At 42.1% G+C, this 144,179-nt stretch overlaps 1 protein-coding gene and 1 long non-coding RNA gene across 6 annotated transcripts; one reads left to right on the forward strand and one right to left on the reverse strand.

The window, feature by feature from the left end:
- Window positions 1-17,432: 17,432 nt before the first annotated feature.
- HECTD2 (HECT domain E3 ubiquitin protein ligase 2) lies at window positions 17,433-99,788 on the forward strand. Of its 5 annotated transcripts, none has more exons than XM_045024184.1 (22): window positions 17,577-17,667; window positions 29,850-29,907; window positions 30,239-30,368; window positions 48,366-48,504; window positions 51,730-51,832; window positions 52,991-53,080; window positions 57,629-57,693; window positions 63,657-63,702; window positions 64,823-64,932; window positions 66,001-66,149; window positions 68,804-68,927; window positions 73,997-74,093; window positions 74,645-74,752; window positions 76,134-76,266; window positions 77,242-77,330; window positions 78,791-78,949; window positions 81,150-81,224; window positions 82,112-82,199; window positions 82,465-82,571; window positions 89,726-89,841; window positions 90,953-91,096; window positions 97,168-99,788. In XM_045024184.1, the coding sequence occupies exons 2-22, from the start codon at window positions 29,887-29,889 to the stop codon at window positions 97,286-97,288; spliced, it is 2,214 nt and encodes a 737-aa protein (XP_044880119.1). In that variant the 5' UTR covers window positions 17,577-17,667; window positions 29,850-29,886; the 3' UTR covers window positions 97,289-99,788. The 5 variants fall into 5 exon arrangements, with proteins under 5 accessions (XP_044880116.1, XP_044880119.1, XP_044880117.1 ...); XM_045024182.1 differs by lacking the exons at window positions 17,577-17,667; window positions 29,850-29,907 and adding exons at window positions 19,147-19,190; window positions 26,531-26,640; XM_045024183.1 differs by lacking the exon at window positions 17,577-17,667 and adding an exon at window positions 26,560-26,640.
- On the reverse strand, window positions 24,429-44,602 carry LOC123374337. Its single transcript, XR_006581072.1, has 3 exons — window positions 44,554-44,602; window positions 42,900-43,022; window positions 24,429-25,090 (listed from the first exon to the last, which is right to left on the reverse strand). It is a non-coding gene; the product is annotated as an uncharacterized LOC123374337 (long non-coding RNA).
- Window positions 99,789-144,179: the final 44,391 nt, after the last annotated feature.

The following is a 144,179-nucleotide window of genomic DNA, read 5'->3' on the forward strand; positions in this document are numbered from 1 at the left end:
GAGAAATGGCAGAAAATGTAATGAAGAACTGTGGGTTAACAATTCCTCGGGAGAAGATAGACGTGGAAATGCACATACAGGGTATTAAATATAGTCTGGCTAATAATGAACAAAGGTATTTGACAATATATGAATTTTTTTCACAAATATTTGGGTGACTAATTTATATAAATGTTTGGAGAAGAGGTTTTATTAGCATGAATATTGGTATTTGTGTATGAATGAGCATGATCATGTGTATTGATGGGTGTTTCTGTCAAAAGTACTAGCATGTTACTCACCTTGGCTGGGCTGTCTCTACACTAGGCTTCTTTTCTGAGTATTCTCTGTTGCTACCACTGGTACAGCCTGAGCCAGTGCTAGGCATAAGCAGACTAAGCAATTGCTTAAGGCCCCGAGTAGCTCAAGGGGGCCCCCTATTAATTATTAGTATGTGTCATGCAAGGGGGGGGGAGAATATTCCTGCCTAGGGCCCCCAGTGGGCTGGTGCCAGCACTGGTACAGCTCTGTCAGTGAGAGCAGGAATTAGACTACACAGTGTTGATTCTTCACTGTGTAGTCTAATGGTGCTCAGAGCACTTCTAAGCAATTTGTTTTAAACATGGCCAGCTGGTTTACAGTAATACTCCCAGTAGAGCTCCACTTCTGACACCAAAGGTGGGAAACCTTAAGGAAGTCTACTGAAAACAGATCCTGGGTGTTGGGTGTTAGGAGGCAGTGAGAGATACAGAACAGATTTTAAAATCATTGACTTTTTCAAACAAACAAAATAAATACATTATCATGAGCTTCAGTCAGGAGGAGAGGGCAAGACAGGCATAACAAGTGATGGTTAAGCATCAGAAAAGTCTGTTATCTTCTAGAGGCACTTTGCATGTAGTCTAGACCCAGTGCAGGATGCAAGATATCTGCAGCCTATGCAGAAGCAGGGGTGGGAGATAGATCAGGACCTGGGACCAAAATGCCATATATTCTATATATATAAGGACCTGTGGCCACCATTGCAACATAACAGGTGTCACCATTGCAACATAACAGGTGCCACCAGATTCCTTGTTGTTTTTGTGGATACAGACTAACACGGCTACCCCGATACATAACAGGTGTACTAACTGGGGTGAGAGTAATCAGATCCATGTTGCCATTGTTGGAGAGAAATGTCAGGCCAGCAAGCAGCAGCAGCCAGAGAGAGTCACAGATAAAGTGTGCACTCCGCTTATCTACCCTGAGGTATTCAAAACCCCTATGATTTGTTCAGGCATCCCTCCTGTTTATAAAGGTTAGAAGGCCACCTGGTCAGGAAGCAGAATCCATACCACATACCCTACGTGACCAATCAGACTCACAAAATACCAAAGTCTGAACACCAAAAGGAAAACTTTACCCCAGGGTTGGCAAATCCCCATGTAGATATATATATATATATGTTCCTTTTTTTAAGTTTGTTGAACAATTACAAAACAAGGATCAAATTTGAGAAAATCCTCCTCATTTTGAAGATAATTATTTAGCCCTGCTCTCAAATTATCTAAACAATTTAGAGCAATTTGGTTTTAACAAATAATTCAATCAGCTTTAGTAATAAACCCTCCCTCCAAAATGTGAAGGATTTGATGAAACGTGAACTGAATCCAAAGTAGTATGCCTGAAGGTTGCCAGTTGCAGCTGCACAGGAGTGGCACAAAAAGCCTATAAAATAAACCTGTAAGGCTCACAGAGCTCATTGAAGTCAATGGAAAGGCTCCCATCTAAGTCTTTCTATAGGCCTCAATAGGTGTTAGATCAGATCCATATTACCATATACTGTATGCTGTTCCAGCTTAAATGCTTCAGGCAGCCGACATTCATCCCAGTCAATAACCAAGGATAAAATAGCTGAAAGTCCTGACTTGGGTGGGTGAGTATCACTTTGTGATAAGCTAGTTCAGCATCTCAATGTTTTTATGGGTCACTAAAATGTGTCTTTCTGCTGCCAAGGTGTCTGGCCCACTTCAGATAAGGCTGAAAACTGCTTTTGCTTCCCTCATATGGTCTCTACATTTATCTAAAAGAAAATATTCTTTTCAGAACTTTGTTAGCAACACAATACATTATATCCATTGATAATATGGATTTTCCTTCTACAATATTAATGACTGGCTATATTCAAATTAATAATCAGTAATATGATTCATTGTTTATTTGCTTTTGAAATTGCCAACATTTTCAAATGTGTCATTCCACATGCATATTATGAAAAAGGATTCACTGTGCCAAAATTATTTCCCCATATGTAAAATCAGGATAATATTTATCCACTTTTGTAAATTACTTTAAGATCTATGGCTGAAAAGTGCTATATAGAAGCTAAGTATCATCATTTACTGGAATGTTTCATTAAATGGGAACCAAGATACATGGAAGGGTGAGATATTGTACCTTTAATGTTTAGACATCAGGTAGCATGTAAATGCTATGAAATTCTCAGTACTTTAGCAGTGTGAAGGCCCCAGTGCTGCAAATATTTACATATGTGTTTAAATTATTCATGTGAGTACTCTCATTTATTTCAAAGATATTATTCATACAAATAAAAACAAGCACATACATTATCTGGCCCTAAATAAATAATTATTAAAAAGGGGCCCAACATTTGGCAACTCCTATATTTGTCATCGTGCCTATGAAGTAAGGAAGAATTAAAAAAATAGTCAGGAAATAAGACTACAGCAGTTTGTAATGCTACTTCTATGAAAGATGCTATACTATAATGTGGACATTGTTACTACTAGCATATACTGCTGGACAGCCACAAGAGGGAGCCATAGCCACAGTTACGTTATACGAACACCTGTAATACAAATAGTGTTTCACTGACACCATGACTAGCGCATTTTGTTTGTAATTCCGTAGACTGTGCTAATATTTCAGTTTAGGACTCCTTTAAAGTAATAGAGAGAGCTTATTAATATGACTTTCTCTTTTTCTCATTTTACTATGTAGTAACATCAGTTCAAACATTTTTGCTTCCTAAAACAAAAATCGGGCAATTTTACTAATCTGTAAATAAGTGAAGATTAGGCAGTACTCCATATCCTAATAAGCCATTATCCACCTTCATAACTCTTTGTAGGGAGAAATTAGGAAACCGAAGCAAACTCCTTAATACAAAACAATTAAGTGACTTGATTTCCTGCCTCAGACTATTATAGACCAGCACTCTCTGGTATCTTCCTCATCATCGTAAACTTGCTTTTTACTCGCTTCTCAGGTAGGAATTGGCCTGACAGAACATGCATAAAATCTGGAAGTATCTTTTACAAAGAAATAAAAATAGATGCAGGGTCAGATTCACCAAAGCTGGCACTATCTTTCCTCCTGCATTTTATTGAGGGATTTACCCTGGGGACAAGTAGGCTGTGATACAGCTGTCACTCTCCCTGAGACTTTTTATTGCTGAAGGCCGATGGAGAATTTACAGAGTGAGCACATAGCCAAGCCGTGTCCCATCCTGAGACAGTATCAGCTTTCTGGGAACAGTTGGCCTTTTGTGGGCCCTCTATTGGGGGAAAGACTGACCACTTTCTACCACCTCACTGTCTCTTTTTGATGGATTTTATCTTGTCATGGGTCTTCTTCAGGGTTTACATCAACAGAAGCAAGCACAGTCCTGGGATTAATATGATCCATTATTTATTAATAGCCTCTATCCCTTTAATTTTTTTTACTAGCAGACTGGGGAAAGCCTCCAGCTGGCCCATGCCTGCTTACATCATCTACTTGTTAAATTTTCAGACAAGGACCTTTGTGCTTTCTCCCATCGTGCCTCACACGCTTGGGAGAAGCTCCCTGTAAACATCAACAAAGCTACCTCGTTGTCCACCTTCAAATCCTTCCTCAAAATTCTCCTTTACCATGACACCTACAAAAAAACTTGACTAGGACAAGTCTGGTGGTGTGCTGTGACCACGGCCTATGATGTTGACCAGTATTGTGTCATTGTTTCCTTGTACTCTCCCATCAGTCTCTCTGTATCCATCTGTTGTCTTTTATCTTATAATGTAAATTGAGAAAGCTCCACAATGCATCAGTGCCATCTTACTCCAGCTGAGGCCCTGCCCATAGGAGCATAAACTCCAGTACTGAAGTTGTAATTAGGGTTGTCAGCCCTTCAAGATTGGCCTGGAATCTTCCAGAATGAGCATCAATCTCCCAGTGACTATTGAAAGCAATCAGGAAGATTTAATAGGATATTTTAAGAAAATGACATTACGTCATGTTGAGGGGAAAAAAATCTCCTAGAATAGCTTCAGTCAGAGTTGGCAAAAGATAATCACGTGAATGCTTGGTGTTTGTACAGCTATGCTTGATTATTTATATTTGTACAAACTACTGGAAGCATTTGCGAACCAAACATGGTGAGAAATCGAACCTGAAAGTTAAACAAGTTATCTTTTAGTAAAGCCAGCTCTTAAATTAAATTTAAATTTAACTTAGTAAGAAAGAGCAGGGAAAAGCACATTCTTAATTAAATCTAATAAATTGCTAACAATTAAATCTAATAAATTGCTAACAAATAGCTAAGTTAACTGCTTGTTAACTCAAAAAAGGAAATAAAAAACTTAATTAAATGTTGTTCTACCACAGGGGTCAGCAACCTATGGCACGCGTGCCAAACGTGGCATGCGAGCCAATTTTTAATGGCACGCGGAGCGGGCTGAGCGGCTCAGCCCGTCGCCGCTCAGGCGCTTTCTGCCACCGGCTCCTGCCAGCCGGGGACCCTCTGCCAGTCTCACTCAGCACCCACTGCCGGCCTGGGGGAAGGAACCCCAGGCTGGCAGGGGGCTGAGACCCCAGCTGGCAGGAGCCCACGGCTGAAACCCCAGAGCGGCGGCGGGCTGAGCCGCTCAGCCTGCAGCCGCTCTGGGATTCCCGCTGCTGGCCCCTTGCCAGCCAGGGTCCCCCCTGCGGCAGCCCCACTCAGCCCCCACTGCCAGCCTGGGGGCATAGGTGGCAGGTTTGTATAATTTTTGGTGGGGCCCAAAATGGTGGTGCCCCCCCGCTCCCGCCCTGTAAGCCGATATAAAATGAAGCTACAACGCGTCAGCGCCACAAGATTACAAGGGTCAATTAAAAGTGGAAAGTCAGAAGCAGCACTTGCCTACTTCAATATACAGTATTATATTTTGTTGTACCTGTTGTGATGAAGTGGGAATGTTCTTAATATTTTCTCTGAATACTGTGTGGGTGCCTCAGTTTCCCCTGCAAGATGCCAACTGAAGGTGTTGGGGACAAAGAGATCAGGTGGCCTCCTTGTCCGGAAGAGACACAGAGGCCAGAGGAGGGAGTGTCAGTTTGGAGCTGGCTGGGGAAATGGGGAGAGACTCAGAACTTGGTTCTGGGCTCCCCACCCCGCAAGATGGACCTGACCGAGGGGTTCTGTTTTCTGTACCAACAAGCTCTGTTTAAACTGTGTTCCCATCATCTAATAAACCTTCTGTTTTACAGTCTGGCTGAGAGTCACATCTGACTGCCGAGTTGGGGTGCAGGGACCTCTGGCTGCCCCAGGACCCCGCCTTGGCGGACTCACTGCGGAAAGTGCATGGTGTGGAAGGGCATGCTGAATGCTCTGAGGTCAGACCCAGGAAGGTGTAAGCTTCTTGCCCTGGAGACAGTCTGCTCAGAGAGGAGGCTCCCCCAGAGTCCTGACTGGCTTTGAAGGAGTGGTTCCAGAGCATCCCAGCATCTCCTTCCACCCCATGCACTTCTCAGAAGTCCACACAGGCACTAACACTCCCTCCTCTGGCCTTTGTCAAGAAGGCTAACATCATTTTGGGCTGTATAAGTAGGGGCATTGCCAGCAGATCGAGGGACATGATCATTCTCCTCTATTCAACATTGGTGAGGCCTCATCTAGAGTACTACGTGCAGTTTTGGGCCCCACATTGCAAGAAGGATGTGGAAAAATTGGAAAATCCAGTGGAGGGCAACAAAAATGATTAGGGGGCTGGAGCACATGACTTCTGAGGAGAGGCTGAGGGAACTGGGATGGTTTAGTCTGCAGAAGAGAAGAATAAGGGAGGATTTGATAGCTGCTTTCAACTACCTGATAGGGGGTTACAAAGAGGATGGATCTAGACTGTTCTCAGTGGTAGCAGAGGACAGAACAAGGAGTAATGATCTCAAGTTGCAGTGGGGGAGGTTTAGGTTGGATATTAAGAGAAACTTTTTCACTAGGAGGGTGGTGAAACACTGGAATGGGTTACCTAGGGAGGTGGTGGAATCTCCTTCCTTAGAGGTTTTTAAGGCCCGGCTTGACAAAGCCCTGGCTGGGATGATTTAATTGGGAATTGGTCCTGCTTTGAGCATGAGGTTGGACCTTATGACCTCCTGAGCCCCTTCCAACCCTGATATTCTATGATACTCTAAACTGACCACCAAATTTAAGTTGCGTGTTTTTCCGGTCAGGTGAGGACTCTGGGGCAGGGCTGGGGATAGGGAACTTGGGGTGCAGACAGGCTGCCCCAGGGCTAGGGCCAAAGAGGACTTCCCTCCACCCTCCCTGGCAGCAGCAAGCTCCAGGGGAGGGACCCCTCCTCTCCCCCGCAGTTCACTGCACATGCTCCTAGGGTCCCTCTCAGGTCCAGAAAGCCCACTCGGCTCCCCTATGGTGGGTACCGAGGGGGGAGGTTGCCATCACGTATGGCCTCCCCTGCTGCCACCCCTCACCATAGCCTCACTGGGGATGGGGCTGCCACTTGCCCAGCATGGTGCAGGAGTGGGGACTGCAGGGTGGTAGCTGGGAAGGGGCACAGTATCACAAAATTCACCTAAGCCCCAGCTGCACAGGTCTAGGAAGCTCCCCTCCCCAGTGGTGTAGCCAGGTTCTAACATCAGGGGGAGCAAACATATCCAATTACTAAAAAAGATGCCAGCCAACATATCCAATTACTAATCAGGTAGTTCTATAACAGGCTGCCCTGACCCCATCACCCCCTGAAGCACAAGGTAGGCACCACCATGTTGTGCAACAAACACTTGACAAAATTACTGGACTTAGTGACGGACAATGCAGGCAGGTGGGTATTATGTCATTCAATCATTCAACCCATAAAATTGCACACATTTTGCCTCAGTGAAATTAAATATCCAGAGAATTACTGGGCCTGTGATGATGATGATGACCAGGGCTTGCTCACCTGTGGCTCCCCCTCCCTGTGCTGTGGAGGCACAGCCAGGCAGGTCTGCATCTGCAGGCAGGCACCCTGCCTCAGGTGCAGCTCCCATGGGCCCTGCTAGCTACTAGACTGGGAGCCTCCCGGCCAATGGAATGGGCTGGGCTGGGGGGCGGAAGGCAAAGGGGGAGATTGTAGGGAGCTTTGGAGGAGGGGAGGGGAGTGGGCTGGCACAAAGGGGAGGGCTCTTTGGAGAGGAGTGACAGGGGCACAGGGGTCATTGGGAGTCTCTCGAGGGGGCAGAGGGTTGTGTGGGTCTCTGTGGGGCAGGGGGCTGTGATGGGCGGAGCCAGCTGCAACCTGGGTCTGCTCTGCGGGGGGTGTTGCTATAGTCCCCTCAGGAAGCCCCCCCCATCCTGTGTATTTTATACCAGCCCCGGGGTGCCCATTGCTGCTCCTTTCCCCACCCACGACTCCATCTGTCTGTCCCCACATCTCCCCCGGCTGTGTCCGTCTGTCTGTCCCACAACCCCCTGGCTGTGTCCTTGTGTCGGTCTGTCCCACAACCCCCAGCTGTGTGTGTCTGGCTGCCCCCACCACCCCCGGCTGTGTGTGTCTGTCCCCCTTCCTCCCCCCGCTGTGTGTGTCTGTCCCACAACCCCCTGGCTGTGTCCTTGTGTCTGTCTGTCCCACAACCCCCGGCTGTGTCTGTCTGTCTGTCTGCCCCCCGCTGTGTGTGTCTGTCCCACAACCCCCAAGCTGTGTGTGTTTGTCCCCACCAACCCCCCCCTCCCCGGCTGTGTGTGTGTGTCTGGCTGCCCCCACAGCTCACAGGCTGTGTCTGTCTGTCCATCCCCCCCCCGTGTGTGTCTGTCCCACAACCCCCAAGCTGTGTGTGTTTGTCCCCACCAACCCCCCCCCTCCCCGTCTGTGTGTGTGTGTCTGGCTGCCTCCACAGCTCACAGGCTGTGTCTGTCTGTCCGTCCCCCCTCGTGTGTGTCTGTCCCACAACCCCCTGGCTGTGTGTGTTTGTCCCCACCAACCCCCCCTCCCCGGCTGTTTGTGTGTGTCTGTCTGCTGCTCACAATGGCTGCCCAGGGCTCAGCCGCTGCCTGTGGCTCGCTCCCCCTCCCTGCTGTGGAGGCGCAGCCAGGCAGCTCCGGCACCGCCCCCGGCAGCTCCCATTGGCTGGGGTTCCCAGCCAATGGGCTGGGAGTCCAGTCGCTCCTGAGGCCCCTCCCGGGAGCTGCCGCTGCGGTGAGTGAGAGCGCCGGGTGTTGCAACGGGGGGACCCCCAGCACAGGGCCTGGGGCCCAAACATTGGTGGGGCTGAGCCCAGCTCCTGGATTATTGGTGGGGCCTGGGCCCCACGGGCCCATATAACTCGCCGCCCCTGCCTGGGGGAAGGAACCCCAGGCTGGCAGGAGCCCAAGACCCCAGCTGGCAGGAGCCCGCGGCTGAAACCCCAGAGCAGCGTCAGGCTGAGCTGCTCAGCCTGCAGCGCTCTGGGATTCCCGCTGCTGGCCCTTTGCCAGCTGGGGTCCCCCCTGCGGCAGCCCCACTTACCTTGCGCAGGCGCCCTTCCAGACAGGGTCCAGGCCTGCGGCCCTGCTCAGCCCTACCGGGGCCAGCTCACTCACCTCAGCTGCCAATCTGGGGTTCCAGTTGCTGACTTCCTGCCAGCCCGGTCTAGATCTCCAGCCCTGCTCAGCCTGCTTTCTGGCCTGGAGTCCCTGCAGGCCACCCTGGGCTCTTCTCCTGACCTTGGATCACTGCTCTGCAGCCTCACTGCTGTGGCCCACTGTTCCCAGCCTGGGACAGTGAGGGTTGCACACAAGGGAAGAGGGGGTGCAGCTCACCACCCCCATCTTAAAATTGCTTATCTCAGCCCACACTGTGTTTGACCTTGTGCCTGCCTTCTATCGCCATTTTTTTCCCCACTGAGAGTTGAAGGGAACATTTGACAAAATGGCAGCTCCTAAGAAAGTGAAGCTAGATGTCCGATCATTTCAGCCTGCTTGGACAGACACATTTGGGTTTATTGAAAAGAAGGACCGTGCTATTTGTGCTTTCTGTTATGAAAGTGTTGTTTGTCGCACGTCAAGTGTTCGACGACATTTTGAAACGAAGCACGAGAAAACTTTTCTTGACGAAGCAGACAAGACTGAATCAATCAAAAAGGCAGTAGCAGCCTATGAGAAGCAAAGTAGTGTTTTTAAAAGCTTAAGTGTAATAAAAATCAAGCTACAGAAGGAAGTTACAAGATTGCACAGTGCATTGCAAAAAACGGAAAGCCGTTTACAGATGGGGAATATATAAAAAGTTTTTCTCAGCAGTTCGGAGATTTTGTTCAATGATTTGCCAACTAAAGATACAATCATATCTAGAATAAAAGAACTGCCCATCTCTGCCAGAACAGTTGAGAGACGCATAAGTGAAATGGCAGAAAACATTAAGGAAAAGCAGATGACTGCATTGAAAGACACAGCAGTGTTTAGTGTTGCAGTTGATGAGAGTGTGGATATAAACGACGTTCCACGTTTGGCAGTTGTTGCAAGATACTGTGCTTCCGATGAAATCCAAGAGGAACTTTGTTGCTTAAAACCCCTGCATGGCACAACAAAGGGGGAAGATATACTGGAAAGTTTTGTAAACCATTTTGAAGAACGAGGAGTTGATATCAGAAAAATATTTTGTGTGACAACAGATGGTGCTCCTGCCATGGTCGGAAAACAGAAGGGATTTGTAAAGTTGCTTGAAGATCAAATTGGCCATCCGACAGTCAAATTTCACTATATCATCCATCAAGAAAACCTGTGTGCTAAAATTTCTAATTCAGAACTTAATAATGTGATGAATACAGTGGTGCGAATTGTGAATTTCCTTGTTGCTCAATCTGCTTTGACTCACAGACAATTTCAAGCACTGCTAGAAGAGATGGACAATGCTTATAACAACATTCCACTTCACAGCAACATTCGGTGGCTAAGTCGTGGCAAGATTTTGGTGCGCATTGTTTTGATGCAATCAAGGCCTTTTTGTCGGAAAAAGAACAAAACTACCCCGAACTGGATGATGACAAATGGCTGTGTAAGCTCATGTTTCTGACTGATATCACCACTCACCTAAACGAACTCAACCTCTGTCTCCAGGGTGCAGGGCAAACAGGTCTGGATCTTTATGAAGCCTGGAAAGCATTTGTTGTGAAACTAGCAGTTTTTTCCAGGGATATTCAAACTTCTACTTTCCGCTATTTCCAACTCATAAAAGAGCTATCGACACGTTGCACTGTCAATGTCGATGAGATTGGAAAGTACATGCAAGAACTAGAATCAGAATTTTCTGACAGATTTCAAGATTTCCAGCAATTTGGCCCAATGCTTTCTTTTCTAATTAAACCTGAAAAGTTCAACGAAAGCGACTTGGATTTGTCTGTATTTCAGTGGATGAGTGTTGAAGATTTCGAAATGCAACTCATTCAGTTAAAAAGCTCAGAATTGTGGACATCAAAGTTTGTGGATCACTCAGAAGCCTGTGTGCAGCTTAAAGTATCCAAATACGTTCCAGACATTGGAAAACTCAGCAAGGAAAAGCAAAAGCAAGGATCACACTAAACTGATAAGATCTGCATTTTAATTTAATTTTAAATAAAGCTTCTGAAACATTTTGAAAACCTTGTTTACTTTACATATAACAGTAGTTTGGTTATATATTATAGACTTATAGAGAGACCTTCTAAAAAACGTTAAAATGTATTACCAGCATGCGAAGCCTTAAATTAGAGTATATAAATGAAGACTCGGCACACCACTGCTGAAAGGTTGCCAACCCCTGTTCTACCACCTCGGTATCTATTGCAAATTTAATTCAGTCTCTGCTCACTGAATCCTTACATGGGGCCTATATAACTCTTTACATCCACCATCCATCCCATCCCACTCACCATGGGTAATTTGAGTATTGACAGTGTTAAGAAAAAGTATATGCTCTGTTTTCATCTGAAAAGTCACACATTGAAAAGATTTCAAAAAAGTGACACATAGCTCATCTTTGCATTCCCCTGATATGGCTGCTATGTCGGGCCATTCTCCAGGCATAAACTAGAGTAGCCTGAGGGCAATTCTAATTTAGACTGGCTGCTAATAGTTCAAAGAGCCAAAATCAATCTGTGCAGCTGAATGACATGGCAGCCATAGTTCCCTTCTGACTCTGAAGGAGTCCCACTCCCTTGTGCTCTCACCACCTTTACAGGCAGAATCTGCCAGCACTATAGTGAAAAGCGGCTGCATTTCATCAGAGGATCTAGCCCAATCAATGTGTCCTGTGTCATGAAGATGAATTCTCATAGTGCAGCATTGCCAGCAACTGTGCAAAGGCTGTGGAATAGTTACTAACATACTTCTAGTTCAGGGGTCCCCAGCGCGGTGCCCACGTCTAAGTGCACCCGTGTACTGGCCGGCGGACGAGCATCCACCGAAATGCCACCAACAAGCTGCATCATCCAGAGGCGTTGCCGCCGAAATGCCGCTGATTTTCGGCGGAATTTTGGTGGCGATGCCTCTGGATGACGCTACTTGTCAGTGGCATTTCGGCAGCGACGCCTATTTTCGTTGCCACTTGTTGGCAGAATCTCGGTGGATGCTCATCCGCCGCCATGGTCCTCCGTGGCTCGTCGTCTGGCGCCTGCCAGACAAAAAAGGTTGGGGACCACTGTTCTAGTTTGTCTAAATGGACTGAAGATGAGAAATTGCCTGTCAATGGGCAATATTATGTTCTCATTTGGCAATTAAACATTATATGTATAATTGGGGTTATGTTTTCCAATATGCGTTACTTTGCATTTATCTACATTGAATTTCATCTGCCATTTTGTTGCCGAGTCACCCAGTTTTGTGAGATCTCTCTGTGACTCTTAGTTCTGTCCAAAACTGACTGCAATCTTGAGTAATTTTGTTTCATTTGAAAACTTTCCCCCTCATTGTTTACCCCTTTTTTCTAAATCATTTATGAATATGTTGAACAATATTGGTCCCAGTACAGACCCCTGAGAGACACCACTATTTACCTCTCTCCACTGAAAACTGATAATTTATTCCTATCCATTGCTTCCTATCTTTTAACCAGTTACTAATCCATGACAGTACCCAGGGGCGGCTCTAGGAATTTGGCCGCCCCAAGCAGGGCAGCACGCCACAGGGGGCGCGCTGCCGGTCGCCGGTCCCGCGGCTCCGGGGGACCTCTTGCAGACGTGCCTGCAGAGGGCGCGCTGGTCCCGCGGCTCCGGTGGAGCATCCGCAGGCATGCCTGCGGAAGGTCCGCCAGAGCCGCGGGACGAGCTCACCCTCCGCAGTCATGCCTGCGGGAGGTCCGCTGGTCCTGCGGCTCCGGTGGAGCATCCGCAGGCATGACTGCGGAAGGTCCGCCAGAGCCGCCTGCCGCCCTGCCGGCAAAATGCCGCCCCAAGCGCGCGCTTGGCGCGCTGGGGTCTGGAGCCGGCCCTGACAGTACCTTCCCTCTTATCGAATGACTCCTTACTTTGCTTAAGAGCCTTTGGTGATGGACCTTGTCAAGGCTTTCTGAAAGTCCAAGTATACTATATCCACTGAATCACCCTTGTCCACAAGTTTGTTGACACCCTCAAAGAATTCTTATAGATTGGTGAGGCATGATTTCCCATTACGAAAGCCATGTTGACTCTTATCCAACATATTATGTCATCTGTGCATCTGACAATTCTGTTCTTTACTATAGTTTCAACAAGTTTGCCTGATACTGAATTTAGGCTTACTGGCTTGTAATTTCCAGGCTTACCTCTGAACTCTTTTTTTTTTAAAATCGGCATTACATTGGCTATCCTTCAGTCATCTTCTACAGAAGCTGATATAATTGATAGATTTTACATGCCAATTAGTAGTTATGCAATTTCATATTTGAATTCCTTCTGAATTCTTGGGTGAATACCATCTGGTCCTGATGACTTATTACTGTTTAATTTATTAATTTGTTCTATAACCTCCTCTATTGATACCTCAATCTTGAACAATTCCTCAGATGTGTCACTTAAAAAGAATGGTTCATGTGTGGGAATCTCCCTCACATCCTCTGCAGTGAACACTGAGGCAAAGAATTCATTTAGTTTCTCCAAAACAGCCTTGTCTTCCTTGATTGCTCCTTTAGCACTTCAGTTGTCCAGTGGCCCCACTGATTGTTTGGCAGGCTTTCTGCTTTTGATGTACTTAAACTTTTCTTTTTTTGCTGTTAGTTTTCGTGTCCTTTGCTAGTTGTTCTTCAAATTCTTTTTTGGCCTGTCTAATTATACTTTACACTTTACTTGCCAGAATTTATGTTCCTTTCTATTTTTCTCTGTAGGATTTGACTTCTAATTCTTAAAAGATGTCTTTCAGTCTCTAACCTCCTCTTTTACTCTGTTCAGCCATGGTGACCTTTTTTTGGTCCTCTTACTGTTTTGTTTTTATTCAGGGTATGCAGGTAGTTTGAGACTCTATTATGGAGTTTTAAAATAGTTTCCATGCAGCTTGCAGGCATTTCACTCTTCTGACTGTTAATTTCTATTTAACTATCCACCTCATTTTTGTGTAGTTCCCTTTTTTTGAAGTTAAATGTTACTGTGGTAGGTTTCTATAGTAGTTTCACCCCCTACACGGATGTTAAATTGAATTACATTATGGTTGCTATTACCAAGTGGTTCAGTTATATTGATCTCTTGGACCAGATCCTGTGTGCCACATAGGACTAAATAAAGAATTGCATCTCGTTGGGTTTCCAGAAGTAGCTGCTCCAAAAATCAGTCATTAATGGTGTCTAGAAATGTTCTCTCTCCATCCCAACCTGAGGTGACATGTTACCTAATCAATATAGGGATAGCTGAAATCCCCCCATCATCAACTGATTTTCTGTTTTTGTAGACTCTCTAATGTCCCCAAGCATTTAATAGTCACCATCCTGGTCAGGTTGGCGGCAGTATATTACTACTGCTATAATCTTATTATTCAACCATGGAAATTCACTTGAGATTTTACTCTATTTGATTCTATGCTGTATTTCACATATAGTGCCACTCCCCCACCAGCACGACCAACTCTGTCATTCCTATATATTTTATACTCTGATAGTACCATGTCCCATTGGTTATCATCATTTCACCAAGTTTCTGTGATGCCTATTATATCTATATCTTCATTTAATACCAGGTACTCAAGTTCACCCATCTTAGTATTTAGACTTCTTGCATTTGTAAACAAGCACTTTCAAAATTTGTCAATATTTTGTTGTCTGGCTTCATGTGATGTAAATCAATCAGACTGTCTTTCATTTGACTGTTTCTCTTCAGTTCCTGTACTTTATAACTTCTATCCTCTCCTCTTTATTAGGATATAGAGTATCCCCTTTAATAAATCCTCACCTAATGATGAATGTGTCGTCAGAACCATGTGCTCCACACATATCGGCTTTCCCCCTTCCCTTACTTTAAAAACTCCTCTACAACTTTTTTAATTTTACCTGCCAGGAATCTGGTTCCATTTTGGTTTAGGTGGTGCCTATCCTTCCTCCTTTCCCAAAAGGTTCCCCAGTTCCTAATAAATCTAAATCCCTCCTCCAAACACCATTGTCTCATCCACACAGAGACTCTGCAGTTCTGCCTGTCTAACTGGCCCTGTGCTTGGAGTTAGTAGCATTTCAGAGAATGCTACCATGGATGTCCTGGACTTTACTCTCTTACTTAGCAACCTAAATTTGGCCTCCAGAATCTCTCTCCTACCTTTTCCTTTGTCATTGGTTCCTACATCTACCATGACCACCATCTCTTCCCTAACAATGCATATAAGCTTTGGTAGACGTCTCAAGAGGTCTGCAACCTTTGCACCCTTCAGGCAATTCACCATGCAGGTCTCCTGGTCATCACAAACGCAACTATCTATATTTCTAATGAATGAAACCCCTTTTACTATTACCATCTCTTACTAATAGTAGTGGTCCCCTCCCTTGGAGAGATGTCCTTAGTGTGAGAGGTTACCCGGACATCATCTAGAAGGAGGCTCCCAACTATGGGATCATTTCCCTCACTCCAAGTTCTCCTTTCCCAAGACTTTCACACTCCTCAACAGCACACAGGCTCTCAGATGGGACTGTGATGTGTCCTGAAAAGTGTTATCTATGTACTTCTCTGTCTCCCTTAGCTTCTCCAATTCAGCCACTCTGGTCTCAAGAGCCCAAACTCTCATCTCAGAGGGCCATGAGCTCCTTGGCTGAAAAGGGACCCTGGCAGCTCCAGTCTGCACTGCTGACCGAGCCGTTAAAAGTCCAATTGGCAGCGCAGGCAGGCTCCCTACCCGGCTCCGCGTGATTCCCGGGAAGCTGCTACATCTCCTTCTGGCTCCTAGGCGGAGGGACGGCTATGGGGGGCTTTGTGTGTTGCCCCCCCCCCAGCCTGCCAGTGCCAGCTCAGCAGCTCCCATTGGCCAGGAACTGCGGCTGAGGGGAGGGTGTCTGCAAGCGTGGGCAGCATGCAGAGCCATGTGGTGGCGCCTCCACCTAGGAGGCGGAGGGCGATGTTGCTGCTTCCCAGGAGCCACCTGAGGTAAGCATCGCCCTGAGCCCACACCCCAACCCTGAGCCCCGACCTGCAACCCAAACCCTAGTGCCACCACAGAGCCCTCACCCCCCCACACACACACCCCCTAGCCCCCCTGCCCTAGCCTGGAGCCCTCTCCTGCACCCCAAACTCATCTCTTGCTGGCCTCACCCTGGCATCTGCACCCCCATCCCTCACACCCTCCTGCACCCCATGCCCCTCAGCACCAGCCCTGCCCCAGAGCCCACAGCTGGGGCCTTCACCCCCTTTCACACCCCTGCCCCAGCCTGGTGACAGTGAGTGAGGGTGTGGTTGAGTGAGCCACGGAGGGAGTGGGGATGTGGCTTTGGAGAAGGGTGTTGGGTTTTCTGCAAATAGAAAGTTGGCCACCCTATGGTCATTGGTGAGGGCTCTGGCTTCCCCTGTCTTCTGGGGACGTTTGTTGCCTAGTGCCATGCGGTTGATGGGGAACGCTTTGTCCCCAGACCCCATGCGCTTCTGCGTGGGCTTTGTGAGCTGCACAGCCCTGAAGGGCAGCTATCGCGGTGGTTCATAGCTGGAAATTGACTGGGGTTTGATCCCCGAATTGCTTTGAAATGCTGCGGGGGGGGGGGGCGAGATAGGGAGACTCCCTCGATGACAGGAGAATTATCCTCCATCTGGGCAAACGGGGGTGCGACAGAGGAAGGGCTGGTTTGATTGCGGGGGAGGAGGAGAAATCCCCTCTCCGGGGAGGGCGAGGGATTCCGCTGTCCTGTGAGGAGGAGGAAAGGGAGGGATTCTCTGTGTGCGGGCGGGGAGGCTCCGCTCACGGGGTGCTGCTGAGGGAACGCCCCATGGGGGGGGGCTGGGAGATACCCCTTCGCCGGCCCCCCCGGCGAGCCCTGTGAGCCCCCGGGCGGCGGAGGGTGTTGCAGAGTCCCTAGGCGGGCTGTACGCCCATGACGTAAAGGGTTGGTTCCCCTATGTCCGCCCTCCCGGAGCGCTCGAGCCTGCGGCTGCGCAGAGCGAGCGGGCAGTCCCTGCTACGTGACCGGGGCACCGCGGCATTTCTTACGCTGCGGAGTGTCCGTAGCCGTGTCCCCCCGCTGCCTCCACGCCTTGCTCGTGTGTCGCCAAGCGCGTTTCTATGAGCAGCCCGTAAACAACATGGCGGCTGTGCCGGCTCCTTGTCCAACTCTGGGGCTGTAGGCGGCTGTGAGGGACGCGGGCAGCTGCGGCCGCCTGGAGCGCTGAGGGCAGCGGGCAGGGTTCCGAGAGCGGGGAGCGCGACAGGTCTGGCCGCTGGGCCCAGTGAGGGCGGCAGGGCTGCGCTCCCCCCACCGAGCCGTGCGGGGGTGTGTGTGAGCCCGCGAGTAGCGCCCGCTGCGGCACCGCGGCTTGTGCCCGCAGTGCGCTGGGCGGTCTGGGCAGGGGGCGTTAGGGGAGCTGGTTGGGGGGGCCTCGAGGGGCTGCGGAGGTGACTGGTTCTCTTCCCTGGGGTGGCCTTAGTGGTTTTGGGGAGGCGGTGGGTGTTTGGGGGCGACCTGGTTGGAGGCGGTGACCGAGAGGCTGGTGCCTTGGGGGAGGCTGTGGGCGCGCGGGGGGAGGCCGTGGGTTGTTGGGGTGATGAGTTTGAGGGGGTGATTGGGGTGTAGGGGCTACTCGGGGGTGTTTGTGGGTTTGGTGGGGGCGGGGAGGTGTCGTAGACCCAGTGCGTGTTGGCTGGGCGAAGTAGCGATGTCACTGCAGACCCCGCAGGCTGCCACAGCCGGCTCAGCTCTCCCCACTGTGACCGAGAAAGGGTCCTTGCTGGGTTACAAAATGGGCGAGGACAGTTTTGTTCCCCCGTCAGTGGAGGAGGAAGAAGAAGACGGGGAGGAAGAAAAGGAGAAAGAGAAATTGCCTCCTATTCTGACTGCATCTAATACTGCTGGTGGGGTATGTGGAGAGCAAGTGCCTTTTCCCTGATGCCATAAGGCTCTTGACACAGATGCTTTGTGAATCATTATGAAGGGGATTGTGTGACCTGTCACTTTTCGTTAAAGAGCATAACTCAGATTTAATCCAGTTTTTTTTAAGGGCTTGAAAACCAGGACGCAAGATGATTAATTTTTTAAAGTTTTTTTAAATTTTACTTTATTTTATTCTTAGTAGATAGACATTTTTTCTTTTTTATGTTACTTGCTTTGAGGTGTTAAGTTTTTGTTTTTTAGAAAGTGTACCAATAATCAGTGACATAGCTGTGAATTTTAAATTTGCATGTGGTTGTTTGTTTTATAGTGACGCTTCCGTTTTTTGCTGGGCATGAGTGAGGTCTACAATATTGCAGATTGATTTAAAAACACTTTTTCAGATTGTAATATACTTATGGTAAATTTACCATCTTGAAAGTAATGTAAATGCTAATTATTTTCAACCCATTGCATTGTCTGCAGTATTTAAAGAATTTATTTAGAAGATTCTTTTATGTTTTTCAGTCTGCTTAAACAAAGATGACGAAATATTTTTGGTGATAGAATTACTGCTGTATGGGTTAATGCAGACCGCTTTAAACTTACAAATGTGTGAAACAAAAATGGCCATATTGGATGAGAACAGCAGTATCCTGTCATCTGACAGTGACTGGTGCCAGATACTTCAGAACAGGGCAGTTTATCAATTGATCCTTCCTTTGTCATCCAGTCTCAGGTTTAGGGATACCCAGAGCATGAGGTTGTGTCCTTGACCATCTTGGCTAATAGCCATTGATGGACCTATACTCCATGAAGTTATCTAATAAAATTGAAGATAAAGAAAGCTAGATACGCTGGAAAAAATCCATTTAATAAACCTTATTATTTTAGTGAAATCTCCGTACTTGTTGTAATTTTAAAGTTTATTTCTGATGAATATATAACATTTCCCACAATTTAACCTTGATTTCCTTGCTATAATTTGCCATTTTTTAACTAGCTCAAGTAACTGGGACTATTTTCCTAGAATAAAGGAGCAAACAATAGTTTCACTAATCCTCTAGTGTCAGAATTCTGAGGTTGAGTAGATTTAAATGATGCCTGAATTATTAGAACTTATCATTTTACACAATTTAATTTTTAAACTGAGTGACTGCAGTGCTTATGACACTGACAGCATTAAAGACCAGCTAGTGAAGGCAGACTATGTAAACTTCTCTGCACAATTCCACCAGTGCACCTTGGTCTTTGTGTACAATCAAATTCAAGGCCTCTGGTTCATTAAAAAGATTGTCAATTTTGCAAATCACTAATCTGCACAAATATGGACTTGGATAAGATCCCTAGATTTATTTGCACCTGTGAACTCAAGTCAGAATTAGTAGGAGATAATCAGAAGCACAAATGGCAGTTCTAACTCCTGTTGAAAGTCAGTTGGAGTCAGGCACCCAACTGCCACTTGGCCTGGACACATGAAAAGAAAGACAGAGAGCAAGGAATATGGCTTAGGTAAGGCCACAGCTTTATTATTTAACTCATCTGGGAACAAATTGTTACAGTGCAAGTCATGATTCCTTAAGTTACTGTTGGAGGGCTGCCATCAGCTCCCCACCCCTCCACAGCTAATTGCTAGGACCCCCACCACCTTCCCTTCATATGAAGGTTATGGGGCTGAGGAAAGGGAGTTGTCTCTTTGCTCTACCGGATGTTACTTGCCCCAGCTCAGTTATCCAGTTTCTTTACATCCAATGACTACATGTACTGGACACTAGCCTTAAGGAGACATCAGCAATTAGCTTGGCTGACTGCCCACACACCCCAAGCTGGGTTCCCAAATAGCTAACAGTTCTTTCCCTAGTGGCCAAGTAGGTGTACCCCATTACCTGAATAATTCAGGTACCAAATATATTTTGGGTGGATAATTACCGATCCTCCCAGATCCTATTCCAGATGCTTCATATGACTACTGGCTTTGTCAAGCTGCACAGGCCAGGTGGCTCGCCGCCATACCTATTGAAGCTTTTCAGACAAGTTTACAGTCATGCCCCAGGCAAATGTTGTGAATCTGCCCTATATCTCCTTGGGCTCCAATTAGGAAGTCAATCCACTAATGGAATCCCAAATTGTTTTCACCCAAGTGTACTAGAATCATTTTAGGTGTCTGCTTCCTCACTGCCAAGAGTATGAGAGAGTTATAAATTGGTTTTAGAGCATGTCCCTCTTGCCATGCCAATTAGGATTCGCCTCTCCACCAAGACCCACCTGTAAACCTCCAGGGGAACTCTACTTGTACAGGTCCAGACAGACTCTCATGACCCATTTCCCAGCTGCCTGTAGAGCACTCCTGCATTCATGCTAACTCAACTGCCTCATCACTTATGCCCAGCAGTATATTCCTGATGCCCAGCAGTATATTCCTGGAGGAACCGGCCATCTGCCTGTGTGCCACACGCACAATCTTATCTCTGAACATCTAGTCACCAACTCCTGTGACCCAGTCACGTGATCCTGAAGGTTTAGTGCACAAACCACTGAATTATCCTCCCAATAGGAACCTCCATACTTTTATATGCATTTGGATGTCACCAAGTGTAGGCATAATCTCTTAGGTTCCTATTCCAGGATGTGCTGTGGATTAGCGCTTGGCAAAGAGTTTATTTTTCATTTTTTCCAGCAAACCAAAAAATAAACTGAACTATTGATTTGGTTCTGAAAATGTTCAGAATTTGTCAGCAAATCAGAAAAGTCTATTTTATGTCGGTCACCTTCAGAAAAGCATGTGTCCATCCATTCCTCTTATAACCTTTAGCTTAGTGCTTAGGGCTCTTATGTGGAGGGTGGGAGACCTAGGTTTGAATCCCCACTCTGGAGCAGGGACTTGAATTCTGATCTCCCATGTGAATACCCTAACCCAGGGATGGGCAAACTACAGCCCGGGGGCCGCATCCGGCCCCTCAGAAGTTTTAATCTGGCCCTCGAGCTCCTGCTGGGGAGCGGGGTAGGGGGCTTGCTCCATGCAGCTCCTGGAAGCAGTGGCATGTCCCTGTTCGAGCCCCTACACATAGGGGCAGCCAGGGGGATCTGCACGCTGTCCCTGCCCCAAGCACCACCCCGCAGCTCCCATTGGCCACCCTGAACTCATTTCTGGCCCCACTCCAGAGCCTGTACCCCCAGCTGGAGCCCTCACCCCCTCCCACACCCCAACCCCCAATTTCATGAGCATTCATGGCTCACCATACAATTTCCATACGCAGATGTAGCCATTGGGCCAAAAAGTTTGCCCACTCCTGCCCTAACCCCTATGCTATAGGCCAGTGATATTCAGACCTCACTGGTTCAGGAGCCAAATTAGCAATCAGCATTACCCAAAAGAGGCACAGTACTGTGAATTCATTGTTTCATTTAATATAGTACTATATATTCATATTAAAACAGTATGATGGGGCAGTATTTGATATTTTATATATATAAAATTAATTCACAGCAAAATGGCTGACCAAGTAATATTCTTTTATCAACTACAGTTGGTTAATGACCTAGTAAAAACATCCTGATTGGTTAATAATTAAATCACACTGTTTTAATATTGTGTGCTGCAAAAAGCCACAGGAGGCATTAAAGAGTCACTTGTGGCTCGGGAGCCTCAGTTTGAGTATGATTGCTATAGGCTTTTGTGCTCTTAATCTATCCTGTTAAAAGCTGTTTCACTTTATATAAACACATAACTATTCATTGGACCAGAAAGAGAATCAGAACAACTTTATAGCTTATTGATTAAAGTGCTCACCTGGGAGATGATACTCGGGAGATGTGGATTGATCCAAAACTGCATTTACAAAGATTAAACAATTCTTCCATAAAAATTTGCCCAGCTCTGCTTTTGTGTAACCAATCCAGTCCTGGCAGAATGAGATCCCACTTTTATCAGGGGAACCTCAACAACATGCGCTTTGACATTGCCATAAATTGAAAATCCTTTCCCAAGATAACTCCTCTGTGAAGAAAAAGTGGCACCTTCATTAGTGCTTTGATTGGGCTAATCTCAGCTTCCCCACACTCTCTTGAAATATTATGCTTCACCTTGCCATCCTTTAATTGATTTTTGACATGCTGAAATTCATTGTGTGAGATCCATCATTTTGCTTCCCTCCTCATTCCCTTTGCAGTTCTCTAAATTCTGAAGACCTATCTAGATCCTTCCTTGCTGAACTCCTTAATAGCCCTGATGGAGAAAGAAGTAAATTTCTCCACATCTTCAATGTGCACCTAAATATAGAAGCTTTAAGTTGCACTAAGACAAAATGGTCAATCAAATACTAAGCAGCCAGAGGTCTAGCTGCACCAGAATGGCTTCCTCACTGGCTGCCAGCACCAACTCTCAAATTCCACCTCCCTCATACTCTGAGCAACTCGAATGGCTAGTTACTAATGTGGACTTCTGCCTGAATCGCCTCTCTAGTCCCTGACTTCATTCTTGCAAGTAATTTCCGCCACTGGAAGGAGAAAGAGCTCTGTATGTTATGCTCTCATCCTCCCCCAGATCCAACGAGCACTGCTTGCTGTGGTGAAAACCCCAGAACAGATATCCCCAAGTATATTCTAATCAACTTTTCAGGTCCAACTGTCATCCATCCTCCCTTCATGGAAATCCTATTGCACTGACTAGGGGATTTTCCAACACTCAAAACCTCCATCTCTTTCTTTTCCCTAAATAAATAGGTTCTGGACATAACTGAGGAAATAGCCAGCTACTAAGTGCAAAATATCCATCCCAAGGGCACCACCTAAGGTGTGAAATTGAAGATGGCCAGGCTTGTAGTTCATGCAAACTAATCTTGGACATCCCAGTCCTCCACAGCCAACTCCTACAATCCTGCAGTTTATTAACAGCAAGCAGAGATATCTTCCTGTCTCTGATGCAGACTCCAGACAAGCCAGCCAGAGGCTCACTGTGATTTCTTTGCTGGTATTATTCAGTGGGCTTGTATCCTCTCTTGAATTCACCCTTGCTGCAAATAAGAGTATCCAGGTGACCACCACTTGCAAAGTTGGTCTTAACCCAACTGTAACATCTGTGCTTCAATTACCCAGTGTCAGGTGGGGAAAGGTTTCCTGTTGCCACTCCTACCCCCAAGTTATGGCATGCTCTCTCTTGTGTGTCTGTCCCTATCCCTGGGCTGTGTATGTGTAAATGAGTAAACCCTCTCTGGTCTAATCTTATACTCCTTTCCCAGGGACAGCTTCCTCTCTCTGCCCCGCCTCCATGTGGGCTGCAAGTCAGGGTCCCTTGACTGAAGTGTCCCTCAATAGCCATAGTCGCCCTCTGTAAAAGGTCTTCTATTATAAGCATAGCTACTGCATATATACTTTTCCCACCCTCTGGTAGGTATCCCATATTGTGCAGTACTCCTTAAGAGCCTCAGTTTCCACTTTCAGCTGAGATTTTAGTCACAGCAACACTGAGCTGTGCCTCAATTTCCCAGTTTAGGCTCCCAGTTTCAGCTGGGATCTTTCTTGGCCATAGCAACACTCAGCTGTGCCCCAGTTTCCCCCTTCCAGCTAAAGTTCTAGCCACAGTAGCACTCAGCTGTGCCTCGATTTTGGCTGGGATTGTAGCCGCAGCAACATTCAGCTGTGTCTGTTTCATTGTTTTGGCTACCTCACCACTGTGCATACTCTCACGCTGCAATGTGGGAGAGCCCAGCCAGCCCTTCTACCCTCTAGGAGCCATATGCTCAGGAGAAGCAGTTGCTGCGCAGAATTGCACCCCCACCACACACGTGCTCTTGCCCTACTGAGGGGGAGGGCCAGAGGCGAGCCAGCTTCCCTTTCCCCCAATGGGCTACCCACTCATTCTGTGGTGTGGGGAGCCCAGCCAGCCTGCCCCTGCTGAGAATCACTCGCCCTTCCTCTTCTGGCTCCAGCAGCTGCTATTGCAGGCTGCCTCTGTGTTGCCCCTTCATCCTATCCCTTCTTCCCATATGCATGTGCTCTCCTGGCTGGCAGCTGCACCACACATGCTTTTGCTCTGGGCAGAATGAGGGAAGGAAAAGGCACAGCCAGGTAATCAAGGGGGCTCACTCAACCTCCTCTGGCCCAGGGAAAACTGGTGAAAAGCTAGTACACTGAGCCATCTATAGTTAAAAATCAAAATCATGTTATATCAGGTCTCATGTGTATTATGCTGAGGTTAATTGATATTGTCAGAGTGCAGATACTATAACTTGAATCTAGATCTGAATTACTGGAGGTTTTTAAGAACAGGTTAGACGAACACCTGTCAGGGATGATCTAGATAATACACCTCTACCCCGATATAACGCTGTCCTCGGGAGCCAAAAAATCTTATTGCGTTATAGGTGAAACCACGTTATATCAAACTTGCTTTGATCCGTCGGAGTGCGCAGCCCCCCCCCCCTCCCACCGGAGCACTACTTTACCGTGTTATATCCGAATTTGTGTTATATCAGGTCGTGTTATATCGATGTAGAGATGTACTTAGTTCTGCCTCAGTGTAGGGTACTGGACTAGATGACCTATCGAGGTTTCTTCAGGTCCTACATTTCTATGATTCTATTATTCTAATGTAGTTAATTCAAGGAAGATGTCGGGTCAATATACTGCAGAAGTTTTTTTAAAAGTGAATAATTGTTTGTCCTGTTAAAACAGAATAAAACATTACAGTGAGATAGTGTAAATTTGTCTGCGACTTTAATACTTCATTCAGTTTTGATCACCTTGTTTTTAAAATGGTATAAAAGAGATTTAAATAGATTGATCTACAGCAATAAACCCACTTTAGAAGATGCATGAAGGACTTTTATAAGTAATACATTTACTTAGCACTTTTTATCTTCAGTTACTTAAAACAATCTTTACATTAGTCTTGAGTTAGGTATTTACTCATTTTACATATGGGGAAACTGAGGCAGAACACTTAGATTGTTGTCATGCAGTGGGAGTTGGTTTCACACCTAGGATCATTACTCAGGAGTTCCTGACTCCTAATATTATGCTTTCATCCACTTCATGCCCTTCTTACATGAAGAATGAATCAGAAGACTTGAGTTCTTCATACTAATAAGAGTAGGTGTAATAAAAGCACGTTAAAATAATTAACAGTATAAAGAAAGCAGGCCATCGAATCCACAACTTTACTCCTGTTTTCCTAAGGATTGTAGGGGCGGAGAGCAGGTGAAGCTATGAAGTCATGAGGAACTTTACCTCTGTGTACGGTCAAGAGAACAATATTGGGGATCTCACCACTGAATATGACTTTAAGCAGCAGCTCAGAGGTCGATGCAGAGTGAGCATCTGTAGTCCAAACATTCCTGCAGAAAGCTCTGTTGAGGATTAGAGCTCTGGGCCTGCAGCCGTCTCTTGTCAGTCATGTGTGGGATTTTCAAACCCTGGAGATACATGAAGTTTTTAATTATAGAAAGAGAGTTGGTGGGACTTTAAAGTTTGCAAAAGGAGTCATGGTACAAGGCCTGATGTTCTCCATGACCCTGGATTTCTCTTTATGTAAGCATGGAGAGAAATTTTCAAGCTGAATAGACAAAATTGGTAAGGCTGCTAAGGTCACTGGTTATGGAGCAAGCTGCTTTGATGAAGCTGATGAACCTTGGAAAATTGCTTTGCTGTACCCTTGTGCTCACTAAACCCAGATATCTGGTTCCAGGAGCTTGTATAGTGTGCCACCAGATCCAGTGCACCTTACAAGTTCTTTAAAACCAAATTTCTTGTTGGTGCATCAAGATCAGTGTTACAAAATGCAGATCAGGTCTTATAAAACACTTGTAAAAGAAAAAGAAAATTCTCAGACCCAATCTTATTAAGTTACAATGAAGGTTGCAAGTTTGTATAACAGCTTAAGAAAAAAATCCTTATTAGAACTTGTAATTTTACTTTAAAAAACCCACCACTGACCTTAACATGCAAGGAATTTTTAAGCTGAAGTCTCCTTGCTTTAAAACAAAAAAACACCCCAAACACTGTACATGTGAAAATGCAGTTAACTAACTCTAAAAAGCATTAACTTTGCTGCTGTATCCCTGTATATATGATCTGTCCAAATTTATGTGACAATCTTGCACTATCACATCTGACATCTTGTGAAATGAGCATCATACTCCTTCTGCAATACTCCACTAGATTTTCCTGTACTTGATATATTATGGCAATGTGCTAGACAACAACTGTATATTTGCACAACTGACCTCTCTAGACTGTCTTGTAATTATTCCTTGATGAACCAAACAACTCCTTGGATGTACATCAACCAATTACGTTACTAGTTATGAAAGTGCAGCAGATCCAGCTTCCTGGCTGATGAGAAAAAGTATGCCTTGCTGTCTGCTACTTTACCGTTTTTCTCATGAAACCTTGGTGATGGAGGTGTCAGGGCTCAAGGAAAGGCTGTCAGCACATAGGTAGTATATCACAGAATCCTGAGCTGTGGCACTTAGAATCATTTGTATGAAAGGCTGTAGCCCTTTGCATTGTGACCCTTCATGGCCATAGGTGAAGTGGAACTACAGAAGGAGGATTCCATCATGACCTATCCTCTTCCCTAAGAAAAATGTTGGGCACTTAAGAAACTTGTACATGAGTGCATTGGTCTGACCATGCAGTCAGTTCAGACCTTTGCTGTGCATCAGGGCTTCTCCCTTAGGATATCAATAGTTCTGTTTGGCTGTAGGTATCCAGATTCCAGCAAGAGAAAGTTTAAGAACTTGCCTTTCACTAAAGAGAATTTGTTTGAGGAGCAGGTGGTGCCCTCTGCCAAGGAAACAAAGGCCACTCTGCATTTTCTGGGGCCTCTTTCACCTTCATGTTCTTTTTTCAAGGGAGGAAAAGGAAGGGCTCTGCTTCATAAACAGGTATTACATTGATGGCATGCTTCAAGGGAGCTGAGTGCCTTACCTCTTGCAGGGAGTTCAGCCTTTATACCAGAAATGTAAGTGTCCTAAGCCCTCTTTCAGCAAATGTTGTTGTTATTTCTATTACCATAGTTCCAAAAAAAAAACATTGACAGAGATTCAAGAGTGTTGAGTCCACCTGCCTTTACCAATAGTCTGCCAGGACCTCCCGACTGGAGGAGGATAGGGAGCATTTTATCTTCAGTGGCCCCTGTTCACCTCAGATATGTGAGTCGTGAGCATTGTTTGGATCTGCAGAAATCAGGTTTTCAGAAAGTTCTTAAAATCTGCCTCTCCTTCCCTGTGGTGCAGTTAAGTTAGATTCAAAAGGATGCCTTTATTTGCTGCTCACAAGCGCTGGGTTGTCTTCTTCACTTATCTTAAGTCTAATTTATACGCACTTATACGCACATTGGTAACTGCTTCGGTCTGTCATGAATTCCTTGAAGGTAGGCTGATGTCTGTCTAGCCTCTTGTCAGATTCATGCAGGATTTAACTCAGGAATTCTCAGTTGGGACCCCTCAGAGGGTCACAAGGCCATTACGGGGTGGCGGGGGGAGGTTACGAGCTCTCAGCCTCCACCCCGAGCCCTGCTTTGCCTCCAGCATTTATAATGGTGTTAAATATATAAAAACGTGTTTTTAATTTATAAGGGGGGTCACACTCAGAGGCTTGCTATGTGAAAGGGGTCACCAGTAAAAAAGTTGAGAACCACAAGTTTAACTTTTTTGAAACTCTTCATTAATAAATAGTATAGTGGGTTAAATGTGATCCTAACAAAGATGATGATAACCTTTTTGAATCACTTAGTTCCAGTGAGCTTAAATTTTGTACATGGAAGTTCATTTTTCTGATGGCAGTAAGTGCGCTTTGGCCCCTCGTGACTGGCTGACCACCTTGCAAGTTTTTATAAGAATGAGATTTAGACGTATCCAAGATACTCTCCAAGGAAGTGTCAGTTCCTCATTAGCAAGTCCATAGCCCCTTTTCCATATGTTTGATGTTGAAAAGTCCTTTACACTCTGCTTGGAGCAGACTAATGCCATTAGACTGTTAACTTTTTGTTTCATTTGATACTAGCATTCTGGGCAATGCTGTTTTCCAGAGGACAGTTTCTTGTGGTTCAAAGGGATGTTTCTTGTGGTTCACATTGCTGTGCCCTGGCTAGCTTGAAATTGAGAAGGCCCTGAAAAGGGTTGTATAGTCAGAGATAAGGCTGCTACCACATCCTGCTTCAGAGATGTTTCCATTGCATTTATCTACAAAGCAGATTCATGGTTCTCTGTTCTTCATAATTGAACTCAAGTTCCAGGAGGTTGTCTGGCTTTGTATTCTGCATGCTACAGAACTTGATTGCAAGGTGGCCACCCCAAAAGAGTTTTTCATTTCAAAGTGTTCCTTATTTTCAGCTGACTAGTTCTTGCATGTTTTTTTCCTCAGGTTGTGGATTTATTCTACAATCTTGTATGTTACACATGATAAGTTTTGAGAGGTATCCTAGTTTTTCATTTTTAACCTTTAAGATAGAATAATAGTTTGAGTGGTAGCCTAGCACATTGCATGTCAACTTTTCTGTGACCTATTTTTAGCACCTCTGGCATGTCAGGGGTTTACAGTAGGAAATTGAAATTCGTCAGTCTAGAGGTCCTAAAGATGTCTTGTGCTATTCTAAATTTGTTCAAATTTGGCTGAGCCAGGGAAAATGGCCACTTGTGTAAGTGCAGTAGAAATTTCAAAACTGTTTAAAATTTCTGGCAATGTTCCAACTCCTGCCATGCTTCAATGTGCAATTTTCTGGGCCCTTCTGAGCCTACTGTAGTATTTCAGAATGACTGTGTGGATGTATAGCTTTTCTCAGAACTCTACCTATATGATTTTTTTACAGATGTGTTTTTTTTTAAAAGGAATGAGAGAACTTGGGTTTTAAAAAATGGGTGGAATAATGTATTTCTAAAAATAATATTGAAATTACAGTTTGAGTTCTGAAGATTTATATAAAAAGTTATAATTTAATGTAGAAACACAAAACAACTCCATATTTGTAGTGATCAGAGCATTGGCAAGGTTTGTGGGCCAAATTTGTCATTGGATTAGTGTGAGGACCAAATTTGTCACTGGCAAAAGAGTGAAATTAAAGAAGAGTAAATTCTTGAAGTGAGAAGACCTTGAATCTGCCTATGCCAAATGTGAATTGAACCTTGAGAGTTCTAATAATGTCCACTCTGCTGCTGACTTCCTGTGTGATCTTGTGCACGTCACTTAGCTTCTCTGAGACTCACTTTGTTTGTTTGTAAAATAGGAATAATATCACCTTTGTAAAATTCTATAGAAGTGCAAAGTGTTGTTTCTTAAGGGAAAAAAAATAATAATCTCCCCCTTAAAATAAATTGACATAATCATTTGCATGTTCCATCATACTGGTTCACGTAGGCTCGATGCTGATTTTTAAAGTTTATTTGCATACAACATTGATGGCAATGGTTTATGCAGGTTCCTCACTGGCATCAGATGTTCAAGCAGCTTCTCTTGTTGTCTCAGAGAATGCTCAGTAGTTAACCTTTTATTTGTAAGCTAAGTGGCAGCCAACACTGAAAGCTCAAGTTATTGGCCTTCTGATTGGCCTGTAGATTAACATTACCAGCAGTCAGCCCACAGTTCATGGCCACATGCCTAAGTTCAGGCGCTCAGGGAACCGGCCCATAGACCTGCTGGAGTAGGTGCGCCCCTCCGTTGGCCCGAACCCAGCCATGGCCTGGACCTGCCAGGGGAAGGGCACCTGTCCTGTGGTCCCATGGAGCTGCCATGGTGGGGAAAGGCAACTCTCCCCCCAAGCCCAGGTGCTGCTGCAGGGAAAGAGAGCTGGGGGGAGTCCTCTCTTCACTCCGTAGCCCCGGAGCACCCTCCTGCATCCCAAGCCCCTAATCCTTGACCCCAAACGAGAGCCCACACCTCCAGCCAGAGCCCTCACACCCCTGCATCTCAACCCTCCGCCCCAGCCCTGAGCCCCCTCCCACACTCCGAACCCCTCGGCCCTACTCCCTCAACATTACTTTTGTTATGTGCACCAATATAAAGGTGATGTGTCACACACCACCTCCATATTGGTGGGCACATAACAAAATTCATTCTGCACATGGGTGGTTAAAATTAGACTGAACACTGAAATTAGGGACATTTTTAAATATCAGATTTTTTTAGATTTCTGCTCTAAAAACAGTTGTAATACATAAAAGTATTTTGATGTAGGAATGTGAGACGTGCCGTTGGATACGAACTCAGTTGCATGCAAAAAAGAAATACAAAGGTAATTATTAATTAGGATACAGGGAGTTAGAATAATATATTGAAATCATTTTAGTCATATCTGCTACTCCCAATTTATCTACCGAACTCTTAAGTACTGTAAACTACCTTATGCGTTTTAAAACATGAGGAAAATGGGAAGGAATCTTAGTGGCTTTTATTATTCAATTTGAAACAAATTTGTTCAAAAATATTTAAGTATTACTCATGGATCTGTTCCTCATTGAAGAGGCATGTTGTTTAAGTGTTCCATAGAATGATTTATGAGTAAAATTACTTTTGCAGTAATAGATATTAGTGCTTTATTATTATTACTGCCTTCCTAATTACAGGGATTGGAGAGAGGAACCAAAAGCCAATTTTCTACTTTTAGCAGTTTTATTTCCACTATCAACCAAAAGAAAGAAGCAGCCGGAAGCAGCAGCTCACCTACACAACTTGTTATACCCAACATCAAAAATGGTAAGAGAATAAAATGCCTTATTTAGTTAAGTTATTAAATTATTCTGGGAAATGTTCAATATGCTGAAATAATTATCTATATTACCATAGTGCCTTCAAACCTTGACTATGTTGAGTCTCCATTGTGGTAGGCACTGTACGAGCATATATTTAACAGTCCCATGCTCTGAAGAGCTTACATTCTAAAAGACAAGACCTAACAGGTGGGTGAGACAAACAAGTGGGTCAGTGGATGGAGAATGGAGAACAGAGTAACATAAGTTTTAGTGTAGACTCTATATGCACAAATTGCAGAGCCAGTCAGTAGCAGTAATCACAGCTTTCCTATGCATCATTAGATGGCAGATTTTGTAGACATCATGACAAAGATGGGTTTTAAAGAGGTACTTGAAGAATAATGTAGATATTCTGCAGGAGAAAGTGGACTATACCTTGCAGGATTGGGCCCTATATTACTTAATGATGACGATATCTGTATCCACGCTGGCTATAGTGTGACTACTGTGCTAGGTGTATTAAAATAAATGTAACATTAAATTTCATAGCTGTTCTTGAGTAGACAAGTACTTCAAATCAGAGATAACTGAACTGCAAAAGGCAAGGCAATTACAAATCTATAAATCATGTAGTTCATCTTAAATTAGATATTTTGGGGAGGATTCTCCAGTTTGCTCAGGTTATTTTGCACAATACATATAGTGCAAAGTAGCCTGAAAGTAGTCAGAAAAGGCTAGTGGAGGTTTATCCTAGTGTAGAGTTGGGAGTGGGTGTGTCAGGGACAGCATGTGGGTAAAACGAAGAGGGGAGGTGTTTTATGAATCAGGTCAGAGCTGTGCCCTCTGCTCCACTGGCATAGGTCAATTCAGGACTTCCTCTCTGCAGCCCTAGCTTAAACCAGGGCCAGGGGTCCTGAAACAAGAAGCTGCAACCAGCTCCCTATGGCCCTCCCTCTCACTCTTATAAATATCAGAGGGGTAGCCGTGTTAGTCTGGTTCTGTAGAAGCAGCAAAGAATCCTGTGGCACCTTATAGACTAACAGACGTTTTGCAGCATGAGCTTTCGTGGGTGAATACCCACTTCTTCGCATCCGAAGAAGTGGGTATTCACCCACGAAAGCTCATGCTGCAAAACGTCTGTTAGTCTATAAGGTGCCACAGGATTCTTTGCTACTCTTATAAATGTAAATAAAACCTTTCAAATGTAAACAGTATAAATTGAGGCAGTCCGTTAAATCTGAAAAGAGCTCTGAAAAATATAAAATTATCCATTCAAATCAGTGCACTGTTACCTCTGGAAGCTAAAGATGACAATTTGTCAATATTAAATTCACCGGTAATCCATTTTTGACAGAAATGTATAGTTAATGTGCTTATTCCACAATCCCAAACTATTTCCTTTGTCTTGCTGATGCCACAAACCCCAGTTGTTTCCTTTTCAGCTATAAAACTCCAGCATCGTGGAAAAATTGTACAATGCAATCTTGTGTTGTCAATACCAAAATCTGCAGCACATTGAAAGTTGGAATAGTAAAATAAATTTAATATTGAAATAAGTAACACAATGGATATAGTACCTTTTCTAGAATTCATGTCCATATTTAAATTTTAAAAACTCAAATTTTCAATTTGTCTGTAGTTGCCAGAGAATATCTTGTCCTTCACTTAAGTGCCAGAAGAATTTAGGTCCAGCTTTTTGAATGGAACAAAGACGCCTGGTTATTATTACCCCAGCAATAGTGATTTTGTATGTATGTATGTATTCATTCAGAAACACTTATTTTGGTTATGACTAGATTTTCTCCTTATTATACAGTCAATCCTGCAAACACTTTAGTAGTCTCACAGAATTTGCTAGTACTCACATATTTGCAGTATCAGGACCTAATTTCACCATAATCTGTTATGATGAGGGGTAGAAAATTTTTCAAAACTTGTTTGATTGTGTCTTTCATAGATTGTACCAGATACTGATACATAACTTTACGCTTTGTGAAATTGCTCGTTGAAATAAACCCAAAATTGTAAAAGCTTTTCCTTTTGTGTCCCTTTATTTTAATGAGAATTATGGCATTTGTTTAGGAAAAAATACAAGTGAATGAATACATTAAAACCTTGATAAATTAAAGTTAGTGGAATTCATATACCATGAAAAAGATAAGCTAAGGCAAGTACTGTTGATAACATCAAATTATGTTTAAGTACAATTGGTATAATAGCAGCTACAAAGATTGAATTGGTATTACAATACAATGGCATAAATATCTATAATGAAAAGTCTTTTTAATCAGGTTGGTTTTTCTAGTTTTACTGTATAGTTAAAATATGGATAGGGTTTTTTTTTCACTTTGACTGATTGGAAAGGCTGATTGCTCAATGGTTGTCAAGTCATTTCAGAAATGCCACTGTTCTAGACCCATTCATTTTTAATGTCTTTGTAATAATCACTCCCCCCGCCCATACCAGTATGGTTTTGTGCATCAGAGTTTTCACATTGCTTGTTACATATTGGTTAAGGTTTTACCTAATGTAACTAAGCAACCAGCTAAAAATGGTAACACAATAGTATAAGAAAAGAAAACATTATTGCTGCTTATCAATTCAGCACATAAAGTTCCAAGTATTAGCTGAATGGAACTCAAGTACCAGGTTTTTAATTATGAATATTTTTGTACCTTTACAGAGCATTATGATGTGGTGTACAGTGGAGAAACTGTGCATTTGTTATGCATGGTGGAAGTGTTTAGAACATCAGTTTGAGATTAATTTAATATCTCACTCTCCTCTTTGTTGCTGATTACTACTTTTGCCTTTAGATTGTTTAAAAGTCCAGCTGTGAGAACAGGCAAAAAACACTCTCAAATCAATGCTACTGATATTCAGGGGTCTGAGGACAGGTCTCATCTATTGTCATCTCATGAGTGAAATCTGAATAAGTCACATCAGTAGTTTGACTCTGTCATTAATGTGCGTGAAAAGAACTGGCATTCATTCTTCAGCTGCAGCCTCCTTCTGGGATTAGTGGAATTGGCAGCAGACTAGCAATAATACTTTGGTGTTAGTTAACATTTTTTCTAATTAACCACTCAAACAAGTTTTAGTGAAAATGGATACCTGTTGGGTTGCAGATAAAAGTTTTAGATGAACTTAGGTTTAATATGCATTTATTGTATGTGACATCTTTTTGTATAGCATCTTTCATCCAAACAATACCTCAATTATTGTACATAATTTAATAATAAACAAGAGGAAAAAAATTAGTAGTATAAATAAGGGAAAACCAAGATATTTGAAAAGTGAGAGAGGGTCAATGAAATGTGTTTTAAGTATGATGTGTTATAGTTTGTTTGATCTGACTAATCTTAGCAAAGGTAGGGGAGATTGGAAAATCAAGATAAAATATGGAGTTAGATGAAAAGACCTCAATGGAACCCTTTTTCTTCTATATGGAGAAGATGTTCTAATGTCATAGTGACAAAAAGTTGGAAGGTAGAGTAGGCACAGTAAAAATTATCTGCAAAGAAGTTAGAGTTGAATTTGTAGACTTTGCAGACCTCTGCCTCCTATTTAATTCAGTAGCGGGATTCTTAAAGAAGGATGACCTCCCTTTGTCCTGTGCTTCTATTGTAGGCTAATGGAACCTTGGTGCTGTAGTGCTGATGATTCAATAGGTGACATTCTTCTCTCCAAGTCAATGATAAAACCAGTGATTGAGTGCCACGTCACTGAGCTACTAAGATGCCATCTTTTTAGAAAGAACAAAAATTAAAGTTTTGATTACACATGGTCATTCTAAAATTCTTCTTTGAGTAGTGTCCCTGTGGGTGCTCTGCTTCAGGTGCACATGTGCCTCTTGAGCCATTGATTAGAGATTTTCCGTTAGTAGCGTCTATTCAGCCTGCTCATGTGCTCTGTACAACCTTGTGTCGCGCTCTCAGGGTATATAGGGCTGCATGGGCGAACCACCCTCAGTTCCTTCTCTACTACCTTGGACTAAGACAGAGCTCTAGCATGTGTACCTCAGTGTGTTTACAGTTGTTATTTAGTTTGTTAGTTATTAGTATTATTTAGTATTGCTTATTAGGAATAGTTAGATAGCTTTGAGAGATGTCAGTTTGTCCTCTCCCCCTTTTTTTTCTGGGGAATTGATCTGGACTGGCTTGCCATGCCTGGCTCACCAGGTTTCAAATGCTGCCTGTCTAGTTAGGAGGCTGTTCCGATCAGTGATGGCCACTCCAAGTGCATGCATTGTTTGGGATGTAATTTTTGCCTGGCTCTCAAATCTAGAACATGGGAGAATCAGGAGATCAATTTGAAGCTGCTATTGATTGCCTCCAAGTCAGGTCAGGTCAGACCACCCTCAAACACGTGTCTCTGGGCAGATCCAGTGATCCTTCATCTTCAGCTAAGGTATCTCCTATGAAGGGAAAGAACTCAGGGAAGACTCCAAAAAAGAGGAGCTCTGTCTTTCATCACAGGGAGTCAGCTCCCAAGAAGCCCTGATCTCTCACTAGGTCTATGGTGTTGGAAACCTTGACCTTTCAACGTGGTACCATGGTGGCAAACTCTTCCTCCAGTGCCAGTGAACTAGGGAGAACCTAGAGCACTTCAGAGAAACAAGGCTCCAGCAGGGCCCCGGTACTGTCCATGAAGGACAGGGAGGTACAAGACATACATTCCTCCAGAATGTCACTGTCTACCTCGGCCTTACCAACAGTACCTTCACACTCAACTCCATCATTGTCAACAAAATTGAAGCCTTTGGCATCAGTGCCTACAAGCTCCAAATCAGCAGTTTTATCGGCTGTGTCAGTACTGATCCACTTGGTACCTCAGAAATTCTGCTACAGCAGGGACTTGTCAGTGTTAGACGAGCAGGAGTCCCCACTGCTTATGGGGACTGAACAGCTCTTGGTGCTGAGACCCGTCTGCAGATTACCATCACTTCCCAATACTGCAGAATTCTCTGCCCTTTTCTGATGGGGCCCTCCCATTGGATAACAATGAGGAGGCTAAAGGAAACATTCAATCAGACTCCTCCTTTTCAGTGCAGAATTCACCTCCACATCGTTCCAAGAACCTATATTTTGACAAGGATCCTCATCCGTGTCAGGAATGGTGGAATCAGCCCTGAGTAATATCCCCTCTCCTGCATGGGCTTCCTCAGTGGCTATACAGGGATCCTTGGGTGATGTATCGGCAGAAATTTGCCAGACCTCCATCTCCATTCCACAGGGAGATTAGGGCCACACAGTCCCCTATACCAAACCACCCCCATGAAGAGACCTTAAAGGAATAGGAGGCTAGGGTGGACAAGGAGGCTACCCCTCAAGGCCCTATTTCAGGGGTCTCAAACTCAAATGACCCCGAGGGCCGCATGAGGACTAGTGCATTGGCCCGAGGGCCGCATCACTGACACGCCCCCTTGCTGCCCCTGGCCCCACCCCCAATCCACCCCTTTCATGAGGCCCCGCCCCTGCCCTGTCTCTTCTCCACCTCCTCCCCTAAGCGCGCGGCTCCCCGCTCCTCCCCCCTCCCTCCTGGAAAGTGCTAAGCGCCACCAACAGCTGTTTGGTGGCTTGGCGGCGGGGCACTTAGGCGGCGGGTCCTGGAACAGAAGGGGCCCCCCACCGCCGAAGACCGGGCTGCGCTTCGGCGGCGGCGGGTCCCTCTTTTCCCCACCCCGGCCGGTCCCGCTTCCCACCCCGGCCCCGGCCGGTCCCGCTTCCCTCCCCCACCCCCCGGCCGGGCCCGGCAGGTCTCGCTTCCCTTCCCCACCCCCGGCCCGGCGAGTCTCGCTTCCCTTCCCCCCCCCCTGGCCCGGCCCGGCCCAGCCCCGGCGGGTCTCGCTTCCCTCCCCCACCCCCCGGCCCGGCCCGGCGGGTCTCGCTTCCCTTCCCCCCCCGCCGGCCCGGCCCGGCCCAGCCCGGCCCCGGCAGGTCTCGCTTCCCTCGCCCGGCCCGGCCCGGCCCCGGCGTGTCTCGCTTCCCTTCCCCCCCCGCCGGCCCGGCCCGGCCCAGCCCGGCCCCGGCGGGTCTCGCATCCCACGCCCGGCCCGGCCCGGCCCCGGCGTGTCTCGCTGCCCGTCCCCACCCCCGCCCCGGCGGGTCTCGCTTCCCTTCCCCCCCCCCCACGGCCCGGCCCCGGCGGGTCCCGCTTCCCACCCAGGCCCCGGCCCGGCCCCGGCGGCTCCCGCTTCCCCCCCCCCTTACCCGAGCGCGTCTCCGGCGAGGCCTGAGCTTCGTCCCGCTCAGAGCCGCGTGGTGAGGGGGTGGGGCTGTGAGCTCCACGCCGAGCGCAGCGCTCAGCGCAGAGCTCCCAGCCCCGCCCCCTCCCCACGCGGCTCAGATCGGGGCGGGGCTCAGGCGCTCGGACGGAGACTCGGCGCTCTATGCGCCGAGGCTCCAGGAGAGGGGCGGAGGCGAGAGCCTCCGCTTTTCTCTTTCCTGCGTAGCCCGGGGCCCGGGGCAAATTGCCCCCTTTGCCCCCCCCTCTGGGCGGCCCTGGGGAGCTCCGCGGGCCGCAGGGAAGAGCTCCGCGGGCCGCATGTTTGAGACCCCTGCCCTATTTCATCTCCGGACGAGGCAGTCACCACGATTGATGGCCAACAATTTTTGTCAATTTCAGCACCTTGTGAAGAGGGTGGTTAATGCCCTCCAGATACCTCTTGAAGAGGATAGACTTGTTGATGAGGCTTTCTGGGACACTGTAGAATTGTCCCACCTCCGCTTAGACAGCTCCTGTGCTGTTGAGGAGGAAGAAGGGCCCAGGGAAGTAGAGCAGTCAATGGGAGCAGAGGGAAACCTTCCCGTAGTTGGGACCCTCCTTCCAGATGGTGCTGGGGTTACCTCTCACACTGAGGTTGCCTCTCCGGGGGAGGGAACTCGAGTTTCTAGGAAAAGGCAGGTGTTAGTAATGGGAGATTCGATTATTAGAAATGTAGATAGCTGGGTCTGTGATGACCGGGAGAACCGTATGGTGACTTGCCTGCCTGGTGCGAAGGTTGCGGATCTCTCGAGGCATCTAGATAGACTTATGTGTAGTGCTGGGGAGGAGCCGGTGGTCGTGGTACATGTAGGTACCAATGACATAGGGAAGGGTAGGAGAGATGTCCTGGAAGCCAAATTTAGGCTGCTAGGGAAGAGACTGAAATCCAGGACCTCTATGGTGGCATTTTCAGAAATGCTCCCAGTTCCACGCGCAGGGCCAGGTAGGCAGGCAGAGCTTCAGAGTCTCAATGCGTGGATGAGACGATGGTGTAGAGAGGAGGGGTTCACGTTCATTAGGAACTGGGGAAACTTCTGGGATGGGAGGAGCCTATACAGGAGAGATGGGCTCCACCTAAACCAAAGTGGAACCAGACTGCTGGCGCTAAACATTAAAAAGGTTGTAGAGCAGTTTTTAAACTAGGAGATGGGGGAAAGCCGACTGCTGCAGAGGAGCGTGTGGATCGGACACAGACTTCTCTTAGGGGAGAGTCTGATGATAGAGAATCTCCAGGTTATAGTCAGGAGCAGAGGAATGAGAAGTATAATGTAAGGGCCGGATCAGATGATAAACAGTCACACAAAAAAGAATCTGGCACATCAGAAAAAGGTAGGCTAATAAACAGGGACAAGTTTTTAAAGTGCTTGTACACAAATGCCAGAAGTCTAAATAATAAGATGGGTGAACTAGAGTGTCTTGTGATAAAGGAGGATATAGATATAATAGGCATCACAGAAACCTGGTGGACTGAGAGCAATCAATGGGACACAATCATTCCGGGGTACAAAATATATCGGAAGGACAGAACAGGCCGTGCAGGGGGAGGAGTGGCACTATATGTTAAAGAAAGTGTAGATTCAAATGAAGTAAAAATCTTAAGCGAATCCACAGGTTCCATAGAGTCTCTATGGATAGAAATTTCATGCTCTAGTAAAAATATAACAGTAGGGATCTATTATCGACCACCTGACCAGGACAGTAATAGTGATGATGAAATGCTAAGGGAAATTAGAGAGGCTATCAAAATTAAGAACCCAATAATAGTGGGGGATTTCAATTATCCCCATATTGACTGGGAACATTTCACTTCAGGACGAAATGCAGAGATAAAATTTCTCGATACTTTAAATGACTGCTTCATGGAGCAGCTGGTACGGGAACCCACAAGGGGAGAGGCGACTCTAGATTTAATCCTGAGTGGAGCGCAGGAGCTGGTCCAAGAGGTAACTATAGCAGGACCGCTTGGAAATAGTGACCATAATACAATAGCATTCAACATCCCTGTGATGGGAAGAACATCTCAACTGCCCAACACTGTGGCCTTTAATTTCAAAAGGGGGAACTATACAAAAATGAGGGGGTTAGTTAGACAAAAGTTAAAAGGTACAGTGACTAAAGTGAAATCCCTGCAAGTTGCGTGGGCCCTTTTTAAAGACACCATAATAGAGGCCCAACTTCAATGTATACCCCAAATTAAGAAAAACAGTAAAAGAACTAAAAAAGAGCCACCGTGGCTTAACAACCATGTAAAAGAAGCAGTGAGAGATAAAAAGACTTCCTTTAAAAAGTGGAAGTCAAATCCTAGTGAGGCAAATAGAAAGGAGCACAAACACTGCCAACTTAAGTGCAAGAGTGTAATAAGAAAAGCCAAAGAGGAGTTTGAAGAACGGCTAGCCAAAAACTCCAAAGGTAATAACAAAATGTTTTTTAAGTACATCAGAAGCAGGAAGCCTGCTAAACAACCAGTGGGGCCCCTTGATGATCAAAATTCAAAAGGAGCGCTTAAAGATGATAAAGTCATTGCGGAGAAACTAAATGGATTCTTTGCTTCAGTCTTCACGGCTGAGGATGTTAGGGAGATTCCCAAACCTGAGCTGGCTTTTGTAGGTGACAAATCTGAGGAACTGTCACAGATTGAAGTGTCACTAGAGGAGGTTTTGGAATTAATTGATAAACTCAACATTAACAAGTCACCGGGACCAGATGGCATTCACCCAAGAGTTCTGAAAGAACTCAAATGTGAAGTTGCGGAACTATTAACTAAGGTTTGTAACCTGTCCTTTAAATCGGCTTTGGTACCCAATGACTGGAAGTTAGCTAATGTAACGCCAATATTTAAAAAGGGCTCTAGGGGTGATCCCGGCAATTACAGACCGGTAAGTCTAACGTCGGTACCGGGCAAATTAGTTGAAACAATAGTAAAGAATAAAATTGTCAGACACATAGAAAAACATAAACTCTTGAGCAATAGTCAACATGGTTTCTGTAAAGGGAAATCGTGTCTTACTAATCTATTAGAGTTCTTTGAAGGGGTCAACAAACATGTGGACAAGGGGGATCCGGTGGACATAGTGTACTTAGATTTCCAGAAAGCCTTTGACAAGGTCCCTCACCAAAGGCTCTTACGTAAATTAAGCTGTCATGGGATAAAAGGAAAGGTCCTTTCATGGATTGAGAACTGGTTAATGGACAGGGAACAAAGGGTAGGAATTAATGGTAAATTCTCAGAATGGAGAGGGGTAACTAGTGGTGTTCCCCAAGGGTCAGTCCTAGGACCAATCCTATTCAATTTATTCATAAATGATCTGGAGAAAGGGGTAAACAGTGGTGGCAAAGTTTGCTGATGATACTAAACTACTCAAGATAGTTAAGACCAAAGCAGATTGTGAAGAACTTCAAAAAGATCTCACAAAACTAAGTGATTGGGCAACAAAATGGCAAATGAAATTTAATGTGGATAAATGTAAAGTAATGCACATTGGAAAAAATAACCCCAACTATACATACAACATGATGGGGGCTAATTTAGCTACAACGAGTCAGGAGAAAGATCTTGGAGTTATCGTGGCTAGTTCTCTGAAGATGTCCACGCAGTGTGCAGAGGCGGTCAAAAAAGCAAACAGGATGTTAGGAATCATTAAAAAGGGGATAGAGAATAAGACTGACAATATATTATTGCCCTTATATAAATCCATGGTACGCCCACATCTCGAATACTGTGTACAGATGTGGTCTCCTCACCTCAAAAAAGATATTCTAGCACTAGAAAAGGTTCAGAAAAGAGCAACTAAAATGATTAGGGGTTTAGAGAGGGTCTCATATGAGGAAAGATTAAAGAGGCTAGGACTCTTCAGTTTGGAAAAGAGAAGACTAAGGGGGGACATGATAGAGGTATATAAAATCATGAGTGATGTTGAGAAAGTGGATAAGGAAAAGTTATTTACTTATTCCCATAATACAAGAACTAGGGGTCACCAAATGAAATTAATAGGCAGCAGGTTTAAAACAAATAAAAGGAAGTTCTTCTTCACGCAGCGCACAGTCAACTTGTGGAACTCCTTACCTGAGGAGGTTGTGAAGGCTAGGACTATAACAATGTTTAAAAGGGGACTGGATAAATTCATGGTGGCTAAGTCCATAAATGGCTATTAGCCAGGATGGGTAAGAATGGTGTCCCTAGCCTCTGTTCGTCAGAGGATGGAGATGGATGGCAGGAGAGAGATCACTTGATCATTGCCTGTTAGGTTCACTCCCTCTGGGGCACCTGGCATTGGCCACTGTCGGTAGACAGATACTGGCCTAGATGGACCTTTGGTCTGACCCGGTACGGCCTTTCTTATGTTCTTATGTTCTTATAGACTCTTAACATGAGCGCCTGGACATTTTGCAGTCAGCAACACCCACCCAGCGTGTGCTACCAATTAATGAAGTGCTCCTGGATCCAGCAAGAACAGTGTAGCAAACTCCTGCCGCCATCCCACCAACTTGTAAATTGGCAGATAAGAAATATTCTGTTCCTACAAGGGACTAAGAATTTTTATTTTCTCACCCCTAGTTTATTTAGTTCACTGCTGGTGAATGCTGTAAATGACTGGGGTCAACAGCAGGTCTAAAGGCATATTTATCTATGACCCTCCAGTTTTGGATTGCAAGTTATTAGGTGATCACAGACAAGTATGATTACACAAATTACAAGAAGTTTGCATTCTTTATTGAGTATCTTCCACAGGAGCATTCCAGGTCATCATTAAGGAGGGTCTTCTATTAGTAAAGCAGCTTGGGCAGCCCCTGGGCCAGCCGCACCAGCCGCTGCTGGGGCAGTCTCAGGCCACCACCCCCTACCCCTCTGCAGCAACAGGAGTTTGGGTGTGGGAGGGGGCTCAGGGCTGGAGGTTGGGATGAGGGAGGGAGTGAGGGTTCTGAGTACTGCTTACCTTGGGGGCTCCCCGGAAGCAGCGACATATCCCTCCCTTAGCTCTGCATGCTGCCTCCGCACAGAGGCACCACCCCCGCAGCTAATGGGAGATGCAGAGCCAGCGCTTGGGGCAGGGGCAGCGTGCGGAGCTAGGAGCCGAGGGAGGGACATGTCGCCGCTTCCGAGGAACCGGGTAGGGATCCTGCCAGCCCTGCCAACCCCTTCTCCCAGCAACAGCGGGGGTCCTAGGCTGCATGCTGCCACCCGCCCCACCCCCACCCTGCACCAGCAGAGGTCCTGGGCTGCTCCCTCCCCCAAGCACCTGTGGTGCCCCCCAGATTACTCCCTGAGCACCTATGGCACCCCCTGGGATGCCCCCCCCATGAGCACCTGTGGCACCCCGGGCCACTCCCCACCCCACCCCCAAGATTTAGTGAAGGGTACATAGTACAAGTCATGGACAGGTCATAGGTCATGAATTTTTGTTTACTGCTTGTGACCTGTCCATGATTTTTATTTAAAATACTTGTGACCAAAATGTAGCCTTACTTATTAGCCAAAACCTTTCTTCAAGTGTCTTTAGATGCTGCGGATCATCTCCACAGCAGTTGTTGTGCACAGGGCGTCTTGGCTCCAGTCACCAGGTTTCTAAGAGTAGTTCAGAATACACCTCTACCCCAATATAACGCTGTCCTCGGGAGCCAAAAAATCTTACCACGTTATAGATGAAACTGTGTTATATCGAACTTGTTTTGATCCACCGGAGTGTGCAGCCCCCCTCCCCCCCCCAGAGCGCTGCTTTACCACATTATATCCGAATTTGTGTTATATAGGGTCGCGTTATCTCGGGGTAGAGGTGTACTGGTTAAAACCTCCTGTTTGATGGTCAAAAACTCTTCTCAGGAACAACTGACAAGTCCTGCACATGCTGAAGGACTCTAAGGCCACACTGAAGTGTCTGGGTATATACACCCCCACAAACAACAGATGTAGTGCAGGCAGTGTACAATGCAAAGCGGAGATGGGCGGATCATGTAGTCCCCAGGCAAGACAATAGGTGCACAGCCCACATCAGTGACTGGATCCTCAGAGACCACAAGGGGGGAGGGATAGCTCAGTGGTTTGAGCATTGGCCTGCTAAACCCAGGGTTGTGAGTTCAATCCTTGAGGGGGCCACTTAGGGATCTGGGGCAAAATCAGTACTTGGTCCTGCTAGTGAAGGCAGGGGGCTGGACTCAATGACCTCTCAGGGTCCCTTCCAGTTCTATGAGATAGGTATAACTGCTGGGCAGACCAAAAACACACTGGAAAGAACGTGCTCCAACAAAACAGAATGGTGTAACATCGACTTACGTTCGTGGAGGGACAGACGAAGACAAGCCACACAAAGGTGAAACAACAGAAGATTTAGCAGGTCTTAAACTGCCCAGTGATCGCTCCCAACTCAGTTCTCTAGTTTTCACTGAACCACCAAACCTGTTAGAAAAAGACAAAGGTTCCAGAGGAGAAGAGCATCTCACCCTCCATCATCGAGTATCCAGTCATCATCAAAACAGCAATTTTCATGGGCTGGTCAAGGGTTCGACCCTTCCCTCACCTATAGTTTGTAAGCTGCAACCCTTTGCCCACTTCCCCACTTTTGGAGATTGCCTTTGCCATTTCCAGCAGGCCTTGTGGCATGTTACAACAGACAAGGAGATAATAACTTTGGGCTACACCATTCCCTCACTGCCACCCAGCAGCAGCTGTTACCTGCCCACACCCTGTGACCCATAATCCAGAGAGGTTCAGCGTGGATCCCTAGCTAGCTGTCATGACTACCCTGCTTCTCTGTTCCTGAACTCCTCAGCTCTGACTTGGATTCTGATTCCTGATTGACCCCTAGAACTGCAACACAGACCCTAATACCTGGTATTGACCTTCAGCCTGATTCCTGACTGTCTCTGACCCTTGTCTTAACTCCTGACTCCGGTTTGACTCTCAGCTTGACTCTTGACCCTGATACTGGCTCTGACCCCTGGCTTCAGTTCCGGAATCTCAACCTCCTGCCACTAATCCTGCCTACCTTCGCCCAGAATCCTGACCAGTACTATGCTATCAGTTAATGTTCAGAAGATGATACCTGGATTAATTTTTTTAATGTTACAGATTACTACACATGGAAGAAGTACTTCAGATTGATTTCCGATCTTCAGCGAAAAAGAAGCAGTTCAGTGGTATTGATTATCAGCTTTGTTTATTATGCCAAAGGAGTTGTAATGAGGCACTAGTTATGATATCAGCATCCATCCAGAAATAACTGGAATCCATCTTCAAATGGTATGCATATAGTTACATAATTTACATTACTTAACATAATTACAATCCCAGAGTAATTTATTACAGTATCCTTGTTTTTACTTTGGTCTCAATCATTTTTAGGAATTAATGGGGAGACAAAGAATACCAGCTAGCAGCAGAATCTTTGGAGAGTATCACCCCGGAGGACCTGATTGAACACAACACTTGGCATTGTGAACCAAATTTTTGCAGGGAAAAAGTTGTGACTTGCTGTAGAATCACACACCCAAACACTCGTTACCCTTCAAAAATGCTAACTAGATGTCATCTTAGAAAAGCATACTGATGTGTTTTAAGTTGTTTCTCAAAGGGTACAGGACTTGCAAGACGAGTTCCACACATTCAGTGTACATTCCGTATTCAGTGACCATTATTATACATGATGGAGAGCTGCAATATCACAGAATGGATCATGAAATTTAATGAGGTTAAATTGATGACAAAGCCAACTTTTGGATTAGTGCAGTAATACATGAAGATGGTTGAGTCTTTGCTGCTCTTTATTTGATCTGCTAATTAGAATTTGCATCTCACACTGGAAGACATAGCAAAATACGTTTTTGCTTTAGATTTATCCAACTATTCTGGGATGATTGCCTGCTACCTCGCTGACATAAGAGGTGTAAAAAGTCTGACCTTCTGTTATCTTATTATCAAACTATCTTACTGGAAGGTGTTTGATTCAGCCTCCAAAGACTCTTTCCTCACTCTGAAAGTTCTTGGAATGCATGAGACAGTCACTGATGAGGTCATAAATGAACTGGAAGCATTAATATACCAAGTTTACCATTTGAAGACTAACATTATGACACTTGCAGAACTACGTTGGTGAATGTTTTCCAAGAAGAAGATAAACTGAGAAAAATTGTCATTGATGAGGGGCACTATTTATACTTGGTGTCATGAGGGCAAATTATCAAGCAATGGAATGTTCTCTGGAATGATCGACCATATCCAGAACTACCCTCCCCTATTGGGCATGGTTGGGTCTTGGAGAATGAACTGATCACACCAGTTGTGTGAAATACCATGTGGTCCCAGTCAGTACTTCAGCTAATCAAATGCTCATGTGCAAAGACCAGATGCTTACCATTCTGCAAATGTTTGGCCAGTCGCCTGCCTTGCACAGACTATATGCAAGTGCAGCTCAGACAAGGATCAGTTTGAGACTATATCTAGCAGTTTGAGACTATATCTATATCATGGTGCCCTAGATGACGATGACATTGATGACTTTGATAAATAAATGTTTTCAGTCCTACATGTCAAGGCTAACTTCCCTAGAATTGCAAAAGATCAGTGTCTTTTTTTATGTAAGCAATGCATCCCTCTGTTAAAGTATAATTTTAAAAATGTTGATTTTAAACATTTTCTCGAATATATATCTACATAATTGTTCTAGGTTTGTCATGTTTGGTGCCATTGTGTTGATGGGGGAAAGGGGCTTTCGAATGATACCCAACTCAAGCCATTTCTGACAGCACTGTATATCAACTGTATTATCAAAATTTCTACCAACTGGATGACCTGAAGCTGGGTGCCAGGGGAGCAGTAAGCCCCCCCCCCACCATACCACAGAAGGTGGAACAATTGAAACTGTGATTCTGTAGGTTTTTAGAAATCAAATGACACCTCCATCACCTTTCTATCACTAATTTGCCCACCGAATGAGATTTTACTATATTGTGTTCCCAGATTTATGCTGAAAAATTTGGGTAGAGCTGTGAATAATACAATATAGGGCTGTTGATTAATATTAGTTTTAACTCATTCGATTAACTCAAAAAAATTAATTGCAATTTAATCACACTAGTAAACAATAATAGAATACCAATTGAAATTTATTATAAATATTTTTGGATGTTTTCTACATTTTCTAAAACAGCAAAAGCTGTTTTATTTGGCATGTTGGGGAAGTGGGGATGCCGGTAACTGAAAAATGCCGGTTAACTAAGAGGGTTTGGGTGCGGGAGAGGGCGGGGCATGGGCTCTGAGAGGGAGTTTGCATGTGGAAAGGAACTCAGGGCAGCAGGTTGGGGTGCGGGAGTGGGAGCGGGTTGCCTCCGCCTGCAGGCACCGCCACCAAAGCCAATGGGAGTTGCAGAGCTAATGCTTGGGGTAGGGCGGGGGCAGCCTGCCGCGCCTCTGCCTAGGAGCAGCCAGGACAAGTTGCCACATGTGAGGGACCGCCCAAGGTGAGCACCCCCCTCCCGGATCTGGCACCCCATGCCACAATCCGCGCCACAACCCGCTGCCCTGAGCTCCCACACCCAAATGCCCTTCCTGAGCCCACACTCCACAACCCCTCCTGTGCCCCAACTCCCTTACCCTGCCCCGCGCCAATCAGTCTATAAACTGGAATTTCAATGAAGATTAAAAATGCCGGTTTATAGAACTTTACAGATGGTGAAGTGTCAGATAAAACAGGTTTCACTGTATATTGATTTCAACACAGAATACAAAGTGTACAGTACTCACTTTATATTAATATTTTTTATTACAAATGTTTGCACAATACACATGATAAAGTACTGAAGTGTAATCTCTTTATCATGAAAGTGTAACTTACAAATGTTGAATTTTTTTTGGTTACATAACTGCACTCAAAAACAAAATAATGTAAAACTTTAGAGGCTACAAGTCCATTCAGTCCTACTTCTTGTTCAGCCAATAACTCAGATAAACAAGTTTGTTTGCATTTGTGGGAGATAATGGTGCTGAAAGTGAGAACAGGCATTTGCATAGCACTTTTGTAGCTGCCATTGCAAGGTATTTACAAGCCAGATATGCTAAACATTTGTATGCCCCTTCATGCTTCAGCCACCATTTCAGAGGACATACTTCCATGCTGATGACACTCATTAAAAAATAATGTGTTAATTAAATTTGTGGCTGAATTCCTTTGGGGGGGCCTGTATGTCTCCTGTTCTGTTTTACCCATATTCTGCCATATATTTCATGTTCTAGCAGTCTTGGATGATGACCCAGCACATGTTGTTTGTTTTAAGAACATTTTCACTACAGATTTGACAAAAAGCAAAGAAGGTACCAATGTGAGATTTCTAAAGATAACCACAGCATCTGACCCAAGGTTTAAGTACCTGAAGTGCCTTCCAAAATCTGAGAGGGATTGGGTATGGAGCATGCTTTCAGAAGTCTTAAAGAAGCAACACTCCGGTGCAAAAACTGCAGAACCTGAACCACCAAAAAGAAAACCAGCCTTCTACTGGTGGCATCTAACTCAGATGATGAAAATGAGCATGCGTCAGGCTGCACTGCTTTGGATCGTTATCGAGCAGAACCCGTCATCAGCATGCATGCATTTCCTCTGGAATGTTGGGTGAAGCATGAAGGGATATATGAATGTTTAGCGCATCTATCATATAAATATCTTGCGACACCTGCTACAACTGTGCGATGCAAATGCCATTCTTACTTTCAGGTGACATTGTAAACAAGTAGCGGGCAGCATTAACTCCTGCAAAGTAAACAAACTTGAAGTAGGACTGAGTAGACTTGTAGGCTCTAAAGTTTTACACTGTTTTATTTTTAAATGCAGTTATTTTTGTACATAATTCTACATTTTAAGTTCAATTTTCATGATAGAGATTGCACTACAGTACTTGTATTAGGTGAGTTGAAAAATACTATTTATTTTGTTTTTTACAGTGCAAACATTTGTAATAAAAAATAAATATTAAGTGAGCACTGTACACTTTGTAGTCTGTGTTGTAATTGAAATCAATATATTTGAAAATGTAGAAGAGACTAAAAAATATTTAAATAAATGGTATTCTATTTAACAGCATGATTAATCATGCGATAAATTGCGATTCATTTTTTTCATCACTTGACAGCCCTAATATAATATAAACATTGCAGCTGGTCAGGCAGTAAGTAAGCTTCACTAAAACAGTCAAAAGAAATGAAAATTTCTGGTTTAATTTGAAATGTGATTTATTTATTTATTTTACATTTTTTAAATTAATTTTTTGGAAAAGATTTGGAAGAGAAAATACCATTTTGTCTCACTCCTTTTAGTTATTTTCACTGCAAAAAAGTAAGAGGAGGAAATTAAAATAGCAAGAATGTGTTTTTTCCCAGTGAAATTTTAAATTTTGATATTTGTCCAAAAAATGAAATTTTGAGCAATATGGAAAAAATTTAAGCTAATTCTTATACTGGTTGAAAAGGCATTTTCTGTCAGTTTCACATGTATACGAGTTCCTAGTTTACAAAAACAATGTTTAGGTTCTCTTTACAGATTACTTTAATCCTTTTGTATAGTTCATATACCTTTGTGTTTTGCAAGCTAAATAAATCGATTATCAGAGGGGTAGCCGTGTTAGTCTGGTTCTGTAGAAGCAGCAAAGAATCCTGTGGCACCTTATAGACTAACAGACGTTTTGCAGCATGAGCTTTGTAAATTATGTACATGATTACAATACATTTAACACTTCTTTAAAATTTTTCAATAAGTGAGAGATCTACCACCAATTTGCCTTGATGTTAGGCAAAAGCAGCGCATCTCTATAGATACACTACCACCGGAACTGAAAGCTCCAGTCCCACCAGAACCTTCCCTTCCCATCCGAACCAAAACTATGAAAGACTTCCAGTAAGTTGTATTGGTTTTAGCTGTATACTCTGTTTTGGTTTTTATTGACTGACTTTCCATTTTATTTATGTATGTATGTATGTTTGTTTGTTTATGTATGTAATATATTTATTTTCTGGCTGACCCCTAGTGATGGGATCAGTACAAGATAACAGAATGCTAGATAGAATGTATTTACGTACGTTAATTTGGCTAGGATGCTGGAATGAATACTTCTGTGTCTGTGGAAATTGTCATGACTCCTTGCTCAGCTTGGGTTTTATGCATCACCTAAAAGATAGCACCTCAGCAGCTCAGTGCCACATGCATTTTTTTCTACCATTACTGTTTTTTGGGAGGGAGAGGGGGGAAGAACTACTGATATTTAGTGGATATTTATTTTCAATCAAAGATCCTCAACTCTGACTGAAGACATTGTGTACCAGGCCTTTAATTTGTAACTTCCTGTATTTTTGGACCTTTGACAATAGTTAATAATATGAGCTGTGCTACCTCTCACTTAAATGTTTAAAATGTAGAAATATTTTTTCATATTATGTCAAAGGACACTGGTGTCAGCAGTTCACTCTTTTTGTAGTTCCTTTTTATTTTTTTTATCCTCCTTTCTATTGATGTTAGTGCTATTTTAAATAGCGTAAGTAAGCTTGAAACCATATTGGGGAAATCCCTTATGTGAGAAGCACTACACTTCCTAGGCCTTTTATTTTTGTGGACTTAGATCAGAGTCCATACAGGTGAGCTTTATACTGCTGTCCTCTTACAATTTGGCAAAAGGACAATATGATCACTGTGCCAAATCAATTTAGGTTTGTTCCACTTTCATGTTTACTCCCTCTATCAGAACACAAACCTAACTGACCTCATTTATCAAGGAAAAGTTCACAGTTGTTCTTAGTGACATATGAGTTTATCTTCTTTTAACAAGTTGGTTGCTTTTTTTGTGTGTTTGAGATTTCTCACTTTCAGTAGGAGGTTAAAAGTAACAAATTTTCTGATTTGTCAGGTGTTTCTTTACTTGGTGCAGAATGAGTCAGGTATCACAAAGGAATTGGTAAAAGAATATTTGTCTAGAACTCAAGTGGTCAAAAAACGGAAATGTGACAAACCCATCTACCATGCATTTTATTAATTTTGACTAAAATTTTCAAAAGTGTCCGTGACTTAGGAACCTAAGCCCCACTGACTTACAGCAAGACATGCTCCTAAATCCTTTAAGCACTTTGAATATATTATGTCTGTTCTCACATTTACAGTGTGTTTCATTGAAATACACAGGTTTATCAGATGAGTGATTATATAAAAATGTTTTATGTTGTGGAGGAAAAAATAAATTATGATTTGTATCACTAACATGTAGGGCCAATGTTTTCTGGAAATTGCCGCTATTACTGCTTTTTTTTTTTCTTCCCCTAAATGACTCTTCACTTCTGGAATTGCCCTTAATTTTTGGAATTGCCATTCAGAGGGTGAGCAGGGCATGCAGGGTGATGTCCACAGTACCTGTCACCCACTCATCTCCCCTGCCACGCAGCACACAGCTTGCCTGGCCCTCACCCAGTCCTGCTCTGCCTCCAGGCCCGGCTCTGCCCTCATTTCTTCTCTGCCCCCAGACCAGCTCCACCTCTAGCCCCAGCTCCCCCCCCCCCCCATCCCCACTTCTCCACCTTCTGCCCAAGCTCTGCTGCTAAGGCCTGGTCTACACTAAGGGGGGGGGGAGTCGAACTAGGGTACGCAAGTTCAACTACGCGAATAGCGTAGCTGAACTCGAAGTACCCTAGTTCAACTGACTTACCCGTCCAGACGCGGCGGGGTCGAACTCCGCGGCTCCAAGGTCGACTCTGCCACCGCCGTTCGCGGTGGTGGAGTTCCGGAGTCGACTGGAGCGCGCGGGGAGTTTGAACTATCGCGTCTTGATTAGACGCGATAGTTCGAACTCCGAGAAGTCGAACTCACCGCGTCGACCCGGACAGTGAGTATAGACCTACCCTTAGGAAGTCTTGGCTATGCAGTCATGGTGTGGGGGGCGGGGGAAGAGAGAGAGACAGATACCATTACTGGTAAGGGGCAGGATGCTACTGGAAAAGTTTGAGCACCGTTATTGTAAAGCAGGGGTAGGCAACCTATGGCACGTGTGCTGAAGGCGGCACACAAGCTGATTTTCAGTAGCACTCACACTGCCTGGGTCCTGGCCACCGCTCCGGGGCGCTCTGCATTTTAATTTAATTTTAAATGAAGCTTCTTAAACATTTTAAAAACCTTATTTACTTTACATACAATAATAGTTTAGTTATATATTATAGACTTATAGAATGAGACCGTCTAAAAACGTTAAAATGTATTACTGGCACGCAAAACCTTAAATTAGAGTGAATAAATGAAGACTCGGCACATCACTTCTGAAAGGTTGCTGACCCCTGTTGTAAAGGATTGCATATTATTCATGTTTATCAATAAGTGTATTTTTATTAATATAATGCATATCAAAAATATCTGAAATATATAGCTTTGAAAATCCAAAATTACTGTTTTAATTGCTGGAGAACACTGGCCCTACTAATATGAAAATAAGTTGTAGATTGGCTTTGCATAAATGTTTTTACTTTTATTTTCAGGATATTTGGAGTTTTCCATTATATCAGACATTAGTTCTTTATGGGTGTTTAAAATGTTCACATAACATATCCAACTCCCAGCTTTTAACTAGGTGTGAATCTCTGAATTTTATTGTTACAACAATGAATGTGATCTTACACATGCTATGTAAAATTTAGGAATTTTAAAGCTTGTAATACAAGCAAAGATCAGTACCTGTAATGTTAAATTAACAGTTTTAGGAGGTTACTTACTATTTTAAATTATTTCTACATATTGCATAATAATTGATAATACATTATTCTATTACTAATTTGTTTTAAAATACTGAAATCATAATCCACTGAATTTATAAATATAATGATCAGGTAGTGTTGAAATATATTTTGCACAACCAATTTCAAATGCTTCCATTCTTTTGGAGCGTCAGTGTTTCTAGATTTTCAGGTAAAATAAGAGTAAAAGTTAACTTGCACACATCAATTCTTAAATTCACCCTTCTCATAAATCGCTTAGAGATGAAAGACACTGGAGTAATAGTGAAGTATGAAGTACAAAGTCTATTTCATAAAGCGTTTAATATTTGTACATAAACTTGTGTGATATATATTTATTTGTGAATTTTCTTTCTAGGGAGGATATGGAAAAAGCTAAGTCATCAGGAGATTGGAAAGCTGTACATGATTTTTATTTAACAACATTTGATTCTTTCCTGGAGCTAAATGCTGCTTTTAAGGTAGAAAACAATTCAGAATGCTGCTTAGCTCTTATAGGCTTTATATCTTCAAGATGCTAAATATCCATCACATAAAATTTATATTTATCTTTGTTTAAACAGACTAGACTCATAGTATTATCTTGTTTACCTTACCCGTACACTTTGTAGTTATAGCATTTCATTGTTTCATTTACTAGTTCCATCTATTATTTGTTTTTAGCAAACCATTTGTTCATTATTCATGTATTAGTAAACCAATGTCTCAAGCACATCTGTAGGATTTAAAACAAAAGAAATACAAAAATTGGTGTCCGGAGAATTAAAGAAAATGCAAAGACTATAAAACTGTCTCTGTACAACCCGTTTCTGAAAGATTAACTTTGCATTATAGTAAGTGAAACTATATACATATTATTCTGTTAAAATTTGTAATACTTTATGACTATGGAGTTGCTTTACTATCTTTTTAGACTATTGTTGATGTAGATTCCATTGCTGGTAAAATAGTTATCTGACAGCCCTGGAGACTAAAGCCCTTAATTCCCCAATCAAATACAGTATGTTTTTTGGAAATGCATTCTTCCTTGCATTGCCTTCTTAATGTGCCTCAGTCCAGTTCTGAAAGGATCACATCTGTGGGTGGGTGCTTCAGTCACCATGCACAATAAATCCTTCGTATTTTTTCAGAATCTGTGTGTGTCAGTGCAAAATGAGATTGTGCTATTTGATGTGAACAGTGGCATCTGAATTGAGGCAATTAATTCATGTCACACAGGCTATCTAACAGATAGTGCATGGTAATAATTTTGTTGCTCTTGACTGTTGCTGAATTTGAATTTGAACCAATGACTAGAAATGGTAGACTAAATCACCCATCATGTATCAGCTGACACGTCTAATGTAGTCTCATTATTTTAGACTTTTGACAAATTGGACCCATGTGAACTTCGCTAACATAATGTCTTCTTGTATCAGAATTTGAAAAGATACAATATCATATCTGACCTGGTTTCTTTTTTGTTGTTACAAAAAATTACCATTTTTTTTCTCTGTACATACTTTTTTCTAAAATTGATACAAATGTTAGCACACGATAACTTTTATTTTTCAGGGATTTTTTTTAAAATGACCTTTGAAATAACTTGAGTAAAAAATGCTTATGATTTGAATTTGCAGAAAGATGTCAGTCTCCCTTTCAGTACCATTGAAGACTCTGGAATCAATGCTAAATTTGTGAATGCTGTCTATGATGCCTTACTAAATACTGTAAGTAAAAAAGATGTTTTAAAAATGTTTTAAAAGATTCACAATTATGAACTGAGGAATCTGCTGAAATTGCAAAAGCTGAGCAAGGTTACATGAAATCACCATAAAATCCTGAAAACTGCACTCTACAGATAGAACAACTTTTAGTTAATAATATTGTTTATATTTTGGTAGAGTCTAGAGGCCTCAATCAGGACCAGGACCCCACCATGCTATATGCTGCACAAACATAGCAAGGCATGGTTCCTTGCCCCAAAAGCTTACAATCTGGATTGAAAAAAGATACAGAAATGAGTGTAGGAAGCAATGGGGAAGATGGAATGAGGGTGACAGTCATATGAATATGCATAGGCAAGTTAAATATGCAAATGATGGGTTCCAAATAATTTGAAAGTTATTTTTCTTAATGATTAAGTGCACAATATAGGCAATTCTTGACCACTTCTTAATTTAGCCAATTTTTTATTATTTATTTCATTGATTTTGTGTGACCTTTGGTGTTTTGCTGGACAAAAATATTTGTATCTGCTATAGTGAATTTAATATTACTGTTCAGTAAAGGATATTGTGTAACTATTAGTTTGCATCTAGGCTATCTGTTTGCATGGTACTGAACTGTTCTCTTTTGAGAGGTATGAAAGAAAAAATGGTAATGAGGGGGTTTTCCTCACAACATCTGAGGTTCTTACTTAGGCACAGATCTTGAAAACAGCTTTTGCAGGTAGATTCCTGTGATTGTGCAGGGCACCACCGATTTCAAACAGGCGCTACATTGTGTATAAGGGTCCACCTGTGCAGTGTTCTAGTGAAGTTAGAAGGGCCCTGCACAGCATACAGCTCTTGCAGGACTAGGGACTTGGACAGTAGAAAGAAAGCCTTTTCTTACATACTAACAAATAGGCAGGAAAACAAGATAATAGAAAAAGAAACTATAAGATAATATAGAACAGGGGTTGGCAACCTACGGCATGCGTGCCAAAGGTGGCACACGAGCCGATTTTTAATGGCACGCCGAGGTGCCGGCTGCCGGCCCCACTCAGCCCGCCACCAGCCTGGGTGAACGAAACTGCAGGCTGGCAGTGGGCTGAGCAGTACGGCGGCTGAGACCCTGGCTGGCAAGGGGCCAGCAGCCGGAACCGAAACCCAGCCAGAACCCAGAGCCGGCCGATGCTGGGGCGCAGCGCGTGGCACACTCCCAGCTGGGCGGCTGCTGGCTGTGGAACTCTCCTGCAGGCTGGCGCTGGCGGCCGAAGCAGCAGGCAGTCAGGCAAGTGAAAGGGGCCGGCGGGAGGCACGGTGGAGGTGTCCGCGTCCCAGCCTGTCCTGCTGCCCCTCTCTCGCCACTGTGGCTGGACACCAGGGCACTGCAGGCATGTGCCGTCCCTGCAGCCCCTGGGGGAAGGGAGTGGCAGGCCAGAGGGTCTTCTGCAGGGCCGGCTCCAGCATTTTTGCCGCCCAGAGCAGCGCGCAAAAAAAAAAAAAAAAAAGCCCCGCTCGCGATCTGCGGAAGCTCTGCCGCCCCCGCTTCAGTCTTCGGCAGCTGGTCCTTCCCTCAGTGAGGGACACACCGCCGAAGAGCCGGACGTGCTCCCCTCTCCACCTTTCTGCCTCCTTGGCAGAAACAGGAACAGCGTGGGGCAGGGACCCATCCAGGTAACCCGGCTGCAACCGGGACTGTCCCAGGCCAGCCCCAAGTCCCCGTCCCCTCGGGACTTCCCTCTACACCCCCCAACCTCCTGCCCTGAACCCCTCACGCCACCCAACCCTGACTCCTACACCCCCCATGCTCCCAGCCCTGACTCCTGCACCATCCACATCCCCACCCCCTGCCCTGATCCCCCCACACCCCAATCCCCTGCTCTGAGTGCTCCCCCACACACATCCCAGCCCCTGAGCTCCTCCCCCCTGAGGGGGGTTGTAATACGACAGTACCTGTAAGAAATTTAAGTTACTTTTACCCCTGCTGGAGCCTCAGACCAGCAGTGGACTGAGTGGCTCGGCCCACTGCCAGTCTGGGGTTCTGGCCGCCAGCCCCACTGCCAGCCGGTGTCCAGACTTCCGGCCCCGCTCAGCTCACTGCTGGCCTGGGGTACCGGCCGCCAACCCAGGGCTCTGCTCCTGGCCTCAGCCACTCCCTGCTGTGGTGCACATTGGAAAACTCAGCAAGGAAAAGGATCACACTAAACTGATAAGATCGGCATTTTAATTTTATTTTAAATGAAGCTTCTTAAATATTTTAAAAACCTTATTTACTTTAAATACAACAATAGTTTATTTATATAATATAGACTTATAGAGAGAGACCTTCTAAAAACATTAAAATGTATTGCCGGCACGCGAAACCTTAAATTAGAGTGAATAAATGAAGACTTGGCACAGCACTTCTGAAAGGTTGCCGACCCCTGATATAGAATATGTAAGAGACACTAGTGATACCAAAAGTTAAACTTAGTTGTGCAACAGAAAAACATATTGCTTCCCAGTGTATTGATTCAAAACAATGGTGCAATCTTTATCTCATCACTTTCACTGGACTCCCACTCTAAATCCATCTTCCTAAGTTTGGGTGATATACTTTTTAGATGATGTGGCTTTTTTTTTTTAAACATTTTTTTTTCCGTGTTTGCATCCACTTGAAATTTTCTGTGCCTATTTAATAGGGCTTAATGTAAGATAAGGTCTTCTGGTAACTTAAACGATATTTTATTTAACCAAATGTACAGCCTAGCTAGCTGTGATTTGTCTAGGTCAGGGGTCGGCAACCTGCGGCTCCCGGCTCGCCAGGGTAAGCACCCTGGCGGGCCGGCCCGGTTTGTTTATCTGCCGCGTTGGCAAGTTCGGCCGATCGCGGCTCCCACTGGCCGCGGTTCGCGGTCCCAGGCCAATGCGGGAGGCAGGAAGCCGCGGCCAGAACATCCCTCGGCTCGCGCCGCTTCCTGCCTCCCGCATTGGCCTGGGACCGCGAACCACGGCCAGTGGGAGCCGCGATCGGCCGAACTTGCCGACGCGGCAGATAAACAAACCGGGCCGGCCCGCCAGGGTGCTTACCCTGGTGAGCCACGAGCCACCGGTTGCCGACCCCTGGTCTAGGTGGTCTCTGTTTTTGTTTCTTTTGCTACGCATCCAGCCTTGATAATTTATATTACTTTAATAATCCTCCTATGGTGTCGCATCTAAATAAAGATTTGGGGAAAATGTTATAAACTGATAACGTTTTGATTGGGAAATGTAGCTATGGTGAAAACACACTTGCTCCCCTGATTTGTTTTTTCTTTTTCAAATTCTGCTTGTAGTATTACCAAGCAAAGCTTTGAAAGGTCTGCAAACTAAAAGGTTTAAGTTTATATATGAAAAGAAAAAAATATTTATTGAACTTTTTCTAGACTGACTAGATTGATGGGATTTGCCTTTCCTAATTTTTACAGATGTAACCAAGCTATTAAACAAGAGCTTCTGTTGACTAGAGCTAGAATGATCGAGAAGTATTCAGTAGACCCTGGGCATTTAACTTTTGTAGAGAAGGTAATTTGGATGAAGGAAAAAATTAGGTCAGCTTTCTTATACAATTAACCTAGTACTAAAATCAGTAAAAGGTCATTCTTTCTATTATCATTATAAGAAAATTAGCATTTTAATTCTAAATTAGTAAAATGGAACCTTGAAGACTGGAAATGTGGGAAAGTGAAGGTAGCATTTATTGCATATTCAGTGACTCATTAAGAAATTTAATATTATTAGTTCTGCATTAAATCTGATACATACATATTTAGTCTTCAGTCCTAAAATGAGAGAATTTTAATAACCAATTTAATAACACTTGCCAAATCTAATTTACCTATAGACCTAGTATTCAAAATTCAGCTAGCTGAACTAAATATTCATCTGAGAGTTGTAAGTAAAATAATGTTACATATGCAATTTTCATTGAAGGTTTCTCACAGATTACTTTAAAATCAGTTTCTCCTATAGAGTGGGTGGAATTAGAATCTTAAAATTTACTGTTCAATGTAGGTTTGTATGTGCAGTATTCCCATTTTAAGTACTGTATAGGGATAACCACAAATACAGTAGTGTGGTAAAGTCAAGTTTTTAATGGCACCAAAAGTAAGTTTAACATTTTCTCCTAGTTTCTTTGTACAACAGTAAAAGCCCTAATTCTTCTACTGATCTATTAATGTTACTTCGTTGTGAACAAAGGGCAAAATCCAATAAACATTTACACATGAATAATTTTATGCACCTGAATAGTCCCAGTTGGAATTAACCTGGGCATTTCTCTCAGTGAAGGTAGCAGAATAGTATGCATATAAATTTCCTCTTAATATTAATTGGATTATAATTAGTTTGGGTTATTTTAGTTCTATGTTTTCTGTAAAGTAGACAAAATAAAAAGTTGAATTTTATTGTGGAGTAAAAACTATTCCTAATATTTTAAATAAGAATGTTATCCTACTGTCATGTTTCAACAGTTGTATTATATGAACTGTAAAAAAGAAGTGTACTCTTTAACCTAATGCTGTTTGTTTTTTTTCTTTACATTTTCCCTAGCCTCAAGATATTCAGAAGTCTGTCCTAAAAGGAATAATTAATGGTCTGTTACAGGAGTGGAAAGGGTAATTATAACGAGCATTTGCACACATTTACATTAGTGGAAAATCTGGGTTTATTGTACTAATATATTATCTTTCTTTAATACATGACAAGGATCTCGCATGTTTTTAGACCAAGAATGAAAAATTATTTGTGTTACATCTTATTTGCTTTATAAGTTTCTCCTTTGAAGAGACACATCCGCTGATCATCTAAATCTTCAGTCATATCCCCTCTGAGTGATCTATCAGAAATAGCTGGAGCTCTCATGGTATTACTACACTGCAAAAAAACTTAAATTAGGTAGGAGAGACAAGGAGGGTGACATACTATTTTTGATTGGCTCAACTTCTGCATTAGATAACTCAGGTTATGAAGACATGGCAAACTCAGCATAGCAGTTCATGTTCAACCCCAGGCTTCCCTCTAAGACTCAAATTCAAGCTGCTAACTCATGTTAAAAACCAGGTTAGCCATGTCTTCACTGCTATTTTAACCCAAGTTGGCCAATGTGGGTTAGCAAACTGAAGTTAAGAACACACAGGTTTTTTTTCTTATCCTTTTTTTATTTTTTACAATATAGATAGATCCTCAGTCATGGTGGGCACTGGTTCAAGAGGGCCTCTCCCTGACTTCTTATTAGAAATTTCTTAGGAAATGGGTATGCGGCTCTGGAGCTCCCTCATGCTTTTCCAATAAACCTTTGTTTTTCATCTGGAAGCCCTCTTTTTCTGTTCAGCTTTTTGCTTTCAGAATCTCTTCTCTCTGCTGCCTCTCCGCAATGCAAATTGCCCTTCTATTGCCAGGGCAGCACTTAGGCTAGTGGCTTATGATGGGGTTCCAGACAGAGTTATTTTCCCCACTCCACTCTTGGTCATTACTGCCTCTTTTGGTTGATAGAGCTCTGCTGGATAAAGGGGAATGTGATGGATAAGCTACTTCCCAATTCCCACCAAAGTGGCTAGGCAAACAGCAGTAGCCTAAAACAGAAGAGCCTGAAGAGGCACACAAAAAATTCAGTGAGGGAGGCAAGTCTCAGCAGTGACAGTAACAGCAGCAAGAAAGTAAATAACAGCAAGAAGTAGCAAAACCACACTGATACACCAGTCACAAAGCACAAAAAGGCAGGTAGGCAAATCCTCTACCATGAAGGGCAATGAGAGCATCCATGCTCCTCTAAGATAGAAAAAAGAGTGAGGAACTCCTTCTTTTCTCCCTATTCCCAGCTCCTCATGCATCTCCCATTCCATAAGATTCCCCCCACCTCTAAGATGTGGGGATGGTTTTTAATAAATATTTATATTAACTGATATTTGGGTCCCTTGTGCTGGGTGCTGTACAAATATAGAAAAGAGAAAAGATGCTAAGATAGCTAGCTGGCTGACATTGTTCCTGTTGCTCAAGGTCCCCCTCACTTAGAGAGTAGCCAGAATTTGGTAAGGGTCTTCCCAAAGGTCTCTTTCAGTCAATTATTTAATGGAGAGCAATGGGATCCTATATGGAATGAACACTAAAAGAGCTTATTCCTCCCCCCATCTCCCTCTGAATCCGTAAACACTTTCTGTCGTGGACATAAGATCCACGATTGCATCTTAAGATCCAAGATTAAAGAAATACAAGAAAAAATTAGGAGCTTTGGAAGTGCTATATGATTCCTCCACCAACTCAACCACTTAGAATCATAGAATCTCAGGGTTGGAAGGGACCTCAGGAGGTCATCTAGTCCAACCCCCTGCTCAAAGCAGGACCAAACCCAATTAAATCATCCCAGCCAGGGCTTTGTCAAGCCTGACCTTAAAAACCTCTAAGGAAGGAGATTCCACTACCTCCCTAGGTAACCCATTCCAGTGCTTCACCACCCTCCTAGTGAAAAAGTTTTTCCTAATGTCCAACCTAAACCTCCCCCTCTGCAACTTGAGACCATTATTCCTTGTTCTGTCATCTTCTACCACTGAGAACAGTCTAGATCCATCCTCTTTGGAACCCCCTTTCAGGTAGTTGAAAGCAGCTATCAAATCCCCCCTCATTCTTCTCTTCTGCAGACTAAACAATCCCAGTTCCCTCAGCCTCTCCTCATAAGTCATGTGCTCCAGCCCCCTAATCATTTTTGTTGCCCTCCGCTGGACTCTCTCCAATTTATCCACATCCTTCTTGTAGTGTGTGGCCCAAAACTGGACACAGTACTCGAAATGAGGCCTCACCAGTGCTGAGTAGAGGGGAATGATCACATCCCTCGATCTGCTGGAAATGCCCCTACTTATACAACCCAAAATGCCATTAGCCTTCTTGGCAACAAGGGCACACTGTTGACTCATATTCAGCTTTTCGTCCACCGTAACCCCTAGGTCCTTTTCTGCAGAACTGCTGCCCAGCCATTCGGTCCCTACTCTGTAACAGTGCATGGGATTCTTCCGTCCTAAGTGCAGGACTCTGCACTTGTCCTTGTTGAACCTCATCATATTTCTTTTGGCCCAATCCTCTAATTTGTCTAGGTCCCTCTGTATCCTATCCCTACCCTCCAGCGTATCAACCACTCCTCCCAGTTTAGTGTCATCTGCAAACTTGCTAAGGGTGCAGTCCACACCATCCTCCAGATCGTTAATGAAGATATTGAATAAAACCGGCCCCAGCACTGACCCTTGGGGCACTCCACTTGATACCGGCTGCCAACTAGACATGGAACCATTGATCGCTACCCGTTGAGCCTGACCATCTAGCCAGTTTTCTATCCACCTTACCGTCCATTCATCCAGCCCATACTTCTTTAACTTGCTGGCAAAAAATACTGTGGGAGACTGTATCAAAAGCTTTGCTAAAGTCCAGAAATAGCACATCCACTGCTTTCCCCTCATCCACAGAGCTGGTTATCTCATCATAGAAGGCAATTAGGTTAGTCAGGCATGACTTGCCCTTGGTGAATCCATGCTGGCTGTTCCTGATCACTTTCCCCTCCTTTAAGTGGTTCAGGATTGATTCCTTGAGGACCTGTTCCATGATTTTTCCAGGGACTGAGGTGAGACTGACTGGCCTGTAGTTCCCTGGATCTTCCTTCTTCCCTTTTTTAAAGATGGGCACTACATTAGCTTTTTTCCAGTTGTCCGGGACCTCCCCCGATCGCCATGATTTTTCAAAGATAATGGCCAATGGCTCTGCAATCTCATCGGCCAACTCCTTTAGCACCCTCGGATGCAGCGCATCCGGCCCCATGGACTTGTGCTCGTCCAGCTTTCCTAAATAGTCCTGAACTACTTCTTTCTCCACAGAGAGCTGGTCACCTCCTCCCCATACCGTGCTGCAGAGTGCAGCTGTCTGGGAGCTGACCTTGTCTGTGAAGACAGAGGCAAAAAAAGCATTGAGTACACTAGCTTTCTCCACATCCTCCATCACTAGGTTCCCTCCCTCATTCAGCAAGGGGCCCACACTTTCCTTGACTTTCTTCCTGTTGCTAACATGTTGTTCTTCCTGTTGCTTCCTTTCATTCTCTTTCCTCAAAGAACAACTGTCTTAATCTGTTCTTTAAAATCTGAACTAAGCTCCCAAGAAAGACTTTTTGTCCCATGGAATACTGCAGCACCATGATTAAAAAGATTATTTTTGGCTCTGGAGTCCTCACCAAAAAAAGGCAAGAAAGAATCCGTTAAAAACTAGGTGGTCATATATTTTCCTACTAGCACATGGACTTTCTTTTGAAATGATTGCTTAAGGAACTCAGAATGGGAGCAGCCATGAAAAAGCAATTGCATAAACTAACAGATCAATAACTTTTGAATAAGCTGCAAAGAAAGGAACTGTTCACAGTGCCCAAGAGTGATGCTGTATTGACAGGCATGATGAAGGAAACAATCTTCTTCATTAAGGAAGATTTCTTTCTTAAGCACTATGTTGGACAGGAAGGTCAAAGCACCATTCCAAGGAAATTCAGGCCTTCAGGAAATTCTCTGCCATCTACTTTGCTGGAGCATCTGTATTATAGTTCAGGAAACTTAGGGTGGACTTTTCAAAAGTCCTCAGCATTGACCTTCTCTAGTCCCATTAAATCCAATGGGAATTTTATCATTGACCTAAATAGAAGCAGAAGTAAGCCAGTGCTGAGAGCTTTTGAAAATTCCATCCTTGAAAAACTACGGCCTTCAAACACAAATAATGCAGTCCATCTTGAAGACTTCTCATCTCTTCTTTCATAGTAGATGCCATTAGCTCAGTTTGATTGTCCACAAGATCACTGATCCCAACCACCATTGTCAGGAAACAAACATAGCTGTGTTTATGGAAAGCTAACCACTAAAGCAATTGGTAACCCTTTAACACCTTTGCATGGAGGAGCATCATTTGGTGAAACTCTCAACAAGGTCAGGATTAAAATCTCTTGAAGACAATTGACCCAAGAAATATAGACCATTCAGAAATTGCATGCTCTTTTAACACAGCTCCAACAGATGCTACAAGAATGAATTCACTTTTTCTAAACTATGAAAGCCAATGATTACAAAAAACACACCAGGATTTCTGCAACATTTCCTATGTCAGAAACAAGTGGGCAGTTTGATTATGCTTGTAATACCAAGGACATTTGAGAATGATTCCTGCTTTCTGCTCTCATGAGAGGGATTCATTAGAGACTTCTACTTCCATACTCTTACGTGGACTTACCTTGTGGGATTTACCTCATGGCTAACACTTCCTCAGAGTGTATCATTATCAAAAGTCATATTAGTTAAGACTCATTACTGCACATTCCATAGGGAACAAAGTAACCCTCAGGATTTCAGACTTACAAGTGTATCTCATGTCTTAGTGTCCTGTTATTTTACCCTAGTCTAAAATGCTCTCAAAAAGAAAACTGATATCTCAGATTTTTGGTTTGTTCTCAAGATTTATCTTAAGAGAACAGAACAGTATTGATGGTCAAGTTTTTGTCTTTTTTCATTAGTCTTCAACATAGGAGTCAGAAAATCCAAAAAGGACAAAGTCTGTTCTTGAATCAAATGCTGTTAGTAAAACATTGAAGGCCAAAGGACTCTCCTTGGAGAGACTGCGGACATGCTCCTCTGAATCAGCTTCATTTTCATGGGCAGAGAAATCTTGAGGATCATTCAAGGAAATGTATAATGCAAACATTTGATTCCAAGGAGGAGTTCTTGGTATTGCCTCATACAGTGTTTCATATGAGGGTATTCAGTGAAGTGGTGCTTCAGCAATTTTTTTCTATGCTTTCCAGTGTTTCTGACCGAACCTTGTTTTCCCTGCCTATCTACTCTTCACTTACGGCTATGCTTTTTATGCAAAGGATAAATGGACATCTCTCTAATAAGAAAAATGTTCTTTCTTGTCGATTTCTCTTATCTGGGCATGTCTGCTGCTCCTAATTTATATTGTTGCAGGAATACGTAGGGTCAGTCAACTTGGAGTATCTTCAAAGGATTCTTCAGGATCATACTGAGATCCTTTTAGAAGACATTTTCCCTGTGTACATAGTATCAGAGGGGTAGCCGTGTTAGTCTGGTTCTGTAGAAGCAGCAAAGAATCCTGTGGCACCTTATAGACTAACAGACGTTTTGCAGCATGAGCTTTCGTGGGTGAATACCCACTTCTTCGGATGCAAGTCGCATCCGAAGAAGTGGGTATTCACCCACGAAAGCTCATGCTGCAAAACGTCTGTTAGTCTATAAGGTGCCACAGGATTCTTTCCTGTGTACATAGTTATTTACAGTAACATGCTTCTTGCTTATAATAACTTTGGAAGTACTCTCTATGGCAGAAAGTAGGTGGATGGTGGGTTCCTCAGCCTATGGTTTACAATGATACACTGATCGGTCAGGAGAAGCAAAATTAGTCTAAGGGATCCAGAGTATGTATAGATTGTAGAAGATCATCAGATATGGTATCTTTGGAGAAGCAAAACTGAGAAGTTAGATACATGTTTTCATTGACTGTTAATGTTTTTTATACTTACATATGATTTTGGTATAAATTTATTTGTTCTTAGGCCACGAACAAAAGATGATCTTCGAGCATACTGTATACTTTTACAGGTAAGAAAAATAGAAGCTTTTTAGTAAAACACATGATCTGTTTAATGCATGATGTACAATCCTGTATGCAATCAAAGTGTAACTAAAGTGTACTGTAAATTAAAAATATATGTTGAGAGGCTTTACATTAAATGGATTTATATTTAATTTCCTTCTGTATGGAAACTATATACTGAAATATTTACAGCTACCCTACAGAAAAGTCTACTGCTGTGGGTTTTTTCCTTTAAAATTTTAAATTTATATGAAAAATAAAGGCTTTCTTTCTAATTAACGTGCAAAAAACAATACAAATTTACTGCTTGGAAACTGCCATCTTGCAGGATGAGAGAGCAAAGTGGGTTATTTTATTTCCTCCCCATCCCCAGCTCTCCTGCATTGATCTGCCCTTGTGCCCACTTTCCCAACAGGCTACATTCTGCATATTTTGAGCAGAGTTTTGTTCCAACAATTAAATAAGGCTGTAATGTTGCAGGAAATATACAAATATTATCGATAAATGCATCACAATACAGAGGTAAGAATGCCTGAGTCTTATTTATACTAGCATTTGACTGTTGCTGCTAGTGGTGGAGTTGCATCACTGATCAATAATAAGTCCAAATTTTACTAACATAGATGAGGCTTGTTGGATGTGTTTTGTACACAAGAGAGCAGTTCACCAGTATTTGATGATAAAGTCAGCTGGGAATCTAATTCATGTAGGAGAAAAGGTTTTCAGTACACCAGGGAAGGGAAGCAACTGTGAATTGTGTGAAATGTAACCTGCTGTGATAGTGGGAATATGATCAGACCAGTGCAGGGGTGATGATAGAAATTAAGACTAATGCTCTAATCCTGGAAGATGTCAATAAAGTTGTATATAATATTGAGCTGTAGGGTCAATGCTAACCACAGCCATAAGAATATTGAAACTTTCTTGAGTATTGCTTATCCAATATGTTTTAATTGATGTTCACTTATAGCAAAGTCTTCGTTAAATAAACAAACCTCTGATTTCTGTTTAAAACCAATTTTCAAAATGATATTTTCATCCATGATTGTATTGGTTGGAAAAGTCTAATGGCTTTTTTTTATACTAATTTCAGTACTAACAACATGTTTTTAATATCTTTTGCAGAATCCTCAGTTTAGTAACACATCTACTTATGTCATCTATGCTCACTTGCTAAGACAGATAGCAACCTTGGCAGAAGCTGACCATCATTTCCTAGCTCACTGGTTTAAAAAGTAAAAAAAACAAACTTTCCATCATATAGGATCACAATTTTTAATGTACTTTCATTGATAATGAAAGTTTTTGTATTCTGACAAGCTTTAATTATATTAACTGAAAAGTATTATTTTTTTAAACATGTATGGAGTCTGGCAGGAAGGAGCAGGCTGTGAGGTACATACATAGTTCTCCTAAACTCATGGAAGTTACAAGGCTATGTTAACTTTTGCACTGATCCAATTGGTGGAAGTGTGGCCCTGTTGGAGCTGTGCTAGTAGGGGCCACTGGGGCTGTAGCCTCATGTGGATACAGGACTTCTGTCTGAATGAGCCTGGCCTTGCAGGTTATCTGCTAGGTTTGGGGGCAGCTTTTCCATGAGGAGGTAAAAATTTCCCCCTCAAACTGAGATGTGTCCTAGTTTACCAAAAACTCTAATAGCTATAATTTGATTTGGCTCACTGTTTGAAAAGGATGATTGTTATCTTGGTTAAGACGGTAACCTGAAGATTGATGTTTTTCATTGTTACGGCCAGGATAGAAAAGCCAAACAATACTAAAAATTTGAACTTTTTATCTTTTAAAAGATTGTGCATTTCTCTTACTACATACATGGAAGCTATGTATTGTACAACATAAAAAGTGTTTGTAGAATACTTAATCTATACTCGAGAGTGCATGAAGTTCTTTTTAGTGTCTCTTTTCAATGAAGCAAAATATCTCTAAATAGAAAATTCAAAAAAGTTGTCAGATTTAAAAGACAAACTTCACAGAGAGCAGATAATTTCTATCTTTCTATTTACCACTTTAATAAAGAGCCAATTAACTATTTAGAAAAGAGGTAACTTTTGATACAGTAATCTAAAAAGATATAGAGATTAAAGCATATCTATAGTATGCCTGATGCATTCAATAGAATTGCTATATCCTTTAAAGAAGAATATTGCCACATGTCAATGTTTAGAAGTATGCAGATGTCAATAAACTTTATATTTGGAATTTTGTCCATTATGTGGTCATTTATTATAATGGGCTTCAGTGGAGGCAGTACTAGCTTAAGAGTAACTTCAGTATGTTTCTTCTAGGATTTCACAGAGGAGGTTTAAGCAGTTAGTAGACAGGTTGCTGCAATTTATTTCTTTACGTCTGTTCCCTGCAAAACCTGAAGAATTCCCACCCATGATAAAATGTACTTGGTGGATTCCATCAGCAACCAAAGTCTTATCTTTATTCAGTAAGTTTTTCTAATTAAAATTGATTATTCTTAGTTCATAATTATGTTATGATATATTGGCTTTTTCTTTTTAGCACAGAGACATAAAATGGTAACTGACAAAATAGATTCTGCAGAGGACCATGATGTTCCCACAGCACTTCTGTTTTTGCCACTGCATAATGAGGAGAATGCACTCATGTCTACACCTACCAAATGCTTTTTCCATTATCCTAGAAGAATGCCTATAAACTGTACCCAAAAGCAGATTTTCCCTGCAGATGTGATCTAGTCTACATAACTATCACTTCTTTCCTAATCCTGTATGTATATTTAGGGAGAAGGCACCCTCTTATCTTGCACTTCAGGGGATGAGATCTTCTCCCATAAAATTGTGACCAATTAAGATTTACCGTATATACTCGTTCATAAGCCGAATATTTTTGGTAAAAAAGTGATGCATCGAAGAGCGGGGCTTGGCTTATAAACAGGTCTACACCAGAATTTGATGATTTTAAACTCTGTGGAATCATTGAATTGAATATCTAATACATTGTCATTTTGTTTACCTGGAGCATTCACAGGCATGGCCTCGGCTTCTTGTGGCCATGATTTGCCGTTCCCAGCCAATGGGAGCTGCGGGAAGTGGCGCACCACTTCCTGCAGCTCTCATTGGCTGGGAACGGCGAACCGCGGCCACAGGGAGCCGAGCTCCCATTGGCTGGGAATGGCGAACCGCGGCCAGAGGGAGCCGAGGGGTTCCATGCCTGTGAATGCTCCAGGTAAACAAAATGTCCAGGCCCGCTAGTGGCGTACCCTAACGGGCCAGGAACCAAAGTTTGCCAACCCCTGAAATATAGGGTCAGCTTATGAAAGGGTCACACAGTTTTTGCTATTTTTACCTAACCATCTTGGGAGGTCGACTTGTAAATGAATGGACTAATGAACGAGTATATACGGTAGTCAAAGCTCACACGTGCAAGTAGGAATATATTGCTATAAATGATTATACAGTAGGTTGCTCCAGCAACTGCATAAGACTGTAATGTTGTAGTAAGGATACATATATTCTTACCACATAAATACGTATAAAAAGATATAGGTAGTCTGAACACAAATCAAATTGAATGGTCAGCATTTAGCCTGTTTCCCCTTAAAAGAAAATACATCAAATGAATGTGAGATACTCTCAGTCACATAGATAGCCCATATCAGTCTCAGTGATATTGCCCACGAGTTGCTGACATATAAATTCAGCAATCCCACTGGCACAAGCCTGTTAGCAAACATGCATGTGGATTAGCAGATCTTAAAAATTTCCAATATGCAGCGTTCAACTGATTTCGCATCCAGTGAAAGTCAGAACTCCTGTTATAGTGCAGTACTTTATACAAGTTTTTTATTGTTGAATGAACAGATATTTACAAACCTTAGTATTGCATTGGATTAGCAATCCCAAATGTATTGCTTGACTGATCGCAATAAATGCATTGTGACTAATAAATTTGGGCTTGTTGAAAGGAGTCGTTATTTGCCATAAATATTGGGTCAGTTTGGGGGAGTGGTTTCAAGTCTACACTGTGGGCCCTCTTTTTACATCAAGACAACAGTTGATTAAAAGTCAGATCCCCATGTAATGACAATTTGGCTAAATCTCGTTCTCATTTAGTATCTAATTATTTCATTATGAAGCTCAAATAAGGTGATAGAGAATTGAAACCCTGAAAGGAAATAGACAGGGCCTGGGGTGCATCCATGTCTTCTTTCCTGTACTAAAACTGCATTGAACTCATACATGTAACATAACATATTATGTCAATAGATGTGTTTTGAAATATCTGGATAAATTAAGAGTTCAGGGAGTTGAAAAATAATATAAGTAATCAATTGATTCCTTAATCAGAAGTGTCCATTGTTCTGGTGGCTATACTTTACTCTCTTTATTTATGGCTTATATGAATAGACTACTAATAGACTACTCTTTGGTGAAATCCTGGCCACACTGAAGTCTATAGGAGTCTTTTATGAGGCAAGATTTCACCCTTATATTGAGATACGTCTAACTTAGATATTTTTTCAGGAAAGCAGTCTTCTTTTGTTGGTGAGCAAAATACTTTTTAGACTTCCATTGGAATTTCAGTTTTCTTAAATTCTTAAAGTATATTTGGAAAAAATGGAAGCAGAAAAAATTATCTTGGAATTTTGGCCCCTGTTTCAAGTCACTGATCATAAGCATTAGCTGGTACTTTAATTTAAATGACAAAATCTGTTGCTTCATAAAATACCAAAAAAGTAAATTATGTGTATCAATTACATGTCAAATTTCCATATGTCAGAGACATGTCTGAGATAGCAATTTGAGTCCCTAGACTTACTATTTTTTAACATTCAAACTGAAAAATAAAGATATTTTTAAAATGATCTTGAGATTAGCACTTGTTTGTCTAGTTTCTCTTTGATTATAGTGGTTTGTAAAGTATTCTCATTAAATGTTGGTGTGCCAGCATGACAATATTTATTTTAGCAGAGTGATAGCAATGCTATAGCTAAGGTTCAAAAAAGATGACTGTATAACAGCTGATCTTGACATTCACATAACTTGAAAATGGGTGTGTCTCATTGGGATAGTAGTTTGAGAGAGTTCCTGATACTGATTCTATATGTTTTCTTTGTAGGTGCTGCAAATAGCCTGGCTAATCCTGCTATTATTCCATATACGGATTTTTATAATTCTACGTTGGATCATATTGATCTCATGGAAGAGTATCATAACTGGCAGTGTTATGGAAACTCTCACAGGTAAAAGAGAAACTGGCAAGAGTCAGGTTTTGTCTAACAATAAATAAAAATAGATTACGCTTATTTTTGTTGTTCGTTATAGGCTTGTCTATTCATTTTAAAGTTCAGCATCATGTCTTTTTCAAATAGATAGCTTTGACAGTTTCGGTAAAATCCTGACCCCATTGAAGTCATTGTAAGTTTTGCCATTGACTTCAGTGGGGCCAGGATTTCACACTTTGATTTAAATCAGATAAAAGGTAAAAATTGTAGACAGTAATATAAGTTCATTGTTTGCTAATATTGACAGTACAAAAGGCAGCTAGTGAAGTCTAATTACAGTAGAACCTCAGTTACAGACACCTCAGGCATGGAGGTTGTTCGTTACTCTGAAATGTTCATAACTCTGAACAAAACATTATGGTTGTTCTTTCAAAACTTTACAGCTGAACATTGAAAGAGTTTCCTTACCTTGTCAAATCTTTTTTTAAAACTTCCCCTTTAATGTTTTAGTAGTTTATATTTAATACATGTTTTTGGGGGGGTTTTTTGGTCTCTGCTGCTACCTGATAGTGTAGTTCGGGTTCCAAATGAGGTGTTTGGTTGACCGGTCAGTTCGTAACTCTGGTATATGTAACTCTGAGGTTCTACTATACAAATTTTTTAATAAGAATTATTTTTATCATGATACAAATTATTTTGTCCTCCACACAATAAGAGAGACACCTATTAATATCAAGTGGCATTTACCATTTTATATATAAAACATATCAAACATTCATATACTATATGTGTCCTTCCAGAATTTGGCTCTGATCGTGCCAAGACTTAAACACATGCTTAACTTTACAGACTGTGATCAAGTTCACTGTGGTCAACAGGACTGTTTTCAGTGCATAAAGATAAACATGTGTAAGCCTTTGAAGGCTTACGGTCTTTTAACTGTCACTTTTGGCAACAAGTCTCCTGTTCTAAGTAGTACTTCAGGCTATTAAAGTGGAAGGAAATGTAACATTCAATTTATTTTTCACTCTTAGGCTGTTTTTATTTTTTGCATTTTGTTCAGCTTGTACAGTGAAATTAAGACTTTAGAGTCTCATGAATCAGCATAATGTTTGGGTTACGAATATTTATTAAAACTTTCCTTTGAATTTAAAAAATCTTTAACGAAAACATTTTTCATTGATTTCACAAAAGCTTGTTTTTACAAAATGAAAATTTTGGATCAGATTAAACAATATAGCATTGCATTAAGGATTTCTGAAGGGTTCTTGATGGCTTGAATCATGAGAGATTAATTACATCTTTCTTTATTTTACTTTTTATTATTTTATTTCAAAGTACGCTGAAATGTTCTCAATAAGTTAAAGATACTAAAAACCAAATGTGGCCTTGTGTTTATATATGTGCAATTTGTATTGACTTTAGTAGGAGTTGAAGAAGACCTTAAGGGCAGAATTTGTTCACACCATTACAGGTATTTTAGATCAGGCTTCAGTGTGAGGCTTGATATTTGGATTTGGAAATATAAAAGCATTTTACAAATTTCTAGTATCATGGAATATTATGGTACAAATAACTTCAGAAAACTACATAATTTCATTGGCATATTCACATGTATGTCCCAGAGCTGCTGAGCTTCAGGAACTTTCTAGAAAACAGTGCCAGTTGGGTTCACATGAGTGCCTCCTTGTGGCTCTGAACATTCAGAACAAAGCTTTTTGGAGGGCTATCTGGCCTCCACCCCACTTCAGTTCTTTCCTTTTCTTGGGGTACGTCCATACTACCCGCCGGATCGGCGGGTAGCAATCAACTTCTCGGAGTTCGATATATCGCGTCTCATCTAGACGCGATATATCGAACTCCGAACGCGCTCCCGTCGACTCCGGAACTCCACCACCGCGAATGGCGGTGGCGGAGTCGACGGGGGAGCCGTGGACTTCAATCCCGCACCGTGAGGACGGGTAAGTAGTTCGAACTAAGGTAGTTCGACAAGTTGCGTACCTTAGTTCGACCCCCTCCCCTAGTGTAGACCAGGCCTTGGTTAGCTGTGGACATCCGGACCTATTGTCTGTAGTCAGACATGTTTTGTTTGGCTTTTGATCGTAGTGTAGTTTAGTCCAGCTATATCACTCTTGGTGTAATTTTAATTCTTTTTTACTTTGGGGTTTTTCCCTTGTTTCTGCAATATTACATAGTCTAAATCCCCAGTGGGGTCTCAGAACATAACACTGTAGCCAATCTGGACAAGCATACCAGTTTCAAGCTGTATTTTTTGTGTGTGTAGTCTTCACCATTCTTGCTATCACAACCAGCTCCAGTAACTCTGACTTTCTCCTCCCTTCAGCTAATATCTGTGATGATCTGCCTGGCTTGGAGGTGGAAAAAAATAGTAGTTAATTTTTGACTGCTGATGTTCACATGGCTTCTGCATCCACTAAGCAACGCATTTAACAAATTGCCTGAGAAACCTGTGCCATGCATTAATTTCTAGTCGTCTTTGTCGGTTGGGGACCATTTGGTCCATTTCCTTGAAATGTGGAGTGAAATTACCATGGATGGTTAAAGTTTGGTTGGGCCACACAATCTAATTCCATGGGGCAGCCCAATCTCTCTTCCCATATGCTTATAAGGGTTTCTACTAAGTAAACACTATTCAGAGCAGAGGAGAATTCTCTGTAAAGTTTGAAACTACAGAAGAAAGGTGCCTGATCAGCACAAAGGGGATGTACTGTCTACTCAAGATCATTTCTCATGTTAAAAAATCGGATAGATCCATGATGATATGAAGGCTAAAAAAGTTAACAGAGTTAATGAATAAATTCAAATTACAAATGCTGATATTGGCTTCCATCGTTCTTATCCTTTCTTTATGAAGTCTGAACAAAGCTATCAACTTTTTAAAAAGATGCTTACAGATCTCATTCAGACTTACTCAACACAAATATTTAAATGCAGGGAACAGTCATTACTGTTTTCTGATTTAACAGTTGTTTGGCTATGGTTGCACCATACTTCTGGCATTAAGGTATTCCAATTTACCTGTACTTGGAGAACTGGCTGGTTTGCATTTGTATACCACAAACCTTAGAAGAATTCCTGAAAGTGACATGGGTATTGCTCAATTTCTCTGGTACCTACTCAAAAGATATCTTCTTATATTGGTGCAGTCCTGGACTCTTTGCAAGCCATTTTTTTCCCCTGAAGAGAGATTTTTGGGATGTTTTCTAAGATACTATTCCATTAAAGAAAAATTATCAAATGTCAGTGAGTTTCTTTCTAAAGCGGGTAAGTCTCGTGGCCTCCTACACCTTTGTCTCAAGACCTAGGGGTCCCTGCCTGTGAATGAAGCCACTGCAGCACTAGTTAGCTGCCAGGTACATTCTCCAAACAAGGATGACATGAGAGCACTTCTCATCATCCTGTTTTATACCTCATGATCAGGAATATAAGAGGCAAACCTTGGAAAAGAAAATGATTATTCACCAGCAAATATAGTTCTTTAGAAGGGTTTCCTCTGCATATTCACACCCTGCTCCCACCTTTCTCTCTTCTTCACAACTTTGTTCTCGTGGAATTATGGAGTTCACTTGGTGGTTGAGGACTCCATAATCCTTTGTATAGGTTTGAGTCTCAGTGTTCAGAGCACTGAAAGTGGAGTGCTTTCTAGAAAGTTCCTGAAACTCAGCAGTACCAGGCCACACATCCCATAAATGTGAACAAAAGAAATACACTCAACTTAAAGTTATTGGTAAGTAATCTTTTTTGTTAGGTTTTATAAAAATTCTTGATAGAAATGCTGATGTGGTTCACATACATTTCTTATTTTTTTTTGTCTGTTAATGTAGCTGTAAATGTTTGTATTATAACAGGACATGTGGACCACTTCATCAGTCTTAGAGTTAGTTTCAAATTGATTTTTAATGAGTGGTGTAGAATATTTAGTAAGTTCATTTTTAGTTTACATGGTGAATCAATGTTTCTGCTGTCTTCTTTAGTGAATGATGCCTCCGATGACTAAGAATACTAACTGTTGACTTGTGGCCATATAATGTTGTCAAAGGTGAAGGATGAAAGAAACTTTAGGTATTAGATGAAAGATGACACGGGTTGTTTGACAGATAGTATAATGGACTAACACTATCCTTTCATGTTGGGGGCCCAAAGTCCAAATTCCTGCACAAGTTCCAAGGCAAATTTTGTATTGGGAGGAAGTGTCATACTTCACTGTAGTAGCTTTATGATATGTATAATGTTCTACACAGTTGTCAGAGTATAGGCTAAAGAGACAAATAACATTATTGCATGTAATGACTGAATACTAGCGGAGCCACGTGAGAAAGCTTGGACAGCATCTACATGCTCTGTTCTTTGCTCAAGCTAATGCTGCTATTCCCTCACTTTCATGAGAGCTTAAATTTAACAAAGAAAACTAACAAAAGAACCATTGGTGTTTGTCATTTCTGGGATTCTTGAGTGTTTATCATCCTTATTGCTGATTGATTGAAAAATAATGTTACTGATGGCCTGATTTTTTCAGAAATGCTGGATACCTGCAGCTCCCGATGTCAATCAGGCCCCAGCAAATAGCATAAAATACAAGTATTTCCATTATATGCTCTAATTGACTGGAAAATAATAAACATGAGACATCTTTTTTGCAATCAAAATAATGTAAAAGTTAAGTTTTTTTTATTCATTAGCTCTGCTTAACAATTCAAATTTAGTATTTAACACCAAAGATGCTGTTTGCATACTATAGTAGCTGGCTTTGTTCTTCAGTCACATGAAAGGGCAATGATGGTAGATGCTACAATAAAGATTAAAGGTCTATTGTGAAAAAGTATATACAAATACTGTGAATGCTAAGTCCTTGTTAGTTAACACTAAAATGGTTTGCACAAGATTAAATTAACATCTGTGCACACAATGCGGAAAGAACAATAGCTATTTCAGAAGAAGAGTTATTTACAAATGAGATATTAATGGAGGAGAGAATTACTAAACAGTAATACAAAGATTGATTCTTGTTTTATTATCTTTAATAAAAATTACACCTTATTTAACTTCCTGTCTATTTTGCCATTCAGGTTTTCTTTCTGTCAGTATCCATTCATTATTTCTATAGCAGCAAAAAAAGTTATTATTCAAAGGGACTCAGAACAACAGATGATAAGCATGGCACGGGTAAGTCACTTTGTGATAAATGATCATGTAAAAATAATGTTATACATTTTAATCTGTTAAACATTCTGTAAAATTATTCATTGCAATCTCTGAAATTTAGGGCTAACCTCTAAATAAAAAAAAAAAGGTCATTCTGTAACTTCTAGTCTGCAAAAGGCCATGAAGAATGCTTACACAGTGTTTTTGTTTTAGTTTGTTTAGGGCGGCAGTAGCTTCATAAATGTGTTTCTACAGTATAATGTGCTGCTCTTAGTCTTCTGCAATATATGAATCTTTCTTCACCATGCCCATGAGTGACAGGCAAGCCAGATTAATGAGGAAGATAATTTTGAAGAAACACATTTCCCTGAAAAGCCTTGTTAATTTAATTGTCAATTTTATTCTGCTAAGGTGGAAAATGATAGATCAGAATACAGGTCACAGGACAGGGTGTTGCATATAAGGGAGAAGTGACTGTTAAGAGGAAATGGTACTAGGTAGTGAGGGCTGATTTGGCTTCTTAAGCAAAAATGTTGTGTGTGTAAAATACTTTTTTTTTTAATTCCAAATAGCAAAGCCTAGTGGACAAAGTCTCTCGCAGGCAGAGACCTGACATGAATATGTTGTTCCTGAACTTGAAAGTGAGAAGGATGCACCTTGTTAGTGATTCACTTGATGAGGTACAGAAAATGGAAATTAATTAATGTTTTGTTGAAAAGTATCTGTAACATTTTGAATTCAGTCTGATAGGACTTATTTCTATAGTGAATCTATTTAAAACATTTGTAATGGTAGCTGAGGAAACTAACCACGTTTTCAGTCATTGTCTCCTGCACATTTACCCACTTCACACACACAGTTATGTACATTTTGTGTATGTACATGCTAACTAAAAAGAAATTTTAAAAATATGAATATAAAGTGAACCCATTAAGAATACTGTGCATAATCATCAGATTATATTGTATCATATTCCAAGGTAGGAATTCCAACTTCTTCTAACTAATTCTTTAGATACTGTGTGATTTCTTTCTTCACGACCTTCTTTCCTCAAGCTTTATAGTCTAGGAGCACAATATAGTAAAATTTCATTCTGTGGTGGGCAAGCTGGTGTTAGCAAGATAAGGGGGGGGTGTTGTTTGATTTGTAAAAATCTACTGAATCATAATTGCAGTGGCATGGCAGGGGGGCTCACTTCTCCCCGGGTCCCCACTCGAAGTCCTCTGATTAGTAGACATTTTGATAATACAGTGTGGTTGGAAATTGGTCAAGTTGGGTATCATTCAAAAGTCCTTTCTCCCACAAACACTATGGCACCAAACAAGACAAGCCTAGAACAATTATGTAGCTATACATTGAAGAAAACTTTTTTAAATAATTTTTTAAAATTATACTTTAACACAGGCAAGTCAAATGTGGCAGCCCTCACAAAATTTTATTGAGGCTCTTGACTGACAATAATGTGTTACCAGTTAATGGCCAGAACATGATACCCAGATTAAATTTTTTTTAATTTAGATTACTATAAATGGAAGGAATGCTTGAAGTTGATTGCCATCATCGGTTAAAAAGATGATACCATTGAAATTATGATTCTGTAGATTTAAATGACTCAAGTGACACTTCCCTTACCTGTCTATCATTAACTTGCCTACAGAATTACACATGCTCTGAGATTATTAAATACTTTAGACTTTCTTCCAATTTCTTACCCAAATTTTTAATCCACTGCTACCATAGCCAGGACCCAGTTACTCAGAGAGAGCGTGGATGAGAGCTATTTGGTGCCTTGACTCCCAAGATGGCTTTCAAGAGATGGACAGAGACCTCATGAGTCAGGAGGGAGAGTGGCCAACCAATTATGATTAGCTAATCCAATCCAAACAGTTCTTTGCATATAAACTTGAATTATGAATTAGAATTCAGTAACTTTATGGATTCATATTTCACTCAACTAATAGCTGTAGAAATAAAATAAACACATTTGTTTTATCCAGAAGTTCTGTAATACTAGATATGTTGTGAGTCTCTGATTTATTGTAATTTTTATTTTTTTAATAGCTGACACGGAAGAGGGCAGATTTGAAAAAAAAGTTGAAAGTTACATTTGTAGGGGAGGCTGGTCTTGATATGGGTGGCTTGACAAAAGAATGGTTTCTTCTCCTTATTCGCCAGATTTTTCACCCAGACTATGGTGAGTCCTCATAATTTACTTCTTTTAAGATTAACAAATTAAAAACGGGATTAATTAAAAACAGGGATGGAGAGGCATTTTTAGTTTTTCAAATGTTTAGCCCATCCACCTTGGATCTTTTTTTTTAATATTCTCTGTTGGGTCATGTAGCCTGAGCCCTGCAAGCCCGAGTCGGCTGGCAAAGGCCAGCTACAGGTTTTTCTTTGCTGTGTAAACATACCTTCACTGTCTGTAAACTGAAGCACAGTAACTGTGTATAGATGTGGGACTTACCTGCATGAGGGCCAGCTCCTTACTTGAGAACTGTGAACGTCATAGTCAGTATTGCACTATCCAGTGGGTCTCTCAGTCACCTCAATTTCTAAACCACATATTTTGCTTTTGTTTTTTTCAGCAAATTTGACTCACTCTAACACTCTAATTTTTGGCTCCATAAATATGGATCTTAAATACAATTCTTTAGCGAATTAACTTTAACATTGTCAATTTCACTATTGTTTGGTGATTTCTGTCACACAGCCCACAACCGTGCCTTATATGGCAATACAGCTTGTGACATTAGTGTCAGTGAATATGTGCCAGCATCCTTCAAGATTGCCAAACAACTTCCTGTATTGCTGTGGAAAGGAAGGAAAGTATCTAGAATGAAGGCACTCACTGATACATACACTCTGTTAGCTAAGAAAAGGATGAAGGAAGGCAGGGGGAGGGATAGCTCAGTGGCTTGAACATTGGCCTGTTAAACCCCAGGTTGTGAGTTCAGTCCTGGAGGGGGCCACTTAGGGATCTGGGGCAAAATCAGTACTTGGTCCTGCTAGTGAAGGCAAGGGGCTGGACTTGATGACCTTTCAAGGTCCCTTCAGTTCTATGAGATAGGTATATCTCCATATATTATAAGCATGAGACAGATACATGCTTTGGGGGGATTTTTTTCATTGCAGATAAATAATGTGAAATAATTTTTACATTCCACAGGTATGTTTACATATCACAAGGATTCACACTGCCACTGGTTTAGCATCTATAAATGTGATGATTACTCTGAATTCCGATTGGTTGGAGCTGTATCCTTTGCTGTCCACTTGAATGTGCTACCTTCATAGTATTTTAATCAGTTACTAAATGTAAAAACAAAAAGCTAGGAACTTCTGATTGAAGTATAAATATACAAAGTCAGAATTAGTTTTTATTATGCTTTTCTTTTTCAGTAAAAGATTTTTTTTTGCTTTAAGGAGCTAAACAGAATACACTGACTAATGATTCTTGTAGGAAAATTAAAAATAAGGAAAATACGTATTGTGTGTATGTATACATATAAATTACACACAAAAAATACATTAAAATAATGTTGTTAGCAAAATCAAGCACTCCAAAGTTAGGAAATTAAGAATTAGATTTTTTAAAGTATGAAACCCTTATTAGTAACAAGTTTAAAATCTATTTTATTATAATAGTTTATTGACTATAAAGTTTCATCTTTAAAATTGAATCTTTGTTGGAAAATAATATTTTCTTGCTGACTGTTAAACCAACTGATATATAATCTAGTATAGGTTGCTCACACTGCTGTTATAAATGACATAACTTTTCAACAGAATGATTAGCAATAGATAACTGATTTTTTTTTTAAATCATTAAACAGTATAGTCATTACAAATAGAATGAATACATACAGTAAAAAGGATTTAATCTGCTAAATACAAAAAGAAAAACAGCCTCATGTAATAGGCAGCAAATTGGATGGTTTATGTATTTGTTTATTAGAACTGGCATATTTAGTAAATAGAAACGAATAGCCTGGTCTTATATTTAAGTTTTATGTAAGGAAAATATCCCATGCGTTACCCAGTTGGCTGCCTGGCATAGGAAGGTTAAACTAATGGGATGTAATAACAAATCTGGCAGTAACCAGTAACAACCACAAAAAAGGGGCAGCTTCTCTTGATGGATAATTAACTTCTCAGATACAGCAATAATCATACTGATTTGTACAAAAAAGCCTAAAATAAACCTAATTTCTCATTAATAGTTCCCCAAAACTCTGGATCTTTGTGCAGTCCCACCAAATATGCCTGAATAGGCCAGGTGGTAAACTACACTGTCAGCATAACTTTGTCTTAATGTGTTTAATTTTTATGGAAACATTAGTATGTTAAGACCTCTTTAGAATTTTTTAGATTAAAGATACCCATATCTATAGTTTCATTTTAACTTTTTTTTCATATTATAGTAGTTCAAAAAATGCTTCATGCTGCATAGTATCTTAAGTATGAAAGAATTCAAGTGTTGAATAGAAGTGCATTATTTGATCATGTTAATATTTTTTAGTTTACTAGTTCTTACATTAGACAATAGACTCTTAAAAGAATGATGGCAATGTTGAAAAAGGAACATATTTTCTTGCCTTTTCAGTTTTGTTTAATATTTAAAGAATACTCTCAGTAACAGTGTAAAATATTCTTCTAAAGTGATCTAAAAAGAATAATAAGAATGTGATTTTCTACTTAACATCTGACGTGTATAGCTTATGGGACTTGCCGTGTATAACAGTATCACCTTGGATATTCGCTTCCCACCTTGCTGTTACAAGAAACTTTTGAGTCCTCCCATTGTTCCCTGTGATCAGAACACACCTGTAGGCATCAGTGGTGTTTCATTAGATGACCTGTGTCATATTATGCCAGTAAGTAAAAAGCAGTATTTTAAAGGATAGTTTATTTAAATAATAATTGGTTTCATTTATCGGTGCTTGGATTTGAGTGCTTCTGTTTCATTTAAATGTTGCAGAACATTTCACATTATGAGCCCCTTTTTTATATGCTTTCCAAACCACTCACCATTTTCTCTCTTCTTGAAGATCTTATTTATTTATTTTTTGCTTGTAAAAGTTTTGAACAAAATTTTCCCTTCTGCCATTTAAGTTATGGGAATTTAAAAAAAAACTACACACAAACACATGAAACTTCACATCTAAGAAATGTACTATGCAGAACTCCACTCTAAGAGACCAGTGCTATACTTTGTAATCCATGGTATCACTAGATGCAGTAAAACTCTCAACGGTGTATATGAGTCAGTTCTGGATCTAAGCATTCCAAGCGAAGTTACAAATGGCCTCAGCCATTTAATTGACCTCAGTTCCTCTATAGTCACCTGCTAGATCATTCTCATTCTTCATTCCTGTGGTTTAAAAAAACCCATACAAGTATTGTAATGGACAGATTCGTTTCTAGTAATTTTAGTGGGGTTAGTTTCTACAATTGAGTAGCAATATTCTGAAATCTGCATCAGCACAAGATGACATATCCTAAAAAGAGTTTGGGAATCAAAAAAAGGTGCCCCATGCAGTTGGAAGATGTCGCTACCCTATCATTAAGGCCCTTTGTATGCTGATGGGTACTTGCATTAGTATTATTTTTTTGTGTGTGGCACCATATTCCAGGGTAGGGGTAAGAAGCATGAGCTCAGTCTTAAGCTTCTCCCCCTGGATTGAAGTCTGACCTGCTCAACTCCTTTCTTCAGAAGTCTCAGAATCTTCGACTTTGAAATCAGAGATGATCTTTCGGTCCAGCTTCTCCAACAAAGAAACCATCAGATCGTAAATTGAAGACAAGATCTTCAGATCTTATTTTGCCTGGCAAGAAACCACTTTATCTATCAGTAGGTTCCATTTTTGAATACTGAGCGTCATAGGTCCTCTTGCATCCATATTGAAGAGGAAGGGGGAGGCAAAGCATTCCTCCAGATACACATACGCAGGCCAGACAGTAGATTTACAAAGGTACATAGTAGCCTAAAGATGCAGATAGGCGCCTAGTGGGATTTACAAAAGCACTCTGTGAGTTAAGTGCCTAACTCCCATTGGCTTTGAGTAGGAGCTAGGTACCTAACCTACTTAGGTATTTTTGTAAATTCCAGTAAGCACCTAGATGCATGTTTAGGTACCTAAGTACCTTTGTAAATCTGGCCTATGGTGTCTTCATGCCACAAAGAGAAGTTACATAAGCATAAGCTGGACATGGAATGGGCTATTTAGTTACCATCTGGACACACTGAGCCTTTCACTCAGGCTCATCACAGTTATTTGGGCATTTCGGGAGAAGTACATTTCTCCCTCAGTAAAATGCCTCTGAATCCCCACTGTAGAAGGATAACATACAGTAACAGAACCAAGTGATGTCAAAGGAGTACTAATTTTTTTTTAATTGAAGAGCTGCTCTCCCAGTATTAGCATCTGATCTTGACCCCAGTGTCAAGAGTGTCATGATTATTTAAACAATATAAAGCTGGAAACTTAGCTTCAAGTAGCAGCCCTACAAATTTGCAAAATACATACATTCTGGATGCAAACATTCCAAGCAGCCACTCCCCTGGTAGAATAAGAGTTTAGTGTCTGTGGCACTGGGACTCCAGCTTGCTTATTACAGACCTGGATACTAAATTTAATCTACTTGAATAAGTGTGATATAATGGTGGTAGGCAAAATGCAGAAGCAGCCCCTTCTCTATAAGCTCTTTGTTTAGTTGTACCTTTCTTACAGAGGTAACGTCTGGGGAACAGTTACTGATAAATAATCTCCCTTTTTTCCATTTGTTTAAAAAAAATCTAACAGGGTTTTTTTTTTAGATCCATTTGTAGCTGATGTTTGAAAAATGGAATTCAGTATGAACATATTGGAAATAAGTTCTTTTGCCTGGTGAGGGAAAAAATTCAAAATATAGTTATTAGTAGTTGAAAAATCATTTCTGCACATGCGGAGTAACAGGTTGCTTTATGTATAGTATGCTTTAATGTGCAATTTTGCCCAAGGTGTTTCTCAGTAGTAAGTTATTGTACTTTAAAAGGTGGAATTGTACCTAATTCATTAATTTTTTTTTCCCCAGGAGTTGGCCCATGGACTAAGTGAGCTTCTATCCTATGAAGACAATGTTGAAGAAGACTTTTATTCAACCTTCCAGGTACTGTAGGAACACAGAGTCTACAGTTTATAGTAATTATTGATCCATCTCAGGAGATTTATTCATAGGTAGAGTAGTCCATCATAGAGAGTGATTGCTGATTGTCTGAAGTTCAGTGGGGTTGGGCTAAAGAACTATAAAGTTCGCCCCAGCTTTGAAAGAGTCAGTCTAGCCTGGGAGGTTGGCCCAAACAGAGGCTTGCTGTAGTTTTGGAGGACTTGGTAAATTTGGGGTTGAAGTTGGCCTGGAAGCCTGATTTAGGCAGAGGCCTACCTAACTTGAAAGACTTTACCTAATCTGAGGGCTAGTTTTAGGCAAATGCTTGCACTAACTATTTGATATACTCCAACCTGGAAGACTGGCTTAAAGAGAATCCTGATCCAATTATGAAAGACTTGGGTTTGCCATAGGAGTTTTAAACTAAGCAGAGGCTTCCTCTAATCTGGAATGATTTATTTTAGCCAACGAAGCTTGGGTTTAGACCTGTACCAGCCTGAAAGCACTGTGTTAGGCCTGACATAGGCTTGTTCTAGTTCAAGGCTTTTTTGCTTTTGCTTGGAATTATATTGTCATCAAGTGGTATGAGAATCTTCATAACCTAAATTATTTTCAATTCTGTGGGACCTACAACTAAAAGAGAGTTTATTTCTTCTAATATATTTAATCTCCTAAATCCTTTTCTGAATCTTTCTCCTTCGTGGTATCCGAGTCTTACCACACAACTAACACATTTTAAATAGTGTATTTGTTTAAGAAAAATACTAAAAATTATAACACATAATTTTAAAAAATCTCTCAAAAATATGCAAAACTATTGATAAGTGATTTATTTGCCATAATGGACCAAAGGTGTTACATGTGCTATACCATCTTCTCTCTTTCTCCAGGTTTTTCAAGAAGAATTTGGAGTCATAAAATCTTATAACCTAAAGCCTGGTGGTGATAAAATTCCAGTTACGGCTCAGAATCGGAAAGGTACATTAAAGATATAAATATGCCAACTGAAATGCACCAAACTTCACTTATAACTATAGGTTTTGTTATTTAGCTGAGTAGTAAAAATAAAATTCAGACTGAACTTCCTAATATACTTTCTATTTATAATGCTACGTAAAGTAAAATGTATTTTAAAAGTTTTAAATTATTTCAACTCAGTTTAAGACAATGCAATAAATGATAGTCTGAAATAATTTTATTAATATCTAATATAAAGGATATCATGTGTTGTTGTTTTTTTTAGAATATGTGCAGCTTTATGTTGACTTCATTCTCAACAAATCAATCTACAAACAGTTTGCAGCTTTTTATTATGGATTCCATAGTGTCTGTGATTCATATGCATTGATGGTAAGAATAAGATGAAAAGTCTTATAATAAACTTTATTTCATATTATCTTAAAGTTTGGTTTACTTCTGTTATAAATCTGTGACAAAGAATTGAAAATGACTGATCTGAATTATATAAATAAACGTTAATAATTTAACTGACTTTTTTCAGCGTTCATAGAGGCTCTGATTCATCAAAATATTTAAGCAAATGCCTAATTTTAAGCATATGAGTAGGCCCACTGGGATCAATGTGCCTTGCTGAATATGACCATTCAAGAAAGAGATCTTGGAGTCATTGTGGACAGTTCTCTGAGAACATCCACTCAGTGTGCTGCAGCAGTCAAAAAAGGTAACAGAATGTTGGGAATCATTAAGAAAAGGATAGATAAGAAGACAGAAAATATCATATTGCCTCTATATAAATCCATGATATGCCCACATCTTGAATACTACATGCAGATGTGGTCATCCCATCTCAAAAAAGATATATTGGAAAAGGTTCAGAAAAGGGCAACAAAAATTATTAGGGATATGGAACAGCGTCCACATGAGGAAAGATTAATAAGACTGGGACTTTTCAGCTTGGAAAAGAGACAGGTAAGGGGGATATGATAGAGGTCTATAAAATCATGACGGGTGTAGAGAAAGTAAATAAGGAAATGTTATTTATTCCTTCTCATAACACAAGAACAAGGTGTCACCAAATGCAATTAATAGGCAGCAGGTTTAAAACGAACAAAAGGAAGTATTCACACAATGCACAGTCAACCTGTGGAACTCTTTGCCAGAGGAGGTTGTGAAGACCAAGACTGTAACAGGGTTCAGAAAAGAACTAGATAAGTTCATGGAGGATAGGTCCATCGATAGCTATTAACCAGGATGGGCAGGGACAGTATCCCTAGCCTTTGTTTACCAGAAGCTGGGAATGGGTGACAGGGGATGGATCACTTGATGATTACTGGTTCTATTCATTCCCTCTGAAGCACCTAGCATTGGCCACTGTCGGAAGATAGGATACTGGGCTAGATGGACCTTTGGTCTGACTCAGTATGACCATTCTTATGACCAGAAAATATTTGAGAAAAACAATATATAATTGCATTAATATTTAGGACTCTGCAGTATTACGGAGTTGGAAAGTATAGTGTTTTCATTGGAGAGTCGTAAAGGTCTTTAAAAATATTTAATGTATTTCCTCTCACAATACTGCTAGTAAGTAACCAGTATGAAAGACAGGTTTCATAGACAGATAGTTGCAACAGATTAAGGCCAAGATTTTTTTTTTTCCAGTGGGTAGGATTTTTAACAGTTAGGATTCGGTGTGGCCTGATTTTTCAAAAGTGCTTATCACCCAGTAGTATTCACTAAACTTAATGGCTGCTCATCTCTTTTGAAAATCAGACCATTTATTTAGGTCCCTAAATGTAAACTCGAAACATTAACTTTAGATACCAATTTTTTAAAACCTTGTCTTAAGTAATTGCAACTATATAATAAAACCACAAAAGGGACCTCTGTTTCCTCACTTTAGTCCTTAGTTTTAAGCCAGTGATTCCCAGGTGTGCTGAGCTAGATCCCCTCTTCTGTGGCACGTTTGCAGAGGTGCCCCCATTGTCTCTCATGATTAGGGTTGCCAGCCTTCCAGGATTGTCTTGAAGTCTCCAGGAATTAAAGATTAAACTTTAATTAAAGATAATGTCATGTGATTAAACCTCCAGGAATTCATCCAACCAAAGTTGGCAACCTACTCATGATATAGCCCAGGTGGTGTCACTTAGTGTAATCCATTCTCTTTCCTTCTCTACCCTTATTCTATCCTTATAATCAAGGTGGGACTACTAGAGTCTGTTAATGAACAGTTCTGTGGGCATTTTTGGTGAATTTTAGGTTATTTTCATCTTAGAAAGTAATGGGAGAAAAAGCAAAGAGAAGTCATCCAAAACTCAGCAGAATGAACATAAAATCCTTCAGTAGACCCCACACCACTGGCTGGTTGACATGAAAAATCATCCCTTGAAATTAATATTGTTCCTCCTTTTTCCCTGAAACTTCCCTTTTCTCCCTCATTTCTCCCCGTGGCTTGTCTCTTCCTAGTGACCTACCTTGTTTTGGCTGCAAAAAGTGCCTCGTGGCTGCTCAGTGCCTCCTCCCTGCTGGCTACCTCTTTTCAGTGCATGCAGCATCTGGCTCCAAACTAAACCCTTTACTGAGCTGAACACATCTCTAGACCATTAGAGAGGATCAGAACTGGAATATGTGCAAGTGAGAAAAGTTGCCAGCACGTAGTAGAGGAAAGAGTGAGAACATAAGAACATAAGAGAGGCCGTACCGGGTCAGACCAAAGGTCCATCTAGCCCAGTATCTGTCTACCGACAGTGGCCAATGCCAGGTGCCCCAGAGGGAGTGAATCTAACAGGCAATGATCAAGTGATCTCTCTCCTGCCATCCATCTCCATCCTCTGACGAACAGAGGCTAGGGACACCATTCTTACCCATTCTGGCTAATAGCCATTTATGGACTTAGCCACCATGAATTTATCCAGTCCCCTTTTAAACATTGTTATAGTCCTAGCCTTCACAACCTCCTCAGGTAAGGAGTTCCACAAGTTGACTGTGCGCTGCGTGAAGAAGAACTTCCTTTTATTTGTTTTAAACCTGCTGCCTATTAATTTCATTTGGTGACCCCTAGTTCTTGTATTATGGGAATAAGTAAATAACTTTTCCTTATCCACTTTCTCGACATCACTCATGATTTTATATACCTCTATCATGTCCCCCCTTAGTCTTCTCTTTTCCAAGCTGAAGAGTCCGAGCCTCTTTAATCTTTCCTCGTATGGGACCCTCTCTAAACCCCTAATCATTTTAGTTGCCCTTTTCTGAACCTTTTCTAGTGCTAGAATATCTTTTTTGAGGTGAGGAGACCACATCTGTACACAGTATTCGAGATGTGGGCGTACCATGGATTTATATAAGGGCAATAATATATTCTCAGTCTTATTCTCTATCCCCTTTTTAATGATTCCTAACATCCTATTTGCTTTTTTGACCACCTCTGCACACTGCGTGGACATCTTCAGAGAACTATCCACGATGACGCCAAGATCTTTTTCCTGACTCGTTGTCGCTAAGTTAGCCCCCATCATGTTGTATGTATAGTTGGGGTTATTTTTTCCAATGTGCATTACTTTACATTTATCCACATTAAATTTCATTTGCCATTTTGTTGCCCAATCACTTAGTTTTGTGAGATCTTTTTGAAGTTCTTCACAATCTGCTTTGGTCTTAACTATCTTGAGAAGTTTAGTATCATCTGCAAACTTGGCCACCTCACTGTTTACCCCTTTCTCCAGATCATTTATGAATAAATTGAATAGGATTGGTCCGAGGACTGACCCTTGGGGAACACCACTAGTTACACCTCTCCATTCTGAGAATTTACCATTAATTCCTACCCTTTGTTCCCTGTCCTTTAACCAGTTCTCAATCCATGAAAGGACCTTCCCTTTTATCCCATGACAGCTTAATTTACGTAAGAGCCTTTGGTGAGGGACCTTGTCAAAGGCTTTCTGGAAATCCAAGTACACTATGTCCACCGGATCTCCCTTGTCCACATGTTTGTTGACCCCTTCAAAGAATTCTAATAGATTAGTAAGACACGATTTCCCTTTACAGAAACCATGTTGACTATTGCTCAAGAGTTTATGTTTATCTATGTGTCTGACAATTTTATTCTTTACTATTGTTTCAACTAATTTGCCCGGTACCGACGTTAGACTTACCGGTCTGTAATTGCCGGGATCACCCCTAGAGCCCTTTTTAAATATTGGCGTTACATTAGCTAACTTCCAGTCATTCCAGTGGTTGCCTGTCATGCACACCTGCAATGCTGACCAGGACCTGAGTTATGTTGGGTAGGTTTTCTAAAGCCTGGCCTATTCTGGCCAAATGAGGACTAATGGTAGATATATTGGTGGCTTCCCTCCTCTGCCCCTCCCCCATTTCTAGTTGGATCATTGGGAGGGTGCTGTCAGGATCACACAATCTTGTGTACTTACAGGAGAGTAAATTATGGGTACAGTGTTACTCAAAGAGAACATGAAGAAAAGCCAGGTAGCCATCTTAAAAACCATTCTGGGTCCCTCAATTTCAGGCCCCCCATTTATGGATCATCCCTACAGTGGGGGCAGGAATCTGACAAGTTCTCCAGCTCCACTTCTTCTCTCTTCCAGTCTTTGCTGTCCTTTTCAGCTGCTACATCCATCCCCTTTCTCATGAACCATGGGGCCAATCAGAAACTGGCAGGGAAAGGAGCTGACACTGGAGCTTAGTCTCCATTTGTTTTTTCACCACTTCTGCAACCTGATAGTTCAGCCACATAGCTTGCAAGTAGCCACAGGGAAGTGGTGCATGTTTGAATATAATAATAATACCTCCACCACTAGATGGTAGAAAATTGTCTTAATTGGAATTACATAATTAGAGCTTATTAGTTAAAGATTCATACAGCATGATACAGAATACAGAAAGTATACTTTACTACCCTCTGTAAATTGTGAGGAGAGGGCAGCTTGTTCTCTTTTTATATATAATATATATAAAGTAACTGAGATGGCAACTTGTTCACTTCCAACTAACTTTCCTAAATTTATTCCTTTATCTACTGGTTTAGAACAAAGAACGTTTATTTGTTGGGAGGGGAAAAACTACTTTCCCACAGTTGATTGTGTGTGTTTTGTTTTAATATTTTAATTTATTTAACTACTTAGGGAATTTTTATGGTATTTTAATTTACATGATTGGTCCGCTAAAGGGATTTCTAAACCCAGTTATTGTTATTAAGAACATCTGTTCTAGCAAGCACTTCCAAAGGAGTTAAAAACATCTTTTAATGTGTCATTTTTTATAAATTACAGAAAATATTTGTATTCACGAGTACCTCTTATTAATCACAGAACATATCTGGACTGTAAGCACCCCTTATCAATTATCCAATCTTGTTCATTATATCATACTTCTATAGTAATAAGTATCCTTTGTTAGTGCCAAGACTCCCTTCCTGGACATCTGGATTAGATTAAAGGAGTTAAATTATACACATTTCATTATTGAGTACATGCCTTCCTTTATTTTCTTACTCAATAAAGTTTAACTTAAGCACAGAAAAAGGATTTTGGTTAACGGGTTTGGTATATGGGTTTTACGATATCAGTAGAGATTGAATATGATTGACAACCAGAAATCCCAATCAAGGAGTATATCCTTCCCACTTACTGACCAGAGAGCAGTGAATTTGGTGAGACTGAGGCAGCAGGCCCATTGGTCACTGGGACAGCTAATTCCTTCCTGGACAGGGAAGAGCCTATTAAGGTGGTTTGGAACCGACTTTATGGTAGTGTGGCTCCTAATCTGGCCAACAGCATGTCAATGAGTTGCTCCAAGGTCTTGCTTCTGATTGATTGGGAGCTTTTCTGGTCCTGAAATTAAGGTGTTGCAGGTTCATACGTACTTCTTCCCTGCTCCCTATGTTTGCAGGCACCACACTAGTACTTCAGGAAGAAGTGGGAGAGATTTAAAACTAGTAGCATTTTCAGGGTGAAGACTCTCCATTCTCAACAACTGGAGCATCGGAATATTATGCAGAAAGAACTAGAGGACTGGGGTAATAGAAATTAGATGAAAATTAATAATATCTAGTTCAAAGTCATGCACTTGGGGAATTATAATACAAATTTCTACTACAAGCTAAGGCACAGCCTTTGGAGGCAACAGAAGAGGAGAGAGACGTGGGTGTGTGGGTTCATCCCAGGATGGCTATGGCTATCAATGAGATGTAGCTGTGAAAAAGGCAAATGTGATCCTAGAATGTATCAGGTGAGGTATTTCTAGTAGAGATTGGGAAATATTAACGCTATTGTACAAGGCAGTGGTAAGACCTCACCCAGAATACAGTTCTGTTCACCCATGCTCAAGAAAGATAAATTCAAACTGGAACAGGTGCAGGGAAGGGTTACTAGGACAATCAGGGCATGTGGGGCCTATCTTATGAGAGGAAGCTGAAAGAACTTAGTTTCTTTAGCCTAGCAAAATGAAGGCTGAGTGGGGATGTGAGTGTGCACAGATATATCGAGGAGATAAACACCAGAGAGGGAGAAGAGCTAGTTAAGTTAAAGGAAAATGTTGACACAAGAACAAATGATTATAAATTGTCCATGAATGAATTAAGGGTCAGAAATTATAAAATTGCTAACCATCAGAGGAACTTCCCAATAGGAATAGATTGGACAAGCAATCTAATTAATTTTAAGATAGAGCTTGATAAATTTATGAGTGGGTTTGTATGATGGGGTTGCATGCTGTGATGGGGAATTGGGTATAGTGGCCCTGAGGTGTATTCTGTATTTTTTTCCCCTCCTTCCTCTGAAGTATGAGAGAGGACACTGGACAGGATGGGCCAGTACTATGAGGCATAAAGGGAATTCCTTCTCAGATGCTTGGCTGGTGGGTCTTGCTCACGTGCTGAGTGTTATACCGATCACCTTTTCTGTTTTCAGGAATGAATTTCCCCAGGTTAGATTGGCAGAAATCGTGGGATGGGGGTTGCCTCACTCTGCAGCATGGCATGCATGTCGATTGTTAGAATCATCTGAGTATATCTCACCTAATCAATTCCCTGCCATTAAGGGGCCTTGAGTATTAGTGCACCTCACTCCTTCCTGTTCTCTGGCTGTGGCACACAATAGTTTACTGGTGTTGGGCTCAGGACTGGATAATTGGGTTCAGTTTAGGGCTTGTGGATGTGTGCAGGTGGTCAGACTCGATGGCCTAAATCTCTGACTCTAAGTTAAGAAAGTGTAAACATTAGGAGGAAAGGGGAATAAGGGGAATAGTAATAACACACTAATGGATATTACCCACATTTATTTTGCTTGTTAGTAAACAGTTTTAAAATTAAGCACTGAGGAATTGATCTTCCTGCAAAATAGTAAATACTGGAGTTCAGATATAAACTTTTATCCATGAAAAATGTTCTTAAGAAAATAACATACTTTGTCTACAATGCATAACAAAACATCTGCAATTTAATTTTTCAATTCTTAGTCTGAATCTTTATTAGCATCATTATTTATCTTTAAAAAAGTGTTCTGCCAGCAAATGTTATGACTTTTTGGCAGCTACTTCGTCCAGAGGAAGTTGAAATTCTTGTTTGTGGAAGCCCTGAACTGGATATGTATGCTCTACAGAGAAACACCCAGTATGACGGCTACCTGAAAACCGATCTCACTATACGGTAGACTTAATTTTTAATCTTCTTAATATTCTTACAGAAGAACAGTATAGACTGATGCGCTAATGGGAGCAATTAAAATCTGAATTTCAATATAGTCTTGAAGTACTTAGATATAGCTAAGTTTTAAAAAGGTTATCTCAAAATGAGATAAAAATACTGTAGTCTTATCTCCTTAAGTAGGAAAAGTTATATTAGTTGAACCTCTTTAGCTATGCCAAGCAGAGATGGCTCTAGCTTTTTTGCTGCCCCAAGCACGGCAGGCAGGCTGCCTTCGGCGGCGCGCCTGCGGGAGGTCCGCCGGTCCCGTGGCTTTGGCTTACCCACCGCCGAATTGCTGCCAAATCCGCAGGATTGGCAGACCTCCCGCAGGTGCGCTGCCAAAGGCTGCCTGACTGCCGCCCTCACAAGGACCAGCAGGGCGCCCCCCGCGGCTTACCACCTCAGGCTCACGTTTGGAGCACTGGTGCCTGGAGCCACCGCTGATGCCAAGTATCTTCAAAAGGACACAATCCGTTTAAGTCTAGCAGTTTCAGGTACTACACCAAGCTACTGTGTGGTTTTACAACGTTTTCCTATATTTTAAAATATTCTCTCTCTTCTCTGATTTGTGAAAGATCCACACAAACTGGGGCAACTGTCTGTACACAAAATGTAAAATGCATAAAAAATTGAGAAGAAAGTATTTCCATCTGATCTTCCTGTAATACCTAGTAACCGTAGGCATTTCTTGTAACTAATAGGTTTTAAATAAAGTTTCAGACATAAATGTAAATATGTATGTTTAACTAAACCAACATTTGAAAAATAAGGGTTTGTAAGATACAGGCAGCCAAAACATCTCTTCCCTTTGCCCCACTATGCCAATTATAAAATCTGGCTCTAAATAATGGTAGGAGGGAGGAGTTGTATAGAGGAGTGTCACTAGCACATTTTTGATAACACAGTGTTTGAAAATGTACATAAATACTTTATGCTTTTAAGTTCACCTGTTAACTATATATTGATGGGAATTTTTATATTAAGTGACAATATCTTAGCCTAGGGCATAGTGATAACTTTACATTGCTTTTATCAAGCTATTAACTCTCCCCTTCCCTAATTAATACTGTAGATACTTTTGGGAGGTAGTACTTGGATTTCCTCTTGATCTCCAAAAGAAGCTACTGCATTTTACTACAGGAAGTGACAGAGTACCTGTGGGAGGGATGGCTGATTTGAATTTCAAGATTTCAAAGAGTGAAACATCCACTAACTGGTAAATAATTTTCAGTTGTATTCTTAAATATTTTTAACAGAAGAGTCTTATTGTAATTTGTGTATGTAGTGTAAAAAAGAAACAAACTGACTGAGAAACTATATTAGTTCCTTTAGCTTGGTTTACAAATGTTATTAAAACCATTTATTGATTACACAAATTTAGCAGATGTTCATCTAATACAGAGCCAGCTCTCCGAACAATGTGTAAATCTGAAGTCCAGTTTAGTCCATGACTGGGGCTGAGCTGGTGAAAAATAAACATATTTACCAAGAGTTCTGCTGGATCCATTTGGGTGTTCATCACTCCGGATACCAGTCTCTGCAGCTGGCAGAGTGCCCTTGTTTCTTACGGCTGATCAAGCTTTTTAATGTGTGAGCCCTGAACAGACTGACCATTGCTTTGGGATCTATAGAGTAAATGGATAGATGGTCCAGAAGTGGTTCTCTGTAGGCGAAACTAGAGAGTCTGTAACCTGAAATTAAAGGTTAAATATTTGTGTGCTCTGCTGGAACCTTTTATATCCTTTTGAACTCATGCGGGAAGTTTCTCATTCCTTACTATCAAGCTAGTTTTTTGGATGGCTCTTTTCTCCAGACGGTTAGGAGAAATTCAGCTCTGTTAATTTGGAGAGCGAACTGTCACCAGAAATTCCTGGTTCCACTTTGCATTGTCAAGTCTTCAGCATCACAACTAATTATAGATTTGAAATAAGTACAGTACATGAGACCTTTTTTCAAAAATTCATTTATTGTAATTGGCCTTATCATAATGGAGTAGTAGTTTTTAAGTAAAAGGTAAATATTAGAATAATGTAGGCCCTATTCCTACAGTGTCATCTTTGTAGTCAGGTTCTTGCACCCATGCAGAGCCATATTGACTTCCATGTGCCTCTTCATAAGCATAAGGATCCACCTGCATGGATCATATTACAGGATCCAGGCAGTAGTAATGGCCAAAATTTTCAAACCTGAATGCCCAATATTATAGTCCTAGATCCATTGTATAGGTACCTACTAATGAAAATGGCCTGAGTTTTAAAGGTGCTGAGCACCTGCAGCTCCTGTTGACTTTAGTGAAATGCATGGATTCTCAGTGCTTGTAGACATCTGTAGCCTGGTCTTCAGTGGCCTAAAGGCTGTGATTTTTTCAAAAAAAAAGTTAGGCCACTGCTGAGAGCATTTGAAAATCCCACCCCAAATATGAATTTAGAAACTTAACTTTAGACATCTAGCTTTGGAAATTTGCCAATATGTCAAATACCTCAAACTGAGCTGAACTGTAATTCCATACATATTCCACTGTTGGTGCATCTGCAGCCCCTGCACTTGATTTTTGGATTCTTTTGGCTACCAGTATCCATACGGGGCCATGCCTGTGCTCTGTGTCCTTGCGCTTCCCATCTAAGGGTTTAAGGACAACTCTACCCATCCTTCAGTTCCTTCTCCATGCCTGTGGCTCTGAGTTGGAACTTTGACAGTGACTGAGCCTCTCGATCACTGTGCCCTTTCTGTTAGGATTAGCTTTTTACTTGATGTTTCCAAAAAATTCTCTGAACAACTTCACCTGGAACCAGGGTTAGTCCTTATAACAGAATAGAAATTTCCACAATTTAAGAATTGTCTTTGTGAGGCAGTAATGCCACTTAAAGATGGGTATACCGGTGTTTATGCCTTAGCAAAGGGGCACGGTCCTGAGAGAGGTGCCATTTTGCAAATCGTTCTTGAAGCGAACATCAAAGGGAAGAGAGATTCTCCAGAAGCTTCTTTTACTGGAGATGTCTGTGCCTCTTCAGATATTGGAGTGGCTGGACACGAAATTCCTGAGCAAAAGTGCTCCAGTCAGCTCTTCAGTCTACTCTCTGAGGCACATGTCTAAGGGACCTTCCTCTCTGGCTGGTAAAATATCTGAGGTTGGGGGAGAAAGGAGCATTGCACCTCTGAGAGGCACAGATCTAGGTTCCCCCCTCACTACATCCTCTCATTCCGCTACTGAGAAGGGTAGTTCAAATGAGTGGGTATCCCTCTGGCACCCAGTCCAGACCAGTCACCATATCCGAGTGCCAGCTCCCATAAAGCATCATATATCATCCAGAACTGACTTGTCACTGAGGCTTCTGGTACCAATCTCTTCCATTCACTTAGTACCACCATGCTAAGTACCAAGACCTGTTGCTGCATCAACAGACTTCACACTCTCTGCAGTACCATTGTTGTTGTTCATCTAACTTCTTTCTGAAGTACCAACCACTACTCTGTCTCTTCAGTACTGAGCACATCTGTGGTACCAGGTAGACAACATACTCAAAGCTTGCCTAGCACCCAAGCTGGTACTGCCCCTCCATTAAAAGAGCAGTAGTTTTTCTCCTCCTCTTGTTCAGACAATAACAGGGAGGGGTCACCATCTCATTCCCTGGAGTCATTTGATCCCTACACACCAGAAAAGGATTCTAAGGCACACTACTACCATCTAAGGCTCAAAAGTTCTAGGAGAGACACTATGCCTTGACCCCCATGGTTCAATATCCATACCAGGACCCCAGCAGTCATATCCACTCTCATGGCTCCCTTATCAATATTCATACCAGCACCCTGGCAACCATCCCTCACGCACAGCACAGCCCATCTGAGAAGCAGCAGAGATTCCAAACAAGGAAACCATCAGCTTCTGCTGCATCATCATCTCATCCACCTTTGCTACTGAAAGCCTTGGTCACAGATGCCTCCAGTCTAGGGTGGGGAGCCCACCTAGACAATCTTCAGCCACAAGATCCCTGCACTTCTCAGGAAGCCTGGTTGCATATAATACTAGAATACCTCCTGTCATTTAGGGAGCTTGTAGACAGCTCTGAATTCCTTAAGGTTCACCTAATGCCATTTCAGCTTTCCATCTTCCCATTTGATTCAGGGCTATTCAGCATTCTCACACCTCACAGTAGGTAGATTCCTGAAGAGCCTTATAAGGGTATATCTCCCAATCAGGGACCCTCCTCTTCCTTGGGATCTTAACCTAATGCTGACAGGTTTGATGAGTCTTCCCTCCCCCATTCCTTTGAGCTCCTAGCTACACATTCCCTCCTGTCCATCAAAACAGCCTTCCAGATTGTAATAACAACAGCTATCAAGGTAGGAAAAATGCATATGCTCACTGCAGAACCTCCACATACAATATTTCAATGAGGCCTCACCCAAGGTCTTGCTAAAGGTAGTCTGACTTCCATTTCAACCTAGTAATACACCTGCCTGTGTTCATTCCCAAGCCATATGCCAACAAGAAAAAATTACAGCTTATTCTACCAGAGTTTAAGCAGCTTCTGAAGCATTTTGATAGTGGAAATATGTAGGGAAGCAACTTCAGAATTACGTGCATAGATTTACCAAACATTACTCCATAGATGAAGCATCAAGATCTGATGCTCCTTTTTGGCAGAGCTATCTTATTGTTAGACTCCAAGCACCCACCTCCTGTGATATAGGTCACTGCTTGTGAGTCACCAACCATGGAATATATATATATATATATATATATATATATATATATATATATATATATATATATATATATATGGACAACTAACCAAGAAGAAAATTGTTACTTGCCTTAAAGTAACTGTGGTTCTTCAAGATGTTATCCATTTATATTCCACAGCCCACCTTCCTCACTACTACAGAGTCTCATAATACCTGGATTCTGTATTGGCAAAGAGTCTGATGCCTGGTCTACACTACGTGTTTAAACCGATTTTAGCAGCGTTAAACCAATTTAACGCTGCACCCGTCCACACAACGAGGCCCTTTATATCGATATAAAGGGCTCTTTAAACCGGTTTCTGTACTCCTCCCCGATGAGAGGAGTAACGCTGAAATTGGTATTACCATATCGGATTAGGGTTAGTGTGGCCGCAAATCGACGGTATTGGCCTCCGGGCGGTATTCCGCAGTGCACCATTGTGACTGCTCTGGACAGCAATCTGAACTCAGATGCACTGGCCAGGTAGACAGGAAAAGCCCCGCGAACTTTTGAATTTCATTTCCTGTTTGCCCAGCGTGGAGCTCTGATCAGCACAGGTGGCGATGCAGTCCCAAATCCGAAAAGAGCTCCAGCATGGACCGTCCGGGAGATACTGGATCTGATCACTGTATGGGGAGGCAAATCTGTTCTATCACAGCTCCGTTACAGAAGACAAAATGACAAAGCATTTGAAAAAATCTCCAGAGGCCACAGCAGGGACTCAGCACAGTGCTGCGTGACAAGCGTAACAGAAAGCCAAAGAATCAAATGGACGCTCATGGAGGGAGGGAGGGGGTACTGAGGACTCCAGCTATCCCACAGTCCCCGCAGTCTCCGAAAAGCATTTGCATTCTTGGCTGGGCTCCAAGTGCCTGAAGGGTCAAAAACATTTTCCTGGGTGTTTCAGGGTGTATGTCATCAATTTACACCCTTCACCCTTTCCCCCCCAGAAAGAAAAGGGAAAAAAATAATTTCTCGCCTTTTTTCAGTGTCACCCTATGTCTACTGCATGCTGCTGGTAGACGGGGTGCTGGAGAGCTAAACAGCAGCATCCTCTCCCTTCTCCCCGGTGGCAGACAGTACAGTACAGAAGGACTGGTATCCGTTCTCATCATCAGCCCGTGAGTGCTCCTGGCTGGCCTCGGTGAGGTCGGCCGGGGGCGCCTGGGTAAAAATAGGAATGACTCCTGGTCATTCCCAGCAGATGGTACAGAACGGCTGGTACCCGTCCTCATCATAGCAACTGGGGGCTGAGCTCCATCAGCCCCCCCCCCCCCCCGTCACGTATAAAGAAAAGATTCTGTACTGCCTGGACTATCATAGCAGCTGGAGGCTTCCTCCCCCTCATTTTATCTCACTAAAAAGTCTGTGTTTCTTATTCCTGCATTCTTTATTACTTCATCACACAAATGGGGGGACACTGCCATGGTAGACCAGGAGGGTTGGGGGAGGAGGGAAGCAATGGGTAGGGTTGTTGCAGGGGCACCCCCTAAAATGGCATGCAGCTCATCATTTCTGCGGGATCTCTGGGGCTCTGACACGGAGCGGCTGTGCTCTCTGGTTCTCTAGTACACTTGCCTCATATTCTAGGCAGGACTGACTCTATTTTTAGACAAAACATAGGAAGGGAATGACCCAGGGGGTCATTCCCATTTTTGCCTATGCGCCCCCGGCCGACCTCAGCGAGGCCAGCCAGGAGCACCCAGGATAGCAGCAGACGGTACAGAACGACTGATAACCGTCATCTCATCGCCAATTTACAATGGCATGGTAGACGGTACAATATGACTGGTAAACATCTCTGCTATCTTGCAAAGGCAAATGAATGCTGCTGTGTAGCAGTGCAGTACCGCGTCTGTCAGCAGCATCCAGTACACATACGGTGACAGAAGGCAAAACGGGCTCCATGATTGCCATGCTATGGCGTCTACCAGGGCAATCAAGGGAAAAAGGGCGCGAAATGATTGTCTGCAGTTGCTTTCCCGGAGGAAGGATTGAGTGACGACATTTACCCAGAATCACCCGCGACACTGTTTTTGCATTGGGATCTCAACCCAGAATTCCAATGGGCAGGGGAGACTGCGGGAACTATGGGATAGCTACGGGATAGCTACCCACAGTGCAACGCTCCGGAAATCGACACTAGCCTCGGTACATGGACGCACACCGCCAAATTAATGTGCTTAGTGTGGCCGCGTGCACTCAACTTTATACAATCTGTTTTACAAAACCGGTTTATGTAAAATCGGAATAATCCCTAGTGTAGACGTACCCTGAGGGTTAGTTGAGGTTTCCTCACCCTTTGTGCACTGAGGTGGGAGGCACAAGGACACTGCTGGCCAAAAAGAATCCAAACTCAAGGACATGGGGCACATGTGCACTAACTATGGAATATATATCAACAACACATGTTGAACCCCAGTTACTGTGAGGTAAGTAACACTTTCTTTGTGTGGGTTTGTAAAAGTAATGCACATAAATTAAAAGCATACAGGTAATATCCTAGTGCTATTATATTTCTGTTAAAAACAAATGGTGCATTATTTTTTAAATATTTTTAGGTTGCCTGTGGCCCACACCTGCTTCAACCAGCTTTGCCTCCCACCTTACAAGAGCAAAAAAGAACTGAAGCAGAAGCTGATCATTGGAATTTCAAATGCAGAAGGTTTTGGTCTAGAATAAGATGAAAGATTTAAAATACAGGATTTTTTATGTAGCACTCACTTTCCTCTTATTGTGCCTTTAAGCTTTTCATGTTTCTGTCTCTTGATACTGTGCCAGTCTTATCCAATTGAAAACATGATTTTTTTAATTAAATGCAAAGTGCATTTGTTTTTGCTGTATGGCAATACATTTACTGCTTGTTTTTTCAGAAAGTAATTTTAATAAAATACAGAATGCTGCATTACTTGACAGAAGAAAGCTGACAGAGGTGACAAATTCCAGGTTACAGTTTTGTCTCTGATTATTCTTGGAGCACTTTATAATTAATCATAATATGCATCATGATGCATATTCCACTGGGAAAGGAAACACAAAAGGTTTCTTGATTAGGTAAGCCAAGTGGCAGAATGTCTTTAATTAATACATGCAGTAGCAAAGCATATAACTGCCATTCATGTGAGACATGGGGCCATATTTTCATATTGAGACATAAAGCAATTTTAGCCTAGGTAAAATGTATACAGTTTTAATGTTCTGGCTTTCGTTATCAAATAATTAAGCAGGATATTTAAAAAGCATGTAAATAACTGCCTGTGGAAAAATAGGATTTTGATAGTGCCATTAATTGCTAAAGATTTATTTTTACAAATACACAGTTTTAGATGTTATATATTCAGCTTTTACAGATCAACAGAATTGATTTGTACAGGATTGTTAAAAGTACTATTTTCAGTATAACTGGACTCAAGGACAAACTTTAAGTATTAAACAACCTGCATGTTAATTTTATGAAGTTGGCAGCAAACTAGTCAGTTTGGCTGTAGATATTGTAGTTTTGTAACCATGGCTTACTTAAAGAAATTGGATGTTGACAGGTAAATTCTAAATCTCTTTGAATCACTTCAGACATAAGTGATATCCACATCACATGGAAAAATATTAAAATTTTAACTTGTGTATCATACTGTCATTTGATCAACAACTTTATGATAGAAATCTTTTTCTAAAAGTTTATTAGAGTAAGCTCTGACAAAAGTGAATACAAGAACATATCAAAATGCTGTAGCTTTCATTTAACGTGAAGGTCAGTATTTAGACAATGTTTTGTTTTTTTCACTGCACACTAATAAAGTAAATGTAAAGATATTCTTGTCTAAAAATCTTAGCAAATTTGGAGCTGGGGAAGAAACTGATTGTAAAATGCAGGCATAATTACAAGTCCATTTTTATTCACAACCTGAGACAGTTAGCAGCATACAGTATAGTATATTGTATTTTTTTACATCAAGTAATACCTACTGTATGTTCTATAGATTTTGCAACAGAACTTATTTGCAATAACAAAATATACAGTAATTTTTCTGATACTTTTCTTATTCTGGCTATTTCTTCCTTTCTATACTACTTACTTACAGCCAGCAGATTTCTACATTGGTTAATAAACTAATCTGGCTACTCTGTAACCTTAATGCCATTAATCCTTTAGTAAATAACTGCACATTTCATTCTGTTCTGATCCTTAAAGAAGGTAGTGATATTTTACCATTTTTATTTTATTAGGAATAGAGATTAGTGGTGGGATTTTTGAAAGCATTCAGTATTGGCTTAACTCAGCTCCTCTTTAAGTCAGTGGTAAAATATCATTGATTTCAGTGGGAGCATATTTAGGCCAGTAATTGATGCTTTTAAAAATACCACTCTAGAATTATATTTTTAATCTGAAAATGTAAAGTGAATCAGTTACACAAATCACACTGCTTCATCACTGTACTGCCTGAACTAAAAAAACATTTAAAATGGGTAAAATATTAATAAGCACAAAAATGTGAGTGTATTTTAGAAGTCAGAATTATGTATATTTTTATTAGGTAAACTGGAAACAAAATTTTTGTTTCTAGATGGGGTGATTCATGGAAAGTTGTCTTATGCATTTTTGTTTTTGAATTAATAGCTATACAGTTTCTCATATAAAAATGCACATAAGTCAATATTTTTATGACTCAAGCCCACATTTAATAATAACTGAAGCATTGTTTCTGCCTATTATTAAGATAAAAGCTTTACATTTTAATCTTTTATCACAAAATTGCACTTTGCCTGGGTTTAGTTTTAATTATTAAAAGCTTTTTGGGTTTACTGTATAATATTACCTCAAAATTTTAAAAGCTATTATATTTGCATCCATTTTTAAATAAACTAGAGAACTGTCATTGAATTACATTTTATATTTCCTGACATTAAGTTAAATAATTGTAATTTTTGTATTTGCATTGCACAGTATTTATGAAATAAGCCTCTGATCTCCTCATTTAACATTGTTTGCTCAACTACATTTTGTTTTTTGTCTTGCAATGTAATCCAACGAAACCTTCCCCCCCTTTTTTCTCTCTACATTTTTTTTGTACATTACCTAAGGAAATCTGGTTTGTATACATTTGTTCATTACTGGGTATCTATTTTTATGTATTTAAATTGTGCAGTCATTAAATCAAACACGTTTCAGTTTCTGAGTCTGACCTATTTAAGTGCAGTATTTTTTCCATTGAAACATTTTCTTTGCACTAGCAATTCATAATCTTCTATTCAATCTCTGCATGTTTCAATGAATAAGAAATCTTGACTTACTAATACAGAGATGCCCACCAAAAAGCCCTAAAATAATATTCCATATTCTGTCTTGAACTACTAATGTTGCAATGCATACCATGCTAGAAACACAAGAATGTAAAATAGTGTTGATCCTGAACCTATTTCTCCTTATTTCCAGGAACAATCCTGATCCCTCGGCTTCAGGGCTGTTCTAATTTGTGATGATAGAAACTGGCTCAGATGTTATCATGCTCCCGCCATATCTCCTCTCAGTCCCACAATGACCCCTAAACCAGGGGGGAAATAAGGATAAGGAGCAAGAACTATAGAACTAGGCTCTCTGGCTTTGCGCTGCCTGAGGATTCCTCTATGCAGGCATAATCTCCAGCCAGCTGTTAAAGCCATCTTTCCATCCCCTTTGCACTACTTGAGTGGCACACAGGGGACATCAGGGACCAATATCTAAACTATTTATTATAAACGTCAGAGTTCCTTCTTAAACCATGACTTAACTTTTAGGTCTATATACAATGAAGAAATGTTTTATTTTCTAAATATGCTGTTTCTTTATGATCGCTTAGTCAGTAGATATAAATCCTCCTTCCAGCAAATGGAGATGGGGGGAGCAGTTCTCTTCTGACATCACTTTGTAGAGGGAGAGGTGGCAGATGACTTGCCTAGCCCTAGTATCCTGTACCTGCTTTCATTTACCTTGCCAAATTTGGCTTCTCAGCCCTCTCATTGTGTCTTTCATCTGGTGAATGCAGGTTGTTAATCTTCACCATCGAAGTAGTCATCATGGGAAAAATCAGAACTTTGTTAGACTTCCTTACACTCCACTACACACTCTTCCCCCTTTTTTCTGTTCTCTTTTTATTACTTATCCCCACCTAAACCAGGGGGGCGTCCTACTAACGTAGATCGAAATAATGTGAGGAAATCAGATCCTGTCATATGTTGCAATAAATTTGTTTTATTATTGATATATTCTTCTGAGTTATACGTACTTGATTCATTTTTTTTCTTTCTTTGGATTGACACAAAAATTGGAAGAACAAATTAAAGGGGAGTATGAATACTGGCAACATGTCTTGCAGCGTGTTATAGGTGTTACTCAAACATTAGCTGAATGTGGTTTGCCTTTCCGGGGATCAAATGACACATTCAGATCATTGCAGAATGAACATTTCTTGGGATTGTTGGAGTTTGTGGCTCAGTTTGACCCATTTTTAGCAGGCCGTATCTCAAAATATGGTAATGCTGGCAAAGGTAACCCATCATACTTACCCAAGACAATATGTGATGAACTCATTGGTCTAATGAGTGACAAAGTTCATTCAGCTATTGTGGATGAAATAAGTACTGCTGGGTACTTCAGTTTATCTGTCGACTCTTGTCATAACTATAAAGGGAAGGAAACGGCCCTCCTGTGTACAATGCTATAAAATCCCTCTTGGCCAGAGACACCAAAATTCTTTTACCTGTAAAGGGTTAAGAAGCTCAGGTAACCTGGCTGACACCTGACCCAAAGGACCAATAAGGGGACAAGATACTTTCAAATCTTGGTGAGGGGAAGGCTTTTGTTTGTGTGCTCTTTGTTTTTGGGGTGGTTCGCTCTTGGGACTAAGAGAGACCAGACATCAATCCATGCACTCCAAATCTTTCTAAACCAGTCTTTCATATTTCAAACTTGTAAGTAACATCCAGGCAAGGCATGTTAGTTTTATCTTTGTTTTCTCAACTTGTAAATATTCCTTTTTGCTAAGAGGATTTACCTCTGTTTGCTGTAACTTTGAACCTAAGGCTTGAGGGGGTTCCTCTGGGCTTTATGAATCTGATTACCCTGTAAAGTTATTTTCCATCCTGATTTTACAGAGATGATTTTTACTTTTCTTTCTTTAATTAAAAGCCTTCTTTTTAAGAACCTGATTGATTTTTCCTTGTTTTAAGATCCAAGAGGATTGGATCTGGACTCACCAGGAATTGGAGGGGGAAAGGAGTGGGGTGGTTAAATTCTCCTTGTGTTAAGATCCAAGGGATTGTGTAGCAGGGTGGACCCCTGCTCCTGCCCTGAAGGGGTTAAAAACAGCCCTGAGAAGGGGCTGTGACTGGAGAAAGCAGCCTTTAGGCTGGGCCAAGAAGCCTGGGCTGATTGGGGAAAGTAGGCTCAGCTGTGGCCATGCGCCAATCAGGCCCAGCTGGCCCCTATAAGAGGCTGTGAGCCAGAAGCCAAGACAGTCTCTCTCTAGCTATAGAGGGAGATGGGCCTGGCTGCAGGGAGCTGGACATAAGGTACCTGAGTGAAGCAGGGCTGGGGAAAGGCAGAGGAGCTGGGGAGCTCTAGCCTGGAAAGCCCCAGGCTGCGGCCTAGCATTGAGCTAATAGGTACTGGGGGTTGCAGAGGGCAGCCCAGGGGTAGGCCAAGGCAGCAGGTCCAAAACCTCCTTTCCAGTGATGAGTAGGCTGATACTGCAGTCTGCCCCAGAGCGCGGGCTAGACAATGACTGGCAGTAGCCATATACTGAGGCGAAGTGGGGATAGTGGGTGGAGGTTCCCCAGGCAGGGGAGACCCTAAGACTGAGGGGTTACTGCCAGGGGGCACAACCCCATGTAAAAGGGCACCGGGTCCAGGGAGGGACACAGGGGGCCAGAGGACAGGTGGATCACCAGCCTGCAGAGAGCGCTCCAGAGCTGAATTGAGCTAATTCCGGAAGTCACCAGCAGGAGGCGCTGCAGGGGTGAGTCCGGCCTGTCTACAGGTTGGATCGGTGTTCACCAGGAACTTGGTGAAGAAGTCTCTCAAGACTATCCAGGGAAGGGAGTTAGTATTTGGGAGTGGTGGCAGCAAAACCAAATCTAAGCTGGTAATTCAGTTTAGGGGTTCACATGCAGGTCCTCATATCTGTACTCTAAAGTCTAGAGTGGGGAAGGAACCTTGACAACTCTACACCTGATCTTTCACATATTGATCAATTGAGGTTTTTACTAAGATATGTATCTCCCATAGATGGAAAACCAGTTGAACAATTTATAACATTCCTCAATTTGAAAAGCCACACTGGTGAAGAAATGACAAATCAAGTACTGCATTATCTGTGCCAAGTTTGCAAAATAGATTTCTCAAAGTGCAGAGGTCAATCTTATGACAAAGCTGCCAACATGTTAGGAGTTTATCAAGGAATGCAGAAGAAGTTTTTGTAACAGAACAAATATGGCATATTCATACCATGTGCTGCACACTCTCTCAATCTTGTTGGCCACAGTGCTGTTGATTGTTGTCCGGTGGCAGTAAGGTTTTTCTCAACAGTCCAGTTACTTTATACATTTTTCTTTGCCTCAACACACCGATGGACAGTTCTTAAAACATATTTGAGCAATGATCGTGTGTTGAAATCTCTTTCTAATACTCACTGGGCGGCACATGCAGTGGCACCAAGTGCAATTCTGGAGTCCTACTCAAAGATCATGGATGCATTAGAAAGTATAGCTGAAGACCAATCACAAAAGGGAGAAACTATACGAGAGGCAGAAAACATTGCAAACAAGGTGCAAGAACTAGAGTTTGGATTCATGCTGACCATGTGGAATGAAATTTTACAATACTTTTACCACACAAGTCAAGCTCTCCAAGAAAAAGAATTGGATTTGAAAACATGTGCAGACCTCTGTCAATCATTAGCAGACCACTTACACACTTTGAGGAATGATTTCGAAAGATTTGAAGACATATCAAAAGATATCTTGCCAGATACTAACTACAAAGAAGCCCAGTCCCACAAGTGAAGCAGGAAAAAACAAGCAAATGATAGCAGTGCAACAGAAACAGCATTGAATCCTAGAGACAAATTTCGCATAGCTACTTACTATGCTATAATTGATACTCTTGAAGCTCATATGAAGATGAAGGAGAGATGAAGTGTACAAAGAAGTATCAAATAGATTTTCTTTTCTAAATGATATGGACTTATCTGACTTAACAGTATTCACAAGGCTCCCAAAAGCTAGTTGACTCATACCCTGTTGACTTGAACATGAATCTCTGGATAAGTACTGCAGTACCACTGTTATATGCGCGCAAAGTTTAATGAAACAGGAAAAATGAAATTCAGTCACATTGATCTTCATGACACAATATTGAGAGACGGAGTACAATGTGTATTTCCAAATGTACAGCTCGCACTACATATTTTTCTAACATTGATGATTACTAACTGCTCCGCAGAACGATCTTTTTCTCAGCTGAAAAGAATAAAAAACCCTCAGAGAACACCGATGTGTCAGGACAGACTTGATTCACTTTCCCTATTGTGCATGGAAGCGTACATGCTTTGTCGAGTCAGCTTCGATGAACTTATCCAGAATTTTGCAATCAGAAAATCTAGAAAAAAGCTATTTTGATTTCAGCATACATGTAAGTTTTTTGTGTCATTTCAAAAAATAAAATTTTATTTTACGGTATGGTATTATTTATTTACGGTATGGGGGCACCATAATCTTTTTAGTGCTTAGGTCCTCTAAAGGTCTTAGTCCGGCTCTGCTTCGATTGCTTAAAGTACAATGGCTTTATCTAAAGACTATAAAAGGAAGATGGTAAGATGACTGTGTTACAGTGTAATAGTTACTAATATAGCCGAATTCCAAGATTTAAGGTGTTCATAGCCATAGAAAATGTTTGATTGAAAAATATCTCATTCTACAACATATGCATGGGAGGGAGCGAAGTGGAGAAGATGGAGGAGTGGTCTGTTTTTGTAAGCAAACCCTTTACTGTGTGTTTGGGCAGCACCTAGCAAAAGAGGCTTTGGGAACTACTGCAATACTAATGTTAAATAATAATTACAGAGTTTATTGTATCTAATTTTATATAAATGAACAGGGCCCTACCAAATTCACAACCTATTTTGGTCAATTTCACAGTCATTGGATTTTAAAAATAGTCAATTTCTCAGTTTCAGATGTTAACATCTGAAATTTCAGAGTGTTGTAATCATGGGGGTCCTGACCCAAAAGGGGATAGTGCGGGGTTCACAAAGCTATTATAGGGGGGTTGTGGGATTGCCACCCTTACTTCTGCACCACTGCCGGCAGGGCACTGCCTTCAGAGCTGGGCAGTGCCCAGCTGTAAAGCCTGCATCACCGCAAACAGAAGCGCAGAAATGAGGGTCACAAGGTATGGGGGTGTTGTCAGTTGGGGCAGGGCCAGCCTTATGGTTGGGCAACCACTGGGCTGGGACTAGCAGCTGGAGCCTGGTGCACGGTAGGTGGCCCCAGCCCGGCCCTTCCCCTACAATATCCTCTTATCACGGGAGGATACGATTTCATGGTCCATGAGGCATTTTTCATGGCCGTGAATTTGGTAAGACCCTACAAATGAGAAAAACAAAATTGAATAAAAATATACAGATTAATAGTTCAGTTGCGTTTGCTTGGATGCTGCACCATTATAAATCAGTACTTTCTTACATAGCTAGTGTCTAGTGTCACTGATGTCTATGTTTAGAAATCTGTAGTGAGTGGCATAAACAAAGGGAGTCTTTTCATTTTTCTGCCAAATATTTCCTCCCTAAGAAAGTGGTGCCAGATCACGTAGATGTGTGGCCAGACTTTGTCTAAGGTCATCTTGTGTATACAGTACTTTGACTCTAAACTATGACTATAATCTGATAATTAAAAGCCCCCCTGCCCCCGATTCAAATGTGTGCTCTAGCACAAAATCTTAACAGCAGTTTCACAGGCTCTTCTATCAACTGATTGCCACATCTGTAACATGTAACATACAAAGGAGAAGTTATTCTGCCTTTACATTAATGAGGTCAGTTATTAAGATTTTGTGCTAGAGCACAAGTTTGATGAAGTTGAGGTAGATACTGCTTTTCGCTGTTATCAGTGGTGGTGTATGCAATGTGAAAATGTCAAGGACTGCAGGAGACTTTTCTTTATCTTTTCACAGTTTTGAGTGGAGGGAAATATTCTGGTGCAACCTTACCTGTCAAGGTAATGCACATTGGAAATAATAATCTCAACTATACATACAAAATGATGGGGTCTAAATTAGCTATTACCACTCAAGAAAGAAATATTAGAGTCAGCATGGATAGTTCTCTGAAAATGTCTGCTCAGTATGCAGTGGCAGTCCAGAAAGCTAACAGAATGTTAGGAATCCTTAGGAAAGGGATAGATAATAAAACATCATAATCAGGGGTCACCTAATTAAATTAATAGGTAGCAGGTATAAAAGAAACATAAGGATGTATTGTTTTACATAATGCACAGTCAACGGGTGGAACTCATTGCCCGGGGATATGTGAAAGCCAAAAGTATTGCCTGCTCTGTTCATTCCCTCTGGGGCACCTGGCATTGGCCACTCTCAGAAGACAGGATACTGGGCTAGATGGACCGCTGGTTTGATCCAGTATGGCCACTGTTATGTTCCTATGTACAGTAACTCCTCACTTAACATTGTAGTTATGTTCCTGAAAAATGCGACTTTAAGTGAAACGGTGTTAAGTGAATCCAATTTCCCCACAAGAATGAATGTAAATGTGGGGGAGGGTGTGTTAGGTTCCTGGGAATTTTTTTTTTTGCCATACAGTACGGTACTATAGTTGGGAGGTACCCCCGCCTTACCCCACTGGCACTGGAGCCAATGAGGCAGGCAAGGAGGTTGAAGGTGCTCTAGGCTAGGAGAAGCACATTGCAGCAGCGGCCGCTTCCCCTACTCTGCAAGCACCAGGGGCAGGGGGCTCAACCCTTGGCCTGCCCACGCTACCCCTTCCCCCAAGCCTTCATCCTTAACCCGCCTCTTCTTTCCCCCCTCCTCCCCCTTTACTCCGCATGCCGCGTCCTCCCTCCCCTGCCTCCTGCCCGTGGCAATCAGCTGGCTTGCAGCGTTCAGGAGAGAGGAGCGAGGACATGGTGCACAACCTCCCCCTCTCTCCCCTGCCTCCTGAATACCACAAGCCAGGTGATTGCCATGAGCAGGATGCAAGGGGGGGGAGTTGTGCCACGTTCTCACTCCTCCCTCCTGCCTGCGGCAATCTGCTGGCTTACGATGTTCAGGAGGCAGGAGGGACAGGGGAGGAGCAAGGACTCAGCGTGCAGGCTCCCCCCTCCCCTGCCTCCTGCTCGTGGCAATCAGCTGGTTTGTGGCATTTGGGAGGGGGGAGGAGTGGGGAAGGCGCTGATCCCCAGGGTCTGCCGGCGGGTGGGAGGTGCTGTGGCGGGGAAATAGGAGAGCTGATGGGGGGCTGCCAGCTATGGACAAAGCAGGCAGCCAAACGACATTATAGCGAAGCACTGCACAACTTTAAATGGAGCATGTTCTGTAATTGAGCAGGGACTTAAGATCGAAACAATGTTAAGCGAGAGGACGTTAAGTGGGGAGTTACTGTATAACTGGGTTAAAAAAAGAATTAGATAAGTTGATAGAGGATAGGTCCATCAATGACTATTAGCCAAGATGCTCAGAGACACAACCTCATGCTCCAGGTGTCCCATAACCTCTGATTTCCAGAAGCTGGGACTGGACAACAGGGGATGGATCACTTAATAAATTACCCTGTTCTGTTCATTCCCTCTCTTTCAGAAGACAGGACATCTGGCTAGGTGGACCACTGGTCTAACCCAGTATGGCCGTTCTTATGTCACTAAACTAAGCTTTTGTGTGTGTCAAATTTTTAGGTTTTTTTGTTTATATAGAGGGATGTTATATCTCACTAGGTATGCTCTCAGGGTCAGAGGGGAGTTGATAATGACTGAAATGCAACACATCCTTTCTGGGATGTTGCTTAATTTACAGAAAATGATTTTCAGTTACAAATGTTGCAGGATGCTTGTTGTCTGAACTAAATAAACCAGTTTATTTAAAAACAAAATTAATGCTACCCAAACATGCCATCACATGGGTCAACATCAAGGTTTGAACCCTGAACTTTCCAAGTCTCAGACTCTCTTACCATTAGTGCTTCAGAAGTAATTGTTAGATCATAGAATATCAGGGTTGGAAGGGACCTCAGGAGGTAATCTAGTCCAACCCCCTGCTCAAAGCAGGACCAATCCTCAACTCAATCCCCAAATGGCCCCCTCAATGATTGAACTCACAACGCTGGGTTTAGCAGGCTAACGTTTAAACCACTGAGCTATCCCTCACTTCTATTTAGCAACACAACTGAAAGATGATTTGATACACACTTTTCTAGTGGGTTACACAATTATTCGGTAGGCATCAGTAGCATAATGGAGAACAAACAATTGTGTAACCCACTAGAAAAGTGGGTTCTGTCCCTGGCTCTTGGAAAATAGTTTAGAGATAGCCAAAGCATAGTCAATCCTATCTGAAAGGCAATGAGACTAAGACTTGGCCTGTTGCATTGAGTCCTAGTTTCTATTCCTGATTGTATCTGTAGTGACATTGTGTAACCTCTCAACTTATTTGTATAGAGTGATGTATCAGCTCATACTTGACTGCCATCTACGAATGGGGCTCATAGGCTTGGTTGGTGAGGTGCATGGGAATGCAAACCACAGAGAGCTGAAACTTGAACTCAGGGTCTCCTCTTTCCTAGCCCAGGAACTTTTCCTATGGCTAAAGGGACATTTCAGGGAAAGGAAGAGGTGTGCCTGTCTCCCTTCCTGCCTCCATCCCCAACAGAAGATTACCTGACTAGATACATTGAATCATCACCATTAAATGCATTACATTCATCATTATGCATTTCTTTTAAATTATGGAGAAAGAGCATGATACAGACAAACACTACATATTTATAACGGATATTGCATTAATTAGCACATGAGCAAATTCCCAATCCCAGAATGTTTTAAATTTCTTGCTAAAGGGGTTTTAAAAAAAGTGAGACAATCCAATGAGAAACTTCAAAAAGGAGTGATTTTAGAACTCATTCTTTCTGTAGCAATTGAATTTGCAACAAACTGCTTGAAAGATTCAAATATTACTCTGATTATATTTCATTTTTGGCTACTTGAGATTTTTACAAAATAAAGTTTCTTAGAACTCCTGTTAAACTGAAATCATCTGCCTCCTCCTTCCCTATTCTGTTGTGACCAGTAGCAGCATAATTAGCTGGGCTGTTGCTGCATAATCAGCATATCTGCTCTCTTCCTATTTTCATATATTCTGTTTAGACTTAAAATTTGAGGAGGGGTTGATAATACTCCCTACAGCAAGGAGAAGACACTTCATGGGCCTCAATTCTCTGTAACCCATCACTAGTGCTGAAGATTTTTAAAAGAAAAAAGTGGCCAAATGAATTATATTTGAGTATTGTGTGACACTTGACAGCTGAATACAGGTAATTGAAGGTAATTGAAGGTGCTTGATAGGGATTAAAGTTATTCAGTCCTTACAAAAATGAAATGGGAAGCAAGAAAAAGAGACTTTCCATTTTCCAGACGATGCCTCTGAAGCAAAACAGAGACTTTAAAAAAAAAAAAGTAGTAAGAGCTGAAAAGGGAACATATAAAGCTGAACACCATAATATAGAAAATTTTAAGGTAAAAAGCCTTAACTAAGAAAAGATCAGCAGAGAGCTAAGAAAGAAACAAGGAAGCAGAGCAGGACAGAAAAAGCAAGGAAATAAAATGGAGAAATAACTTAGCTGCTTATTTATATACTGAATTACTCCAACTTGGATAGTGCTACGTGGTATTCTAACTGCCCAAGCTATACTTGGATGGTTCAGCACAAATCTGTCTTGTGACCACCTAGAAGCATTTACTAAGTTTAAGGTTGCAGAATAGTTTCCATATTCACCTCTTTTCACACACTTACCATTGAAAATATTCTCTTTTGGACAGAAATTTCCCATACTTTGTCTCTTATCACAGAATAATTTTATATTTTCTTTGGAAAGGCTCGATGCAACCTCCTCAGCAGTTTAATTTACAAGTTCCACTGTAAAAGCTATGCTTGGCAACATGATTTTACAAGTTGATCACCTCCCCACATATATTTTCCTTTTTTTAAATTAAGTGTAATATAATATATAAAAAAGAAACACTTCTACAATACTGTATTAAAGTTGTAAGACCAAACAAGAATCAGGAAATTCCTAACGTTAAAGTCGCTCTGGCAAAATTAACAACTATGCTGAGCACACAGTAGATTTTTTTCCTCTTTTTTATGTAAACCTTCATGTTTTTGCTTTCGTTAATATATACCATAAAGTATAGATCATGTCCAACAGGGCTGAATTAACAATAATTGAACTTTTGGAATTTCTTGACCCCACTATTTGATTGTGCAACTTTATCATGTATTAAACTTTTTGTTTATTTGATCTTTAACATTTGCAATAGGCATTCCTTACACACTGCAATTCTCTCATTTCTGTGTTTTTGCAGTTCTGAATCTGAAGACATAATTACTTGTCATATTCTAGTTGTGTAAATGTACTGCCTGATTTCCCCTCCTTCCCTCCAGGACATCACCGGAAAACACTAGGCATCCAAATTTTAATCTTTCATGGTGAAACAATATTCCCAGTTTCAGTGTTCTTTGCTTCTCAAAGTTGACTTTATTTCTTTGGGGTTTTGTGGGGGGAGAGGTTTTGGAGTGGATTGTACCATGGATTGCTAATTATATATGCCATAAGCATGCAAGGCACATCTAATTATGCATTAAGTTAGCATTAATGCTTAAAAGGTTTGTCATGAAAAAGGAATTACTTCTTACTTAGTACAACAAATTCCTTAGCAATTTCTCTTAGCTGTCATTACATTTAGTAATAAATCTACATTCTTTTCAGATTAATACTGCCTTTCACAAGCTTCAAGTACTATTTACTGTCATTCATAATAGTCCAGACATGTAAAGTGATTAAGAAATGCAAGCTTTCATTTATGAATTGGTTTTTGTACTCTGCGTAGGTCTAAAATCTTGAAAGTCAATCAGTGATGCATAACCAGAACTCCACAAAGAAGCTTGAAGGTACTGAAGAAGACATCTGGGATAGATAGAAATTTTTCTCTTTCCATGAAATCCAAGTAATATTTTTTTGGGGGGAAAAAAGCACATTTAAAATACTCTTAAATAGGTTAAAGCTGTGTAAGATCCTTATTGTGCCCATTACCATTTTACAGATGGGGAACTGATGCACTGAGAGACACGGTATGTTTACACTGCGACTGGGAGCGTCCTTCCCAACACGTATACAGATGTGTTTGCTCCACTCAAGCTACAGTAATGTGCTAAAAATAACAGTGTAGCAGGGCATGGGGGTAGCACAGGCAGAAGCTCAGGCTACTTGCTGAGTACAAACCCACTAGGGCAGCATGTCTGTCTCTCCAAGCTGGGAAGCATGCTCCCACCTGCAGTGTAGACATACCATAAGTGACTTGCACATGGTTACACAGAAAGTCTGTGGCAGTGCAGGGAATAAAACCCTGGTCTCCCAAGAGAGTGTCCTAACCATTGGTCCAGGGCCAGCCCACTACAGTTTGGGACCTGAGGCGGGGAGCCCTCGCTTGGGCCAAAAATTTGAAAGGTCTCAATTCTGCCTTCTCCCTGTTCTACTCCTCTCATGGTACTGCTCCGCTACCTACCCCAATAAAGGAGAGCTAACAACTTAAAATGCCTTGTTCAAAAATTTTAAGTAACACTTAACTTTCAAATGCCTGAACAGCAAATGTAACTTTTCTTGTCTGCATAGTAAACACTGGCATTTTTACCTGTTTGAATAATCAAAGTGGTGCTTTCCGTGCCTTCTTGGTTGCAAAGATTTGAACTGCTTCCTGAAGGTCCACAGTCTGGGCCAGCTCATGCTTTACTGAGATGGTTGCAAGGCCCACCAGGCTCTCCTGTGTCATTGTGGAGCATAGATGTGTTTTTATTAACTCCAGCTTGGAGAAGCTTCGTTCTCCACTGGCAACTGTTACAGGAAGTGTTCAAAGTATGCGCAGAGCAACAAAAGCATTTGGAAAGAGGGTGGTCATCTTATTTGTGCACATATATTCCAGAACAGCCTTTGGAGTTGATCCTGCTGAAATGTATCTTGAAAGGACTTTCAGTTCATCACCTAAATCACTCGCATCAGTATCGTGCGTGTCATCATGTGTCAACACTGTCCCTAGTGCCCTGCATTGCTGGTGTAGGTCTTCTTCAAGTATAGTGAGGAGTTTGGGAATATCATACAACATCCCAAATATACGGCCGTGTTCCTTGAGCTGCATGAAACGTTCTTCAACTGACTGTATTGCACAATCTAGCACCTGGTTAAAGAATTCAACCTTGAATTGTTGTTTGGGGTCTCTTATGGGATTATCCTGTGCCTTGTAATCAAAATGTCGTCTTCTTCAGTGACTCTTGTATTCTTGAATGGGTGGGAAAATAGCTTCAGGGTGAAGGTCCTCTGCTAACTTCTATGTACTCTTCAGAACGTTTTGAAATCCCTCATCTGACCAGTAAGATTGTACGTATGACTTTGCTTTCTCCACTTGTTCCATTGCTCCAGATATATCAAGGTCAACACCTTGGAATCTCTTGCTTACAACATTTATTTCAAACAGTATGTCATGCCACAACACTAAACCACACAGAAATTTGAAGTTATGTATGTTTCTGGTGATTCCATTTCCCTGTGCCACTGTTCTCCCACAAACAGTTCCTGTCATAGCATTATCCTCCATAATGGCAACTATGGCATCATCTATCTTCCCAATTTGGTGTTTGATAGGCTTTATCGCCTCCACTCGACTTCCCCATCATGTGGCACTCAGTGTATCAGCGGCAGAGAGGATGTTCCCAGATGTTGCTTCAAAATTTGCCATCGATCAGTTGATGCAGAGAAAAATACATAGAGCTTTGAATTACATTAAAAAATTCAGCAGCCTCACTAGAAGCTGATGCTGCATCACTGACCACCGAGTTCAATGAATGAGAACTGCAAGGAACAAAAAAAACTTGAGGGTTTAACTCTCGGATCTGTGTCTGCACTCCTCTGTTCCTTCCTCTCATGTTGGCACCATTATTGTAGCCCTGACCTCTCATGTCAGCTATCGCAATTCCTGTATCTTCCAGCTTTTTAAGAAGCACATTTGTCATACCAGCTCCTGTAGTATCATCAATGTCAATAAATTCTAGAAAATGCTCTCTGACAGTCACCATTGCAGGGACATTTTCACTAGGTTCTGTTGTTGTTACAAACCGCACCATTAAAGTCATTTGTTCCATATGGCTAGGGCCGGCTCCAGGGTTTTTGCCACCCCAAGCAGCGTGGAAAAAAAAAAAGCTGCGATCGCGATCGGCGGTAGCTCCACCGTGCCGCTTTCTTCTTCAGCAGCACTTCCGCGGCTTGTCCTTCCCTCCGAGAGAGACCGAGGGACCCGCCGCCGAAGAGCCCGACGTGCCACCCCTTCCCCTTGGCCACCCCAAGCACCTGCTTGCTGAGCTGGTGCCTGGAGCCGGCCCTGCATATGGCTGATGTCAGGTGTGCAGTTCAGAATAGCAGAGTAATATCTTGCTGACTTCAGATCTGCCACAATCTTCTGTTTGACTTTTGTTGCCAGTAACTGTATGATCTCTTTTGAATTGTTTTTCCAAGGTAGTGGTGTGTGTACATTTCTTGGGTGGTGACTCTTCTTAGATGCTCTTGGAATACAGCATCAAACTCAGCTATCAGCGCCACAATTTTAAGGAAGTTTCCATTGTTTGGCACATACAGCTGATCTGAAGTGCCACGCAGTGCTAGGTTTTGGGTAGCAAGCATTCTCACAATGGCAATGAGCCTTTTCAGAACATTTTGCCAGTAAAGAGACTCTGATGCAATCTTCTCTTGATGCTGATCAGCTATGGTGGCCTTTAACCTTAGTCTCATCTCAAGCTCTTTCCACCTATGGAATGCTCTCTGGTGATTTGCTACCTTCTCATGGCATGCCAGATTTCTAGACAGATTTTTCCAGTCCTTTGTTCCTGTACAACCCAATGTGACTGGAACATTAGACTGGAAGAGTTTGCAACAAAAACGGTATGCAGCATTCTGGGTTTTTGAGTACATAAGCCGCGGCCTGTCCACTTTGTCCCCATTGGGGATTTCACAACAGTAATGTGTTGGATGGAAACTTCTATTTTCATTGTCTTTGGAGAACATGAAGTTTTTCAATTGCTGTGGCTGATGCAGTACAAGGAAGTCCCTCAGGTTACTGCTCAAGTGGGTCCACAGTCCTGGATCATCTAGACTTAAGGAACTAAACTCAGCAGCAGCTGTTTCTTGCGCCTCCACCTCATTCTTCTCTGATCTACACTTTTCTTCAGGAATGTGCATGGTTACATCCATTTGAGAGGACGATATGGATGCTGCAGAAGCTGCCAGGTCACCTGCACTCTGACTAACTGAAAGATCAGGCATCTCCTCATCACTCTCATCCTCACTGGGGCCAGAAGGCTCACCGTGAACATTTGTGTCTGTGTCTCAGGAGAGCTCCTTCCTGCTTAGATAGAAAAGCTTCCTTTGCTTTCTTTTTCTGAATGCTGCCCCAAAGGGGCATTTTCTTCTTTCACTCATGACTACTGTTCTGTGCCAGCTATAGCGGCTCTCAACACTCAGTTGAAGGGGACAAATAAGCAGGCTGGTAGCAGGGCCTGACTGAGGGAAGATGTCAGCGTCTTAAGGGCCTAACTGGCTCCCACTACTTCAGTTGACTGCCTGTTCTCCTCAAGTGGGTTCAGGGAAGCATCAGGAAACAGGAAGCTCCCTGAGAAGCTGGTGTTAATCAGTCCAGGCTCCTGGGGGTGCTAGACAGATACATAAGAGGCTGCTCCTCCTCTCTCTTCCTGCAGCTCCTGCTGCTTTCTGCTATTCCCTCTCACCTTTTCTCCTGCCTGTCTGTTATGTCTCTTGTGCCCTCCTTCCTCCAGCCCAGCACTCCACCATCTCTGTGCATCTAGAGCAGAGAGAATACATATGCACCAGCAGCAGACACAATTTTCTACACTCTGGGTCCTAGTGCCCCCTCTTCCCCACACCCCTCCAGTCTGGCACCTGAGGTGGCTGCCTCACTTCGCCTCATGATAAGGCCAGCCCTGCATTGGTCCATCCTTTCTCTGGCTATAGCAGTTATACAGACAAATGTCATGCCCTAAGCCTAGTACAGTTTTCATCCCAAATGCTGCCCCCTTTTCCACATTTGTGGCAGGCCTGTGCTACACAACTTCTTCCTTCCCACTGCACACACCACTAAGTATGCCTGGGAGTCAGCAAAGGGGCGACTGCATGTGTGGTGGCCAGTTGTACAAAGGGCGCTCCTGATTTGACCCCATTCAGTAACAATTAGGCCTGGGCAATAAGAGAGGCTGAGGCCATAGAATCTCTGTAGTGCCTTTTCTCTGTGCTGGAATAGAGGCTTCTGAGTGACTGCTCCCATTCCAAGGTCTTGCCAGAGGAGTCTTTTTGCTCTCTTTTGCAATTCACCAGCACCTAGTCCACACTTTTAAAATAGTCAGTTTTAGATTTGAATGGTGAACTTCAAGGAAAAAAGAAAACTCCATTGTCGAATGCCTACATTAACCAGGCTAAGAGATTTCAATACAATAATTACAGGTTAACTCTCCTTTCAAGTTACACATCCTTTACCACTGTGTCCGTTTAACTCCTGCATCACTGTAAATCCTGATCATGCCCCATGCTGGTAACTATGAGCCCCGTCACTCAGCCTTTCTGGGGCATGGAGCCATTTCATATAAGGTAAGGAAAGTGTTTATTATACAACACGTTTTAAAGCTTTCCTTATACCCTGTACTCTATAAAATACTATTCAAGAAAGACAAAATTATCTAAAAGCATGGTTAGTGTAAATCCTAAATAGTCTTTAAAAATGTGTATAATGTAGTTTAGTTCTAAATTAAGAAAAAGAGCCTTTTGAACAAAAATAATATCTTGGCACATGGTTTTTTTGACTCAATTATTTTTCAGCTCTTGTTATCCAGCGTTAATTCTTAAATGCAGTGATGAAACAATGACTTTTTACAGCTATTAATGAAAAAAGAATCAAAAGTCCTCCAAAAAGCAAACAATGTTGTACTAAATATTTTTATACTGAAGTGCAATATGAAGCTTATCTCAAACAGATGTTACTGTCTTGGTGAGTTTAGAAAATATTTGAACCACATATTTGCTTGTCTTTACTATAAATGTCATTTTGTCCATTTTTGCCACATGCCATATTTGTTTCCACCTAGGGTGACCAGACAGCAAATGTGAAAAATTGGGACAGGGGGAGGGGTGTAATAGGAGCCTATATAAGAAAAAGACCCAAAAATCGGGACTGTCCCGATAATATCGGGACATCTGGTCACCTTATTTCCACCACTCATCCAGGGTGGACAGTTCTGTTTTCCATCTGTGGATGATTAAGAACAGCACCTTACTGTGAGAAGTACAGATTTAAGAATTGTTAAGGTCTGGTGACAGATGCACGATATATATTTAGAATTGGCATTTCTTTAGTTCTGGAAGAAGCCTCTTTTGGTAAACCCTCCTAAAACAACTTAGCTGTTGTCTAATTATGCCTTACAAAGTTTTGGAAATGTCATAAGTTCTGTTTGAATGTGTTGCAGATGGACATAAGTTCCAACATTCCTGGAGGAATAAAGTGTGCAACAATAATCAAGTTTTCTCTCAAAGCATTGTTTGTGTTATTACAATGGATGGCAGTAACTTAGGATATATCTACTCTGCCATTGGGATAACACATGTAGTCATACCTGAGCTAACTGTGACCAAGCTAGCTGGCTAAAAATAGCAGCGGAGCTGTGATGGCATGGGATAGCCATGAGAGTAAATATCTAAGGTCCTAGACAGGATTGTATTCAGGTGGCTAGCCACTCCTCCTGCTCATGCCGCTGCAGCTACACTGTTGTTTTTCATGCATCCGACGAAGTGGGTATTCACTCATGAAAGCTCATGCTCCAATAAATCTGTTAGTCTATAAGGTGCCACAGGACTCTTTGCTATTTTTCATGAAGTACCCTGATCATAGCTAGCTCAGCTATGTCTACACATGCAACAGTCATGCCTCCCTAAACATAACATTAGTAGGAATTTCCTTTATATTTTAGACAAGGACAATCTAGCCTTCATATTGCAGAATGTCCATCCAACCAACTCCATTTATACCAACCTTTAGGCCTGCAACCACTTTTCCAGATTACTTAAATTTGTGCAGGACTGTGTCTCTCTTTGAAACTTTTTTTTTTAAATACTGACGTTAACAAAGTACTGTCCTTCAAGCAAATAAAATATTTGTTACACAAAAGTGACATATTAACCATCTCATACTTCTACCTCCATCTTACTGTCCACAAGTTTGCCCATCCCAACTTCGATATCTGGCAAATGATCTAAAGCCAAAGGCATCTAGAGAACTCCAATGGGCATAGTGTATGATTATCTTTCTACACCCTAGGTTATGAGTTACCATTGCATCAAAATGAATTAGATTCCAAGGTCAACATGTGATATACACAGCAAAATTTAATTAATGTCTTTGTCTATAAGCATGTTATATCATCAAATGAAGATGAAAAGGCTGTTAATATACAAACACAGGGTTATTAGCCTTAAATCATACACTTAATGCTGTGACAAGCGTGGGACTATCCATCAGTGGCTACTATACTCTGCTACTGTGTAATCCAAGATGGTCTTATACATTCTTTGGCTATAATTTAAACTCAGGTACAGTATATGGTACATATAATTTATTATTTTCACTATAGGGTTACAAGTTGTGAGAGAGAACCCTCAATATTGTTGCAAAAATTATATTAAAATTAATATACCTTATTTTTCTTCTAGATTTCTACAAGCTTGTTTCCACCTTTACTGAATATTAAGATATAGTTACAAGTGTGTTATAGCCAGGATACTTGAAAATATAAGAATACATATTATGTTTAGCTAGTTATGTACAAAGTGCTCAGACTAATCAGTGAAATTCAAAAAGGTTTCGGTTTTTGTCTCCCAAGGACAAGCAAATGTTCACAAGATAACACTTCCGTAGTCATAAAATGTTTACTATTCCAAGTGTATTTACACAGACTCTGGGATGCAGTTTTATAACTTCTATTTAACTTTAATATTGTATACCATGTTTTGAAATACACCTCTACCTCGATATGACGCTGTCCTCGGGAGCCAAAAAATCTTACCGCGTTATATTGAACTTGCTTTGATCCACCGGAGTGCGCAGCCCCGGCCCCACCCGAAGCACAGTTTTACCGCATTATATCCGAAATCATGTTATATTGGGTCGTGTTCTATCAGGGTAGAGGTGTATGTATATAAGGTAGTTACTGTGATTCAGGCTTTGTATAGAATATTTGGTAAGTCTGTAATTACAAATTGTAAGTATACTGCAAATGGTAGGTTGTAAATCTAGAAACCATTTGATCAAAAAGCAAACAAGCCAATCAGAGTGTGTTATCAAAGACTAGGACACATCTCTCTTGGATAAGATATCAGTTTAGTGTAGCTATGATCTTTATCTCAATAAAACAGATTTTGTAGTGTATTTGTTTGAGGAAAAAGCCCTTGCTGTGTAAAAGAATGTAAGAATATTTTTATTCAAAAAAACTCCAAAAGAAGCAATGCTTAGGATGTGTTACCAGAGCTATAAAGCAAGTCATAAAAGTGAGTCTTGTAGCCCTCATCTTTGCAAAGAGAAATCTTAGTTTACAGAAGATACTGATTATTTCCAAGTCATATTTCCACTTGAGTGAAATCTTTTATTGTTTCTCAAATGCTTAAGATGTCATAAGCTTCTCTTCAAATGCATATTTGCAAATATTCTGAATCTAAATGCAACCCTTCATATAATAACTGCCTGATATTGTTATATGAGCAGTAGGATGTTTTATGTACAAATATAGCAATGTCATTTAATGCTAACCTAGTTACTAATGTAAAAGGCCTTTTAGGTATAGAATATTTATGTTAATAGAAAATTAATTAATTACTGGCAGTGCACAAACAAACCCTCACCCAACTCCAGAAGACAAGAATCCTCTCTCCAAAAATTATTATAAGAATCAACTTTTTAATTATTTAAAGCTTAAGACTTTGTATGAGTTATTTGATTTGACTGATTTGAGAAGTAAAACCTATATATATATAGAACAGGAATGATTGGACCTTGGAAAACAGAATTTCATTTCATGTCAAACCTTAATAAAATTTTAAAATATCTCTCAAAATGTACTGAACAAAAAGGAAGTTAAAACTAACTTTAAACATTACCTGATGTTTTCCTGCCACAAGAAGAACAAAAGCAATTAGAAATGTTGCATATTCAGGAACTAAGCCAACCATGAAGCCAATGAAAGAGTGACAGCATCCAACTTTGAATCTAAACGTGCCTGAAAGAGGTGTTTCTTGGAAATAGGAAGGATGAGAAGAGTATAAAACTCTGAAGTGAGTGCCCCTCACATACACACATCCCCTCTGCTACACTGCTTAGACAGCAATCACTCCACAACTCTTTATGTCCTTCTCTACGAACAAGCTGCCACTGACAGAAAAGAAAAACAGAAGATTCAAGAAGAAATGAAACCAAGGAAAACCTCCCCCATACTTCAGCATGGATTGGTGAGAGAAAGTTAACTAAGACGCTGCCCAGCAATTAAATTTAAACTTGCGTAATGATTTTAATCTGATATTGAAATGCTGTTGTAACTTAAGATACTAAGTTCTCCTATTACTCACCAGATGGTTAGAACATGTATTCCTGGAAAGGAGACAGGGGCTAAACATTGGTAAGTGGAGAAATAGTGTGATTTAATTGGATTTAAAATTAATATTTGTAGTGGGCATGTCTCAAGACTAAGTAACTGATTTAAATATTTTCTTCAATTTCATATGATTTAGTTAAGTTTGGTTACTTTGCTCATCTATAAACTGACTACCCTGTATACTCATAAGCCGAATATTTTTGGTAAAAAAGTAATGCATCAAAGAGCAGGGGTCGGCTTATAAACGGGTCTACACCAAAATTTGATTATTTTAAACTGTATGGAATCATTGAATATCTAATACATTGTCATTTTGTTTACCTGGAGCGTCTGCAGGCATGGAGCCCCTCCGCTCCTGGTGGCCACGGTTCGCTGTTCCCAGCCAATGGCGGCTTACCTTGACGGCCGGAAGTCAAAGTTTGCCAACCCCTGAAATATAGGGTCGGCTTATAAAAGGGTCATACAGTTTTTGCTATTTTTACTTATCCATCTTTGAGGGTCAGCTTATAAATGAACGGGCTAATGAACGAGTATATACGGTAGTTATTAATAACTAGACAAGATCCCACAGCCCTTCAAAAAATTCTGTTGCCCTATCATGACAGTTTAAGTATCTAATAAGATTCTAAGAATGGATTCACAATAATTTTGGGAAACAATATACTTTGGGTCTTAACTTACCAAGCGAAGGACACCCTAAAGACGGTCCACTCTCAAAGGTGTTATCTCTGCTAATACCTCTCCACAGAGAGACATACAGAAGAGATTATAACAGAAGTGACCAGCTTATCACTTACATTCTGTCATTGGTGTTTTGTTAATTGTTTTCTTTTCCTTTCTTTAAAAATAAAATCACCAGGGTTAATAATCGTGATTATTTTGCTGGGTGTCCTCTAAGGTATGTAAAGGAATCCCTGTGACTAAAATAGGGAAGTAAGAGAAACAATTATTTTTACTAAACTACAGGGCCGCCCATGGGGGGGCAAGTGGGGCAATTTGCCCCAGGCCCAGATCCCTCACGGGCCCCCACGAGAGTTTTTGGGGGCCCGTGGAGCTTCTTCCGCTCCAGGTCTTTGGCGGCGGGGGGTCCTTCTGCCCCGGGGTGGAAGGAGACCCCGCTGCCGAATTACCACCAAAGCGGGATCCGCTGCCGAAGTGCCAGGTCTTCGGCGGTAATTCAGCGGCGGGGAGCCCCCGCCGTGGGTCTTCAGGGCATTTTGGCGGCGGGTCCTGGAGTGGAAGGACCCCCTGCCGCCGGATTACCGCCAAAGCAAGGGGTCCCCTGCCGCCAAAGACCCCAGGCCCCCTGAATCCTCTGGGCAGCCCTGCTAAACTAAATACTTTGTCATTTTTTAAATAAAATTACTTAGAGTCCAACAATTAAAGTTATCCCTGTCTGCCACAGAAAGTTGATAGTGTTAAGCAGCCAAACAAATGTCTGAGGAACAAGATTATTACTATGCTAACCATGGAATACATGACACAGTCTTAGAGCAATGCTCATGCTAAGTGTCATGCCACTGAAGGCTAAATTCTCCATCTCACCTAAGGTGCAGATAATGGAGCTTTAGGGAGCTGGTCACAGCTTCCTGATGCTATGCTGCATGGCTCCAGCGTAAATTAGAGCTACTGAGGAGCACTGCAGTCAGGTCCCTGACACAGGTGACCTTATCCCAGTGGACAATCTGGTATAACAGATTTTCACTCCACCATTCCCCTCCCTGGACCTTGAAACCCCTTCCTCCCCGCCACGTCCCTCTACAGTGGGCACTGTGACCTGAACTCAGCAGGATGTATCTAATCAGTATCATAAAGCAGCGGAGTATGTGTCTGAGAGACAGATGTCAATACTCTGTCACCCTAAGAATTCTTCTTTTTATTTCAAGATGTCTCACAGTGAGAACCCTTTATACCACTAACAGTTGCTAACAATAGTCTAACTGAACTATATGAGATGACTCCTGCAAGTAATTGCTCATCGATGGGCATAAGGGATAACAATCTTGCCCACTGAGGGAGTATGGAACTGTGAGTAAGGAGCTCCTGAGTTCTATTCCTAGTTTTCCTAAAGATTTGTGTGTGGCCCTGCATAACTCACTCACCTTCTGTTTCCTTCTCTGTAAAATGGCCTAGCCCTTAGAGCAGGGGTGGACCAACTTTAATTGTAAACTGAGCCCATTTGTAAGGAGGTCACTAAGAAAACATCAACATGGGACTGTGTGGTACCATTTCTACAGAGTGGCTTTTTAAAGAAGAATTATAGTTTCTCAATTGCTTTTAGTATAAGAGTAAAGGGCTTTTAGGGTGACATGGACAGGACTCCACTGGGAATTTCATGGGCATGCCTGCATGATTCAGCCACCTGATTCCATTAATATATCAAAACTTTTTTAAACTAGTGTGGTTCACTCCAAACCAAATATTTTGTTATCTGAGATGTTAGAGATATTGAGTATCTTAATGTTTGTACATTAGGTACGATAGAAATTTCCTAAAGGTATTTGGCGTTACAAGACACCTGTTTGGCCTTCATTTAGAACTCATGTCTCTCTCACATGGTAGGATATAAGGTCAAGTGATATTTTGGGCCTGACCCTAGGTTCCTTACACATCTAAAACTTCCACTGTATTCTGTGTTTATATGAGGAACCAAAGCTACACCTTAATCTTTGAATCAGAATCCCTGCACTGTATAGGACACAGGTGTTCATAACAAAACCATGATTATAAGGAGTATAATAGCTCTTTATAATGCATTCATGTTATACAGCATATTTATTATCAAATTGTTACAAAGTTATTTTGAGTGTATTTAACAGGTGAACATCTAAAAATATAGGACCACATAGCAATGACTTTTTAGTACCACTTTGCAATCCCTTTTTAAGTGCATTTACTATGTTTGTTTGTTTGGCACCGGTTGGGGAGGGGGGATTCCTTCCCTCCTAATTCTGTGAAAAAGCCCTAATATAATGTAATGCAAAATAATCTTTCTGTGGAATTTTTCACCCCAGCTATAGAATTCTGTGTCAAGCATATAATTCTGTATTAACAATTACATTGAGCAGATATCATTCTTGATTAAATTCAGTGGGGGGGTTATAGTAAATTTTACAGGACTCTATTTAATTTCTATGGAATCCTATTGGCTTCTTTCTTTATTGTTTTCTGTAAGACTTTTGCATAACAAACTGTTTATAATTTTAATTTTTCTTTTGTCATCCTTCTACATTTTGTATCTCTAGAAATTGCTGATGATCTGAACAGTGGTGAGAAGGAAGGATGGTTTGTGGTTAAGGTTTGTTGGGCACATCAGTCAATCTTTCCGTGCTTCAGTTCCTCATCTGTAAAAGGGGATAATACTTTCCTCAGAGAGTTGTTGTGAGGATAAATCCATAAAATACTCAGGAGGAATTCAGGTGGTGGGAGCCATATGAGCACTTAGATAGTGGGAAGTGCACTACTGATTGCTGAACAATCAGAAAACATTACTGGAACTAAACCTTGCTTCGAAAAAATTACTGGTTCAGAGACAGAGATCTGGAATGAATGATATAGTATAGAGCACAATGAAGATAATTCTTGGTTTGTGGTTGGAACTGAAATAGCTATGTAGTTAGCCACAGCAAAAATTTCTGGAAGCCAGAGTAAATAGATTCCAGCTTTTTCTAGGTCCTTCCTTTGAAAAATAATTACACATACGTAGTTGCCAACTTCTGTTGGCTCAGTTAACAGTCTTCTTGCAAACACAACTCTAACTCTCCATTAGTGATTACAATAGGCTTTCTTTGTCTCTATATGGTTGTTTCACATCTCACTGGATCTAGTTCAGCCCACTTCCAATTACATTTTTATAGTTTAGGAAATGGCAAGCCTTGTGATTCTGGGCATCGGTCCCGCTTTTAAAATAAAACATAGCCTTTTCTGTTTACGTGAAAGATGTGCTAAACCCAAGGCTGTAGTCTGCTATTAAAATTTAATATCAGTAACAAAGAGTGATGTTTAATTAGTAAATATACTAAATCACCCCTTTTTTTCCACCCATTGATAGGACAAAATATACTTTCACTCATCCTGCTTTCCTAGCATTTGGTTCATATTTGGCTCATAAGTTTGTTCTGCGTCAGTAGGCACCACTGAAATGAAGAATAAATCTTTGCCCCAATGTGCACATTGTTCATATAGAAGAGAGTTCAAATCTCCCCATTGGAGGATGTTCTCTCAGGGACATACTCTATTAGCACTGCATTAGCAAAGCAATTCTTGAGCCTGCTCTGTATGCACCTGTATTACTAGCATATCTTTAAGCAGAAATGAATCAATTTACAAAGTGATGTGCAACTATTTAATCATGTGCAACTTCTGAGGATTTTCAGTCCTCAACATACTGCAATGATGTATGTACTTTGGAATATAATACTATACTTTTATACTTCCAAGATAAAAACTAAAAATACAGTGGTGGTTCTCCGTGGTTGGTACAATGTGGTGTGGTGTGGAGGAGGAAAAGCTGGCAGACGCGTGTGGGAACAAAACTAAGGAGCTGTATGGACAATGCAGGAAATGTTAATGTATGCCCCCAATTTGTTCTGCCTGTAATAGTGGATTCAGTTATTCTTCTCTTCCCAATAAGATCAGTATTGTCCTTATCCAATGCCTGATGAAATCACTGGAAAGACTTATTGATTAAAATTTGCTTTGGATTGGACCATACTAATATACCAGGAATTGGACATATCCCATTGCATAAGACAAACTGTATTGCGTATGCATGGTATTTGTTTTTTTATATATCAGGTTTATGAACGATTTTGGAATTGGTTTTTTTGGCTCACACTTTATTGAAGTTAACTGAGAATGTTATTGTTTTGGAAGCACTTTTGTTAATGTTATATCCTTGGGGCAGCCGGTGTAGGAAGCAATCACTTGAGGCCAGAGAGCAGGCAGCTAACCAAAACCTCCATTTTATTTACATATATACAGAGAGCACCTCAGCCGGTTGAAACCGGTTGAGCTAGCCCATAATAATCTAACTCAGTTGCCATAGCAACAAAACCATGACAACCAAATACACAACAGTTAATATTGAAACAACTTCTTTTATTTCTGCTCTCATCTTGCATATTCTCTGTTTAACCTGAAGTTCACTCAATCCTCTGTAAAATTCAAGAAATATTGTTCAGGAGGCAAGAATAAAATAAGATATTGGTGAAGAATCCAGGATAAGTGCAAATAAGTTAATCTTAAGAATGGAAATAAGAAACTAGTCAGTCAGTCATTACTTTGCATCATTTTGGTTTACAGAACAAGCAAAGGTTGGGCCTGCATGCCCACGCATTTCTTTGTGTGATATATTCCGCCAGACTCTTCTACTTAACGGAGAGAAGTTCTTTTCAGCTGTGTACCTGTACTTCTCTGAAGAACCCTCTGCTTCCTGAGGAGAAGGTCTGTGTAGAGCATGTAGGGTGACATTCCAGAGGCCAAACCTTGCATATAGTAATGCTGCAGAGGTCCAATGAGTTCAAACTTCTACTGCCATTAGAGTTATCAGTGAACCTGAGATTGCCCATGTGGACTCACAAGGATGGCAGGACAGAAGACTCAGTAAGTGTTTAATTTCCTAAAAAGAACTAAAACTGCACCCGAAAATATAGATAACACAGCGACTGGCTGGCAGGAATGGCAACATTTTGACCAAGGAAAACTTGCCAGTGTTGCTGTTTATTTGTATTACAATAGTACCCAGAGACTTTAACTGAAATTTGGGCTTCATTGCACGAGGTGCTATACAAACATGATTCGTGACAGTCCCTGCCCTAGAGTCATAGTCTAAATAGACAAGACAGACATTTGGCTGGGGGGAAGCAGCAGCACAGAGATGTGAAGTGCCTTGCCCCAGGTCACTTAGTGAATCAGTAGCAGAACCAGGAGTAGAACCCAGGTCCCTTTACTCCTCAGCCAGTTCACTATCCACTGGGCAGTGCTGCCTCTAAACAGGGATTAAGTGGAATGTAAGTAGTGCATAGGCTTTGTGCTGGCTCTCTGAACGGGGCGATTTGCGCCCCATTGTGAATGCCACTTTATTCGAAATCAAGGAGCTATATGCATTTTAAGAAAGCTATAGACTTGTGACCAGTCCCATTGATATTTCATGTGATTTTTGTGTCTCTGTATTTTCTGAGCTAGTATCCTGTTGTGATCCTCTGGGGATTGCCCAGATAAGGGGTTCTGTCACCACCTTTCCTGTAACCCTGGGTGCTTCTGTGCTGTGCAAATTTGGCTCAGAGCCCTGACACTAGCAGCCTGCCACAGCCCAATGGCCTCACTCAGGTTTCTACCAGCCTGGTTACTCTTTGCAGGGTCACACCAATAACTCTTCTGATCTTGAGTCTCCCCCTCTCCTCCCTCACCCCTGCAGGGTACAGTCCCTTTCACTGGATACTCACAGAAGTTAAGTTCGCTGCCTCCAGAGAGACAGAACACACAGCAGACTTGTAGCTGAGGACTTCACCCTTCGGTTTAATATGAAGAACTGAGATGATTTTGTAATAAAACAAGAGTAAGTTTATTAACAAAGAACAGACATTTTAGTGATAGTAAATAAGAGCTCGTGACACAGGCATGGTTACAAGTAAAACTAAACCAAACCCACTTCAAGTGACTAAACCTTAACTTCAGCAAGTCTAAGCAGGCTCCTCACCTATAGTCAGTTCCCAGAGACTTCAACCCCATGAGTTGGCCTCTTGTGTCCCCCAGGAGATCAATGCCAAAATGGTTTCTGCTTCTGTTTATAGTTCCCAAAGTCTATTGTCTCTGTTTCAAGAGCAGGAAAGCTTCCTGGGCATGCAGGCTCCATCCCCCAGTATGATTATTAAGCAGTCTTCCCCGCACCACTCGTTTAGCTTACTGACTTTGTTTACCCTTTCTATGTAGATGCGCTTTTCATTATCCTTTGAGGTATTACCTGGCCCAGTTTACACTGGAGACTCAGGAAAACAGGCAATACAACATTGCTATGTCTAGGACAGACTGGACTTATGCACTGCTTGCAAAACACCTTCTAAGAACATACTTCCAACACACATCTAGAATTCTTTATACACCACCCGTACATACATCACACAATAACATTAATACCCAGCATGTTACTGATTTGCAGATGATACATTACATGACACCTTTTAGATGCAAATTATGACAGGAGTATGTTAGAGCAAGGAGTGTGTCAGGCCGATGTGAGTTACAGGATGAGGTGCTCTCTGCCAGTGGGCACTGAGGGACTCCCTAGGTCACAGCTGTACAAATATGCTATCAACAAGACAAGGAGATGATGATCTCAGCCATCAAACCAAAAGCCATTTGCTCGGTTTTCTCACTCCTAGCACTCCTAGAAGAATTTCAATGGCATTTGCTATTGGGTTGCTAACGGCTGCTTCTGTTCCTTTTATTCAATAGATTCTAAAGCCCTGATCCAATTCCCATTAAAACCAATGGAGAGATTCTCATTGACACCCCAGGGAGTTGGATCAAGCCCCATATAGTCTATGTTCTATATCTGGAACATTTACACTGATACAAAATACAAATCCTGGAGTTTGCTAGGGAGGTGCTCTGCATAGCACCTAATCTAACAGGGTGTTCCACTGTAATGTAAATATTGGTTGATAATATTTGAGTGAGGATTCACAAATGAGCGATCTACTAACTGCTTCTGCTTCATTGTACATGTAAGTTTGGGTGCTAGCATATGGGTGCTAGCATTTAGGAAAGCATTAACCGTCACATTTAACATCTGCTAAAGAAAAATAGCAGAAAATAATTAATTTAATTAATCTGAATGTGAATTATTCTGATATTGTGAAGGTGGTGAATGTTATAAGCATTGCTTGGTCAGTTTTTATAAATGTTTGAGAACAGTTGCAAAATGACTGCATGTAATATGTTTAATTTCTAAAATATGTCCACTGAGATGTGAAAAACAAAATAAACCCTTCTAAGAATTAGCTGACAGTAGGGCTGTCGTTAACAAATGTTCCCAATATTTTACCACAGCCCTTGGTTGACAGATGATGTGACAAAAGGAAGGCCATCTTATAGTTTCATTTTCTGTAAGCTTGCATTTAAACACGTTTGAATGCTTGAAAGAAAACCTTGGATTTTGACTATTTTAACTTTTTATTTTTCATTAAAAGTCAGTGCATTTCCATTTCATTCCCTCACGGCACAATAGTATATTTATGGTAACCTATAATGGTATCTGAGAAAATGTGCTGAAATATGGAACTCATAGTGAAACAAGCCATTGCAGTGTTGAATAGGCAGGAACTTAATATGTTATAAGAGAGAATCAGTGACAGAAGCTAAAAGGAAGTTGACTAAAATTCAAACTATATAAAGATAATGTAGTGTTTTATTGTAGCTTGTGTGTTGATCATATACCACACAGCACTCCTTGACTATATAGCAGTGCTTCTAATATAACTGGAAATGTGCTGGAACCCTCAAAAGTGATCACTGCTTTCTGCTTAAAATAGCATGTGTGCTGCAGAAGCTACAACAAAGGCTTACCACTCATCAGACACCACTTTCTCACATGCCTTCGCTCAGCTCCGTGCATTTTCTATTACCAAATCAGAGTTTATACACACTGCTGAACTTACCTGTTTGCTACCACACTTTGGACAGTTAGAACATTTCACAGATTCTTCAATAGTTTGCTTTGTATGCCCCAATCTGCTCTACAAATTAAGAACTATGGCTGAAATTCACTGCAATGCAGAGAGCCCTGTGCATTACTTAAACCCAACTTCAAAGATCTAAGTGGTGTTTAAGTGGTGCAAAGCCCTGCACAGATCCTCTACACTGTAGTGAATTTCATCCTATTAACTTGGAATTAATCAAGTCCTTTTGTGCAAAGAAAGCAACAAAAGCCAGCTGTTTCCTTCCATGTGTCTCATGTGAGCTAACTTTATGCAGTGAAGTAGCATTTTCCACCAGGGTATACTCTGTTGCCCCATATGATTTCCTACACCCTGTTACAGACTCTCCTTTGTTCTGTTGGCAGCTTATAAAGTAAGGAAAGAAACATGCTTTTGATTCTGTGATCCCTACCCTTAGTCTCCAGCCTCTAACGATAGAAAAGCATTTCAGTCAGATGTCTTTGAAATATTGTGATAATCAGACCTAAAAGAGTGGAGGTGATAAGATTTCACTAATAGAATTGTAAGCAGAGTCAGGATGAGATCTACCCTGACATCTGGTGGTACATTATGAGGAGTGGGCAAAGGAATTTTAGGAATGTGCATTTGCATTGGTAAACTCACTCCACTTAGCATAACACACAGCAGCATGGGATGGTTATTTTCACACTGTGGAATCCCCAATTTCTTTGTTATTGGGGCAGGAAGGAGAAAATGGGGCTGTTACCTTAATTATGTGAATGAGGAACTATGAGACTGCTTTATGACAGAAATGACTCAACCTACATTAAATAGTACTTGCTAGACAAGGGACATGGGTTCCAAAACCCAGTGAAGAGAGAGAGGCTGGGGACTGGTGTGTGTACCTGATGGTATGGGCCCCTTTTGAGGGCCTGGAACACCAATTGCACATCCTCCTCTCTCCACTGTTAAAGAGCAGAGCTAATTTTGAATCCTTTAGGAGTCCATCTGGAGGCTGCTGACCTGAATTCACATTGGGCCAAGGTGGCACTGGGGCTCCTTTACTACAAGAGCTGAAATCACTAAAAGAGCTAAGCTTACTGAGCTGAGATCACTGAGTGGGGGAGCCTGAAGATCGATTGCTAAGCAGCTGGCAGAGCGGAGCAGTCTGCAGCACGTTGGCGCAGCCCGTGGAGCGGTTCGCGTGGATGGCTGATGCGGTTCACAGGTTGGCTGGAGGAACAGCACAGCTGGTGGAGTGGAGCCAGTCGTGGTGAAGGCTACAGCAGAACTCCACGGAGAAGCGGGGCAGTCGGCCCTGGCCCACGTAAGGTGCCCCTTAACACCCTGCGTGTGCCCCCCCCCATTTCCACCCAGGCTGGGGGGGTAAAACTCTGCAGATAAACTTTTGAACTCTGGGGTGGCACTGACCAGAGACAGAGACTCTTGGGTTGTTGGACTTTGGGGTGATTGGACTTAAGACCCTAAGGGGGAAAGGACAGTGCCAAATGTACTTGGAGGTGGGTTTTTTGCTTATGGTTTGTGTATAGTCCTGTTTGTGGTGTCTCTCCACCGTGATGCCGCATTGTTTCCCTCCTTTATTAAAAGGATTTTGCTACACTCGGACTCTGTGCTTGCGAGTGGGGAAGTATTACCTCCTAGAGGCGCCCGGGGGGGGTGGCATGTAATTGTCCCAGGTCACTGGGTGGGGGCTCGAGCCGGTTTTGCATTGTGTTATTGAAACGGAACCCCTGGATACTGAACCCGGCCCTTGTTGCTGCCAACTCAGAGGGGCAGAAGGGTTACAGAATCATAGGAGAAACAGTGCCCATGTAAAAGAAGCATATGGCTAAAGAGAAGGTTCATATTGAAAATGGCTACAAATACTCTGGTAAAGCATTGGCAGTAGATCGAAACCCCAACTGGGGGTTGCATTTTTGAGCAGATACCCTAGAGCAGTGTTTCCCAAAATGTCCACAGCACTCACTAGTGGGATTCAAAAGGCTAGCTAAGGGGGTGCAGGCAGCTCTCTACATTGTTCTGCAGTATCTCAGCTTTCAGTAAAAAAGAAAAAAAAGAGGGGTGCAATTAGTCTCATTCTCCTGAAAAGAGGGGCGTGGGGAGGGCATGTAGCTTTCCAAAGATCAGAAAACATTGTCTATACAAAGAAAAATGTTTGTTTAACCCTTTCTCTGTATAGCCAAAGGATGGAAAGAAAAATATGGGATCCAAAAATCCATAAACTGACACAGAAACTGTGTAAATTTCCAGTAATTTGGTTATATGTGGCTTTGAAACCTGGGCAGGTAACTGTCACCACTGTAGAGTCTTATTTTCTTCCTCTCATCCCTAAAGAAAAGTACCCATTAGGCCCCAGTTCAGTAAAGCCCTTCAACATGTACTTAAAGTTAAGCACATGCTTAAGTGCTTGCTGAATTGGGGCTATACAGAATATTTTACTGCTCTACTTTTTGGTTTTTGAGAAAAGGAATGTCATTGCCTGTCAGAGTAAGAACCGCTTAATATGGTAAATAAAACAAAGAAGCTAAACAATAAGAAAGCTTAGTATGGTCGTTCAGAAATGGTTGCATTTTTGTTTTCATGGAGATCTTTTTCTGAATCAAATTTGTAAATACATTTGAAAATATCTATTTTTTCTTGTAAATATGTATGAAGTGAAAATTAGTTATTTTCCAATCCCAGTAAACCAGTCTAATTAAATTTCCAAGCTATTTTTATGTCTATAGTACAAAATGTGCTCATAAGATACTTGAAGTAATGATCCAAAAAATGTTTTAAGCAGTAAGTGAAGACTTACTGAGCAAATATTCTGTTACCAATTATTCAGAGCCATTCTGAGCTCCCTGTTTTTATACACTTCACATAGACAATTAGTAATGAACTTAATATTGGAGTAAACTTCTTTAACTAAAACATGGAAAATGTAGTTATGAAAATACTTGAAGTCCGTGACTTATTTCAATAGACATGTTAACTTTTTAGCTAACACGTGCTCAAAGAAGGCAAAAATGGTTTGTGAATCAGATCCAAGCAATTTCCCAAGATATTTCATCATGATCAAGGCAGACTTTTATCAGACAAGACCATTTATATTGGCAATTTTTCAAAGGTTACCATTCTCAAATCAGGTTAGTTACACTGACAACTCCTACTTTACTCTGGACATTGATTCAGAGATTGCAATCGTGTAGTAAAAACTAATAAGTTAAATTTTAACTGACCTTTAATAGACTTTTTCATTTCTTTCTGATGTATAAACTCAAGTTAACTATTAAGAGTCAATATATATTTCTAGCCCTGCAAATGTTAGCAAACAACTGAAGGTTAAAGAGAAGTTTTCTATTGCCCTAATTTTCAATTGCCTCTTCCTGGGTATTATTAAATGCAATATGTATTTTAATCAAATAATAGAATTGACTCACTTTTTCCCCACAATATGAAACTCTTTCTTGAATGCTAGCTAAAAGTACAGTAATGTAGTGCTCGTCAATGAAATGGGTTGAACTGATTAAGAAGTAATTTTTTACTTTTTTCACCCATTTTTTTCTTGGATTTGCTCATAAGTGTGTTGGTGGCACCAGGCATGGCCCAGTGTTGACAGAGGGGTGAAAAATGACAGTGCCAATGAAGGCTCCCTGTATTAGGCCTCTGCTTGTCCGAACCGCGTCCATGTTTAAACTTTAATTAACTCCACAGGCTAGATGGAAAAAATGGAATGTGTGGCAACTAGTTATCAGTAGCAGAAGGCAATTATACAGCCTGCTTGCACCTGACTAAAGGAAGTGAAACAGAATGACCGGTCAAAAAAAGTTACTAACGAAATAATATTTTTTTGCCAAGTATGATCTAACCTGTTTAAAGTAATTGCTGCTTCATAATGTATTTGCTGTATGGGAACTGAAAAGGAGGGAAAAGAGGGGGGGGAGGGGGAAGCTGGGCATTGGGGGTAATATACATGCTTAGCTAAGATCATGTATAAAGACAGAAAGCTGTTTGTCTGGGGTGTGCTTGATCTAAGGTGTGTTCCTCCAAGCATCCTGCGCTTTGAGATCTCAAATAAACTTTTTTTGCTTCTCCACCCTGGTGTGTCTAATTGGAGCGAGGCACTCCGGGCAACGAATCACTGTTTGCTGCCTCAGGCCTTTTGTGCCGGCAACAGTTTTGGCGTCCCTGGGTGGGCTTGAGGCTAAATTTAGCCTTGCCCGGACCCCTCCTGGAGGTCGACGGATTGCGGCGACGACCGATGCCTAGCGCGCACCGGTGACTTCATCGGGGGCCTCGGCGGAGACGCGGTGTGGTCGACCCCGGAGGGCACTACGGTGCAACGCGCTCAGATAGTGGAGAAGCAGCTACGGGCGACGGTGGGGAACCGGTCTCGTGAATAAGGTAGGAACAGTCCAGTGCTGTTAACCTTTTGTTTGCCTGTTAAGACCTGGGGACGCCCAGTGTCTTCCCATAGGTATGGGGCAGGGACAGAGTACAGGCAGGGTACGGTGTACACCCTTAGAATGCATTCTGATGAATTGGAAAGTGTTTGAAAAAGATCCATTGACTAAAAGTAAACTGAAAAGATTCTGTACAGTAAACTGGCCTCAGTATCAGCTAGAGGGCCAGGAAAGGTGGCCACTGGAGGGATCACTTAATTACAACACGATCCTTCAATTAGCTTTGTTTTGTCAGCGAATGAATAAGTGGAATGAATTTATGTATGCACAGTTGTTTATGTTGTTGAGAGATAGGTCAGATCTGTTGCAAGAGTGTAATCTGACTCCGACAGGCTCGGCAGTCACTGTTAGTTCCCCGAACCCCTCCCCGGTTGTAATGGCAGAGTCGGTGTCCCCTTCGGCTCCTACACCCCCACCGTATAAAGACCAGGTGCCTCAGGTTTCAGAGATTGCTCCTTCAGTGGGATTTTATCCGTTGATTACTGAGACTGTGGTGGCTCGCCCGGGAGCAGAGGGGCGCCTGGCCACTACTATGCTAGTTTACTCACATGTGCCTTTTAACCCAGTGGACTTAGCAGCCTTTAAGGCACAGGCAGGGGAATTCTCCACGAATCCCAGCAAGTTTATTTCAGTTTTTGAGGGATGTTTTGCCAGTCACAAGCCTGACTGGGATGACTGTAATATCCTTATGAGGACCCTGTTGTCTGAAGTGGAGAGGAATCAGGTTATAGCTAAGGCAAGAGAAGGAAAAAAGGCAAGTGAAGATAATGGTTGCAGCAGTACAGGCCAGTGACAAGAGGAAGTTTCAGGAAGGTGGTGGAAGGGGCCGGGGGATGAGAGGTCGTGGACGTGGGCGCCCTGGCTCACAGGAAAGGCGTTTGGGTCGCAATCAGTGTGCCATATGCCGGAAGGAGGGACACTGGAAAAATGAGTGCCCCGAGAGGGAAGATACCCCTATGATGGCAGCAGAGAATCAAGACTAGGGGTGTCAGGGGAGACGGACTATCCTGCCCCCGGAACCCCGAGTAAAAATGCGGGTGGGAAATTCTGAAATAGACTTTTTAGTAGACTCTGGAGCAGCTCGAACCGCTGTAAATCAACCCCTCCAGCTGCCTGTGGCAGATTCCCTCACTGTGGTCGGCGCTACAGGAAAAGGAATCAAATGTCCAGTGTATGCCCCAGCAGAATGTGCTTTGGGAGACAGAACTCTCTCCCACAAGCTGGTTTACCTCCCCGACTGCCCAACGCCTCTACTGGGACGGGATCTGCTTTGTCGCTTAGGTGCCACCCTGCACTTCACCCAAGATAAAATCACCCTCACCTTGCCCCCAGAGAATGCCTGGATAATAACTCTTGCAGTTGAGCCCTCAGCCATGCAAGCCCCAGAGTGGAGCCAGTGGAAGGACCAGGTTTTTCCTTTAGTATGGGCATCGGGGGTCCCAGGAAAGGCAGCACATCATACCCCCATTAAAGTTCAGCTCCTGCCAGAAAAAGGTCCGGTGCGGATCAAGCAGTATCCGATAAAGAGGGAGGCCAGAGAAGGGCTGCAGGAAACTATAAATCAGTTTCTGAAGTACGGGGTACTGTGAGAATGCCAGTCAGCCTGGAACACCCCCATCCTGCCTGTTCGAAAGCCCAATGGCACCTATCGGCTGGTCCAGGACCTGAGGGCAGTTAATGAACGGGTTAAGACTCTGCTGGACTGTGTTAGCCCAGGAATTTAAGAACTCCCCTACGCTGTTCGGCCAGGCTCTGGCCAAAGACCTGGAGAAGTGAAATACTCCGGACGGACGGGATTCTCCTCCTGCAGTATGTTGACGACCTGTTAATTGGGGCGGTGGGATTAACCCCTTGCCTCCACGCCACTGTGAGCCTCCTGAACTTTGTTGGACTCAGAGGATACCGGGTAGCTCAGAGCAAGGCTCAAATTGCCCTCTCAGAAGTACAGTACTTAGGATTTCACATAAGACAGGGGGAGAGACAGCTTTCAAATGAAAGGAAGGAAGCAATCTGTCAAATTCCTGTCCCAAGCAATCGTAAACAGCTCAGGGCTTTTCTGGGCATGGCAGGCTTTTGCAGAATATGGATCCCAGAGTTCGGACTGTGGGCTAAGCCCTTGTATGAATGTGTTAAGGGAATGGATCACGACCCCTTTCACTGGTCCTCAGAAGCTGACAAGGCATTTAAAGTATTAAAGAGAAAGCTAATGGAAGCTCCTGCACTCGGTCTCCCAGACATCTTTAAGCCGTTTCAACTGTATGTGCATGAAAGGAAGGGAGTGGCTCTAGGGGTGCTTACTCAATTATTAGGCACTTGGAAACGTCCTGTGGCATATTTCTCTAAACAACTGGATCAAGTTGCCAAGGGGTGGCCAGCTTGCTTGCGAGCTGTCGCAGCAACTGCCCTAGTGCTTGGTGAAGCAGAGAAACTGACTTTGGGGGGGACTGTGCAGGTGTATACCCCTCATATGGTTCAAGCCCTGCTGGACACTAAGGGTGGTCTCTGGCTCACGCAGGCTCGGGTAGCTCGGTACCAGGCTAAACTCCGGGAAAAATCCTCCTACCTAAAAGCCTAATACGGCCAGTACTACAGAAACTACATCAGACCACTCACGCTGGAAGGGAGGCTCTCACCCAGCTTATAAATAAGTATTTTCTAACCTCTGAATTAAGACCCCTGGCTTCCCAGGTACAGGCTGAGTGTTTAGTCTGTCAAAAGAACAACCCTCAACCAGGAGTGTCAGTGCCACCAGCCACTCTGGAACCTACCCCAGGGCCAGGATTGGTGTGGCAAGTAGACTTCACTGAATTCCCCCGAACCCAAGGGTTCAGGTACCTCCTTGTCATGGTGGATCGATTCAGCGGATGGCCTGAAGCCTTCCCATGCCGAAACAACACTGCCAGAACAGTGGCTCTCAAGTTTGTCAAGAAGATCATTCCTCGCTTTGGACTCCCCCAGTGAATGAAATCTGACAATGGAACACACTTCACATCGCAAGTCATTCAGGGAATTTCGGATGTTCTACAAATCACCTGGAAGCTCCACACTCCATGGCGACCACAGGCCAGTGGAGTAGTGAAACGTACTAATCAGACACTCAAGCGGCATCTCTCAAAGGTCTGCCAAGAGGCTTCTCTTCGGTGGCCTGATGCCTTACCCCTTGTTTTGCTCCGAGTTCGTGCTCTCCCAAAGGGCAGGTTAGGGCTTAGTCCCTTCGAGATTATGTTTGGGAGGGCATGGCCTATGAATGGTACACCGGTTCTGTTAGGGGAGTGGGAGGTAGGCTGCGGTTTCTTATCTCAGTACATGTGCTCTCTGTCTGCTGTTCTCTGTTCTCTCCACAGGTATACCAAAGATTTGCAGCCTCTCCCGCTGGATGCCCCTGTCCACTCCCTGCAGCCTGGTGACTCCGTTCTCGTTCGTACCTGGAAGGACGAGCCTCTCCAAGAGAAGTGGAAGGGACCTCACACCGTCCTGCTGATCACCCACACAGCAGCAAAGGTCGAGGGATACAAGAACTGGATCCACTACTCCCGTCTGAAAGCAGTGCCAGCTCCTGAACGGTGGACCGTCCAACCTGCGGAGAAGACTGCCAACGACGATCTGGGACTTAAGCTGTTATTCAGGCGACAGTAAGGCCTGCTGGGAATGCCCTGTGACCCCTTTGGACAGTTACAGCGCACTCCCCGTGAACACTCTGAGCGTTGGCTGTGTTTATTTTCACAGGGCCAGCCTAACCTGTGGGCCTGGTCCCTTTTGTTTTTAATCTGCTTGTTATTAGTAGTAGTAATTTTGTGGGTATTTGGGGAATTGTAATTGTTAGGCCTTAGGATCACTTGCCCAGTATGGATCCAGGCCTAGGGCTTGCCACAATGTTACTCTTTGCTATGGGAACACTCCTCTCGTTAACTCCCGTTTCCCCCCCGTGCCCCGAAGGTCCCTATGTACCCTCTCATTGACAGCCCCAGCTCCATAGAACTCAATTATGTTTTGTCCACAGTATATGAGAACACTCAGCCAAAGGTTTGTTGAGTATTCTCAAAGGAGGGAATTGTTGGTGGCACCAGGCATGGCCCAGTGTTGACAGAGGGGTGAAAAATGACAGTGCCAATGAAGGCTCCCTGTATTAGGCCTCTGCTTGTCCGAACCGCGTCCATGTTTAAACTTTAATTAACTCCACAGGCTAGATGGAAAAAATGGAATGTGTGGCAACTAGTTATCAGTAGCAGAAGGCAATTATACAGCCTGCTTGCACCTGGCTAAAGGAAGTGAAACAGAATGACCGGTCAAAAAAAGTTACTAACGAAATAATATTTTTTTGCCAAGTATGATCTAACCTGTTTAAAGTAATTGCTGCTTCATAATGTATTTGCTGTATGGGAACTGAAAAGGAGGGAAAAGAGGGGTGGGGGAGGGGGAAGCTGGGCATTGGGGGTAATAAACATGCTTAGCTAAGATCATGTATAAAGACAGAAAGCTGTTTGTCTGGGGTGTGCTTGATCTAAGGTGTGTTCCTCCAAGCATCCTGCGCTTTGAGATCTCAAATAAACTTTTTTTGCTTCTCCACCCTGGTGTGTCTAATTGGAGCGAGGCACTCCGGGCAACGAATCACTGTTTGCTGCCTCAGGCCTTTTGTGCCGGCAACAAGTGTGTGATGTGAGAGAAAAAAAATTCCTTTTAGCTGAATCCCTCTTTGTTTGAGCTATTGTTCTGATTCTGTATTATGTCCAGGATACCCAAAATTGTGCAGTCAAAGGGCCCCTGAGGTTGAAGGGCCCCAAAGGTCAGGCTGAGGTTAAAAAAAAGAAGGTGGTGCTTTTCTGAGCTGGCTTCAGTATGCCCGTGGGCTCTGCTAGGCTTCTTGGACTTTGCTCCTTCTTGATCGGGGTAAAAAAGTAAGTGGTGGTGTCTCCTAGATGTCATCTACAGTAAATTGTGTGGATCTGTGACCTTCCCTCTCCTTTCTTACATGAGGAGGATTGAAGTAGTTCCTGCTAACAGGTACAGCGCCATCCACTGGGTAGCTGAGTTAACCCCTCCCTGAGATGAATAAGTAGTTCTCACCTCTCATTGCTGTTATTCCAGGTTCCCTGCAGACTCATCTCTGTATTGTTTACACTTACTTCACACTTTTGAAGTTTTCTGCACAAACATACCAGCTAGAGACTTTTTATAATAAAAATTGAGATTCTAGCAAACAAGATATTAGCTTCAGAGAAGCACTAGTAGAATGTAGGTCTGGGTACTGGCTGTTTCTGAGCTCTGACACTTGCAAATTAAAGGGCCAGCCCTAAAATAGCCCAAAGAATTGCAAACATAGGTTGAGACCCTCTAGTATGATTTATGTGGGAACATGCCTATGCCCCCGAAGTCCCATTGAAATAAATTCGGGTTCTGTATGAACACAAGGTTCTTCCTGCAAGGTTCCAATTGCAAGCTTGGGGTCAATTTGTTTTAAAATATTTTATTCTTCTTGTTCTGAAAAGGAATAATATATAATAGGAGATAGAAATGACAAACTACTTTTTTATCTTAATTTCTTCACCTGCTGGGAGATTACAACTTAAGTCGAAAGATTTTTATAGGAAAAAATGTTAGGGACTTAGGGAAGCCAAGGGACTCAGGCTTCTAAAAATGTTACCTTTTCTTCTTGCCACAAATTAACATGTATTTAACATAGCTCTGAAAAAGCCAAGAATCTTCTTTCACCAACATCTCTCTTCTTTCCTCTTAACCAGTAATGTCCTGTATCTTACCATTTTGTCTGGTCTGTCGCCAGCTGCACATTTGGTATTCTGAAAATGTCCTTCATGTGGCTAAAGGGTTTTAGCTGTGGCTCTATAACTGGAAGCTGTGAAAACACAGAATGTTCATTGTGTGATACATGAGCCAGAATATGACTTTGACGCCACAATGCCACTGAGCAAATATAGCACACAAGAAGGAGATGGACACAAACTGTAGCACTTACTGCACATAAATCTAGCCAGGTCTGAGAAAGGAATGGGGAAGATGTTCTGCATTTCAACTAAGTGAGAAACATGCCAAACCATATAACAGTCCATTCTATGGTGGCAACATACTTACTACAGCCAGAAATAAAGGTATTTGCAGAACCCAATGACCCAAAAATCATCTAATGATTTAAATGCAGCAAAATAAGTGTGTCCCCTTAAATGGCCCCCCGTAGATGCTGTTTATGTGTAACATCCCATGTACATTGGCTGTTGTCCCAGTGGTATAATGAACTAGGATATACATGCTGTTTGAGCACATAGGTCCAGGGGTTCTCAAACTAAAAACATGAACAAAAATACTAACACTATGATATTCAGGTTTACCTGAATAGGTCCCCATTCAGCAAGGTACTTAACCATACACACATGCTTCAGTCTCATTGAAGTCAGGACTACTCACAGACTTAAAGAGCTTCATGTGTTTAATACCTTGGAATCAGGGCCATAGTGAGATGTTGAAGTTTATTCTGGTTCCCACGGAGCACTTGTAAGGTCTTAACTGGAGTACTGTGTCCAATTCTGGGTACTGTGATAGACCCAGGCCAGTTGGTAACAGCAGAGTAGTCGAAGGGAGATATACTGGCCACTGGATAAGCAGTTTTCTGTTCCCTGAGTGACCAGAGCAGGGGCTGCTCCAGGCTAATGAGAACACCTGACTCCAATTAACCTGCTAAGAGTCAGGTGAGGCTGTTAAGCACCTGACTCTAATTAGGTCCCTCTGATGCTATAAAAGGGCTCACTCCAGTCAGGCCAGGGGGAGCCAGAGGAAAGGAAGTGCATGTGAGGAACTGGGAGCAAGAGGTGCAAGGAGGTGAGAGTGAGAGTGAGAGTGAGAGGGTGTGCTGCTGGAGGACTCCGGAGTACAAGCATTATCAGACACCAGGAGGAAGGTCCTGTGGTGAGGATAAAGAAGATGTTTGGAGGAGACCATGGGGAAGTAGCCCAGGGAGTTGTAGCTGTCATGCAACTGTTACAGGAGGCACTATAGACAGCTGCAGTCATAGGGCCCTAGGCTGGAACCCGGAGTAGAGGATGGGCCCAGGTTCTCCCCCCCCCCCCCCCCAAACCTCCCAATTCCTGATCAGACACAGGAGGAGTTGACCTGGACTGTGGGCTCCACCAGAGGGGAAGATCACTGAGGCGAGCAAATTCGCCAATAAGTGCAGGACCCACCAAGGTAGAGGAGGAACTTTGTCACAGTACCAAATTTAGGGACAGCTGTGGAAAAATTGGAAAAAGTCCAGGAGAGCAACAAAAATTATAAAAGGTTTGGAAAACCTGACCTCTGAGAGAGGTTAAAACTGGGCATGTTTAGTCTTGAGAAAAGAAGCCTCATGGGTGATCTGATAACAATCTTGCAGTATGTTAAGGGCTGTTATAAAAGTGACGTGATCAATTGTTCTCTATCTCCACTGAAGGAAGGACAAGCAGTAATTGGCTTAATCTGCAGCAAGGGAGATTTAGGTTTGATATTAGGAAAAGCTTTCTAACTATAAGGGTAGTTAAGCTCTGGAATAGGCTTCCAAAGGAGGTTGTGGAATACCCATCATTGGAAGCTTTTAAAAACAAGTTGGACAAACACCTGTCACGGATGGTCTATCTTTACTTGGTCCTGCCACATTGCAGGAGGTTGGAGTTGATGATTTATTGAGGTCTTAAGTGATGCATTTAATAGGCAGTCAGAGACATACAAATCTGAGTTCTGTCTTGGGTATTTTGTCCTTCATTGTTAGATGTCTTTAGGTAGCATACAGCCTAGGCAAATCTGTAACTTTAACCTGTTGAACTTGGCCTGAGCCTTATTTTTCTGACACATGATACGGCTAAGTGAATGCATCTCATATGATCAAATGTTTTCTACTGCAGGAGGCATTAGTAGATTAGGGGCTTCGTGCTTTTGTATTGTATGTTTCCATATCCTAAAATGTCATGTAGTAGCTCATAGGAGCTGCTATGCCCAAACAGACCGCTGAAGCCTAAGGACAACTTAGTGATAGAACATGTTTATGAACATGGTCCTATTTAGTGAAGAGAATCTGCCAAAGTAAATAATTCCGCAGAGCACTAGAGATAAGAGAAACCAGAGAGGTTTGGGGTTTAACAAACCCTATAAATGTCATCTTAAATAACTGTATAGATATAACAAGATGGTTTAGGGCATAGCAGTGACAACAAAATTACACTGGTTCCCAAAAATGCCAAATTCTCTTTCTCCAAATGTTTGGTATAAATTTAAAGGCAATTTCCATAGGCAGGAAAGTCTCATTCATGCACATGAATACTGTATTGATGAAGCAAAAAAGGATTCATTTCCAGTAGCTCTCTGAACTGTAGGTTTATTGATGTCTGGATGGATTAAATGAGACATCAACTGGGGCTGTTGACTTTCCCCTACTTTCACCTAAGGCTTTTGTTGGGGCAGAAAGAAACATTTCCTCACCTTGCAGTCCAGCTAATGTTTGCTTTTGTGGTTCTCTCGCGCTGTTTGAAGGGAGGAAGAGAAGCTTTTTCTTCTCCCTGATGGCCAGTCTTCTGTCTGACACTGCTGCCCCATTGGTGACTACCAAAATCGGTGGCAAATTGCAGGGTTGAAGCATTACTGGAAGTCACTAGAAGGCACTGTTGTTGCTAAAATTTCCATTCATCTCAATATATAAGCAGTTAGCTCTTAATCAGAGCTGACAATAAGCATTTCTTAAGTTTTATTTAGAAATAGAGCATATCACTGGTAAAGTCTGTTCTGTCTTAGTCTGTTGTGCTAAGTGTCATGATTTCTAGCTGTTGGTGCACCCAAATGAGTGAACAAACTGTTACATGCTGCCATAACAGTAGTGGGATGAAGACTCCAACAGTGAAAGACATAAGAGTAACAATAATGAAGGAAGCTTCAACGGGACATCTTATGGTTCAGTGAGTATATTAAGACCCTGCAGGATTGTCCTGGGGTTTCCAGGAATTAAAGATTAACCTTTAATTAAAGATTTATGTTGTGTGATGAAACCTCCAGGAATATGTCCAACCAAAATTTGCAACTCTAGAGGCAGGAGACCTTCTAATTCATGTGCTGCCACAGACATCACTGTTGACACTGGGGGAGTTGCTTAATATTCTTTGTGTCCATTGTCAGGGACCACAGGTCCTGAACCATAGTCTCCAGGGCTCCTCAGCTCTAGTAAATTCCAACCTGCTACCCAGTGACCTGCTAACAGTTGCCAGAATAGGAGCTGACAGAGGACTCCCATCCCAGAATCTGACTGGTGGGATGCTGGGGTCCTGACTGATTCACAGCTTCTATTTAAACCCAGCACAGGAACAGGAAGTTGTCCATGCAAGTGGGTTCTCCCTGCTCAGGTGGCCTGCTTCCCCTGTAATACCTGCTCCTTGTCTCCTGGTATTCTGACCCTGCCTGCCTCCTGACTCTTGGTTTTGCCCTCTGACCTCCCTCAGACTCTGAACTCCTGGTACCTGACCCCTGACCATGGCCTGACTCCCATCCCATGACCACTGCCTATGTCCCTGTCATGACAACTTGCATGGACCGTGTAGGCCACAGAAATGGGCCCAGTGCCAATAGAATGGACCTGGCTAACCCATCAGGAGCACCAGGCACATATGAATGGGCTAGCCACCTTCAGGCAGACAGCCAAGTCCTGCAGGCCTGGGTCATCCAGCTGACCTCAGGAGCAAGTGTCACAGTTGCTTGCTGAAAACAACATACTCCAGACACATTTCGTGCAGCCCTGTTCCCCGATACATCTGCCAGAATGGTTTGATAGCAATCACCAGCGACTCTATGGTTTGTAAAACCAGTGCCACCCAGAGGCACCAACTTCCGCAGTTCCTGGGAGGTGCTGGAACCCCACTCTTCCCCAGGCCCTGCGCCCACTAAACCCCTTCCCCTAAATCCCCACCCTCGTCCTGCCCCATTCCACCCCTTCCCTCACCTCTTCCTGCCCTCCAGCGTCTCCTTCATGCCGCTGAACAGCTGGTCACAGCGGGCGGTAGGCACTGGGAAGGAGGGGGAGGCACTGATCAGCGGGGTCCGCCAGTGGGCAGGAGGGCTGGGGGAGGGAAAGGGGAGGCGCTGATCAGCGGGACTGTCGGTGGGTGCTGAGCACTCACTATTTTTTTTTCAGTGGTTACTCCAGCCCCAGAGCGCCCACGGAGTCAGTGCCTATGGTGCCATCTCTTGTTCACAATGCACCCTCAGTCCTATACTACTGATCATGCAAAGGTGAGCCCGGTTATCAGTCTGATGCATTAGACTGGGCCTTCCCCTGCTTGGAGTGTCACAGTCCAGTACTGTCGACCTGGGAGGTCTTCATCCAAGGCATGTTGGTGGTATTTGATGATCTGCACCAAGTTCAAACGTCAGAGGCTGTCCTAAGGAAGTTCTTACAAGGGCAGGGCACCATAGCCTTGTATGCTACACAATCCTGCTGCCTCACCACTGATACAGACAGGAACAAGGTGACACACGTGCCAGTTCCCATGGGGCCTTCAAGAAGAAGTTAAAGATGAATTAATCCAGGTAGAGGTGCCCATGAGTCTGGATGCCCTCATGGATCTCGTCATCCATATAGACAATTGGTTACAGAAACAAAGGGAGGAAAAAATGGGGTTCTTGCAATCCTCCAATCCAGGTTCACAACTACCTCCCATTGAGCCAATGCAGCTGGATGTGAACTGTCAATGGATCACCTCTGTAGAAAAGTAATGATAACACCAGTGCCATCTCTGCTTCTACTGTGATGAGTCAGGTCACTTTATCTCTGTCTGCCTCATAGGAATGCCAAGGAATCAGGGACAAGAGCTCCCCCACACTTCAGTCTTGTCTGGAACACATCTGGAACCCCACTTGCATGTGCCAGTCCAGTTGCACATACTTGGGGTGTCCCTGCAAAATCCTGTCCTCCCAGCCCTCAACTCAGGAGCAGCTGACTGCTTCATTGATGCAGCGGCAGCCCAGATCCTGCAGATTCCCCTACAATGCAAGGCCACTCCTGACCTTATAGAGACTATTGACAGTTCCCCCTTTTGTCTTCTGGTCCAGCCACAGAGAAAACAACTTCCCTGGAGGCTGTGACTGAGGGGTACTGAGAAATATTACACATTGGTATGATCCATTCTCCATGTTTTCCCCTGATCCTTGGTATCTCCTTGCTGTCCCTCCACAATCTGCTCATCTGGTGACAAGCACAGGAAGTCAGTTTTCCATCACCGTTTTGTAGACAGTACTGTTGGGGACCAGTAGCTCCAGTCCCAGCATCCCAACCTGGAGTGGCTCAGGTTCTGCCTGGATAGCCACCCCAATCTATCACTGAAGCAACAACTGAACTCCACTCAAAATACCAAGACTACACTGATGTTTTTGAAAAGAATGAGGAAACTCTACCTCTGCATGGGGACTATGACTACCCAATTGAACTGCAGCCA

The sequence above is a fragment of the Mauremys mutica genome, chromosome 7 (genome assembly GCF_020497125.1).
Source record: "Mauremys mutica isolate MM-2020 ecotype Southern chromosome 7, ASM2049712v1, whole genome shotgun sequence".
Lineage (NCBI taxonomy): Eukaryota > Metazoa > Chordata > Testudines > Geoemydidae > Mauremys > Mauremys mutica.

Bases quoted from the DNA above. Each gene is read 5' to 3' on its own strand.
- HECTD2 (XM_045024181.1), top strand. From the start codon at position 17,467: ATGTCACTGCAGACCCCGCAGGCTGCCACAGCCGGCTCAGCTCTCCCC. The intron at 74,094-74,644 runs GTAAGTCACTTT...AATTCCAAATAG, and splicing joins AGATGATAAGCATGGCACGG to CAAAGCCTAGTGGACAAAGT. The intron at 89,842-90,952 runs GTAGACTTAATT...TTAATACTGTAG, and splicing joins AAAACCGATCTCACTATACG to ATACTTTTGGGAGGTAGTAC.